This window comes from Brachypodium distachyon, chromosome 4 (genome assembly GCF_000005505.3).
Source record: "Brachypodium distachyon strain Bd21 chromosome 4, Brachypodium_distachyon_v3.0, whole genome shotgun sequence".
NCBI lineage: Eukaryota > Viridiplantae > Streptophyta > Magnoliopsida > Poales > Poaceae > Brachypodium > Brachypodium distachyon.
In genome coordinates, this window is record NC_016134.3 from 33855980 (window position 1) to 33991857 (window position 135878).

The window sequence follows — 135878 nt, forward strand, 5'->3', positions numbered from 1 at the left end:
CCGGGGCGGACGTCACCGTTGAGGAGGTGGCTACGGCCGCTGCGAACGCCCTCGATCTTCTCATGATCAAGGGCGCGTTGTCGCTGCTTTCCTCGTCATCGTCCTCCATGGCGACGACTTCCGGAGACGCGGCCACCTGGCCCGCCTCGTCGTCCAGCGACCGAAGGGAGGGCCAGCTGGGCTCGGACCCACCCTCGCTCTCCTCGAGCACCTGCTTCCCGCGGGATGCTTGCGGGGGAGCGTGCGGGACCCGGGTGGGGGTGTCGTCCATCAGCCCCCACTCGTTGCAGGGCGGGAAGGCGCCGACGATGTCGCTGAGCGCCTTGAGGCCGGCGTGGAGAGCGGAAACCCCCGGCGGGAACTCCGTCGACTGGAAGATCTCGCCGGAGATCCCCCTCACCCATGTTCTGAGGGACTCCAAGTCCATGCTGTCCGCCTGAAGGCGTGTCCTGTCCCCGGAGCCCGTGTACATCCACGCGGGCCGGGAACGTAGCTGCAGCGGGGCTATGCGCCGATCGACGAAGGTGCGTGCCACGTCAACATCGGTGAGCCCCGCTAGCCGCAGCGCCTTGATCTTCTCCACGATGGGGAGGAGGTCGGCGTCGCGGTGGTACCTGTCCTGCCAGCCGTTCTGGGGTACAGGCAACTCCATCGGCGACTGGATGAACTCCTGGGGGTCCTCCACCCGGACCCAGCACCAGTCGCCCGGCCACTCTTTTTCAATTTTCTTCTCCGACCGGACGATGAACTCGGACTTCATCTGGTCGCGGGCGCGGAAGACCACCCCTGACAACATCGCCTTCGTGTTGTCGATCCGCGGGTAGAAGTAGTGGCGGAAGAGCCCCGCCTCTTCTGGTCCTTGGCGGCAGCCGCTTTGAGTGCCGCCTCGGTCTTGCTTGTCGCGGGCTTTTTCGAGGTTTGGACCTCCTTCCCCTTCCTGGTGGTGGGGGGCGCCATGGAAAGCGAGGGCGGAAGCTGGCAGGAGCGCAGGGATACGAGGTGCGGAAGAAGGTGGAGGCGAAGGGGCAAAGTGTTGTTCCCCTTTTGGCAATAGTAGAGGCTTTATGACGCCCGGCCGTTTGGTAACGGCCGGTTCCGTACCCCATGGGTGCGCGGAGATAACTCCTAATCACTGGGAGTAATGCGCGAAGTGGCCTTAACTACCCTATTTAGGGGGGGGGGAGTTAGGGCGGGGATCTCGCATCCACTGCTCCGCTTGTAACGGCGCCGTACACGGGGCAGAGAAGGGACGCGGGCCCGCGACTGATCGGGGCCCACGTGTCGGTTAAGGGTGTAGCCCGGCAACCAACCAGGGGAAGACCCTTTCGGGAACAGGTGATGCCGGCCCACGCCCGGGGGCTACTGTCGCACCAGTGGCACCCAGGGTACCACCGCTGCGCGACACGCGGGCCCCTTTCCCGAGTTCCCGGAAAGGTCTCATCCCGGGGAGCGTCTATGAGCTTCCCGGCAAGCTACCAGCCCGAAAGGGGCTAGCGGGGCTTTGGGGAATATTCCCGCCTGGGCACCTCCCGGGAAGCTGCTTCCCGGGAGGGGGTTCCCGGGTGCGTGGGGGCCGTGTGCTTCTCGGGGTTGACTTGCTAGGACTGGGTGTTCCCGAGCGCGTGCCCCCGCCTCGGGCGTGGGGCCCAGTTGACAGCGCCACGCGGGCGCGTGGCGGGCGCGGGACGCGCGGTCCCACCAAGGCAAGGAGCAAGGCGCGCGGCTCAGTAAACGAGCCGACCGACGGGTGGTTACCCGTCCGATCCAAAGAACATTGGTTGTCTAATCCTACCCTAGGGTCTTAGGCCCCTAGCAGCGGAGGTGGCACCCATGCAGGCCACCAGCTCACCGGGAGGGGTTGCATGCCTCCTCGTTGGACACTTGTAGCTCATGCACCGTGGCACATGTGGCATCCCCTTATGTATAAAAGGAGGACCCATGCCGACGGTCAAGGTGGGGTTTTTTTCGGTCAGTTGGACAGTCGTTCAGTTCCACAAGTTCCTTTCGCTGGCTCACTAAAAATTAAAAGTTAATTCCCGGTTAAGTTAAATGGCAGTTTTACGGAAAATCTCCTAAAACTTCAAATGCTTATAACTTTTAAACCACTAGGCCAAATTTGACAAATTTTATCTTTCTGGAAAGCTCTCAAACTGTACAATCTTTTGGCACTGTTTAAATTCAAATTTGGTAATTTGTTTCTGGAGCTATTTACAGAATAGGATTTAATACCATTTAATTCATAACTAATGATTTAAAAATCATTTTAACTTGAAACCAGTGCCCAAAAATTTGTTTTAATGTCCTCTGTTCATTTGGAACAGAGAGATAAACTTTTGATTAAATCTTCAGGCTATTTCTTTTAAAAGCCTTGTAATAAGCTCTAATTTAGCTTTAATTTGAAAACCCTAACTTGGTTTTTCTTTTTTGTTTAATTTTGATTAAACCTTTTGACCAAAGATTTAAATATTGTATGCCTAAGAAACTGAAAACCTTACACGACAAATGAAATAAACCAAATCATGTCACATGCTTGCATCGCATCATAGCATACCTTCTTTTGTCGTGATGTGAATTGTGTGTTTATGTATGTATATGCGTGTTTATTTTAGTTTACTCCGAGAGCGAACCTTGTGATTGTGACGAGTGTTTGAACTCCAACTGCTACCAAGACAAGTTCACTTTGACTATTATCCAATTATTTTATTATGCACTAGTTTTTATTAGTTGCATTGATAGAAATATTATTGTACCTATGCTAGCTATGATTCCCTAGTAGTATGATACCCTTGCCATGTCCTTACCACCAATTGCCATCGTAGGTAGTTCAATGCTATGCTATGATAGTATACGAGGATGGTATTATTACAATGTGATATTATTGTCATTATGGAGTAAAGTATGATTTTTCTAGTGTATGGCAAAACAAGTAATTTAATGAACCACCCTGGGTGGGCTGCTTTCAGTATTCGAGATGTTATGCGACGTCAGGTTCATTTCTATGGGTCCCTCTGAGTCGAGTCCCTGTGGATTCGGGGATGGATCGTCCATGGACGTCTCCCCGTGGATTTGGGGAGCGCTTGCGTCGCAAATGTGGAATGCCACCCGGGGTAACCAGAGACTGGACTAGTTTCCGGTTTAGTAGCTTCTTGTACAACCACAAGCTAAATGGGCTCTGGCTGGATGGAGTAAGAAATATGAACCCAGATCCGAGGGATTGTACTGAGGTAGCTGTGTAGGTGGGAGCGCGGGTCCCTCAGGTGGTCTGGAGGATTATGTTCTGAAAATTCTTGAAGTCGATGCCGTTGCTACTCTATCCTGAGGACAGCAAGGGATTAACACGTCGATTTCTTGTGGGGAATGTGTACAACCTCTCGAGAGTGTCAACCTAAGTACTTAGCCGTGTCTCCGGTTACGGACAATTATGAGCAACTAGATTTGGGGGCTGTAAGGTCTCACTCATCCCAATTTCCTAATAAAACGAATGGATTGAACTGGGTAGGAGCATTGATGTGTCTACTCAATGTGCTCTAGGTTAATAGGAGCATGGGTGTGTCTACCCCGTGTTCAATAGAGATAACACTATTTGGTTAAAAATGATAGGATGAAACATTGATGCTTTTATGCAAATAGCCAAACCCCACCTAACCAAATTATGCATCTACTTGGTAGGTCCTTTTATAACCTCTGGTGAACTTGCCAATACATTCAATGTATTGATCACGTAGTGGCTGCAATTAACAATGCAGGTGAATCTGACGAAGAGTGAGGTTCGTCGATGTTCTTTGGATCATGTGCTTACATTCCAACATGCTCTCTCCTTTGGGAGTAGTTGTGGCCCATTTGCTCTACCTTTCCGCTGCAAGTTTTTGAAACACTATTTTGATATGTTGAAACAGTATTTTGTTATGCTGACCCGAGGGGTCATGCAAGTTTGTAAGTACAATTAAGTTCTGGATGATGCGATGTAATAAAGTACTTTGACCTTTGTATCTTGATATTACATCTTGGAACTGTGCGTGCTAGTGAGTCGATCCAGGGACTAGCACATTAAGCACAGAGATCGAACCCTGTAAGGGGGCAGTCGCTTCAGTAGGGGATTCAGCCACGGCACTGCGAGATGGACGCGGCGGTACGAAGTCCACGAGCGTCGACAAACGTGACGGCGACTGGGCACCCGCGTGGATTAGTCGGCAGCGGCGGGTCGGGGCAAGGCGGGGGGATTCGGTGGCGGCAAGGAGCGGGAGGATTCGGTTGGGTAGCAAGCGCGGGAGGGCACAGGCGGGGGCGGCGGACGCGATGACGGCACGTGATGGAGTGGGGGCGCGGTTGGACAGCGGATGTGGGAGGGCGAAGGCGGGGAGCGCGGCGGAGGCACGTGATGCGGCGGGCTCTGGAAGGCAGGCGTGGCGTCGGGCGCCGGGGCGGGCGTGCGCGTGAGGGCGCTTGGCGGCGGCGGCGAGCGCGCCCGACGCGGGAGAGCAGCGAGGATGGTGGCGGGCTAGCGAGGCGGCGAGAGGGCTGAGGTGCGCGCGAAGGGATGCGGGAAGATGCGGGTTGGAGTCGGGTGGCAGAGTACGTCGGATGGTAATTAAACGCTAAGCGTACACATAAAAAAAATTGGAGTGTAAAAAGTAGTTGTTAGTTCTGATTTAGTGTGCCTAATTGTTCGTTAATTGTGAGGTGATAAAGGTCTGTGTACGTTTTGTGGGGTGGATTTAGGAAAGAACATGTTGGTGCCTTTATAAGTAGTAGAGATAGAGATTTAGAAACAAATCTTAGAAATATCCACAGTTTGCTTTTTTATTCTGAGCCAAAAAACGTTGTATTCTGTTTGCTGAAAAGGTAACACCCATCTCAAGGTTTAGTTCCTAACTCTACGTTACTACTGCCACCGTCGCATAATTTTTATCGAAATATTACATGTATTTACACGCTTTTTAAAAATAGATTCATCCATTTTTTAACAAATTTGAGACAAGAATTATGAGACGAGGGAGTACAATTGAGTTACCAGAAGGCCAGGGTGATCAAGTCCGGGATCCAATGCCTGCACTTTGCATTTGTAGATAAAATTTCTGTGTTTAGCAACTTTCATATGTGGTTTAAAACATCACCATACAGAAAACTTGAAGGATATGTGTGCATTAACAAATCAACCCCAATTTTGCCTGCGGTTAAAAACATCACCTAAAACCGCACCGTCGCTGCTTTGCATTGCCATCGCGGGAGAAGAGAGGCATGGGGAGACAGGGTAAGTCTTGTTTGGCTCGAGATAGACAGAGCAGGTAAGTGGAAGTGAGCTCATGTCGGACTTAACGGCCATCACATCAGAAATTGACTGACCCGTTGGCGGGGTGGGGCTATCTTGCCAGAAACATGATTAAACTCCCAAACGTGATTATTTTGTGCGAAATGCCAACAGGGCAAAGGACCAAAAATCTCAGGTATTAGAGTCGAGAGAACAAACTTAGATAAAATAGTTTAGGACTAAAAATATATTTTTTCAATAAATTATGGTGCTCACAAAGTAAAGACTATCGAGAGAACAAATTTAGAGAAAATAGTTTAGGACCAAAAGTATATATCTCTTTTACGGTGATTGGCGACTTTTCAGTACTTCTCGGTACTCCCGTGAGGATTATTTCTGGCCACTGATTATTGGAATTATTTCTGAACGTTGATCCTCATATTTCCAACCTGTGGACGAGAGCCTCCTTCCCCGACCGTCCTGCTCGATCCCTCCAACTCTGCGTCCCCTGCGAGCCGCCTCCCAGCTCGCGCCGCCGCCTCCTCCTCCTCTCCGCCCGGCGCGCCGCCACCCACCTGCTCCCCTCGCGCCGCCTCCGCCGCACGCCGTTGCCGCCCACCTCCCCCCCGGCTGGATCCGTGCCGCCGCCTACCTCCCCGGCCGGATACGGCGGCCTCGCCCGCGCTCGAGGCATCAGTTTGGCGCTTCGCGGAGGTGGTGGCCGGCACCCGATCGGCTACAGACTCTAGAGCTGGCCAAGCGAGCTTGATCTACACACTCGATCGCCGATCGCTTTTGCTGTTTCTGGCCAGAGGTGCCTACGCGTATGCTTTGTTGTTCTATGCCTTATGTTTCTACTTGGATTCAGTTTATATTCATATAAGATCGTATATACTGTATATAATCTATTTGTTGTACGTACGTTCGTTCTTGCTTTTGCAACAGACGGAGCATTGAATGAAAACTCGATCGATCGTAGGCCCTGACGCCTAACTAAATGTCTTTGAGAGTTTCAGACATGATTAGCTGAGTTGATCGACAGTTATACTGATCTCGAGTTCTCGACGATCGACGTGCCTAAATGTACCGACGTTCCAAGTACAGTATGTGATTGCTAATTAGTATATGCAATTGTGTAATCACTAGCCGATCGAGCAAGTGCAGCGTCGGGTAGAAAAAACTACTTCAGGTCAGACTGTAATAAGAATGACTACAGATCATGCTAGATACCTAGTACACTATCATTGTTTGTGCTTTGTCCCTCAAAGATCTTATACAAGTCGATAAGGTAACCTCATGATTAATCACACCTTAGTGACCACATACAACACATAATGAAAGGAGAGTAAAACCATTAAGTTTAGTAATTATACAGTGCAGAATATTAGTTAACAAAAATTCTGAAAAGAAGTAGAAACTTTTGACTGGAAGTGCACATTATAGTGAGCAGTGCTGCAACTTGATCTTTACCAGTTTTTTTTATATAAGAAACATATGTATCTTAGTCGCAAGATGCAACTTGAATGTTTCTTCTGATATGACCATGACTGTTGAATTTATAAAAAAAAATATCTTAATTTTATCTTAGTGAGTTGCAATAAGACTCTTTTGTTCATTTGTCTACAGGTTATCCTCTTCAGAACCTCTGTACTCAGCAAAGCCTTCACAGGTTCAGGTTCTCTCTAAAATACTGCTAGCCTGCCATGCCTACCGGAAGGATTGTGATACATAGTTCTTTGGATATTAAATGGGATAGTAGCAGCTCTACTCTAAACTTTTCAATAAAAATCTGTACTTCAAAATGTTTTCTGTACATACGGGTGACTGACAAGGAAGTATATGACTCTGTGCTTAAGACGGAGGCTTCAATTCGGGGTTGCAGTGTCAGCACTGTAAGTGGCGGTCGGCGGTGTGGGCATTTGAAACTTGTTCACTGATTTTTGCACACCTGGGGTGATCCTTTGTAGGGAAACTTCAGTCATTGTGATGTACAGATGTCCGTACCAGTATATTGTCAATATATCTTGGACTATATAGTGTTCATATCTGACAAATCATACAAGATACAAGATGTTCCAGGAGTTTTAATGATTTAGTTTTGTTATTGCTGTCAACTATGTAGCAGGCATAAATAGCTAGTGTGTAAGTTACTGTTGCATTACGAAGGTTCTGGAATTTGCTGTAATCCATTAGCGCTACTTAATGTTCTCTGGCATGACAATGCTTCATACTGTTGACAACTGGCACCATGTGAGTTTGGAAACAACCGAAGTTGTTGGATGGACAACACGTTGAGCATTAAGATAGCTTCTATTGCAAGTACTCCATGCTGTATTTGATAGTTTAATCAGTGTGGTTCCTGTTGTAGATAAAGCTTCACTGTACTGTTTGTTGATTCTCTAATTCACTTTGAGATCTTTGTGTAATAGGATGCAAACTTTTCCTGTGAACGTTTCCATTTTTGTACCGATGTATAACAGCAGAGGAATCATGTAGTCAAATTGCTAAAGAAGATTTATTATTGGTTTCACTAGAGTTCACTAGCTGAAAATTAGGAAGTGAAGCGATTACTTCCGATCTTACTAAGGATAGAGGCCTGAGGTATGACAGTAGTCAAAAACTCAGATCGTGCTAAAAAACCATTCAAACATCTAGTTCTCTCTGAATGCGGAATGATTATGCATCCATGTCCTCGTCGCCACCGCTAAAAGTCAATGCCCTCTTATTAGAGTTCGATGCAGGTTGCTTCGTCCGTGGCGATGATCCATGTTTGTGCATGTGCCCTTCGTCCCATCTATCGATGGGCTACCACAAACTAAAATGGTCGAATTGACCATGTCCAGAAATATAAAAGTACTATGATCAATATATAAGTAAGTTAGCAGAAAACTTGGTTAAAAAAATGTAGAACATTTGCAAGATAATCAACCTCTTCATTCATGGCATCATCACAATCATCTGACTGTGAACCATTCCTGATGATGTACAACTGAAAAAATATTTGTTTCACAATGTTTTCAATCAAAATCAGAAATCAAGTTGATGAGAGAGTCAGCAGCTATTATTTCTCATGTATTTGTTTGAACTTGTATTGTTTGTTACTCAAATTGTTGTTCAGCTAAAATATAATCAACAGGTGGAGAAGCAAAAACATCTCCAGAAACAGCAGTTGTCAACATTCCTGTTCCAGAATGTATATTTATTAGATGTTGATGGATACAAGGAAACGACAGTTCCATTTTTATGTTCACAGTTTTAAGGCACCAGTACAAAAGTTTTATGAATAAACATTGGCCAGTTTCATTTCCCATGTTGGTGGTACACTTTTACTTTTAAGTTCTGAGTGTGTTATTAAATTTGAAGGTTTTACTTGCAAGGCAGGCCAATCGAATCCGTCAATTCATAATCGGTTATAACTTGTTCATATGTGTTCGCTGTTTGTACTAGATAAATTTAGAGACCAAAACATGAGCCTCGATGAAAGAAACAAAGGCTTGCTCTTTACGATTAGCCCAACAAGAAAGCCTAGATAAAAATTTTGTGACAGCAATTCAGCAGTGCGATTAATGCATGCTGCTATCATTAGCTAGTACTAGCTCTCAAACATAATTATTCAACTTCGAGGCTGATGGATGATGCACGCTGAAGGTATTTAGGCTATTAGCTAAAGCTCTGCAAATCACACAACTGCCCATCACCATCAATCTGCAAAACTATGACTCACCTTGGATTTTCAGTACGTGGTAAATGATCTGGAAACATCAGGTAGTGATGAAACCAACAGGCTTGCTAAAGATCATCTGCAAGGCCATGACCATTTGACATGGATGTAAGCATGAAATTTAGTTTCTATACATTACACATTACATTACAAGGTAGTGATTAAACAAAAAAGTGATGAAACAAACCTGCACATGAACGAGGAGGAGGCCGGCGCTTGGGGGCGGCAACGGCCAGGACGAGGAGGAGGCCGGCGCTTTGGGAAGCACAAGGTGGGCGGCGCCAGGAGGAGGCCTCGGGCTCCTCCTTCTGCTCGGGCGCCGGCGGAGGCCATGGCGGCGCGCGGCGAGGCTCGGGGGCCGGCGCGTGAGGATGAGGCACGGAGGCAGTGAGGCCTGGGCGGCACGCGCAAGGAGGAACGCGGTGGCACGGATCCGGCCGGCGAAGGTTCGCGGCGGCGCGTGGGGGATGAGGAGGGCGGGGGCTGCCGGATCCGGCCGGGGGGAAGGCGGGCGGAGGGGAGAAGAGTCGGCGGCACGAGCTGGGCAAGGTCAGGGACGGAGGGGAGAAGAGAGAAGACTGGGGGAGGAAGAAGAGGAGGTTAGTGAAGATTTCTGACCGGTGGGTATGCTAAGATAATTTGTACGTTAGACCATATTTTTAATCTTTTCAGTACTTTCCAATACTTTTATTTTAGTACTTTCCAGTACTTCTTTTTCCCACCATTTGATCAATTAGGTTGGACGGTTACTAAAATTGCCAACCATTGTAAAACTTGTATTTCAATAAATTATGGTGCTGACAAAGTAAAGACTAAAGATATTCCAATTTAAGAATACATCTTTCTCAAAAAGAAAATTAGGAATACATCCCTCCCCAGGCAGGCACCAACAAAAGGATTCCAGCCGGCTTTAGCTAGGTAGCATTAATTATCCATTTCCGCTACCGTACCGTTTCCGAATCCGATAAAATGTACACGGTATAAGTACTGTCCGACCCAATCCAATTCGGTTTCACCCATAACATAGCACAGAGGAGGTTCCGGTGGGCTTTGGTCAACAAAGTCAATTGGTTCCCCGTTGCTGAAATTCTGCTCAAGGCCACGATTATAGGTATAGCCACCATTCATGCGGCGCCATCGTCCTTGTCAAGCATTCCGTTCGAGCACCGGAGAGCTTTTGGCTGGCTTCCGAATTCGAGCACATCCGCCGCTGGCAATTGCCCAAACAAAGTTGAAGTACGGAAGACCCACTTCAGACGAACAATACTGGAATTTGTCAAGGTTCCGTCCAGATACAGCCTCCCAAAAGGCCAAAACTGAGCGATGGAACCACCGAATTGGAAGATGCGACCCAAACTTTTTGGCAATTCCAGTCACCCGCCGAAGCCCGTGTTGGAAATATACCCTAGAGCCAATAATAAATATGTTATTATCATATTTCCTTATTCTTGATAAATGTTTATTATCCATGTTATAATTGTATTAACAGGAAACTAAATACATGTGTGGATAAATAAACAAATACCGTGTCCCTAATACGCCTCTACTAGATTAGCTCGTTGATTAAAAGATGGTTAAGGTTTCCTAACCATAGACATGTGTTGTCATTTATTAACGAGGTCAAATCATTAGGAGAATGATGTGATGGACAGACCTAATCCTAAGCATAGCTTTTGATCGTGTCACTTAAGTTTAAATTGCTAATGCTTTTATTATGTCAAGTATCATTTCCTTAGACCATGAGATCATGCCACTCCCTGGTACCGGAAGAATACTTTGTGGACATCAACCGTCATCTCGTAACTGGATGATCATAAAGGTGTTTTTCAGGTATCTCGGAAGGTGCTTGTTGGGTTGTATGGATCAAGACTGGAATTTGTCACTCCATGTGACGGAGAGATATCTCTGGGCCCTCTCGGTAATATAACATCCTAATGAGCTTGCAAGCATGTGACTAATGTGTTTAGTCACGGGGATATTATATTGCGGTACGAGTAAAGAGAACTTGCCGGTAACGCGATTGAATTAGGTATGGTGATACCGACGATCAAATCTCGGACAAGTAATATATCTCGAGACAAAGGGAATTGAATACCTAATTAATTGAATCCTCAACATCGTGGTTCAACCGATGAGATCTTCGTGAAATATGTGGGAACCATTATGGACATCCAGGTCCCGCTATTGGTTATTGATCGGAGAGGTGTCTCGGTCATGTCCACATGTTCTCGAACTCGTAGGGTCACACACTTAACGCTTAATGTCGCTAGGGTTCGATGAGATAATAGATGGTGATATCGGATATTGATTCGGAGTCGCAGATGGGATCCAGGACATCACGAGGAGCTTCGGAATGGTCCGGAGATAAAAATTTATATATGGAAAAGCTGTTTCAGGGTTCCGGAAAAGTTCGGGGTATTTTCGATATTAGCCGGGAATATTCTAGAACGTTCCGGAAGTTCTCAGAAGGTTCTGAAATGTTCCGGAATATTCCTGAGAATTTAATTGGGCCTTTATATGAATTAATTGGAGCAATCTAATTAATTATCCCCTAGACCCGTTAGGGGAGAGGGAACCGTGGGGGACTCCACCACGAGGTGGAAATCACGTACGTGAGGAGCCCTCACGTGGGAAGGAGTCCCGGGACTCCTTTCCCTCCTCTGGCCGGCCCTATACTCTCCTTGGAGGAGGGGCAAACCCTGACCACCAACCCCTATATAAATAGAGGGGAGGGGCAGGGGGAGAGAACACACCTAGCCCTCAGCTGGATCTCTCTCTCCCCTGAGCCCCTCTCCTTCTCTCCCGTGTGCAGCGAAGCCCTGCCCGCGGAGCTCTCCACCATATCCTATACCACACCGTCGTGCTGTTGGGATCTCATCAACCTCTCCCCCTCGTCTTGCTGGATCAAGGAGGAGACGACATCAAGCCGTACGTGTGGATACCGAGTAGGTGCCGTACGTTCGACATTAAATCGATCTCATCGAAAGTACCACTACGCCAACAACAATCCCGTGATCATATCGCTTTGTGATCTACGAAAGTATGATGCTCATGATCCCTCTTGTTACTTGCATCGAGTAGATATTATCTTGAATTTTCTTTCGCACTTCTCGTAGAAAAAAAAATTCCTTGCAAAGAACCCTGCAGGCCGAAGCTACCAGGTACATACCACCCTGCTAATTCCAAAATCTCAATAGCGATGCAAAATTGGAAGACACTAGACAGCACGATATTTCTGCAAATCAAATCAGCGACTTCTGAAATTCTTCAATTACTAACAATCAGAGACCACAAGGCACAGCGAACGAGGAGAATTCCACTATGAACCACACTACACAACCTAATTAAGCAATGTGACACATCTTTCTAAGCCTTCTTGGGGGACTTGGCGGCCTTCTTGGGCGACTTGGGTTCCTTGGGCTCCTTGGCCGCCGTCTTCTTGGGGAGAAGCACCTGGTTGATCTTGGGCATCACGCCGCCGTGGGCGATGGTGACGCCGGCCAGCAGCTTCCCGAGCTCGTCGTCGTTCCTGATGGCGAGCAGCAAGTGCCGCGGAATGATGCGGGTCTTCTTGTTGTCCCTGGCGGCGTTGCCTGCAAGCTCGAGCAGCTCGGCTGCGAGGTACTCGAGGACGGCGGCGAGGTAGACGGGGGCACCGGAGCCGACCCGCTGCGCGTAGCGGCCCTTCTTGAGGTAGCGCCCGATGCGGCCGACGGGGAACTGGAGCCCGGCCTTGACGGACCGCGTCACCGACTTCTTCCTGGGGCCGCCGCCGCCGCCTGCCTTGCGCCCGCCAGCGCCCTTCTTCGCCTTCCCGGCTCCGGTGTCCATTTGCTCGGCAGGTGAAGCAGCAACCGCTTTCGATTTCAGAGATTTGGTGTGGTGATGCGGGGGATTGGGAAGTGAGTGGGTTGTGAGAAATGCGTAGATGGGCGGAGTATTTAAACAGCGCGGAAGGAAGGCTGTGGTGGGCCCGTCGATCCGCGTGAATGGCAATGGGCGGCTGGATGGCGAAGAGAATGGACGGTTGGATTCCCCAGACCAACCTGCGCGTCGGATCGACTGCTAGCTAAAGTTTTTTTTAGGAGTAAAACTCACGGTGCCACGATGGCTAATTCTAACTTCCCATAGTAGTACTATTTCGGAAACAAAATCATAGATCTACATCTTCAGCTCTATCATCTGATTGGTGGGCCAAAGTAAATTAAACTTGATCCACAACTAATTCAACTTTTTATGTAACAAGGTCCTACATGAGGTGTACATGAAAAATCCCCCTTAAAAATAAGGTGTACATGAAAAATTATTGTTGAGAGGATTGAACTGTAATTAATTGTACTAAAAAATAATTGTAATTAACGAAGTGTTTCACTTATCCGAAATAGTTGCGATGAGGGACTGATACTACTCGTATTGATTCGTAACTAGTTGTGTTTCCATAATTGATGGGTCGCCGGACAGGTGGGTGGGACGATGGTATTTGTGAGGAATAAAAACATGTTTATTGAACAGCATGCATCATTGAAGTAACGTAGGACATTGGATATAGCTGGTTTACATCTTTAGGATATACATTGTTTAAACATGTATGTCAATGTTGCCTAATCTAGTGATAGAGGTGAGTCCATAGGTATCCGCATGGATAAAGCACATGCTTGTCATATACATTAATACCCCCATCAAGCCTTTCTACCGATTGGTGTATACATTTGCAATAGCCAACCTCGACGCTGAGAGGATATACAACGTATAAAAAGTTTAAAACGTTACCAGTAGGTTCAGGATGATGTCGTCTGAAGCACAATTGATCGAGGGAGCAATTCCCACCAAGGATATCTTTTCCGAACAATCCGAAAGAATCCTATTCCATTACCGAGACATAACGGAACAAACAACTCACAAAAGAAAACGAAACAAACAAACACAGGTTCAACATGGAACACATAGTTTTTACATATTTGCGGCTAACCCTAACAACTCACACCAAGTTGAGAAAGAAGTTGCTAAGCGGGTAGTGTAGGTAACTCAAAACAACAAAATTTAGTTACAGACAACTCAAGGGCGACCAAAAGTGCCAAACCAAAAACACTTTCAACTTCATGTAACTGATTATCCTTCATCGGCAGCCAGTATGTTTGGTTGAAGGTATTCAATATCCTCCTTCTAATAATCCTTGTCTTGATCTTGCTTTCATCTCCTATCCTTTTCTTCGTGCCCCTCAAATAAACCTGATGCACCATCATGCCCTCCTATTGCAAAGCCGCTACTCCTTCATGTAGTGCTTCTCCTTCAGCTTGACCATGTAATCCTTGCCTGCCAGTGTGATAAAAAGGAACAAGACGAAGAAATCAATTCAGCAGGATATCAAATCAGTTTCTTTTCGAAGTAAGCTTTGTTTCTAACTTTCCGAATGGCCCAACATAAAGAAGCTAGACCACCCGCCAAAAGGAGATGGAGGGATGGTTGTGGAGGATCATGCCTCATTCTGAGGCTTCATCCCTAACTCCGCAAACCACCTAAGAGATCGGTCATTGCTGCAGCCACCTCGCCCTAGTCTAATGTTGGATTAGCCACCGCTCATCGTACCACTAGGGGGCACGTGGTCAGTCTCCAATGAAGTGGTGCAATAGTTGCCCTAGGCGCCACCGTCGAGATGCCAAAAACACGTTGTCACGTCGCCTCCCATGCCTGGAGCAATGTGTGTGATCCATGCCGACCACCATGCCATCTCCTGTCGTGCGAACCACCAAGATCAAAGCCGCAGTTCTTGTCGCAGCCTTCACCGATGACCATACAAGCTTGCCTTGGGATATCACGGAGGGGAGAATATGATAGTCGGGTGGCAGCGCTCGATCAAGTTTGGTGCGCCCGAGTCGCTCATGGGGGGCGTGTTCTCTCCTACCTCCACATATGGTTTCACGATGAAAAAAAAACATTAAATAAAAACTTCAAAGTATCTTCCTCCCTCCAATTCATATTAGTTATCAAAATATTACATGTATCTAAACGTTTTTTAGGCATAGATACATTCATGTTTGAGCAAATTTGAGACAATTAATATGGATCAGAGGAAGTAGGATACATCATGCTATGACTTCTGAACATGAATGAGTGAATGAATTTTTCAAAAAGAAATGCGCAATACAAAACCCCGAGAGTTTCGCGGCTAACGAACAAACTTACATGCCAACCGGACATCATCTTCAACCATCTCAAGACCAAGCCGGGACCCTCCCCCTCCTCCATCCCCTTCCTCTCTCTTCCTCTTCTCCAGGGATTACGCATTCACAGCGGCGGCGCGCCGACGATACCCCCTTCCTTCCTGTAGCGGCATTGTGCACCGGCAAGATGAGCATGATCGACGTGCTGATACGGGTGGACGCCATCTGCCAGAAGTACGACAGGTACGACACCGACAAGCACCGGAACGACGCCGCCGACCCCTTCTCGCGGCTGTACGCGGACATGGACGCCGCGATCGACGAGGCCATCGAGGTTTTCCTTAGCTCCTCGCATTGCTCGGCCGCTCTCAAATTCTCTTCAAATGCTATATGCATGGGAATTGTGATTGGATTATTCAGAAATCGGAGAGGGCCGCGAGCGAGAAGAACCGGGCGGCGGCGGTGACCCTCAACGCCGGCGTGCGGCGCGCCAAGGCCCGACTCATGGAGGATTTGGTCAAGCTCCAGAAGCTAGCCGTCAAGAAGGTGATATATAAACCGACTCATTTTCTCTCGACTCGTCCGGCCACTCGATTCAGAGCCATCCAACAAATTGGACAAACGAACTGTCAATACAGATGTGCATGAACATTGTCCTTGCACAGGTGAAAGGGCTCTCGCGGGACGAGATGGCGCTACGGCCTGATCTGGTCGCAGCACTGCATCACAGGATCCAATCGATCCCCGACGGCGGTAGCGGCGGCGCGGAGGATCAAAATGCTGGCGGGAACGCTCGGCCCGGGATCAAGTTCGATTCTTCAGGTTTCTCTAGCTCTTCCTTTTATTTTTCTTTGACCTGCAAAGTACTCCCTCCGATTCTAAATTATTGTCTCAAATTTGTTCAAATATGAATGTATCTATTCTTAAAAGATGTCTAGATACATATATGTAATATTTCGACAACAATTTAGGATGGGAGGTAGTCCGTAATATCTGCTATGGTGTTCAGGCTCGCCTCTGATGTTCCAGTACATTCTTCGTACTAGTGGAAAGCAACAGATTCTTAAATTTGTCACCATTCTTTTACTTTTTGAAAAATTAATGAATGAAAGGTAGGGATTTGGTCCTCTTTCGGATTTGGAATTAATCGTGCTTACCATGTGTCGGCAAGTTGCAGCTGAAACTCTCGATGAGGGCTACTTCCAGACCAGCGAAGAATCAGAGCAGTTCAGAAGAGAATATGAGATGCGCCGAATCAAACAGGCAGGCTTCTCTTCACGTGTTATATTGATCACATGCACTTCATATTTTAGAACAATTCCTTTCTCAACTCGTACATAAGATAAATGCTTGACACCGATATGTGGGTCCTGGTCCCGCGTGCCAGTGAGATATCCAAACTCAATATGATTTTACTTTGCGGTGGACAGTACGTTCAGCTAGATACCTCTGGACCTGATTAAATTTTCACCTTAGAAAAAAAAACCTGTCTGTTTGATCCAGCACAGCTTTTGATTTCCTTGGTCACCTTGCCAAATGTGATGTACAGGATGAAGGGCTGGACTTCATTTCTGAAGGCCTGGACACACTGAAAAATCTGGCAGAGGACATGAGTGAGGTTTGTTGCAAAAGCATGTACTCCCTCGGATCCTAAATTCTTGTCGTTGTTTTAGTTCACAACAATTTAGGATCGGAGGGAGTAGCTTCTTAATGTGGATTTAAGAAAACTAACTTATGTAACCTTGATTCTCTGCTCTGCTGCATCAAGTTGAAGAGCTAAATTGGTCATGTAATTTTGCAGGAACTGGACAGACAGGTCCCTTTGATGGATGAAATTGACAGAAAGGTTTTGATCATGTTTTACTTTTGCACAATCCTCCTGTCCATGGCTGAATTTGAAGGCTGTATGTATGATAATTTCTGCAGGTGGATAAAGCTAGTTCAGAGCTAAGAAAGACCAATGTCAGGCTTAAAGAAACAGTCAACGAGGTGAGCAGTAGGTTCTCTTGAGCCCTGAATTCCTAAAGAACAGCTTCACGCCTTGGTTTTCCTGAGAAATCTTGGTGTTTTGCAGTTTCGTTCGACTAGGAACTTCACAGTCGATATCATATTGATCTGCATCATTCTGGGCATTGGTGCATACCTCTACAAGTAAAGAGTTTATCATTTTTACTGATCACTCCATGTCAGTTTATTTACTGGTGATCACCTTATCAGCTTCACATTCTCAATCTCTATGCTTTTCTAATGCAGCGTACTCAACCAGTGAATCTTCGAGACATGGCAGGCACCCACCTGTTCAGGAAAAATATGCTCCAAGATTGTACTCCCTCCGTTTCATAATTTTTGTTCAAATATTATATGTATCTACACATCTTTTAAGAATAAATACATCCATGTTTAGACAAATCTGAGACAAAAATTATGAACCGTTTCATAATTTTTGTTCAAATATTATATGTATCTACACATCTTTTAAGAATAAATACATCCATGTTTAGACAAATCTGAGACAAAAATTATGAAACGGAACGAGTAATCATTACTCCCGTTATACTCCTGTTACTTGCAAAGTACCATGCAAAGGAGTACTTTTTCCGCACTGGTGCTCTGGGCTTCAGCGTATAATCTGTTTTCCATACACAGTAACAAAGTACTTCCTCAGTCCCAAAATAACGAACACATCACTTAATTTTGGAACTGAGGGAGTATATACGTGCTTAAAAAGTTAACAGAATAATAGAACGGTAGAATATCTCAACCCATAACCCATAAATTGCGAGGGTGGTGGATCTATTATGGATTTCATTGAAACAACGTATACAACGGTTTGCCAACATCCCCGGCCAAGGCACACCACCAGCAAACAACACAACATAGATTTGCAAGATAGCAACTTACATTAACATGCCAGCCAAATCTACATTCTACTTTTTGCTTACGTCCCTGATAATTGCATGTCAATACAAGATCGAGGAACAAGCATCAATTGGTGAAACACAAGATACTCAGTCAATCAAAATTGAGTGGACTGCAGGACAGCTGAGTTCCTCACTGGTCTTGGGTCACCGCATCTTGTACTGCTGTGTTCTAGACACCTTGCATCTATGCCCATCTATAGAGTATTTAAGCGTAATGTCAATGTCTCGAGGGTTCTTTTTGTTGGGTGCGACTGTCATACTGCCTGACAGAGTCTCGCCCTCACAGATAGTTACTACATCCTCAAGATACAGAACAGTTTGCTTCCAGTGAGTGGATTTTGATCTAGGCCCTGCAAAGAGTAAATTGTACATTGATTAGTCACCAAATTGCTTGATACGACCATACTTTGTACTCCCTCCGTTCCATAAAGATTGGCACGGATTTGAACTAGAGCTAGTTCAAATCCGTTTCAATCTTTATGGAATGGAGCGAGTATAATACAAGGTAAGGACAAACAAACCTGTTGAGAAGCCCATCAACTTGTGGCATTTGGTGAATGACACGTTGAAGTAAGCAACAAGAGCATGGATGAAGTCATTTCGCTCTGCTACCAACTTGAAAGGCACAGTAAAGGAGGCATCCCCAGATGACATCTTAGAAATATCCATAGTCTGAAATACATAGATTTAAGCTGATTATGACTTGAACAAAGTAAGTGCAGAAACAAAACGCAGCTTGGTTGGAAGTATGCCGTTACCTTCAATAACTGACAGTTAGTGACGATCTGATTTGCATCCACAGTATCTACAAGTGGCTCCATCATTGCCTGCTTCTTGATACAGCTCATATCAAAGCCATATACATTATTCCAAACTGCAAAGGTAAAACAACACAATCAGACAGGACTATGAAATAAACTCAGGAAAATTTTGAACACATGCATGAAACTAGTATGGAGATAATCCAATGCACCATGCACCACCATACTTACATTCAATTTTGTCGTCCTTGTACTCCGCATCTTCAATTGCAGTAAGATGTAGAGAGGCTTTGTCTGGCAGGACCACACCATCATCAACCTACATGGCAGTAGCAAGTAATAGAAGTTACAATCCTTCAGTACTGTGTTCAAAAGTTTTCTTTTGCAATCATAAATTTGAAGGAGAAATAAGCAACTGGCCAAGAGAGAAAATCTAAACACTTCAGTACTGTGAAGGCTCACTTACCAGCCATTTATCACGTGCATAAAGAACAGTGTCCAACATATTCTCGAACAGGAGGAAATAACCCATCCATTCAGAGATTATGACATCTACTTTTGGGACAGGAAGCTCAATTTCTTCAACTTTCCCTTTGATTACCGTTATGACTGCATTGGAAGGAAATATAAAAAATATATCATAAACAAATATGCATGATATTTACTATCATAAAATACATAGTAAAATGTAAGGAAATCACCATCAGAAAATCCATTTTTTTTCACAATTTCTTTTGCCATGTCCGCCATCTGTGAGCATTCAATCTGTAAATGAAGAACAGCTCTATATTAGGAAAATAAAAATGTTGGAAGCATAAAGAAAGTGGTCAATGGGACCAGAGTAAAAATAAAATAAATAATCCACTGAACCGTAAACTACATAACATCTGAAATACAAACTTCATAGAACAAATTAAGATACCAATCTCTGATACAATGAACAGATACTTCGTGTGTTTCTTCTTCTGAAAGAGACCCTTGGTGTGCTACCTTTTTGAAATGGATATCAAAGAAAACAAAAGGCAAAGCAACAGTGGGGAAAACACAGCGGTTAATATTTTCTAACTAGTGCAAATCATCACAAGAAGAGTATTTTTTGCGCACTTTCTCATGCATCTGCAATATATGGGTAGGTAAAGTAAATAAACTCCAATTCATTTTGGATCATAGATATCTGGCTACAAACAATTGCATGCAAAACTAGGTCGTAAGACTCAACAGCCTAGTGAGTCAGCCAATACCTTACCAGTCTTGCTAAAAATTTACTATAAATGAAATGAGAACCAAGTTAGTAAACTGACCGCATAGACATGCTTAGCTCCTGCTTTTGCACAAAAAAGCGAGAGGATACCAGTCCCAGCACCAACATCAAGGACAATTTTGTCCTTGAAAAGAAAGCTATTCTGGGTGATAACATTTTGATATGATCTTGTCCGAACAACGTCTTTTAGCATTTCCTGCAATCCACCCAAGGGAGATAGTTGGCATCACTTCTTTATTTAGTTTGATATCTAAAGAGAAATGTCTGCCTGAACTAAAACAAGGATTAATGAGAAAGCAATTGCTTGTGGATTGTGTTGCTATGAAGCCACCATTAGTATGGTTTCATTCACGGCCACTTACTTCATGAATACCTGCAAAACAAAGAACAAGGGGTAAATGTATGAGTACAAAATAAACTTATTGTGAAAACTATACAATACATTTTAAACTGCTCATGGGAACATAACGCATTTGAAAGATTGACGTACAAAATGCATAATCAGAAATAGCAAATAATAGCATCAATTTACGAGGAACCCAAAAACCAAAATGTAGAAATAAAAACTCAGACGGATGAACAGATAATATTTTCTATAAATTCAGTGCCAATGAAGTTTGGCAGTGAGAAACAGCATAAATATAGTAACGGCAAGAACAGAGATCACCATCCATACCACTTGGACTGCCTATGTGCATAAATACAAGTTCATCAGCATACATGCATACATATACTTTCATTTAGCTGCTAAAAAATACTCCCTCCGATCCTAAATTCTTGTCGTGGTTTTTGTATAAATTTGAACTAAAACAATGACAAAAATTTAGGATCTGAGAGAGTTTTATTTTTTTAGCACCAAGAAAATATCAAATAATAAGCGCATGGAACAAAGCAAGGACCAACTTTTACCAGAAGTCCGGAATAACAACCAGAGACATTTTCCTTTCAATTCCAACTAGTGATCAAAACTTGACAGAACGTCACTTTTCATTCAGAGGAGCAACAAAATACGGTCAAATTAAAAAGAATGTCATGAAATATCTGGAGAAGAAACATATGTTCACACAACTAGGTGACACTATTTCAAAGCAACAACCAATCGAACCTCTAATTCACGCACAACATTTACTAAGGAAATTCTAAAATTCAGGTACACTGATTCTTCTCTATGCTGCACCAAACGTGCAAAAGATCAATATTTCGGTACCAACGCTAATTTTTCTCACAAATACAACCAGACCATATATATAGATTAAAAAAAATCCCCCACGCGGGCTAACAGAAACCTGCCGGAAAACAGCATGTTTCTCGAATCGGATGGAGCGCGCGTACCGAAGTGGGAGTATGAGTCGAAGTAGTAGTCGGCGCTGGTCTTCTCGCTGCCGATCACCTCCGCCGCCGCCGCCTCCCCCTCCGCGTCGGCGCTCTCCTCCACCTCCATCCCCACCTCCTCCGCCACCTCGTCGGCGTCCTCGAACCTCAGCCTCGACGCCGTCGCCTCAGCGAGGCCGCCGTTCGCGTCGCGGCCGCCGCTGCCCTTGCGCCGATCCATCTCGCTGGCTCTCTGGGCTCGCTTGAGTTTCAGCTTGCTCTGGCGCGCCGCAAAGCAGGGGAGGAGGGTTTGGCTAGGGTTTTGAGAGGGTAGGGAGAGACCGAGGCGCGGAGATTTTATAGGGTATCCAACGTGGCATAAATATCAAGTCCAGCGAGAGAACGTCGTGGTGGGACTGTAGGAGAGACGATAGAGCGTGCTGCAAACTGCAACGGACACCAGCTAGAGGATTTGGAGTTCACCCTCTCTTTTTTTTCCTTAAAATAAAAACCCTCCTTAGATAAGGTCATCTTTAGTGAAAAACCTTTTTTGCATCTTGAATCAGAATCAAAAGAGCCATTTTACTGCTAGAGCGGCCTTCCATCCACACAAAGGAGAGTAGGAGATTTTAACATCTCATATGCTAGGTGGATACAATAATCATACACCGCATATGTATTGCATGAAAATTTTCCATTGTGACGATGTCCTTCGCTCTGTCCGAGTTCACTAAATAGTCGTTTGCATTTCATAATTTGCGCTAGACGTAGTCCAAGTCGGAATGTCGTCACCTCAGAGGCATACAAATCGGGACACCATTTGATCTTTTGGTTAGTAGTTGCCACAAAGCTCCCACGCTAACAATGAAAACCGCGCTGTCACAATTAAATGAAGCATCATTGTTTAGATTGACCTATCGGTTGGTGATTTACACCATCTCTGTCTTTCGAATAGGGGATTAAAAATATTCAGATGTATCACCGAACTTTGAATATCATACTTGCATGTTTCCTAGGCTATAGAAACTTAGATAACACCATTAGTATTTTTAGGAACATGCGAAAAGAGCACAATCCTAATAGATTTTTCATCGATGTGTCCATATAAGAGGAGGTTGGTTCCAACGTTCCAGAAGGATCACAAGACGATTGTGTGCGCAAACAAGGCCAGCCATGTGTGTTTCGAGAGATGATTTGGTGTAGTTGTTTCTGAGTTTTGCTACAACCTTCTATACCAGTTTTGACGTAGCCTGCATGTATTCCCTCGTCTGCAAATAAGTGTATTTCTAGTTCTAGGTTTTGTCCTAAGTAAAAAATATTAAAGTTTGACCGACTTTATTGATAAACTTAAGAACATTTATGACACTAAATTAGTATCATTAGATCCATTTTGAATTGGAGTTTCACAATATATCGATTTGATGGCATATGTGTTGCTACTCTGTTCAACAAAGTTGGTCAAATCTAAATTTTTTTGACTTAGGACAAACCAAAAAATACCTTTATTTGTGTGCGCAAGGAGTATTTTATGAGTCATCTTGGGCACCGAGTTAGAGCACCTGAACTCAAATTTTAGGGTCCCAAGAAAATCAATGAACTTCAGCAGTAGCCCCTATCTTCTATATGACATCTGGGACCAGTTGTCAATGAGTTGCATTTTCTTTTCTTTTTTTTCTTTCTTCGTTCTTTTTCCTCATCGGGCTGGGGCGAGGTGGGCAGAGGAGGGGTGCGGGCCGGCGATGGTTTTTGCAGACGGACGTTGGAGGTGCAGCGACCCGAGGAGGATGCCGGCGGCGGAGACGGAGCGGCCCGGGGAAGATGCTGGCGGCGCAGGTCGAGCAGCCAGCAGAGGGGAGCAAGCGCGACGGTGAGCTAGAGCGGCGAAGGAGGAGAGGGCGGAGCAAGAGGAGGTGAGGGGTAGTGGGTAGGGTGAGAGGAGGCAGGATGCAGGGAGGCTGCGAGTGGCGGCGTGGTGCGGCCGAATGATGCGGGGCAGCGGAGGGATGCGGGGAGGTGACACGGGACAACGAAGGAGGCGGCCGGCGGCGAGGTGCGGGGCGGCAGGGGCGAGACAGACGACAGAAAGGAGAGAGGAGAGAAGCTGACATGGCATGAGAGGGAAGGGAATAAGGGCCTCCCTGGGGAGTACCAGGAACGAGGGCCGAGACTGGTAATCTAAGAGCATCTCCAAGAGGTTCCCTAAAATGCCCTGTTTCCTAAAATAACTACCACCATTCCCTAAAAAGTCTCAAAAACTGCTCCAACAGGTTCCCTATCTCATTCACAATCCCTAAATTTTTAGGGAACTTCCGTATTTTCTCTCTCCTCTTCCCAATACCTAGGGAACCAACATCCCATTCCCTAAAAACCAAAAAGCTCCCGTGGGAGAATATCTGCCATGGTTCCGTTCGTTATCGCCCGATCCGCCTCCGGCGTCCCGGCCGCACCGCCGCCGTCCGCCGACGGCGGCCATATTTGATCGCGTCTGCGACCTCCCCGCGTCACCATAAGCCTCACCGGCCCAAACCCCCTTCGAATCACGGGCGCCCACGACCCAACCCTGTCCCCGCCGCCGCATGCTGCCGCCGTCGATTCAGTCGATGTGGCCGGCGATTCGGCCGGCGCGGTAGTCCAGTAGCTCCACAATGGTCTCCTAGCCCCCGATGCAGCCTCCCAACGCCGTCGCGTCCCGGGGCCGGCGCCACGGTGAATCGTGGGCGGGCGGAGCGGCCGCAACGGCCACGATGGAGGGCGAGAGCAGAGGCAGCGAGCGAGGCTGGACGCGGCGGCGAGATGCGGAGGGGTGTCGAGCGCGGGGTACGCAAGCGCGAGCATGGCCGCCAGCGCCGTCAAGCAGTGGTAGGTGCGGCCGTGCGGGTCAGCAGAGGAAGAGAGGAGGAAGAAAGAAGAAATTATCTCACTAACTGATGTGTAAAAAAAAATAGAGAACGGAGTTTAGAAAACCTGTTGGAGATGAAGCCAAATTTTTTCTCAACTTCTTCTCTCTCCTGTCCTAAAACAAAATCAATTTTAAGAAACGTGTTGGAGATGCTCTGAAGCCTTGATGAGGCAGACATTTTTTTTTACTGGAAGACGTTTTTTTAACAGGGTCCTTGTTTAGGGAGCCCGCTGTTGAACCTTCCCACATCCCCCGCATCTTCCACCGTTCCGCCGCCGCAGTGCCCGTTCCGGGGAACTTCCGGCCCGGAGCTGTCCGCCGTCGCGAGCCGCATCTATCGGCCACATACACATAGCTACGCACACGCCATGGAGGATACCGAGGCTAAGAACACGACCTTCCCCTCCTCCCTCTTCTCTTTCTCCAACCCCAACGTTTCCTTCGGTTTCGGGTTCGGTGCTGCCTCCGGCCCTCCCCCTCCTCCGCCGCCGCCAGCCCTCGAGGTCCTCCTGTCCGAGGTATTTCTCCTCCAACTTATGTTATTTTTCTCGACTTCTCGGTGCTCTTCTCTTCTCACGGTTCAATATTTTGCTTGAGTTACAGGAATCACCCGTCACGGGTGGCAACTTGGAGCCTGTGGTGGTGGACGACTCCCTATCGATTTACAAGGTGCGGCTTAGAAATGCTTACCTTGTGTTTGCGGAAATGCCTCTGCCGCTCTGGAGTCCAGCGATAACTCTACAGTATACTAGTACTTCAGTTCTTTTGTTTAGCCTACGACTAGATATCTCGGGTTGGTAAAGAGGAAAAGACCGGCAGTAATGTATGCAATTACTTGATCACTTATGCTGCTGAGAATGGCATGATAATCAGTTGATCATAAAGCGTGCAAGCATGGACAATTTTGTCTATTGGCAGCCTGAGAGATTGCTTTGCTTCTGTATAAGCTGCTCAGTTGCACCCCAGTTAAACTGCACTGACTCAAGAATGTTCAATACCACTGCCCAAACACGAAACGTCCATTGTGTGCATATGCGCTTGGTGCTACATGAAAGTGTAGTCTCTTAGGGGTGCAAACTAGAATGAAGATGATAGGGTCAAGACAGAGCACATCAAATAAGTTGTTTCCCCTGTCACATAACAGATAGGAGAGCTTGCAGTAGTTATGACTTGTGCTGCTGTTAATAACTACAGTGTTGCTGGATGTAATATCTCGGTTGTATTTAAACTTAGGTCTCCCCTCTGCAAGTAGACAACAGACAACGACATTTAATAAAGACATCATATTATTTTGTGACTATATTGATTCATCAATAGTCAGGCACCTTTGTTTCTCAGCCACCATACTCTCTTTGATCTTATGGCAGATTTTTCTCATTGAAACTTAAGGTGAATTATATCGGGGAATACAGATTCAATACAAGGAAAATACATGATTGTAATTATAGAGACGATGGAAATATTCCCTAGATCAGTTTTAATTGTTGTAGGTGTTAGTCTTCCTCGTTAGTTGGTTCTGCAATTATGAAAGAACTGCATACAATAATCGTTCGTATTGTAGTTCTTATACACAATATCTTTTTTTATTTGGTTACCTTTTTCTTGTTTACTGGGCTAAGCAAACTGCAAAGCTCTTCCAGGAGGTCAGCAATGGGAGAAGCTTGCAACAAACTCTAATGCTTTACTACCTCATCCCATAACTGTATCTGTTCAAGCATGCCCAGATTGCCAATCTTCGACCGAATAAAGTGATAGGGATCGTGTTTGTTATGACATTAAATATGGAGTGATAAGATTATAGGGAGTTAAAGATAAGATAGACGGCAATACCTTAACACAGAAAGTATGATTTAATTTGATTCTGAGTTATTATGGATATAATTAGTTATTTGAGTAAATATCAAGGAATCTGTATGATAGAAAGATTGGTATCAGGAAACCAAAACTCTTGGAAAAGTAATCACCTAACCACAACCTTTGGGACAATCTGTTGCAGGAAACCCATAATTTCGCAATCTAGCTGCTTAACCGTAGATCTGACCGTTGGGTCCCACACTTTCTAAGTTAATCTCGGTTTTTTGCATGCCCATCCTGATCTGACCGGTTCGAGCCCAGTTCGGGCTCAGCCTGACCATATGACTTCACCCAAACAAACTGCTGGTTGGAGTTAGTCATTTTGCCTCATCTCACCGAGCCCGACAAGGCGAGTCCAGAGTGGTGATGGAGGTGACAGGGACGGTGGCGGCTGCGTGTCCTCGTCAATTTGCGGTGGCATGGATTGGAGCCCGAACCGTCCGGGGATGCAAAAAAAAAAACGTGATTAACTTAGGTGCAAACGCTGACATGTGGGACCCAACGGTCAAATCTTCGGTAAAGTAGGTAGATTGTGAAATTATGGGTTTCCTGCAACAGATTAGCATAGAGGTTGTGGTTAAGTGATAAATTTCCAAGAGTTGTGGTTTTCTGATACCAATCTTCCTATTATAGGGGTTCCTTGATATTTACTTTAATTATTTTGTCAGCCTGCTTACACCGGCTATATAAGTGTTTAAGTGATGTTTCGAGAAATAAACAAAGTTCTTTAGTCTCCCTTTCATCTCAATAAGGTCTCACAACCTTGCCAGGTGGCGACAGCCCTACCTCGCTCCTCGGAGCCGTACCCGAGCAGAGCATCTTCCCATAAGTGTATTTTTATTTGTACGATTAGGTCGCTGCTACGGATTGAATTTATGTTGAATACCCTTAATTCAATTTTTTCCCCAACATGATGTTTGTTGGACATTGAACTATGCTTATAGGAAAAAACAAGAAATTTTTGTATTTTTTATTCGCCAATCATTGTTCAAGCAGGGCTTCATTTTTAGTCTGCTTTTCTGATGCTGCAATGATAAGTGTTGTTGGTTAAATGAAGAAATGATGAGATTATGTTTTTTTCTTGAAAAGCAAGGACAAGCCTCTGCTTCCTCAGATGCACAAAGCCTTAATTTTATTAAAAAGATGTCAAGCATCAAGGCCGACCTATCGGCTTACAGAAAATAAAAAACTGAGACCAACATATGGTCTTGTGACAGCGGACATCTCCAAACTCTGTCACAAACCTGTATTGCACAACTGTTCCGTAATGCTTGCCTGATGCTTCACCAAGGGAATCAAGAAAACAGGAAACCTGATGAAACGTTGAATAAAATGTAATACACCAATCCTCCTACCTTCCCTGTCCCCAACCCCCAAAAGAAAAGCAGAAAAACATATTCCTTTAGCCATCGAATAATTTTCCTGGCCACCCATTAACTCTTTTCTTAGGAATTAAGAGAGAGAAATGACATTGCATACACCCATATTTGTAGCAAATATGTTTTGAAGTCAACTACTTGTATTGCAAAACATTAGGGAACAGTTTTACATATAGGCTTTTCTTATTTATGCACCATATTGCCCATGCCATTCTTAGATCCTTATGCTGATGTAAACTAATCTATTCTCTTTATCTTATTTATTAGGGGAGAGTGAATACCTGCGATGTTTTTGGTGTCAAAAACTCCGATTTAGTCCCAGGAAAATATGAAGGTGAAGACTGAATATTTCTATTATTTTCTGTGTCTTTCTTATTATTTGCCTTTCTGAACCCGAGCATATCCATGGGCCCTAGGTGGGTTGAAGCTGTGGGAAGGTTCATTGGACTTGGTGAAGACGCTAAATGCAGACATCAAAGATGATCGATTGCTTGTAGAAGGCAAACGAGTATTAGAGGTGGGATACTTACTCTAAGATGACATGTCTTGTTAACGTTATATGTACAGATGGAAATTCTTTTAAATCATTAAACCTTGTTTCTGCTGAAATCTCTAGGCCTAGGCTTTCTAGGTGCTCTCTCTCTCTCTCTCATGGACTTTGCTATTATATCTAGCTAACTAGCAAGGTATTTCAAGTCTTGTACCAATTGTTGGTACAAATAGTTGTAAGCTAGGAAAAAACATTGTATACGAATAGCTCCTTACATTATCCATCTTTGTGTTTCTTTAGTTAGGATGTGGACATGGCCTCCCTGGCATCTTTGCAGGTCTGAAGGTATTAACCTGTTCTCCCCTTTTGCATTTTGGAAACCCCCCTCAACTGTATAGTTTCTTTAAAAGCTCGAACTTTCAGGGTGCTGGTCTAGTTCACTTCCAAGATTTCAATGCTGAGGTCCTTAGGTGCCTCACCATACCAAATGTCAAAGTTAATTTGTTCAAGGAACCGTCCCAAGGAACATTTACATCTAGCAGTGTTGGTTTCTATGCTGGTGACTGGAGTGAAATAGATAATTTGCTTCTTAGCGGAGCTACTGTCCAGGATAAATCAACCAACCATCACACCGAAAATGATGGGCATAGTGGCTACGATATCATCCTGATGGCTGAGACTGTTTATGCACTGGATTCACTCCCTAGTCTGTACAGGCTCATCAAGAAGGTCAACATCCGAATTTTCCTTTGATGATTCTTTGTTCCTTTACTCCAATTTGCTCAATACTCATTCTTGCTTTAATTTCTAAAATCTTTTGCAGTGCTTACACTACCCCGGCGGTGTAGTTTACATGGCAGGAAAAAAACATTACTTTGGTGTAGGTGGAGGCACAAGACAGTTTTTACGGTTAGCTGCAGAAGATGGTAAGTTCTGTTTCTTCCATCCAATATTTATTTGTGTATCCCTTTTTTCGTAATAACATTTTATTTTTGCACACTTTGCAATGGAAGGTTGGAGAAAAATCACCAGGGGTCATTTATGCTTCATGTTTTCCTCTCTTGTCATATTTCAAGTTTATAGTGAACTTGTATGCCACGGTACTGTGTAGGGTTCAAGTGTTGCATTATTACTTTGAAGGGAAGCATCAATTACAGGTGTTTCATATTAATTTAATTAGCATCTTGCATGTGGAGGCGAGGATTAAACTACCCATGTTAAATGCATCACATGCCAATACCAGAGTCAGATGCTACTTCTTTGGGTTCATTATGTGGATTTTGTATTGCGGTTGCATGTGTCATGTTGTTCATGCATTGTTTTTACTAGTTATTTGTTTGTCCTTTAGGCACCATGCAATCCGACCTGCTTGCTGAAGTTACTGATGGATCATCCAATGTTAGGGAGGTTTGGAAATTCTCGTTCAAGTAGACTAGCCATTGTGATTGACTGATTGTTTGTACCAAATACAAACTTGTACTGGCCCCATACTGGTAAACTGCGTGTCTTAGTTTAGGTGTTCCTTGTTGTGTTAGCACACTGTTTAGAGTTTCAACATATCTATTTTTGAGCTCTTATTTCAAAGTACTTGCTCGTGGAGTCTTATCTCTGGATTACGATTTTTAAATGTGTCTACCCATTCCCATGAGATATAAATTCTCCATGATGTTCTCTCGTACCATCTCATATCTTTGACAAAAGTAGCACTTTCTTGCCAAAAATGCTTTATTTCTATTGCCCATCATAGCAAAGATTCTTGGTAATTCCAATGGCAGACAGAACTGATCGAGCAGGAATAGCAACTGACAACTCAGCCAAAAGGGGAGGAGCAAGAAACAAAATTGTACTCCTATGCTTTACCTCTTCTTTCCAGATGCCATGATACACACGATGGCTATCCTCCTGGCAACCAGGAATGTTTTCCAGAAAATACTCCAAGTGTACTCCAACAAAATAAGTTGGGAGAGGTGCGAGTGAGGAAGGGACATGGATGTGAAAGGGTTGCTAGGCCCATGTGGCAAGGAATCAAACATTAGGGCAACCTTTGTCCTCTTCTTCATGTTCCAATGTTTCTAATTATCAGCATTGTACCACATTGGGGTCACTCCATGTGCTAGCTACTGTTGTTTGTCATCAGATTATCTGCATCCTCCTTGTAGTGCCTATATCTTCGCCCTGCAGCTTTTCCATTGAGCAGCAAGCAATGATGGGGATGCAGGATGCCGGCATCCGCGTCAGCCAGACTGGCAGCTTCTTCCAGTACCAGAGGCTGGAGCAACGGGATGAAGGGGCAGCACGGCATCCCAGGCGGCGATGGCTGCCGTCTCTGACCGGTAAGGCAGCGGTTTGCTCCTGTTTCTTCACTCTCAGGAAGCTCAAGTGGAGCAGGATCACTTCAGTCCTCCTGTCCAGGAAGGTCCCTGAGCCCTCCTCCAAGATCTGCCATGACACCGATGAGGTCTGTCCGACAATCATCTTCTTGTCGCAATGGGGGCTTCCAGTGCTTCCCTGTCCATCACGGGCCCGGGGTAGCAAAGGGAAGCATGCCCATCTGAAGGGCTTCTGAGAAGCAGAAGCAGGAAGCTTCTCTGCCCATTTGTCAGGTCTCATATATGTTCCTAGTGATATATGCGGGTGCGTGCCTGTGTGGTGTGGTCTGGTAAAATCTGGTGAAGTGCTTTAGCTGACCATGTAGATGAGTTGTGTTCTTGCCCAGATCTGGCCAAAAATGTAGTTCCATGTTAAGTTCTTGCCAGGTGATCAAGCGGCTTGCCAGGTGCTGTTTGAATCTTTCCTTGTGTTCCTGCCCGAAAACCAACTTATCCCGTAAAATTCCTTCCTTCTCATGAGGCTTGAAATGCGTCAATTCTAGTGAATCCTTTTCGTTTAAAGAGGGTCGAAATGAGCGATCATGGCATCGACGAGTCGCTGACGCCTGGGCTGCCCGGCATCAGGACCTTGCAACAGCCCGTTCGATGGGGCGTCAGCCTTGTGCTTAATTTGCTGTTTGGCTTCATTGCCAATTTGCCACGCTCCGATGCTCCTGCTATTGGCCTAGGAGGTCGTACATGGAGGATTGTACGGTGCAGCACTGTCTTCCTTCCTGGGACCATGTGTCTTCACGTTCGCTCGGGGTTTCCTTTCTTTTCTCTTCTTTGTGAGATGATGCACAAACGGGAAGCGCCAGAAGAAAAACATACAAAATCATGTCTCATTCCACTCCGTCATGGTCTGCATCTGCATGGGTCATACTCACTCCGATTCATACTAAAGTGTCTTGAATTCAATTTAGTACTCCATCCGTTTCATAACTCTTGTCTCAAATTTGCTAAAAAATGGATGTATCTATTCCTAGTGGCGGAGCTAGAAACTTCTAAAGACTAGGGCTACAACAAGGTAAACTGAATTGAATTTGAAAGAATAGGGCTATGCCTTGGTAATTTAGAAAAAAAAATACAACTTAATACTATAATTACTAAGTACTAATTGGGTTACACCTAGGGCTATAGCCCCATTTGCCCAAGGTGTATCTCCGCCACTGTCTATTCTTAAAAAGTGTTTAGATACATGTAAGATTTCGACAAGAATTATGGAACGGAGGGAGCACGGTATCATTTTTCGTTGAGAATACTTGGTACTTCTTCTGCATCGGAATATTGGTCATCACGAAGTGTATGGATCGTCTGGTTAATTATAACTACTTGAGGGCCACGCACCGAAATGACTTAAAAGACGCAGATTGTTGGCTCGATCTAGCTAGAAATTAAGAGCATATGACACGGCGATTAACATGAGTAGAGGTGCTTAATTTATCCCTCCAGGGGGCTTGAATGGAGATTTTTGGTCCCAGCTAGACGAGACGAAACGTATGGCCGCAGCAAGCCTGGAAACGGCCGTGTGACCATTAAAGAAACAAGGAAAAACATAGTATGTGACATAACATAGGACTGATGAATTCGATACTAAGGTCAACAAACAAATAAAGAAGGAACGCAACTCTGCCAAGTGCTGCAACAGCTAGCTATGGCTACAAACGATCGACCATAAATCGATCTCTGGGTCTCACATAAATATGTAACCGGCCCCTTATTGCTCCCCTCCGGCCCTCCCCTCGTCAACCTTAGCCTTTCAGATACAAAACGCACACCTCAAGATCCAGCAAGCAAGTAAGAAACCAAATTCAACATGGATCATGAGGAATTGGAGGAGGAGGAGGAGGCCAAGAAGAAGATGAAGAAGAAGAAGATGGGGAGCAAGAGCAAGAAGCATCCAAGGCTCCACGGGCCGTTCCTCCACTTCTCCAAGGCCTTCAAGAAGCTCCAGTACTCAGGCCATGGCCGTTCAAGCGCTGCCAACGGCGACGATGACCCAGACCCATCCGCCCCCGCCGCCATCGCTAGCAGGAGCAGCTCGCTCCTCTCCGCGTGCATGCACCCGCGGACGCTCTCCTTCTCCTCTAGCGGCGGCGGCCGCCAGCGCCAGGTGGCCGTCCACCACCGCGGCGACGAGGACGACGACGACGACGGCGGCGGCTCTCTCGCCGTCAACTTCCGCTCGCTCCGGATTGAGTCAACTACCGCCGTCGTTGGCAACGGCTCTTCGTCGTCGTCGGCGCAGGCGCAGGAGGAGGAGGAGGACTGCGGAGGTGGGCCCGAGAGCGGTGGCAAGGCGGCGGTGGGCGGGGGCGTGGCGGTGGTGACGTTCTCCGTGGCGCCGTACGAGGACTTCCGGCGGTCGATGCGGGAGATGGTGGACGCGAGGCAGCGGGGGGTGCTCGCCGCCGGGGCATCGGTGGACTGGGACTTGATGGAGGAGCTGCTCTTCTGCTACCTCCAGCTCAACGACCGGGCCGTGCACAAGGACATCCTCCGGGCCTTCACCGACACGGTGGCCGCGCTCCGGCGGCGGCGGAGGAAGCCCAGGAAGAGCAGCAGGCGGACACGGGTCAGGGCCGGCCCACAAGCCACGGGAGACGGCGTCGTCCAGGATCAACCGGCGGGCTCGTCGTGACCGATGGATCTTGTACGTACACGTGTAAATTAATTAACTTGGCCGGGGCACGGCGCAGCTCGATCACCGGGCGCCGGCCATGCAATGCTGCCGGCGCCCGGCGAGGGGTTGCACGGAGCACAATTAATTTGGTACCACGCGTTGATTAATGCGTACCTGCGGTTTATTGCGGGTTTGTTTCAGCCTTTCAGGACGTTTTGGGAATTTTGACTCCAGGTCAGGTCGGAATCGATTGATGCATGATCACTACGTTGGTCGATCGCGTGGCTCAAGTAATAACCGGTATAAAGGTGTTAATTTCGTCACGGACTATATTTAGTTTGGACATTTGTCTCTTTATAATGTCAAATATTCTCATGTGACTCTGACGGTATCGAAGAAACCTATTTTTCATATACTCTCTCCGTTTCATATTAAGGTCGAAAAATTACATGTATCTATATGTATTTTAGTATATAGATACGTCTATATTTAGATAAATTTGAGTCATTTAATATGGGACGGATGAAGTGTATTTTTTTAAATTAGTTGAAAACTCAGATGTACATTTCAATATGCGACAACGAAAGTGAGAACTTTTTGTCCAATCCTTGCTGTTTGGAGAGACGAGGCAAAAAGGAGGCAACAATTCATTTCTCGATGAATACCGGCCCCGGTCTCCTCCTTTCCTTTTTTACACCGAATCATCTGAATTTGTTTCCTCTTGTTCATAGAAAAATAGAATCTCCAAAATAAATAGATATTTCTACACTCCAAAGATGCTAGAGTGAGCACGAAGAATGTGCCACAAGCTCTCAAGCATGGACTCATGTCACCTCTATTCCGAGGAGGTGGAATCGATTGATCATTTACTGCTCCAATGAAGTGTTGCAGTATTTCAAGGGAAATCTGGTTCCATACACTTCAGAGTATGGGGAGACATGGCACCATTGACCGACGCCTAATGCAGTGTTGAAAGGATGTAGTTGGCCTTTGCGCGCAATCTGTTTGAAACAAAATACCCGAGCTTTCATGCAAACTCATAGGGAGAGAATGTTACCTCGACGAAAGGACGAACATTCGCTTCTTATAAATTCCGTTCAAGAACATTGCCAACCCGGTAGAATTGGTTACAGATTCAATTCTTCAATAAGCGGAGAGGTGGAAATATGTGGGAATTTTTAGAAAGTGGAGTCTTTTGGCTGTTGTTGTTACTGTGAAATCTCGTAATTCACTTGCTCCTTCTAACGACAAACGTGCTCGCTCGCGTGTTCCTGAAAAAGAAAACTATTTTTCTGTTGATTGGAGCTTTTGAATCAACGACATATCCTTACTTTCAAAAATCAGCCACACATTGCACTCTTCGAACACAAGCAAATATATGGTTGTAACGGAACACTAATAAAAGGCTCTTTGATCCGTTAAAAAAAATATGGATGGAGAAAACATAAGAATTGAATATCATGCTACATGAATTCAAAATATGAATATACAATAAAATCTGTTTGATTGAACTACATAAAAACACCTGAGTACAATAGCTTCCTTGAATGATCGGGTGCTAGCCATAGTTGTGACAGAAATACATGGTATTTTTCATGAGGTATTTTTCTTTAGGATTCCATAAAAACTATCGTATGGTTTGAATCCTGCAAACAAACAAGATGCACATGAAAAAAACCTTAGAAATAGAAAACTCTAAAATTCACATTAAATTTCTTTGAATCAAAGTGCGCTCATACATGTAAACAGGTCTGGATATTTGGTAGGAACCAAAATTTAGTAAACTTCGGTGTTTTCGTAATTTAGGGTAGTGATAAATAGTAACCGAAAATAGTAGCAAAAATTCCAGAAACTTAAATTTTGGTTAATACTGAATTTATAAGTACACACGTAGGACCGCGGCGGAGAGGAGCGAGGGGAGGACAGACGTTCCGCAGGAGCGAGGCGACATCGGTTCCGCAAGGACGTAGTGTAGAGCACCTTTTTGGGCTTCTGGTGTCCAGCATTGGAAGAATTTCAAGGGGCAAAAATAGCAGCAAAAATAGAAACTTAAAATTTAGTTAATACTGAATTTATGAGTACACACGTAAGACTGCAGCGGAGAGGGAGCAAGGGGAGGAGAGACGTTCCGCTGGAGTGAGGCAATAGCGGTTCCACATGGAGGTACTGTAGAGCACATTTTTGGGCTTCTGGTGGCCAGGCCATTGGAAGAAGTTGAACAGTGGCCAGCCCAATGGAAGGAAGGACCGTAGGGAGCCAGTCCAGTGGAAGAAGATGACCTAGGCCCATGAGCGTCACGTGAGCATTCTGAGCTCGGTCACACGTCTAAGTCACCTTATATTTCGGTTATAACCGAGAAAAGCCGAACCGCTCGACTCTATTCGGTTAGTAAGAACTAAACCGAATCAATCTTAATCAATAGAAAAAAACGGAACTTCAATTTGTTCGGTATCAGTTCGGTCTTCGGTGTTCAGTACATTGGTTTTATGCCCACCCCTACGTGCAAATAAACGAATAAATATCATGTTATCCATGGTGTTTGTAACTATGCTGTAAATAATGTATGTTGTTTTGTTCTAAATAGTAGTTGTTTAGACTGGGTTTTGCAGGTCTATCCCTTCAAAATTATAGGTCTATGACTTCTTTGGAGGGAATTAAAAAAACAGAATAGGGAAACCGAAGGATTAAATTTTCACGACATGTTAAATACAATAGGAATTAAAATCATATAAGGCCCCCTTCTTTTCGGTTTCAGCTTCTCCAGAAGCCAGCTTCAGCTGAATTTCTGAGGGAAGTTGCTGCCCAGAGAAGCCACCATGATCCCTTCTTTTTGGCTTCTAGAATGGTAGCTTATTGTACTTTGAGTAGGCAATGTATGTGAAACCCTTGCAGTTCAATTGTTTCATGTTTAATTCAGAATATCATTAAGTTCACCGTTTAACCACATAACTAACCAATAAGATGAATTCAGACCAAAATAAAGTGGTATATTACAGTAGGAGTACAACAATTATGCAAATTTTACTCTATACAATCCAAATTGTTCTAGTCCATGCATTCATAATGGAAAAACCCATCAATAAAGAAGCAGTTGTGATAAGTATCCAAATACTACCACAAGTAGCAATCCTAAACACCACCAAAATAGATCAGAACGCTAAGGATCCCGAACAAGTTGTAGTTAGGTTTATTTGCGCTAATACTCCAGAAAATTCAGCAAATGAACCACAAATTCAGCAAATGAACAAACCTGGTTTGACAGGCCATCACTGCACGCGTGGAGGGGGGCTCGAGAGGAGAGGAGGGGATAGCAGTGGGCGACGCAGGGACGCCGTGTTCGCTGGCGTTCGGGACATAGGGAGGGGTGGCGGCGCAGGGGAGAGGAGGTGGGGCGGGGCGGCCGGAGGTGGGCAGGAGTCGGGGAGGAGGCGGGCCGGCCGGCGGTGGGGAGACGGCGGCGGGGAGGAGGCGGGGCGCGCGGCTGGAGTTGGAGAGGAGGAGGGGCGGCCGGAGGTGGAGAGGAGCTAGTCGGGGCGGCCGGAGGTGGGGAGGAGGTGGGTCGGCCGGCGGTGGGAGGAGGCAGGACGACCGGCGATGGGGAGGCGGGGCAGCCGGAAGGGGAGAGGAGGTGGGACGTGGTGTTTCTTCTCGCGAGACCAGTTTCTCATGGCAGCTACTTTTACATGTGATTTGGGTTGAGTTTCTTGCAGCCGGTGGGGAAAAAATTCCTTTCTTTTGGGCTTCACCTGCCTAGAACCTATAAGCTGGCCTAGATGCCCAAAAGAAGGGGGCCTAAATTACTTGAAAAGAGTTTTGTGATTCTATGCATGAAATTTACATAATTTTGAGATTAGGTGATGCTTATTGAGAGTAAGAGAAGAGAGATATATTGATAAAAAAATGCATTGGAAGTTTTAGTGAATTTCTCGCATGATCAACCTCGTGTTTGATACTTCCAAAATCTGGAGAGAAAAAAATTCCATTAGATGAAGTCTCTTTTATGTATTTTTCTTCCTTAAGATTGAATTTTTTTTTTGTAAAATTCCTATGATCCAAAGAGAGCCTTGGGGCCTCTTGGATTTGCAGGGTTTATAAAACACGGGAATACAAGGTTACAATGACAATGACAATGACATGTATTTTTGAATCTTACATGATTGAGAAACAACTGCATTGATTAGGATAAAGGAAAATAAAGAAATTCTGTCAAGAGGTATGAGTGGGTAGGGAACAAAAATCCTTGGAAATAAAAGACAAAGCAATCCATGAATTTTTCAACGATTTTATTTATGTGAATCAAACGGCCAATAAAGAAATTTTTATGTGCATTTAGATAAATCTCCTTTGAATGAGAATCAAAGCAGTCCTTAAGCCTTAAGCTAGAACTGAATAGGTTTTAAGCTAAACGCCATATTTATTTTGTATTGTAAGGGTAGTTAAATAATTATACATACGTACATCCAATCGCAATCCAAATACTTGAGCCTAATAGAAAAGCCAATGCCGACTGAGACATGCCTCACATGCTGCGGACCCCACCTGTCAGTCCGACCGTGGGGCGCGCGAAGAACGTCACGTGCGCCAAACCCACAACCCCACTCCCCGTGCTCCTTTCCGTCGTCATGTCACTGCCAAGCGGGCCACGGACCCACCCTCCAGCGACACAGCAATAGCGACGTGCCCACCACTGCAATAAAGCCACGGCCCACAGGGGATAAATATAAAATAAATTTGGTGGGAAATGAAAGGAAAACTATAGACGTAAAGCCGCCGCTTCGTGTCGACGCGACGCCCTCCTGACCTCCTCCTCCTCTTCCTTCTCCTTCGCCTCGTCTTCTTGCCCAGAGCTCGCGCGCATCTCGCCTCTCTCTCACTCGCCTAGGGTTCGGGCCACCGATTCGGACCGAATTAGACGGCGGCGCGACGGTGCCTGTTGGATCGGGGGACGTGGTTTGAGGAGAGGGGATGACGGGGAAGAAGCGGAAGGCGGAGGCGGCGCGGCTGGAGGATACGGACCGGGCGATGTACGGGGCGTTTCGGGGAGCCGCGAACTCTCTCTCGCAGCTATACACGCTCGCCATGAGCGGGCAGAGGCTCTCCTTCCAAGCCGGCGAGCGCCACGCCATGGTATGTTCGGCCCCTGCGGTTCCCTGGCTCTGAGGGTGTGGGTTTTCTTTTTCTTTTTTTGCGGGTAACTGAAGGTGTGATTATTGACTGACTTGTCTGACTGATTGATTGATTCGTACGCTGCTGTTGGTGCTTTGGATTTAGTTGGTGGTGGGGAGATTGGATTTTGTTTCGTTGAATTCACCTCTTTATTGTGGTGGAAGTGTTTGGATTTGGGGTGTTTAGACTCAAATTGACGCGGAATTTAGTTCTAGAACCTTTTGTTTTATGAAGAATTGTTCTTTCAATTAGGATCGTTGAGAGGCAAAGGAGGTGCCCCTTTCACTGGAAGGGCGATGAAATTGCTTTCATTTTGGGCAAAAATCGGATGTTTCCGCTTCAAATCTTCCTCGAAAATAATAATCCGCTTCAACTTTCTGTTACGTGTGGGAGTGTGGCACACATTTCTGGGCTTTTATTTGTGACACGAGGACTTCTTCATGCCTTGTCAGTTGACAGTGTGCTTTGACCTCGCTGGATAATATATTTGATGTGCAATAGGTCTGATAATTCATAGGGCACTGTTGTACTGTACAACAATTGTGATTGGAATTGGCCATCTCTTCTTAATGGTGATGGAGGGTATGAGGGGAGACTTTGCTTTTGGGATAGGTTACTTCTGCACTTGTACTAAGGAGTCTTCCTTTTCAGCTTTACTTCATGTTATGTGGAAAGTCGCACCCTAGGGGTAGAATGCAGAATCACGGAAGGCATCTTTGGCATTGGAATTTGCAGTATCTTTAGTTATGGCTCTGTTCAGAACCTTGGATGTGGTTCATCAGCTTATGTTGAATGCTTAGCTGCGTTTTAGTCGTAGTGAATTTCCATAGTACAATAGTTCACCATATAAGTCATCTGGACTTAAATCTGTTCCGGAGCTTGATCTGCTCAACTCATTCCCCAATACAGTTGATTAGCTCATCACATAATTTTGAATTTAACCAATAGCTGTGGTGGCTATTTGGTCTCAAACCCCAGTCATGGCTGGTGGTGGCATGTCGCGAGGTGATGAGGAATGAGTAAAGTTTGGAGGGTAATAAAAGATTAGAATTACTAGACTTGATTATCTCGTCACATGACTTCTTTCTTATGTGGGAGAGATGTCCTAAAATCCTCTTCTAAAGCAATCAATCTAGATTGTTTTCTTAATGAAACTTGGTCATCGGGTATAGGGTGGAATCGCCCCTCCTTTACGAAGTTACGATTGGCCGCATATTCTTGTCGATGAACAAACTCCTAAGAAAATCAATGAAACCCGTTCTCTATCAAACTCACAAACACATTTCTATCTCAACAAACTTTATTTCCTATTTAAACTATGACATTGTTAATCTCCTTCATGACTGCAATTTAGAAGTAGTCCCTAATTTAAACTATGACAATGGCTTAAAGTGCTGGGGTAATATAATTTCTTTCTGTTCATGTCAAAGCACAGGGATTTTGTTATTCTTATTTAGGACCCAAAGTACTAACATATTCTCAGTTCTAAGTCATCATATTTGGTTTGTTCTCCAATCCTACCTGCTCCGACATGTACCTTTCTTGCCACGAGCTGTGCACTGCCACAATCATTCTAGACTGAGTACTTCCCCAGTATTGCACCAGTTAATCCTACGAATGCTTGGAATTCACCAGGAATTGTACCTACAAGCAAGCTGCTGTATGAGAATTCACCAGGAATTGTACCGCTGCTGCCACATACAATTTCTTTTGTAGAATAGCAGAAATTTATTCCTGGGATTGTACATATCTGCTTCGTTCTTCTCTCCCCTTCTCCACTAATGTTTTCATTCTCTGTTTCACCGGTGCAGGAAAAGCTGTATGAATGGATCTTGAGGCACCATGAAAACGGCTTGAGGCTGACAGTTGCTGATATAGCCTCGCACATCCAGGTTTGTACTAATCTCTTCTTTATCCTGTGCTAAATTTTGAAACGGGGTTATTCATATTTAAAACATTGACTGCAAGAAGTGTGAACTGCTAGTTCATGCACTGTGTTGATCCTGAATGGTTTTGCCATCGATCTGCCATTTCATGCACTTTGTTGATCCTGAATGCTATTCCATCTTGATTTTTAGTGAACAATGATGTATAATCCTTGCACACTTAATACTGATCATATGCAGTATGCACTGATTTCCCTCTTCACTGATTTATAACTTTAGCCATGGCCCCCTAACATGCAGTTACACCACTTCTTATCCTTCTGCACCTTTCTAGCCCAAGACTGATAATTTATATTTACAATCTGTATGTATGTCTAGCATGGGATTCAGCACGGAGGCGACAATCCATCAGCTTCTCCAAGATCACAGTATGCGAGCCAAAACATGCAAGCTAATGTCCATATGCCCAACACAAGCAACCAGCAACCATCTCCGAGCTTATTTGCGCTAGGAAACCCAGGGTTGACGCAGTCCAAGAACTCAGCGGTCTTCTCAAATGCATTATCCAGCCCTGTCCGCCGGAGCCTGCAACCATACCATCTAGAGCAGGGTGGGGATGCAGGGTACTTTGCAAACGGCTTAAACCGCGAATCGAATCCCACAGCTTCAAATGATTCATCCATGGACATGCACTCGGACAGCCCAGCTCATGACTCCTCCTAAGCATTCTGCTGCACGGAACTGGAAGAACAGCACATCCAGTGAAAGCAGAAATTGGTTGCGTGATGCCTGTCGCCTCTCCTCACCGGTCAAGTAGGACTATTCAATTTAACCCCCTCTCCCTAGCCTGTTATGCTCAAGCATGTCTTATGTTGTCACTACTGCTTACAGCCTGTTGCTTTGGTCAAAGATACTGTAACCTTCTGGCCACAAAAAAAAAAGAAACTGCAACCTTCATGCATCTGTGTTCTGGGTAAAATTGTAAAATTAAATTGTAATACTCGGTTTATCTGTGCATATTACCGTCAGTATGTGGTGAAGTGGTAGGTAGCAAAAAAAAATACTGAAATGGAAACTGTATTGTTACCTCTCCTACACAGCTACACTGATCGTCGAGCCCCTTTGGCTGTTTGCTACTCACTCTGTTTCATAATTCTTGTCTCAAATTTGCTCAAATTTGCTAAAAATGAATGTACCTATTTTTAAAAGACGTCTAGATACATGTAATATTTAGACAAGAATTATGAAACGTAATATTTAGACAAGAATTATGAAACGGAGGTAGTACCAGTTTTGACTTTTGATGTAGCCTCTATGTTAAGTAAAAATGCATTTGGCATGAGGTAAACCGTAGGCGTAGGTAGAGAAGAGAAGCATTGAACTGAACCGACAGTGTTGTTCCCTCTCTACACGTGATGTGTCCACCGTTAGTAAAATTGCTGCGTTGCAGCCAGCTACGATTTGTTGAACACCGTGCTCTGCAACCTAGCTTCTCCGATCCTACAGGATTTGCCACTGAAAACGATCGGCACTGTTGGCTGTTGCCGGTAGTACGATTTTTCTTCGGGGTCATTTGTCAAAGCTGGATTACAAGACCTGGATGAACGTTGCGTGGGTACAGGGAGAAAAATAAATACCACTCCCTTCGATCCGTATTATCGAAATATTACATATATCTAAACGTTTTTTAGATATATATACATCCATATTTGTGCAACTTTGATAAAATTAATATGGATCGAAGGGTGTAATGTTTATCCACTTTAGGGCCCGTTCGGTTAGCCCCTGTCCGTTTGCAGCAATCCCTCCAGGAATTGAGAGGGATTTTGAAGAAATTGAACTGAATTTTCATCTTTCCCCTATCAATCCCTACCGGGAACGGTAGAACCGAATTGTCCCTAGGTGGGGTTTGAAGGGGATCGACCAGGAATCAAGAAAAATTAACATATAATTCCGCAGCACTTTTACAGTACCACAAATTAATTTAAGCCGTTAATTTCTTCTAATCTAACGGACAGATTTTATCTGCACTCCAAGGTAACAACTGGGGAGTACCATCGATCAATACTTGGGAGTACCATCGTCTGTGGGGTAAAATCATAATTGCGAAGTCAATTAATAGGGGATAACCGGATAAGTGATGGATGGACGGACTTAACGCAGTTAATTATGGCGGCCGGTATTGAGGCGACGAGATTTGCTTCCGGTATCTGGAAATTTAGTTCAAGGAGTAGCACGCCAGCCGGCCGCCGGCCGAGCCCGCCGTCAGCCGAAGCCACTGATTGCAAACTTGCTCGGTCCTGTACTCCCTTACATGGAGCATGGAGCTCGATCATGGAGGCGGCGGCGTGCAGTTCATTGTCGATTAGAGGCGCTCGTGAAAGTTCAAATCACCCCAGGCGAAAGGTCTAAACTACCCTAACAGATGAACGGACAGTTTGATTGGTACTCCTTACCCTTTCTAAGAGTACCAAGGTACCGTAAAAATTCTCTTCCGCTAATCCCCGTTGATCGATCCCCGGCGGGGTGGGATGAAACGAACTGGACGTTAGAGGTGAGTGCAGCGTCTTGGCTCCCAAGGAGTCTGGAGGGAGGGAGTGCAGTGCTCCTGGAATGAATAGTCGAATAAAAAGAAGAAACTTAAAAATTGTCATCATTCTAAATTTCTGTATGTATATAGTACTCGCAGGATATTTATGTGCTTTGTATGCCTGTCAATTTCATGGGAAAATGAACATTTTGTGTCGGTATAAGAAGAAAGCAAATTTAATGCTTAAAACACCAAATTATAATGCCCCAGATTTGTGGTTTTACAGAGGACTCAAATCTTATCTTTTCCAATGAAATTTACACGCAGTATCAAAGGCATGTATACATTTGTATGTGTGAATTTTGAGTTCTTTTGACAATGGGAATATTGTTTTTTCACCGTGGAGCACAACACATGATCCTATCGTCCCACTCGTACGAACAACAATCTTCCTCGTCTTACGATCCACCCTCCTACTCCGTCCTTAACTAGCTAGCTGTGTCCCCCGTCCACGACAAGCGCCATTACCCCGTTGCCTCGCCGTCCAATTGCCCTCACCCAACCGTCTGTCCTGCCGGCGCCCCTGGCCGGGCAGGGGGAGGGTGAAGGGGAAGGGGCTTAACGTAGATCACCGCAGGAAAGACCGAAAGAGCGAGGGAAAAGAACGCACAAAACAAAACAGAAGCATGACAAGCGATGGCCATTGATTCATTACCCATGTACTGATTGCAGCCAGCTATATATATACCGACGAGATTCCAGAAGAAAGCTCGTACAGTCAGTGCATCTAGCTAGCATTGAAGGCGCGGGCCGGGGTCGCCCGCCAGCGATTGATCGATATGCGCGTCCATACTGTGCACGGCGAGTGCTCTCTGCTGTGGACGACCGAGTTAAGCTAGCAGTGAATTGACCACCACCGGCCGGCCGGACGACTGGACGAGACACATAAGCCATGTTATAGCTCCGTGTGTCGTCCATGTCAGCCATCAATTCGAGCGCGCGAGTTACTTACACCTTCGTGGCATCCATGAATTGCGTTGCATCGATCCTAGACTGTTCACGGTCCATCTACTAGCTAGCCGTTCATTGCAGGAAATCTAACTGCTATCGCTGTTGATGCGCGGTACGTACGGGCACAGGACCAACGCCTGTTCATGAATGGATCGATGCAGATACTCTGTATTCGATCTGGAAGGTGTAGCACAAAGTACATTATATGCCTCCATCGACTTAGGTAGATCATCAGTTCTGGGCCGAATTCATTAACATCAACGTTTGATTTAATTTATTCATCGGCAGCTGATGGATATCGATTGAGACGCTAGCTCACAGCTGCTGCGGCTGCGGCTGTGGCTGCTGCTGTTGGTGTTGCTTGCGCGGGGTCGGCACGGGCAAGGCCATGGGGTAGCGGTGCGCGCAGGCGTTCCATGGGTTGTCGGCGTCGGGCCCGGCGTCGCGGAGCGCGCGCCAGACGGCGCTGCAGGCCTTGAATCCCGTCCCGAAGGCGAGCATCCAGACGCGGTCGCCGGCGCGGACGCGGCGCTTGGCCTCGAAGTAGGCCAGCTCGTAGAACACGAGGCTGCTGGAGGTGTTGCCGAACCGGTGCAGCGTGGCGCGCGCCGGCTCCACCACGGCCGGGCCGAACCCCATCAGCTTCGCCACCGTGTCGATCACCGCCTTGCCGCCAGAGTGGATGCACATATGCTCGAAGGCCCGCTGGAAGTCCGGCACCACCGCCGCCGCCGCCTTCGGGTTCCCGCCGCTGTACGCCCACGCCACGCGGTACACGTACCTGCATTGCACGCACGCCCCCAAAGGGCCAGATACACATCATTACATGCCGTCCCGGCGATAATCGATCATGCCATTACTACATTAGATTGTCACAGCGGCCAAAATGTTTGTACTGAGGAACAATTTATGTTTCTGATTGCATTGCACCGTACTGCTGCATAGTGAGCAATGACCATTTATTGGATGCTAGCTAGTGTACTCGCGTTCCGTTAAAGTTTTGACTCCTGCTCCTTGATCTGAAGATGCATGTGGTTGCAATCGTGCTCCTATATACTATATGCTTGTGCAATACTAGTGGTACTACCACCACCACCACAGAAAACCTGAATATTACGTAACTACTCGCTCTGATTCTAAATTCTTAACTCAAATTTGATCAAATATGGATGTATTTATTTTTAAAAAACGTCTAGATACATGTAATATTTCGACAACAATTTAGGATCGAAGGAAGCAGGAATTTAAATTTGAATCAGTGCTGACAGGGCGTAAAGTTGCATATAGAACTGTTCGAACAACCTATAAGTTTGACCATCTGCAATTTGGTCAACTTGAGAATAATGACTTGGAAATAGGAAATCCGTAATTTAATCTCCTTAACTAAATGACTTGGAGACTAGGGTATCTCTAATTAGAGTTTCATAGCTTTTTTTCGCATTATTTTATTTAAGCCAGATCGAGAGGTCATATTTTACAACAAAAAAAACTTCTAAACAAAGAGCATATGCTCTAGCTAGAGAGTGCGTAGATTTTGTTCCAAGGCCGGTAGAAATTAATACTAGTAGTACTACTCATGCAGGGGCTAGCATTACTGTGCTTAGCTGAAAAGCAGTTTATCCAGCTGCAGTGTTGCAGCGACAGCAGAGTCGCAGTAAATTTTCACTGGCGCCTGAAGAAATCTTTTGGACGGTGCAGCGCGGTGTAGCCGTAAATGTGCGCGCAGGCAGGAGGACTGAAGCATATTGATCTCTCATCTCTCTCGACACAATTAATTTCTTACTGCCCTCTGCCCAAGTGCCCTACGTGTATGATGCGTATACGGCATAGATCGTACGGTTACCTGAGCAGCTCGGAGACCGGGAGCACGTAGGGCGCGAGCGTGGCGATGTGCTGCCTGAGCCCGGCGCCGGCCACGCGCACGAGGTCCTTGGTGAGCGCCACGCCCACGCCGCCGTCCTCGTCCTCCATCTGCACGGCCGCGTTGTAGGCCGCGTCGTCGGCGCCGTGGTGCGTCCTCAGCGTGCGCAGCAGCTCGTACTTGGCGTCGCCCCGGCGCGCGGCCACGTCGGTCACGAGCGCGGCCGCGCTGCCCACGCGGAAGATGCAGTTGGTCACCAGCATGTGCTTGTTGTTGCCAAAGTACCAGTTGAGGCTCGTGTTCTCCGTCACCACCACCAGCGCGTACCCGGGCGTTCCCCGCACCCGGAGCGCGCGCGCCGCCATGTCGATGCCGACCGTGCCCGCGCTGCACCCCATGCCGGCGAGGCTGTAGGACTTGACCCCGGGGTCCATCCTGAACCGGCGCACGATCATGGACGCCAGGGACGGGGCAGGGGAGTACATGGAGCAGGCGACGACGAGCACGCCGATGTCCCGCGGGGACACGTCGGATTTCGCCAGGAGCTGGGACACCACGGCGAAGAGCCCTTCCTCGGCCTCCTGGATCGCGAACGCCAGCGTCTTCTCGAACTTGCCCGAGAAGATGAAGGGCGGCGCGAAGGTCTCCATCCCGAGCCCTGACTTGCGGAAGATGAGCCGCATGAAGTCGGCTGTCTCGTCCGTGTAGCGGCCGGAGCGGAGCCCGAAGTACTCGCACACCTCCATGTTGCACTGACGGTCTGGGTCCGGGAGGTGGCAGCTGTAGTTGAGCAGGTACACCGGCCGCGGCCTCCGTAGCAGGACGCGGAGGACGGTGACGAGGAACGCGAGCGCGGAGGCGACGAGCGGCGCCAGGATCGGGAGCGGGAGGGAGCCGAGCGACGACGTCACGGCCGCGGCCATGGACGAGAACATGTCTGCAGTCGGCTTCTTCGCCTTGGCGCTCCGAGAGCTGGAAGCGTGGCGTGGCGTGGTAGGGATGAGGAAGGGACTGTGTGCTTACACCGGATGGGAATGAAAACAGCTCCTTGTATTTATAGGCATCCGGAGCCAGTCCTAACCTGTAGGCTGTAGGGGCCAACCGGCCAAAGACCATAGCGTGACAAGTCCTTCATTTTTGTATGCGGGAAATAGCATCACAGGTCCATCCATATATGCATTTGCACAATTCATTAAGACCGATTTGATTCAAAGGAGATTGGTACAATTCATTAACAACATTTGCGTTGATTATTACTTGGAGAACATTAGTTCCACCTATTATAAGATTTTTTTTTTTATAAAAATGCTACTGCAATCGTGCATTTTCTTCTGCGGTCTTTTTAATCCGGTGAATCAAGAAGACTCACGTAGATATATATCAAGAACACAAGTCGAGCGAAATCCAATCGATTGCTGGTTTGGGAGGGCGCCACGTACTGGCGATGAAAACCGAGCCAACCTCGGTCATGACGGACGATGACGGTGTCCATGCGTCGTTACCTTGTCGAAGACATGTTCTTGTAGTTCCCACCCTCTCGCTTAGGCTGCTTCGGGGGAGACCCCCGATTTGGGCCTCCCCGGATCAAACTATGGCGATGCCATTTCACCCTCCTCAGGTCATCGTCTAGGAGTAGGAGCTGTCTGGCAGGGTCAGGAGGTGGAGTGACATGGCAACTTTTGCGTCGACGACAGCGGGTCTCAGCAGTGTGGTGCAGTGGGGTCCCTTGGCGGATGTGTGCAGGGCGGTGGCGTTGTCTGGCATCGTTGTGACATCGATTGGCAGTCTTGGCAAGGTATATGCTTTGATCTATCCTAAAGATGGATGAGAGGAAGACGGGGACGGATGATTCTGAAGGCATGTGGTGTGCGCTGAGGTTTTGTTGGACCGATTGTGCCCTGGTGCGGCTTGTGGTTTTGGATGATGTGCATTGGTTTGTGATCAGGGCATGCGGCCCTGATCATGGTCACTACCTTCATTAAGCTTGTAGGTGTTGCGACAGTTGTTGTTACAAAGGTGGTTCAGGATTGATCTTTGTAATTGTTTCATTAGGTTTGTTGAATAATATAACAAAAATGTCGTTGTGTGCATCATTTTGATGTAGAGACCAAGGATTCATCATCTTTTTCGGAAAAAATGTGAATGAATATGTGCGACTCACGGAACCTCTCGTATGAATTTGACAACGGTGGCATAAGATTTTCTCACATAGACGGAGAGCTCCTATAGGTATTTAGGAAGACAACAAATATACTACTCCAAACCCAAATGCACTCTCTTTGATATCTGTAGCTAAATCATGGCTTCTTAACTTCTTTACTGGTTGTGGCTCCTGTAACAGTCCTGTTGCAGCGTTGTGGCTCTGGCCGGTGTTTCCACAATACGGGTATTTGCATGCCATTTTGTTTGGCGAGATGTTTTTACATATATATCCTTGTAGTATGTCTCGTGTACTTGAAGTCTTTGAGAACTTCTGTAATAATCACATGATTGTTTTCTTATAGAATAATCACATGAGCTTGTTTGAACCTTAAGTTAATGCAAAGAACGGAAGGATTATTGTTCAAAAAAAAGCGGGAGGATTCTAGAAGGAAAATATTTACTCCTGCTTTTTGGAGGCCGACCATTATGTAGAGCGTCGTAGTCACATGCATATCTTGATTGTTTCTTCCATGATATGTTCATCACCAAGTGCATGGTGTTCGTGCATCACATGGGAGTGGGTCAACGTGGCGAGTGGTGATAGATTCGGTTCCCTAGGTATGGCTTGCGGTACATTGGTACCATGCATAATAGGAGTACTACGTATACTGTAATTAAGAAGACTTTTATGTGAGTCTTGACCTTGGATAGACGATCTTCATGCTGCCGCACACGCGCCAGCACATTCGTGTTGGTTTTGGGTAAATAACGAGAGCATCTTCTCCATTGATCTGTTATTTGGAGATTGTTGATGTACAAAAAATATACAATGGGCGATATAATCCTTTTAGATTACAGGGACGCAGTTCACATGCCACACCAACACATGCATTGTTCACATTGTCACTACGTGACAACTTCTCCAATAAGTCCTTGTGACCCGCGCTTTAGGCCATCCACGCCGTAAGTGATGCCTTAGTTCACCACCTCACTGCAAATTACTAGCATTATTGATGCTAGTTTTGATATTCCGCTGACGCAGGCAGTTGGCACACTTCGCTTCCTTCAGCGATGAACCCACCATGCGGAAACCCTCCTGCGCGCGCCACTGGCACGCCAATTCTCACATCTCCCTTGTTATCTTTCTCCTCAACCCCAAACATCGCAGATCTTGGAACAATCAACCAAGGAATCAACGACAGCAGCTCCTCCGAGACTCCTTGTCACGAAGACTTGAGCTGGCGCATATCTCTTCCCTTAATGGACAACAAATTTTAGAACTCTCAACTCAAAATCGTATACGTTTAGTCCTTCAATTGGCAAAGCCGGATAATTTTAGTCCCTGAATTGGCAAAGCCAGATAATCGTATACGGTTTTGACTCCACATGCCTCAATTTTTCCTAAGAATTTTCCACGTCGGATGCCACTAAACATCGTTGAGCGACCAAATATATACAATTAGAAGTTCACGGATCATTTATACGAGGAACCTAATGCCATCGAGGTACCCAACGTGGAAAATTCGTGGAAAACCGCTCAACGTGGAGTCAAAACCATTCAAAATCCCGGCAAGGACCAAAAGTATTCAGTTTTGTCGATCGAGCGACCAAAAATATACGACTTCGAATGGAGAGACCATTTATAGACTTTGTTATTAATATTGAGACAAAAATATACCTTTTCTTTTTGTTAATTGTACACACTGGATGCATGAACATGCAGCCATCTTGAAACTTCTTGGTATAATGGCAGAGAAAGAGAGAGCGCTAGCTAATTAGGCCCATCAATACCTGGCCCATCCATACCTTTAAAAAGGACCATAATTATTGACATCAATGTACCAAAGACCAAACAGAGTGAAACAAATTTAACATGATTCATGATTGAGACACACTGATTACTTGAAAACTACTAGAGTCTAGAGTAATTAACAAATGCAGGATGTACATGCGTGGCATATACATATTGGTTTGCCCATGCATCGAATTAAGTTGATATCGTGGCCTTGTCTCTTCTCCTCCGTGTTTGTTTCCAAATAATGTGGACACTGGATCACTACGTACAATCACAGTGCATGTATATATGGGTTGTCATTTATGGCCGTCGGTAGCTGTGCTATGGGTGGGGAACGCCGGGCCGGGAGGGGAGGACGGTCTTCCTGCTTGGCTGTGCGCTGCCGGCAGCCCATGAAGGCATGAATGCGTGCCGCGCGCGTTCTGGAAGAGCAAGCAGGCCCCGGCGCCACTGCTTTGGCACGTAGTAGCAAGCCGGGTGCAGCGATGCCTGCCCTACTGCCTATATGATGTCGTGTCCGCTACCAGCACAGCACGGAATTCGACGCCGGAAGCAGAATTGCCAGTTGACTCGGGAAGCAGTCTTACCGTGTACAGCATTGGTCAAGGGAGTTGGCTCTAGCTATTGCTCATGGCCTTAAACGGCTCGCTCGACATGGGTCCATCTCAACCTCCTCGAACAGAGGATCACTTCGTGTTTCTTGCACGTGGTGGAAGTGTGGTGAACTTAGGGCTTCTTCAGGATTGGAAAAAACAATACTATTGAGATGTCATGGCATTTTGAATTCTATAGGAATCAAAATCATAAGAATTGTTTGAAAAGTGTGTTTGGATTCAAACATGCAAAAAATATAGAAATTCTAAGATTAGATATAGCAAGAGAGGAGGGAAACCGTTTCGGTTAGGTCACGCGGACGCTCCCACACATCTACAGGCGGCGGCGGCATGCACAACTTTTATTCCCTCTCCGCCGGCGTTGCTGCCGCTCCGTCCGGCCTCCGTTGGCTTCCTCAGCCTCCGTGGACTAAACTCTGCATTTTCTTCGAGTTTGTGGACTAGTTGTGCATTTCACTATTGAATAAATGTACAAGGTTAAAAGAAAACCAATTCTACTGCGCATATACCCGTAGTTATAACCAGGTTTGGCCCAACTTAACTGAAGTATGCACACATGACACGCACATGTTTAAAAAAGAGATAGAGTACATATTGCCCTCCTAAACTTGTATCAAAGTTTAGATTACAACACTCAATTCCACCCCCCACCCCTTCAGTACGTTTTGACTATGTTTTTCGCTAAGGTAGCATCAGGTCATCTCTCCACGTCAGCCCGACCTCACCCCATCTCAACTCGACCCGTTTTCGATCCAGAATTTGAGGTACTAACTTAATTTGTTTATTCTCAAATCATTTGTCCAAATGAGCTATAAATTACCTAGAATAGTAGATATTCCATTTGTGAAACTTAATAAGTTGTTTCTTCTTAAACCATTTGTCCAAATGAGCTGGAAAATTCCCAGAATAGTAAGGATATGATTTATGATTTTCTGTAAAAAAAATTAAAAAAATCTGGGCACTTCCAAATTTCAGACCAAAATTTGAGATTCAAACTATTTGTCCAAATGAGATTAAAAAAAATCCCAGAATAGTAAGAATACTATTGATGATTTTATGTAATTTCTTCTGGGCACTTTCGTATTTTGGTCCAAAAAATTTCTAGCTAAAAAATGGGTCTGGTTGGCATGGGATGGGTTTGGGATGATGTGGAGAGGCGACGTGGCCCACATTGACAAATGTCTGAGGGGGCATTCTAACCCATTTTCATAGTTTAGGGGTACCGTAAATCAAAATGGAGTTTAGAGTTGTAATCTAAACGGTCGATAAAGAGCTCAGGAGTAGTATGGATTAGTTCCTTTAAAAATGACACCCTCACAACTTCTCTACTCTCGATTTCCTTAATTATGGTAGGCCGTCCAGGTCGTTAGTGGTCTTTCATCACCTCTACGGGTCTTAGACACATCAGTCGTCTGAGGGATCAGCAGATAATGTTTACTTTGCCCTTCCTTGGTTCTTGCTTGCGATACCAACATCCGATTGCATTCCTCGGTAAGTCTCTTGGCCTGGAAGCACTGAGTCAACAACAAGAAGCTTTCGCATCCAGTGCTCACTCTTAAGAAACAAGGGAATTGATAAAAGGTACTGGTACTTCGGAATCCGGGGCCCGCTTTTGACTATTTAGTTGAACAGACTCTGTGTACTGACACCGTGTTACTAACGGGTCGCTCTGAACGCTGTCAGAGGTAAGCCTGGTAAATGGTTGAAACCCACCCCGTATCTAGCCCAAACCATTCAAGCATACGTGAATTAACCAAACTACACCAAACCAAAACTCACTTCTCAAAATCCAAACCGCACCAATCTAGACTAGTTTTTCCCCTAGACCAAACCAAACCCATTTTATGCACGAGGTTTGAACCCATGGATGGTGGCGTGCAGCTGGGACGGGTTGGTGTTTAACAACATTTGGCTATCGATAGGAGCAAACAAGCTAATGAAGAGTCAATTAGCAAGATTGGTACATGCAAATGCAGCTGCCGCTGTAACAACCCATGAATACTATTCCGGTAAAAAAAAACAAGAATATTGTTGATCGATAATTGCATGTTAATTTCAGCAAGATTGATACATGCAAATCAGGCTCTACAAGCAAATCATTGTCAAACTTTATATGCGGAGTATTATTACATTAGTCACTATAAATAGTCATTCTAAGTTCATCAAGAGTCTATCAATGAAGACAACAATGATTCCATAAACTGCTACCCGTGACTGCCCGTGTCGATCATCCTCTGCATAGAAAAAAAAAGGCATTAAGGAAGCCCATGATGGCAAATGATATGAACAGTTTCAGGTTCAGTACTCCATTTCTGTTTGGAGTACAGAATAAAAGAAAATGCTAATAATAAATCAAAATAAACAAGAGCAAACATGATAAAATCTTACACTAGACTAGGAAAAAAGATCCTGCAGTGGGAGCTAGCCTTCGAGGATCAATTAAAAAGATAGCATTTGTTATACTTTACAGAGCATGACATTTTTTTGTGAAGGCAGGTCAATCAAACATCAAAGGCAGGTCAATCAAACATCATCAAAGTAACTAAGACTATGCAAGCTGGTTCAGCAAGAGAACTTCAATCATGTCCACAAAAAATATTCAATGATTATGACTACATAACAGTAAACTAATCATGATACTTACCCACAGGCCTACGGGTAAACATTGTCAGGCCATCTCACTCACCGACGCTTGGTCAGCCAGTCCTTTCCACATACAAGGGCCTCAAGACTATCAGGTTTTAGAGAGGCTCGTGTGTCCCCAAGGATGCGACCACCAAGACTGAATGCCGATTCCGACGAGACTGTACTTAGAGGTATTGCGAGGAAGTCTCTGGCCATTGCTGCAAGTACAGGGTATTTTACCGTGTTTTGCTCCCAAAATCCCAAGACATCAAAGTCCTTCACAGTATGCAAAGCTGGTTCCTCAAGATAAGCATCAAGCTCTGAACCGGGCTCCTTCCTCGCTCTTCTCCTAGCCTTGTACCTTATAAATTCCTCATCAAGTTTCCTTTTTCCTAGCACCGGTGAACCCAACAAAATTTCTGGTTGACAAGGCATTGACTTCTCAACGGTTCTCTTCACATTTTCTGCATACAAGTCATAGTACTGCTTCAATTTTTGTATTGTGCATTCTATATTGCTTTCAATGCGATCTTCGGACAAACACACTCTTCCATAAAAGAACTCCACATAATCCATCTTTTGTGTTGGATCCAGAATAGCAGCAATCACAAGCGTTGTGTTCATTGAAGCCTCAGCCCAGTACTTGCTGAATTTTGTAGCCATACTATCAGCCAGATTGTTCAACACATGATCGGTTTGCCATGCTGCATCTAGTAAAGCATTTTTTATACACAACACCATATTCAAAAACATATGGGCTGATGGTTTCCTATCAGTTGATACTATAAGTGTAGCCTCTTCAAATGCTTTAAGGACTTTCCCAATTGACATTGCAGCAGCCCATTCTTCTTCAGTTGGTGCAGCCACTTCCTTAGTTTCATCTGCATAACTATTCAAAACATGTTTGTACGGATAAGCTTCTTCGATCATGTCAAAGGTAGAATTCCAGCGATGTGGAAGATCAAGAGTTAAACCGGCCTTCTTTGGGAGTCCCTTCAGATCAGCAATAGAATTGAATGTTTGCAGGCGAGAAGGTGAAGTTTCAATATGTCTATACAACTCCCTGATTTTCTTTATTGCTTCCTTAACATGAACTAACCCGTCTTGGACTAAAATGTTCATAATATGTGCAGAACACCTCACATGAAAGTCTAGTCCATCTAGCAAAAGACCATGATCTTCATTCTGTAAGTATGATGTCACTGCCTTGGTGTTGTTAGATGCATTGTCCAAAGTGATTGTGAGCAACTTCCTTTTGATCCCCCAATCTGCAACTGATCTTGAAAGTGCATCTTCAATAACTAAACCGGTATGAGGATACTTGACATTTTTGAAAGAAATAATCTTCTTATGAAGCTTATAGTTTGCATCTATGTAATGTGCTGTTACACACATATATCCCAGCTTCTGGTTTGAAGTCCACAGATCGGAAGTGAGACTGACACGGGAATCAAGATTCTGAAATTCATTGTGCAAATCTTTCTTCATGTTCTCATACAATCTAATACAGTCATCTCTAACAACATGACGATCAGGGACAGAAAAGGTAGGCTGCATTGAGGCCATAAACTCTTGGAAATACGGATTGTTGAACTTATTGAAGGGAATCTCACCATCTATACAAAACATGGCAATAAGCTCACATGTTTTTTCTGGATTGAACACGAACACATCTGCTGATTGTTTCTTTATTGCTGCTAAGAATTTGCGTCTCTCAACATCTCCAATTTTAGGACATGACTCCCCAATGTGGTTTCTGAAACTACTAGTGCCTGACCTTGCAGTAGCTTTCATCTTTAGACCACAATATTTGCAGACAGCCATCGGCACATCATTAACCATTACCAACTCTTCCTCAAAATGTTGCCAAGCTATGGACTTTCTGCCACGAGGTGTCTCTGGAAGAACACCCGTTGATTCAGCAACATCTGAGCTATCCCCCATCTGTAATGACATCTTAGCTACTTCTGTTCTCTTTATATATAGTGCAGGCTGGTATCAATCAAACATCATATGACATCAAGTTTAACTACAGTTGGTACTATCACCTCTGGAAGTTGAAGTATAGGTTGTAACTGAATGCATAGTATATAAAAGTGCTGCTGCCAGTCCATAACTCATCACATTCTAACTAGAATAAGATATGCTGCTACCAAGTACTCTAATGGCAGAACTAAAATCAATATTTAACTACGTTCTTTAATTAAGTTGGAACGGCTTATTAGCTGAGAACAACTACTGTTGGTATATGAGCATAAACATGTGACGTCAGAACCTTTTCCGAGATATCGGTCTTGATCTTCTCTTGATGGCTGATTCAACAATTTCAAGTTTGCTAATGTTGATAGCTCCTGCAGATAGAAAATTGTGTTATTCTAACTAATCCCTATTGGAACTTAAATGTTCTTACATACAAAAAGATTCACAGCACGGTTCAGAAACAGCCATTGAATCCATGGTAAGCTAGGCTTCAGCACGAGTCATAGCATCCTCTGAAGGGGAGTGGAGGAGCATGGCGAGGAGGCCTGGCTCCAGCGGAGCTGCTCTGCACGTGGAGAAGTTGGGGGCGAGCGCGGACTGGAGAAAGTGCCATGGGAGAGAGAGGGGACAGGGAGGGGAAGGAGGGACGAAGAGACCGACCTGCGCGCCGCCGTTGAATCCCTGGATATATGGCCTCGCCGCCGGCTGCCCCTCCTCCTCCTCCTCCAAGATCTAGCCGAATTGGGGAGGGCGGCCTCCGGCGTCCGCACGCCGGGCTTGTGTCCCGGCCTTGCTTCTCGAGGTGGACGAGGTTGCGGTGTGTGGTGGAGTGGCCCGGAGGAGACGGGCGGCGGCGGAGTACCGTCGTACGAAGGCAGGCGGTGGCGAGGAGTCCCGAATAGGGTCGGGACTCGCTGGGGCGTTGGGCTGATTCGGGCTGAAACCATTCTACACCCACGGGTTGAACCCACGTTAAACTGAACCATTTGGCCCCAGAACGAACCGAATCAAACCGCATTTGAATAAAAAACCAAACCAGACCAGACTTTTTGTGAACTCAGCGCAATCGCACCCGTCCAGAGGAAACCCATTAAACGATCCAAACCATTGTAACCATTCGATACGAAACCATTTGCCAGGGCTAGTCAGAGGTGATGGTTTGAAAAACGCCAGTGGTAAACCGTCATGTAGTAGCTAGTGAGATCTTTAAATCCGTGCTTAAGTATATCCACACACTGTAGATCATCTCATAACTGTAACTTAAGAGCAGATAGATTCTAGTGTTAACACAACCTAGCACCACAATGGTCTGGTGTGGGTCCACGGCCCTAGATGACGTGATCGACGTTTCCACTTGCACATGACTCGGTCTGACGATGTTCGTTTTTCTCCTACCTTTTGGACATGAGTGAACAGTACAGGGGCACCGTAGAATTTCTCAAAGAAGTGTTCAGTTGTGAATACGCGTTTTTTCGAATCAGGTTTTGCTGGATTTGCTAGAGATGTTCTAACATTGAATTCGTGAAGTTGAAAATTGGATACAGTGTAGAGAAGTCAAGGCAGCATAGTCGATTCTCCCTTACAAATTTCCGGTCATCAATGCAACTTTTGGTTTTCCCATCTGTTTCCAAGGTCCACCGATCCGATCCGATCAGATCCCGTACACGCAGCAACGTGATTCAAGAAAGCAAAGCACGAATAGTTCATGAATTAGTCGTGATTGAGTCCTTTTACGCAAGCACGTGTGTGTGGAGTGTGGTCTGTGGAGCGCGCCATGCTGGCGCCTGTCTTGCGTCAGTTGCGTGCATAGCCCGCAAGCGGCGACCGACCGATCCCAAGGATTTGAATTGTCCTGTCCGTGGCGTGCGGTGCCGATACGCTGGCCGTGCGGGGCAAGCGGTTGAGCGGCAGCGGCCAGGGAGGCAGTCGTTTTGCTTGCCAGTCAGTCGGGAGATGGCGTGATGACTGTGGTTAATTGGCGAGCTCCAGCTTCGTCCTTGGTGATGACTGTGAGTTTTGATGACATGAGTTAATTTGAACGCATGAACCTTGTCAGACTCTTCCGTATAAGAAAACCTTGTCCATTACTTTCATGCTCTTTTGTTCTCTTGCTTTAAACGCGAAATCACTCTTTCAACTCGCTTTAGCCCATGCTGGCAATAGCGGTGTAATCGATAACTACACCAGTACAAATTGGGGAGGAAAACGGAACTTCTTCTTGATTTATTGCAGATTTTTTTTTTATGGACAGAGGAGTATAGATCGCTACTCTTCCTTGGTTTCGACAAACCGAGTCACTCCGCTAACGGAAAGAAGCTTCCACTTGCTGCAAAACTTCACATAGGAAGGGAGTAGGGACACAATAATTCTGACAAAATTACAGCCAAAAACAGCAGAGGATTGGCACATTTTCTAGCATTACAACTGTCAGGAAATATGAGTCATCACTCATCAGGCCACATGCTGAAGCGGCATGGTAAGAGGATCAGGAGCGACCGCGTTTGCTCCGGCCTTGATGGTTCCAACTTCGGAACCTTTCAACTGGACTTTTGCTTCTTCGGGGAGTCTCAATGTATTTGTGTCTTCGTTTACTGGACGTCGTTGTAGGCTTCGTCGAAGCCTTGGCAGGGGTTCCACACGGTCAACACTACTGTTGTCGTCGAGGGACAACACCAGAATTATGGGTGCCGAGGGACTAAGGTGTAAGTCGTTAATTGTGTGACGCCGCACGCCCTTAACTGAAAGGCCGTCGCGTATACTTGCGAGAGTGACATGTTGATGTTTTATAACCGTTTTTTAAATATGTTTGGCTTCATCATGTTTTTTTTTTTAAAGTATTGGCTTCATCATGTTTGTCTGGTGATGATGATGAAGATTTCCAGTTGATCAGCAGTCCTTAATTCCGTTCAGTTCACCTACCGAGAGAGATGGATTTTCAAAAGTAAGTCCCCGGAAGTGGAGAACTGGAGACTCGGTCTCAAAACTCACAAGTCAATACAGGAAAATGGTGTCCAACGTGTTAACTGGTGCAAGCCCGTCTACGAAATCTCTTTATTTGGCCGCTGCAATGCATGCAGCAGCGATCGAGCTCTCACTAGTCAATACCAAGCTCCTCTTGGATCATGTCGATCCGGATCTGGATCCTGATCTACTCACTGCTGCTCTTTGTACCCCAGGCTGCCTCATCGCTTTCATTCCGCTTCAACCTCTCGGACCCCGCCGTGGTCGATCCATGCAGAGGATCAGAGCTCACCTGCGACGGCGACGCGTTCCAAATCCCCATGCTGGGCTCGCCGCCTCGCACCTTCAGCACGGGCCGGGTGTCGTACCGTTGGCCCGTGCCGTTGTGGAACCGCGACACCGGCGAGCTCGCCAGCTTCGCCACCACCTTCACCTTCAGGATGTACGCCACAAACGCAAGCACGGTGGGGAAAGACTGGGCGGGCATCGCCGCTGACGGCATGGCCTTCTTCCTGGGTCACTACCCGTCGCGCATCCCCGACGGCAGCTGGGGCTCAAACCTGGGCCTGCTGAGCAGAGACAACAACGTGGCCGCGGCGGGCGACGCGAGAATCGTGGCCGTCGAGTTCGACACGTTCGGGAACACTAACACCACGGACACCACGGACCGCCCCCACATGGGCATCGACGTCAACTCCATCATCTCCGTGGCCTACACCAACGTAGGCAGCGGCCTGTCGGGCGGCGGCGTACTGCTGTCCGCCAAGATCACCTATGACAACGCCACCAAATTGCTCGCCGCGAATCTCACCATGGACGGCGGCGTCACCTGGTACAAAGTCAGCGCCGCCATCGACCTGCGAAGCAGCTTGCCGGAGGAGGTCGCGGTGGGTTTCTCCGCGGCTACCGGCTTGGGCGTCCAGGTAAACGAGATACTGTCTTGGACGTTCGATTCCACTTCTCCGTCGGTATCTCGTCGGCGCCGCGGCGGCAGAGTACTGCTGCTTGTCGCCGTGCTAGTCCCTGTGCTCTTTGCCACGGCGGCCATCGCACTATGCTGTGCCTTGCTGGGCTTCCGTCCATGGCGGCGTCACACAAGGTCACCTGCTTTCGGTGGTACTGGTAATGGGCCGGCCGAGGAAGAAAGAGATCTAGAATTCGCCGGCGAGCATGGAGCTGACGAGTTCGAGAAAGGAGTGCTGCTGAGTCAACCGAAACGATACAGTTACAGGCGGCTGGCCGACGCGACGGACAACTTCGCGGAGGAGAACAAGCTCGGTCGAGGGGGTTTCGGGAGCGTGTACAGGGGTAGGCTTTCTGATCAAGATGGGGTGGCGGTGGCGATCAAGATTCTGTCGTCGGAGTCGTCCTCTCAAGGGAGGAAGGAATTCGAGGCCGAGGTGAAGATCATAAGCCAGATAAGGCATCGGAACCTTGTGCGCTTGCTGGGCTGGTGCGACAGCGAAGAGGGGCTCTTGCTTGTTTACGAGCTGGTCACAGAAGGCGGCCTCGACAGACACATCCATGGAACTGCCAGTTGCTTAACTTGGCCCGAGAGGTACCACCAGAGAGTCTTTCCATATATACTTACAATTTGTTCTTAGTTGACGCACGAGCTTACGCGCAGTATCAGCATAACATTTTGCTCCAAATTCGATTAATTGGCTGAAAATTATGTGAACTTTTGATTTTAGAAATGTGGAAGTCGGTAGTTGCATATTTCAAAGTTTAAATATCACACGGTGTGCAGGCTCATTCTCCTATGTGCAACTCCGTTAGGGACCGAGTACCCAAAATCCACAAAATTTGGGAAAACATACAGGATTTGAAAATCGTTGCACGGTTACTTAAAAACTGATAATCTTGAACACAAGTCTTTTGAAAAAAAATAAAACCCATGGTATTTCTAGAAAATTATAAATGCTTATATTTTCTACTAAAATGTTCAATTATTTTTTTGGAACATTTGTGTTGTTTCTTTCTAAAAAAATTGTTTCGGCTATTTTTGTTTTAAGTTTTGTGTTGATTAAATTGACAGTCCGACACCTGTACAAAACCGCTTTCATATTATCTGTTTTGACAACAAGATATCAGAAGATCAAACTTAGAATTCCTCAATAGCGAAGTGGCCAGATTTTTTTTCTTAAAACAGTTACGAACAATTGATATTTCCTAACAGCCCTAATTTCTATGTGTGGTTGTTTAGCTCCGAAATTCATGAGTACATTTGACCTCGCTATAAGGTTGTATACGGATCCACACTGTGTTATTAGCATGACTTTGGTCCTTTCATTCATTGATAGGTACAATATCATTCATGGGTTGGGATCGGCACTGCGCTATCTACACGAGGAGGTTGAGCAACACGTGGTACATGGCGACATCAAACCAAGCAACATCATGCTAGACTCTTGTTACAATGCCAAGTTGGGGGACTTTGGACTGGCGAGGCTCATCGATCCTATCGCAGGTCCGCACACGACCAGCATCATCCGTGGGACCATGGGGTACATCGATCCGGAGCTCATCGACACGAAACGGCCAAGCATCGAGTCAGACGTCTAAAGCTTTGGCGTGGTTCTACTGGAGATCATCTCTGGGCGAAGACCGTTGGTGTTGGAGAAGAAGGCGTTGAGACCGCAGCCAGATGCAGAAGCCTGGACGATGCTGCTAAAATGGGTCTGGAGTCTGTATGGGTCAAACTCCCTTCTTGATGCAGTCGATGACAGGTTGATGGGCGCCACCGTCAAGCTAGAAGACGAGATGCAGATGGAACGCGTGCTGGTAGTCGGGCTATGGTGCACACAGCCCAGTCGTACCGAGCGGCCCTCCATCGGGCAGGCCATGCATGCCCTTAACTCCGTTGATGCGCCGTTGCCACCACTTCAACAGCCGCAGCCCACGGGTGCACAATGACCCGCCGAATGCCTATAGCCTCCTATCGACCAAGAACTCTTAACATCGTCGTGCACGCTACCAGAGTTCCAAGTTAGAATCCAATATATGTCGTTCACTCTTTTTCGCTGTAGGGATCAATTCGTTCCCAAGTACCCAAAATTATTTTTAAAAAATCATGTTTTGAAAAATTGGATCACTCTGTTTCTCGACTTATTTAGCAGTGTGGCTCTTTGTGTCAGAAATTTATTTACCGACCAAAGTAACACTGCGAGACCGGTGCCTAAACAAAATATCTGGCAATCGATATAAGCTGGCATCTTTGTGTCAGAAATTTTGTGTAGCCACACTATGGAGGGTCTAATGGACCGAATGGATCGATTGTACAGCCAATCTCCATCGTGACATGGGTGTTAAAAGTGGATGATTTTCGGACGGTCATATATACTTGCCAATATTGTGGTCATGTCATAATCTTGGTGGTGTCAAAATTTCGGTAAGACTACATATGGAGTTCAATCCAAACATGCCCTGCTGCCTGCTAGACCCATCGTGTGATCGCCGGATCAGCCGGCAGGACTGGGTCTTTTATTTACCTTCAAAATTATAGTGTACCTCACGGGTCACGGCCGGCCTCCCAGACTTACGCAATTCGGAAGGGGTTGGATATTAGCGAGGCTGATGATCGATTACAATCGGACTGCGCAAGCATAAGCTTGGCGGGAGCCCGGGAATCGACGGCTATATAAGCGGGTAAAGTTAAACCGCGCATCTGTTTCGTCCCGATTCCCGAACTCTAAACGCCCCATATCCTCTTCCCCCCAGTAAAGATTCGAGACCTAACTATCTTTCCCATGGATTCTCCGAGGAGCCCCGCGAGTTTCCTGACGCAGGCCAACGCCCTCCTCCGCAAGAACCTCTGCCTCCAGGCACCCCTCCGTTTCTCTCTCTCCCTCGCTCGTTTCTTTTTACCTGAATTATTTCTTGATCCGTTACTTTGCGTGCGCCCGCCACGTGCTTGTTAATATGCTTCCACCGTTCTTGGAGATGCAGCGGGGTGTGTCGAGCAGGCAAAGTGCCGACCATTTAGAGCTATTTTGTGGGGTTTGTGAATTATTAGCTCCAGTAGGGTTCGTATAAATCTGTTGGGCCAACTGTTCTAGGAGCTGTCAGACTTTCAGGGGTTTCTTATAGGATCACAGAGCAGCAACATCATTTGCATGGAGAAACATATGTTTAAAAAAAATCTTGATGTTCTTTTTATATTTTCATGCAATTGTTTGTGAAAACTACTCACAGATAGATGTGCACCTTGTTGTCTTTTCCAGCCAAATATGTTAGTGCAGTGTGGAGCATGTGGTTCTGTTCTTACTTATGATGCAGAAACTCATCATCTGATTCTGCTCATAATTTTGATGCAGAAGCGCAACCTAAAGACAAACATTGGCATCACTGTCTTCCCAATCCTCATCTGCGTTCTGCTTGTCGTGCTCCAGAACGTCATCAATAACGAACTCGACAAGCCCAAGTACCACTGTGGCTGTGCCTGTGTCGAGACCAACTTAGATGGAAGCTGCAAGAAGAGAGAGTGTGGCATCCAATACTCGACACTGGAGCAGGTTTGGAGCTGCGCAATTACAAGTCCACCAAGGTGGCCTGCCCTGATTCAGGTCCCCCAGCCTGAGTTCCGAGCTGTCAAGACATTATCCCAGCCATTTGATGATTTACCTGATCCCTCTTGCCGTGACTCTAAGTCTTGCCCCGCCACTGTCCTAATCACCGGAAAGGACCGAACGTTTGCTGAAAGTACGTGCTATTCCACAATACACAGATGTATACCAACTGTTCATGATTAAAATCAATGTGTGTCATAGTTCTTGACTATTTTCCAATTGACAGGTTTTTCAGGAGGTCTGTTCCCTGCTTTCTCTCCCACTCTTAATGTGACAGATTATCTTGATGCACTCTCCAGGATAGTTGCTGTGAGTTCTTTTGATGCTCAAATAAGTATCGCTCTTGCAAACTGGTCTTTTTGTTTTGTTTAGGGAATTACTAATTGGGTTGATTTGTCTTAGGGTTCAGATACGGCACCATGGTATACACAGTTGGTAGAGCCTGCGTTTTCTTCTTCGGATACTTTATATCTGGTCCAGCCTCAGTGCCTACCCTTCTTGTCGCAGAACATTTCATATAATGCAAGGGGCATACCCCTTCAGCTCAGTAAGTTAAATTTTCTTTCCCTGATATGTTGAATTTATAGTTCTGTGTCGGGAAACTTGAATCACTTTATCGGCAAGTAGATTAGGTTTAGGATGTGGTCCTGCATTGTGCGCATCACAATTTATTTGCATTGTAAGGAATTCTCGTTAGATATGGACCATCAATAGTTCAGACTTTTATGCGTCTTATTTTGACACTAGCACAACACCCGTGCGTTGCTACAGACCGGAAAAAATACAATACATGTTGAAAGATGTACTATCATTCGCCATCTGAGATCAAATAATCCATTTCTCACTGGCATCTCCATGTTTTGTGTCTATTCAAATGGTGGTGTGATCTGATGGTGATGGACCGCGATCACCGAATAAGATCTTTATAGGAGTAAAGATATCTGTAATTATTTTATGTTTATGCCCTTCTGTGTGGAACTAACTGAAGCAATAATACCTAGAAAAGAGATATTTGTTGAAAAACTCTCATCATTATACTCTGTACTTAAGAGTTATTGTAGCATCAATTTATCAGTAGCAGGGTCTACACGCCAGCGAGAAAATGTAGCGATTCAAAATTGTGGCTTAGAGTAAGATGTGCGCTATTGAGGTGATACCGGCCGAGAGAACAATGATAGCGGGTAGCAGATAAGATAGAGATGACAGCGATGTGTAATTTGTTTTTCTAATTTGTTAGAATATGTGTCTGCTATGGCCAATATCAATAAATATTATTTATGCCACCTTATTTTGATGCAAGGGACCTTATATATATATATATATGTAGAAGTTTACGAAACCAGCTATCTGCTACTTAGAACATTGATTGGAAATAATACATATGTTTTCGTGTACTGAGTACTAACTGTTTATGTTTTCTCTTTGACAACAATAGTTAGACATGTTCATCTTTGTTTTGAACTCTTCATTAGGCCTTCTATGATTCCACCTCTGATGTCCTTATCGAATGAACCAGATATACAGTGCGTTGAAGGTTTGCTGCTATGGCGCGACAATATATCTGTTATCAATGATGAATTATCAAAGGGTTATATACAAAAAGGAGGACAACCAAACGAGTTTATTGCAGGTTATCTTTCTATCTTCATGGTACCAATTTTGGGCCTCTCTGCATTTGTAATGGGATTTCATCCGTGTGAGATATACAACTTCCTAATACCTACTGACAAACTGGCACTTGGATGCTGCCCCTGTTACTAATAGTTGCATGGGTCCATCTATGAGACTGTGAGAACAAAGGCTCTGTGGGTACATATAGTAACACTTATTTGCATCCATTGTAGAACTTGGCATCTTTGTGTTACTAATACTATATAGTTGCATTCTTTTTGCAGGTTATGACTTCATGAATACGACGGAATATGGCCTTGATATAAATGTTTGGTACAACTCTACTTATAACGATAAAACTGCATATTCATTCATCGCAGCATTACGAGTTCCACGTTTGGTGAATGCTGTATGTGTTATGTTTTCATTAATTCATCTCGAAGTAATATCAGTGTACTGTAGAGCTTGGCAACTTTTCCTACTTATTCTTTGCTTCTCATAGGTATCCAACACATATCTCAAATTTATCAGAGGAACTGGGGTGGAAGTTCTACTTCAATATGTAAAAGAAATGCCCAAAGTTGGTACAAGTTTTAGGTTTGATCTCTCTTCTCTTCTCAGTGCGCTATTCTTCACATGGATCGTTGAACTGCTTTTCCCAGTGAGTATTATGATATGTAACATTTCTTTAGTACACTGCAAATAGAAAAGGTTGAACGTGTTGCAGCATCAGTAGAGCTTGCAAGTTAACTCTCCTTTCCAGGTTATGTTGACATATCTGGTGTATGAAAAGCAACAAAAGCTAAAACTTATGATGAAGATGCATGGTCTGAAGGATGGGCCTTACTGGATGATATCTTATGCTTATTTCTTTGTTCTGTCGGTTGTCTATATGACATTTTTTGTGATTTTTGGATCCTTGATAGGTAATGAACTTTGACAGTATTGTTGAAAAATAATTACTCACAAGGCATGTTTGTGGAAAATAAATATATATTCCAATCGACTTTGTTCTGTGCAGGTCTGAATTTCTTCAGAGTCAACAGCTATGGCATACAATTTGTTTTTTTCTTCGTCTATATAAATTTGCAAATTGCTTTTGCATTTTCTGTGGCATGTTTCTTTTCTTCTGTCAAGATGGCTACAGGTCAGAGACTTAAACTTGTAATTAATTCAAAAAAGTTCCTTAATGGTGACAAATTTCGTTTACCCTCCTGCTGCAGTGATTGGTTACATCTATGTATTTGGCTCTGGCTTACTGGGGGCATTTCTTTTCCGCTTTTTTATTGAGGACAGGACTTTTCCCCGTAAGTTCTTAGCTTGGCAGTAATCTCAAATCTGCAATTGGAATTTATATAATATGGCTGACAGCTTTGCATTCTCTACTCAGGTGGTTGGATACTAGTTATGGAGATTGTGCCGGGATTATCGCTCTATCGAGGACTGTATGAGCTTGGTCAATATGCATTCTCTGGAAGTGCTATGGGAGCCACCGGTATGATGTGGGAGAATTTGAAAGACCCAATCAATGGAATGTGTGATATCTTGATCATACTGACTGTAGAATCGGCATTACTGCTTGCATTAGCATTCTATTTGGATCAAGCCTCATCAGTAGGTGGTGGTGTCAGAAATCCCTTACTCTTCTTTAGATGTTCTCAGAAGAAGCATGCACCATCATTGCAGAAAACTAGCTTTGTGCCACAGGATTCTAAAGTAATCGTTGATATGGAAAAACCAGATGTTGCTCGAGAAGTAGGTTACCTGCCATACTTGGCACTTCCACCTTTTCCTACAGCTATATGTATTAAAATTCACACATTCATGTCTATTCAGAGACAGGCAGTTGAGCAACTATTGATGGATTGTAATACAAACCAAGCTATCATCTGCTACAACCTCAGGAAGGTTTATCCTGGAAGGGACGGTAACCCAGACAAGCTGGCTGTTCGAGGATTGTCTCTTGCCCTACCAAAAGGCCAGTGCTTTGGAATGCTTGGCCCAAATGGAGCTGGGAAAACATCCTTCATTAGTATGGTATAGTACTTAAAACTTAAAAGCATGCACTAGCAGTTTTTATGGAAGTTGCATAAAGTCTTGCCACATGCCTTGATTAACTTTTCTGTCTCTCCTCAGATGATTGGGCTTACTAAGCCTACATCTGGTACTGCTTATGCCTATGGAATGGATATAAATATGGACATGGACGACATATACACAAATATGGGCGTGTGCCCTCAGCATGAGTATTTACTCGAACAATTAAATTATCAGGCCAAGAGCTTTCTTTCCCACATCACTTCATGGTAACTGGTGTTGTCTTAAATGCAGCTTACTTTGGGAAACATTAACAGGAAAAGAACATCTGTTCTTTTATGCTAGACTGAAGAATCTTAAAGGTGCTGCATTAGTGAAGGTACCTCATATTTCATTGTTGGAGAACAAAAACTGATATGTCTTTATTGAGCAGTCATACTATTCAGCATCCCAGAGTGTGAACAGTAGTAACATTCATTATCTCTGTCGGATTTGAATTTTGAACACGTCGACTTTTGTTCCACACTCAGGCTGTTGACGATTCTCTGAAGAGTGTAAATCTGTTTGGTGTTGGTGATAAGCAAGTGGGGATGTACAGCGGAGGCATGAAAAGAAGGCTCAGTGTGGCAATATCATTAATTGGGGACCCCAAAGTATTTTTCTTGTTCATATGTTTCAATCTTCAACCCTTCCGTAGAAATTCAACCAAAAATTGGTTATGACACTGAAGGAAACATTATATAGGTTGTTTTCATGGATGAGCCAAGCACAGGACTAGATCCTGCATCAAGAAATAACCTGTGGAAACTTGTGAAGGAAGCCAAGAGAAACCGTGCAATTGTCCTTACTAGTAATTATGATTATCTTTTCCCTGTGCACTCATGCATCTAAATCCTAGGCTCCAGTCCACCACTTTACTGCTTCTGAATGTAACAATGGATAGCATCTGATCTGACAGCACACTCGATGGAGGAGGCAGAGGTACTTTGTGATCGGCTTGGCATTTTCATTGACGGCGAGTTCCAATGCCTCGGAAACCCTAAAGAGGTACGTACATTATTTTATTAAATCACGGAAATTACTCTAGCAAGACTTCTAAAAAGATTTTTCCCTGTAAAATAAAACGATTTTCCACTACAATGCAATACAGCTAAAGTCGAGATACGGAGGTGCATACATATTTACAGTTACAACATCTCCGGAACAAGAACAGGAGGTTGAACAACTAGTTCATCACCTGTCGCCCAGTGCAAACAAGATCTACAATCTTTCTGGGACTCAAAAATTTGAGCTGCCAAAGCAGGAGGTGAGGATAGCCGATGTTTTTCATGCCATTGAGATTGCGAAAAGCAGGTTCAGCATACATGCCTGGGGCCTGGTTGACACAACCTTGGAGGATGTCTTCATCAAGGTTGCCAAGGGATCACAGGTGTTCAATGATTTTGCATAGATCTTAACCTAGAGAGTGTCTTCGACGTGGATAGCAAGGGACCCCAAGCACACTCCGTGCGACATCGTACATAATCTTGTGCATTCATAGCATACAGTTTTGGGGGTGGGGGTGGGGGGGGGGGGGGTTAGAAATTAATAGTAGCATCTAGGTGGTTACAGGAAAAGCATTTTTTTTCCCTACGTATATGATATTATGATGTGGTCCAAGAGACCCTTCTTTTTGAATAATAGAAAGATATTCATGATAGTGCTACCACAGAACATAAACATTCTGCTTCTGTTTGTTGCTGCTCTTAGTATAATTTACTGGTACACAACGTTCAGATTTAACCCACAAGGGGACTTCAGTATCTGTGATGTTCTTGTGCTTTTATTAATTGTACCAATGAATTTGGCTAGAGATGCTGCAAACTCACCTACACCCGGTGAAAAGAACAATCACACGGCCAAAAGAAAAATCCCGAAGATACTCAATGATGCCAAGTTTATATAACATGACCTGCCAACTACATCGAATTGCTGATCAAACAATCTATTGGGAATGTTCTCTAATGTTTATCTACGAAACGAGTATAACTACCACAAGTTTCTGGCGAATGAAATGAACGCAAACAAGCAAGCAGCCGCGCACGAGGGATTAGCGCCGACAGCCATTTGGCATTACTAAAAGGCCGTGATCTACGGCGCGAGCTGAAGTGACATGCAAGTCACATGTGCGACCCGACTGGCAAATGGGCGCCTATTCCTGGATGAAGGCTCGAACTTATAACTATTGTAGATCTCCTGGCGGTGATTGGCTGGTGATGTTTGCGTGACCTGTGAGCGTTGGAATTTCGGATCGCCGAAGAAAAGCTCTTTGTTCTCTTGACTTGGCTTAATGGGTCACACCGGCCAGAATTTGCCGGTGCATGTGATGGGAGAGCCCACTTTATATTCTACCTTGGTCAAGGAGAATATTTCGAGGAAGGGAAGTTTGCCGGTCCATGTTCGTTTTTCTTTTGTATTTATATTCACTCGTGTGAGCTATACATGATTGTTTAGATGGAGACAGTATGATTCGGGGATTGGAGAATGGATCGGTAGTCAAGCGTGCATGTATAGTTGCGGATCTAGTTAAGACTTAAGAGATCACAGCCTCAGAAAAAGAGTTGCTGCTGGCGGAGACAGGGTATGCTTGGTTTGTGACAAAGCTAACCTTATATAATGTTGGCAACATTTTGCTTGCTGACCTTATATAATGGCCCTCACTTTGTCAACTACTCCGTATTTGGTCAAAATTTGTGAGATAGATAGATGGAGGGGCTCATACCGGCAACCAAAATTTTGGGTAAGAACCAAACAAGCACCAAATAGATGTAGACTATCAATATTTTGGCTTGACTACTTTGGGCATCAACCAAACAGACAAATCGAGATGTCCCTCGCCACGACCGACCTCTCTTGGAGGACCTGCCACACACTCGTGGGATCTCGCCATGTTCCTATCATGAACCAAAAATTAGAGCATGCGATGCAATGCACCGATTGATACTTTAAATATCCACGTGGCTAGAGATCAGGGGTTGGGGTTGTCCTCCTTTTCGAAAAGAGGGAAACGTAAACTCTTTTTCCCTGTTAGATCAATTAAGCATTAAACAAGCATATCTAAAGTTTGGCAAATAAACACATTTTTGTTCGTCATCCTATAAGTCCTTGTGGAACTCTGGCCATTGAATCAATTCAACCTTAATGAATATTTAACGACTTTTCTTCTTTTAACATCCTTTTTCCCATTAATAAAAAACAAAATATTGGTATATAAAATATTAATTCTAATGTCTTTTTGTTGTAGTAATCTTTCTAACCACGTTTTGTAGTCTATTCCCTTCGGTTACCCCCTCCTATCTTGATCTAAAAAATTTGTAATTGTCTTTCTAGATGGATGTCGCTGTGTTCGCTCGACCATACCAGTAACCCAAAGGATCCATCTTTGATGGCAACCACGGAGCCATCATGGTGACAGAAGGGGAAAATAAACGTCGAGAAACTGGGTGTGACATTTATGTCCACAAGAAATATCCTAAAGGATGAATAGAGAGAAACTGAGACTATTCTTACTCTCCCATCCAACTTTACACATGGTTTTTTCGGACTTTTTAGAAATTATAATTAGGATTGTCTATGACATGTCACGAATTGTAACAATAATACAATAGATTTTTTAGAACGACTCCTCTGAGGAAAATTCTTTATATCCGGTGAAAGATAATCAGCTTTTCTAGAATTTGGACGTTTCAAACTTGTGATCGGCTTGCGAAGGTGAAGGAGAAAAACTTGCCATCATCACACCAGGGGCCAGTCACGGCAGAGACCGTCAGCCACGTCAGCGCCACGTAAGCCTCACGCCAGGGGCCACGTCATCCGCGCGGCGCTTGGGCCCGCGTGCAGTGCCGCCGCACGCTGGAAAAGGAGTCCACGTCGACCACGTGCTCGGGAAAGGAGAAAGGAGCGAGGAACATTTGTGCTTTTCCTCCGCTGCACTGTCCCTCTCTCTCTCTCGGCGCAATCCATCCATTATTCTCTCGCTCATTCCCCACTCCCTCCCCTCTCTCTTCCCCCCCTCGCTGCTGCGCCGCCGGAGACGAGCTGGTGCGCCGCTGCCGTGTCCCGGGGTTCCGCTCCCTCTCCATCTCGCCTCCTGCTTCAGCTTCTCGGTTGGCGCTTCATGTGGTGGTCCTGCGGTAGGCTCCGCGGGGGCGGGGGTGCTCCTGGACGAGACGCGCTGGTTCGGTGTGGCTGGTTGGTTGGTGTTTGGAGATGGGTGTGATTTGACTGGATTTTGCGGAGGTTCAGGTTTCCGGGGTGTGGTTTGGTGCTTTTGGCGGCGGAAGAAGGCCGGATTTCGGCGCTGATTTGGCCGTTTTGTGGAAGGGGAGGTGCGTGTTTGGTGCTCTTTGAGGCCGATCTGGCAGGGTTCGTGCCGGGGAGTTAACTGTTTTTTCGCGATTTGGAGGAGTAGCTGTTGGATCTTTGCAAGGTCCTTTTTTCGTGGTGGTAAGCCATGGGGCTAGCGCCGCCGGAGCTGGGGCAGTTTGACGGGTGGGAGAGTTCTGGCGAGGAGGAGCGGGAGAGGTGGGGATGGTGCCGGCGCAACCGCAGCAACAGGCGGCGCCTTCCCCGGAAGGGCAGTGAGGATGCAAGCGTCACCACTGGGTGCTGCATCCGGCTGTGGCCTATGGGGAGCTGCCCACCGCCGCCACGGTCCAAAGGCGACACCTCCACTAGCAGTGCCAGCACGCACGGTGGTAATGCTCTTTCTTTCTTTACCTGGAGTGAGATGTGCAATTTACATGTTCTCTCATGCTTCCATTAGTGTGGAAGATAAGTTAGTTATGGTTGTGATAATAACAGGTCGTAAGTTCCAATGCAATGACTCTGCTGGCGATACCGTTCTGGGTATTTAGATATGATACAACGCGTGTCATAGTTGGTGTGGGGTTAGTCTGTTATTGTAAATGTTGGGGATGTGTGTAGTTTGGTGGCTAATTTGCTGGAGAGTTGAGAGAGCTACTTGTGAGTGCAGCTCTTTAGGCATGTCCAGGCGTAGTCGTGTGGAACAATGAATGAATAAATAGACTAGTAACTACTATAACAAGCAGATAAAAACACATAAAGCACCAAGCACCAAATGTAGTACTGCCTCCCACCAAACTTTGGGCACCATATTTCTAGCTGAGACGCAGTTCTTATTACCACCTAATTAATGTGGAATTGGAAGATGAAATTCTGGAGGGGTAAGTGTACCTGTGGGGACAGTGATGTGAGTGATTTTCAGAGTATCTATTTTTAGAATAGCATGTGGCAATTTTGACCCGTACAGGGCCGGATCTTGTAAGAATTTATGGAAAATGATGCACAAGCAATGGTTGTCATTAAAGTTGTGTGACCAAGCCCGATGCATTATTACGAAAGAAGACAAGGAGATACATTGGCTTATTCGCCCCCCTGACATAAATCAGTAAAATTTAATCACTCCCACAGGGGTCAAACTGTCAAACCCAGGTCTGCATGGAGATGCCACTGTGTTTCCACCATTAGGCTAAAGAATAACATTAGCTTCTGCGATGCGCCATGATTGTTGATATCTTAGACTCAGCCATCTGACTCTGTTTTTGACGATGTTATCTCCTCAGGTGTGATGTTTGAAATAGTAGCTGCTTTGTCAAATATTATTCATCAAGATTGCTTTGAGGATCCCATTGATGGTAATGGTTATTTAGGATAGGTCAGAGATAAAGATAGCTGCTTTGTGGAACATTTTTGGTTTACCTGGTTTTGACTATTTCTTAGTACAAACAATACATGGTTAGATCACAGATAGATCATTTAGATCTAGTTTTGCATTTTTATGCTGTGCTTGGAAGGTGCTGCCACCTGTGAAGTATCTTTACTCAACCAATACCTGCCAGCTGCCTTGGAGTTGTAGAAGTGCATTCTGGTCTAAGATTCGTGTAAACAAGATTAATTTGGTAATTAATAGTGCTAAGCTGTCGCAGGATCGCAGCACACATCTCTATTGCCATACTTTGACCTGGAGGATCTCCGGTGATCCTCTCCTAATCCATTTGTACTCCTCTGATCCTCCCATTCCCACCTAAATCCTGACATCAGTACTTCCCTGCTGCCCTTGGTAATCCGAACGAGCGTGAATAACCACTGCAGCTTGCAAGGTCGTTAATTTGCGTCTGGCAGCTTTTGTACTGCATCAATAAGGTTGTATTTGCTCTTGGATAAACTGCGATGAGAGAATTGTGTAGTGTTTACTCTGGTTACATAAATTCAGATTTATGGGTATACAGTTACTGTCTAATATCATTTTATGTGTAAAGTTAGTACCTGGCCCACAACTTAAATACCTTTCTACAAGTACCTCTTAATTTAGGACCAGTTAGTACCAGAACTTGCACTTTGATATGAACTTCTGCCATAAGTATAGATTGAAATTGTGTTCCTTCACATTGTTATTGTGGGATTCTTGCATTAGTATGGTATGCTAAAACTATTGTCCACTTCATGGAATAGCAGAAAAGTCAACAGAAAATGGTAGCAGGAACCAGCCGGTTGCATCAGTAGTCTCAGGCTCGACATCCACCAGTAATGCCGAGAGCAGTTCATCAGCATCTAAAGCTGGAGAGGAAATAAAGGTTTCCTCTCAGTTGCGCAAGTTTGCATTCAATGATCTAAAATGTGCCACCCGGAACTTCAGGCCCGAGAGTCTTCTTGGTGAAGGGGGTTTTGGGTGTGTGTTTAAAGGCTGGATTGAGGAGAACGGAACTGCACCCGTGAAACCTGGTACAGGTCTTACAGTTGCTGTCAAAACACTCAATCATGATGGCCTTCAAGGGCACAAAGAATGGGTGGTATGTGCTTTGTTACATTCAAGCTATGCTTATTTTAATCATTTTTGCAATCCATTTTGAATTAGGATTCACCGCTTCTTATTCTACTTTGTTTCGCTCTTTGCAGGCAGAAGTTGATTTTCTTGGTAACCTTCACCATCCCAATTTGGTCAGGTTAATTGGATATTGTGTTGAAGATGACCAAAGATTGCTGGTATATGAATTTATGCCTCGTGGAAGTTTGGATAATCATCTGTTCAGAAGTATGTTGCTGACCAGTTCTTAAACCATCAAAGCTTTAAACTTTTCATAGAATCTTGGTCCTTTTTGTTGATCATATTGCATCTCTCAGGCTCAGTTTGGCATTGCTGAACTGTGCTGCGCTGAACTTATTTTATAATCTGCTTTTGAAAAATACACACGAAAGCAGGAAAAAGTTGGTTAGCCAAATACGAAAATAGCCAAAAGCCAGTTGGAAAAGCTGGATTATCATAATCCACCTCAATGCCGAACGCAGTCTCAGTTGGAAAAGATTAATTATTTAGGTGGAAATTTGAGGCTAAAATGAATAATGATTCTTCTGCAGGGTCTCTTCCTCTCCCATGGTCCATTAGAATGAAGGTTGCTCTTGGGGCAGCACAAGGTCTTTCTTTCCTTCACGAAGAAGCAGAAAGACCAGTCATTTATCGTGATTTTAAAACATCTAATATACTGCTAGATGCGGTAAGTGTTGAATCCATTATTGGATTGGATTATGCTTGTGCATCACATGACTCGCATAATTCACGTTCTATTATTCATATCTTGACTGTGCTCTTACAGGATTACAATGCCAAGCTCTCAGATTTTGGGCTTGCCAAAGATGGACCTGTAGGTGACAAAACTCATGTGTCTACTCGAGTAATGGGGACCTACGGATATGCAGCTCCAGAGTATGTCATGACAGGTTAGTGCTTCACCAGACATAACTTGCTGGCTCTGAAAGAGTACTTTTTAGGGGAACAGGAGGGGGAAAATCCCTACCTTCTTTTATTGCCTTCTTTTATTGCAAAAGAAGGGTATTGCCTTCTTTTATTGCAAAAGAAGGGTATGAAAAAACCGGATTATAACAACAAGCGTGCTCCAAAAGTAATAGATGCAAAAGTACTATGGAACACCAGAGTATTGGATCGAAAAGTATCCAACCAAGCACTGATTTTTTTTATTACATGCTTAAAGATATGAAATTGATATTTGTTGGAAGGCATAAATGTCAAGGATTATGGTTTAGTAATTTCTTATTAATATACTCCCTCCAATCCTTAATAAGTGTCTCAGATTTTGTACAACTTTGTGGTACAAAACTTCAACTAGTTGCTTTGGCTATGTGGGGGTATAACTAGTTAGATTGTATCTATCCATTCATGCAACCTCTGGTTTATGTGGAGAAAATGAAGTGGAAGAGACGAAAGGAGTCTCACTCTCATGTTTTTGGTTATTCTATATACAATTTGTGCGGAAATACACAAATCTAATACACATTGCAATAATAATTTACTTTAATAAATGTCACAGTGATTTGAAGTGGCGATACATGTGTCTCTATGATTAGTTATCTAATTAACATGTCTAGTAAAAAAAGTGGCAGGGACAAAGAATAGATGTCTATCTTTGAAAGTGGATACAGTGGTTAGAGTCGCAAATACTCACAGCGGACTGATTTTCTGGCAAATAAATCATGTGCTACCAATCCTGCCAAAGTGTAACTATCTTGCTAATACAAACCCCCATCGTCTTCTCAATTTGAAGGCCATGTTGGTACTGGATATCGGAATTTCATTTTCTTGTGCAGTTAAAGATCAAATACCTTTTTCCTCTAGCATTTTTTCATGTTATCTTTACTGTAATGTTTACTTGGTGTCATAAATTTCTTGCATCTTTCCCCAACTTTTCAGGTCATCTGACATCAAAGAGTGATGTCTACAGCTTCGGTGTGGTGCTACTAGAGATGATGTCGGGACGCAGGTCAATGGACAAGAACCGCCCAAATGGCGAGCACAACCTTGTTGAGTGGGCGCGGCCCCTCCTAGGAGAGAGACAACGTTTCTACAAGCTAGTGGACCCTCGGCTGGAGGGTAACTTCTCAGTCAAAGGTGCCCAGAAGGCAGCACAATTAGCGCGTGCCTGCCTGAGTCGGGACCCCAAGGCTCGGCCTCTGATGAGCCAGGTGGTTGAAGCTCTCAAGCCGCTGCTCAACCTCAAGGACATGGCCAGCTCCTCGTACTTCTACCAGACGATGCAAGCAGAGAGGATGGCGCATTCGAGCAGCTTGAATGGCAGGAGCAGCCATAGCGCCAAGGCACATGGCTCGTTTGCCCGGGCAAGCGGGCAGCAACCAGTGAGGAGCATCTCTGATGGCCCCCGTGCTTCGCCTTTTCGCTACTCACCAAAGCCGAACATGAAATGACTAGATTAGTGTGTAGCAATCCTGGTTGGGGCTTAAAATGTCAGAATCGGTTCCGGGAGGTGGAACTTGGATCGGGCGTCGTGGCTGGTGAACATCATTGTTGTACCATCTGATATCTCTGTCGTGTAGATTTGACATGTGAAGGATATAGGTGAAAGAAAAAGGTGATGAGATTTCCCTTGTGGATGAAATGTGCTGAAGCCTGAAGGTTAATCTTAGCTAAGTAGCTGGACGCTGACGTTAGACCGTCCCCCGGAAGTAAGAAGCCAGTTTGAGAGTGCTGCTTCTTTTGCAAGCACAAGAGCTAGTGGTGTTCAAAACGGTTTCTGTGAAACCGTGAAAAACCACCTTATACAAATTGTTGAACTAGTTTCGTGAGCTTGGTTAGTAACCGAAGGATTTGTACTAGAGCAGGCATGCCGAGTTTAGACTTGTTTGTTTGAACCCTTCACTTGGTGATCTAGAGGGAATGACAAGGATAAGAAAGATTGTAGTAGTTCATTTTTCCCTCAATTCCTCCCAACTCCGACCAATTGAAACCAGTAAGTGAGGGAGAAGGGGCGGTTGCTCGCGCGTGTCGATTGGCACCGTAGAGGAGCGAAAAGAGGGGAGAGAATGCCCGTGGGACCTGCCGCGCTGTGCCTGTGCGTTCTGATCTTATCTCCGTTCGTGGGACCCGCCTGTAAGCTGTTTTCTCTCCTCAGCCTTCTTCTCACAGCCGCACCCGCCGGTGCCGCAGATTAAGGACACGATGAGCTCTCTGTCTCCGCCGCTTCCTCTCCTTTCCACTTGCTCCATCCGAGGAAGGGTGGGCGAAAAGCTTCATCCGAGGAAGGGCGCGGACCCAACCCCTAGTATAGAGAAAGCGCGGCCCTGGTGGCTGCACGTCGACGCCCACTGTTCCGCGACGTGGCCCAACGAGCACCACACCACCGGCTCAGCGAGGACAAGGAACCGGGCGGAAGCGGAACCAGCAACCCCGCCAGCCCCCACGCGCCGCGACAGAAATCCACAGCAACCGTCGACGTGTACCCTCCCATCGGCGCCCCTTTCATCGACGGTTACTTGTATATAGATGTCTTGTTTTTGAGTTGGTTGAAAGTTAATTTAATCTGCCGGTGTTTTTCTTGATCCTGCACACACCTAATTTGAAACTAAAATTCGAAAGCCGTACTTCACGTAAAAAGCGCGTGACGGCCCATGAGCCCAGAAGGCGGTTAGATGCCCCGGCCCATCGTCGCCTGACCAGTACTCCGCAACTCCCTGTTTCCCCGAATACCCCCCAGCCAGCCGCATCTCGTCTCTGGGACGCCGCCTACCCCAAGTCCAGCTCCGCCTCGATCTGCCCCTCGCCGGCAGCACGCCGCAAGTCCAGCGCCCCTCGCCGCAGCTGCTCCTATCCTCCGCCATCTGCTCAACTTCTCTCTCGCTCTTGTCTTCTCAATTCTTTGTTCCCGTGGATGGATGCAGTGCATGGATAATGGATTAACTATTCAAGTCTGGGCTGGACCAGCACACCTGGCTAGGGTTCTTTGCCGACGCGTGTCGCGCTCACGACCCGAGCCAATCAGCTTCTCACTCTACTCAGTCCTCCTCTCCTCTGCGCCCGATCAAGCTAGTGCCAAAACCCTAGCTCGCTCCCAACCCCGGCGGACGACGCCTCCCTTCCCATAGCTTCGGCGCCCACCATCCCTCTCTCCCTCCCACCCGCGACGCCCGGCTTCCATCCATCTCCCCCCGGCAAGCGAGGTTCGGCGATGCCTAGACGGCGGTCGACGGCTGGGCGGATGGACGCCGCCATAGACCATTCCATCCCGATGGGGTACAACAAGGCCCAAGTCCGCAGCGTGGTCAACACCCTCCTCAAGGTTCCCCTCTCCCTTTCCTCCCTTTTCTGCTTCTTCGCGCTGAGATACTAGGGTTTTGTTTTGGGTTCGAGAGCCCCGCGGAATTATCTCTCAAGGGTCGACGTTTCCATGGGGCTGCTGCCAATTCTTACGATCGTGATTTCGGCTGGTTTGGTTAGGTGTATGGGACGGAAGATGGGAACCAACCCTGGGCGCTCCTGGAGGACAACTGCTACCAGGTGGTGCAGGACGCGCTCTTCGAGAAGCAGGAGGAGGAGGAGCAGCAGTCGGAGGAGGAGGACGTCCAGGAGGAGGGCGGAGCTCAGGTGAGCTAACTCTCTATTCCCTTGCTTCTTTCTATCTCCCATGTTTTTGGCAGTGTGTCTCATTCACATTGCTACCAATTTACCTGTCTGCTTCCCTGCAGACCAATATGTGCAACGCTGTGTTGCTTCTTAATTGACAATATAATGCTACTATCCCAACTGCTATTCAAAGATCAAAAGATCCTGCTCAATGACACTTGTTAATTTGGTATTTTAAGGTATTTTAGTGGATAGTATAACAATGATAATCTTTATGAGGTTTTTTCAACTGTTATAATCAATTCTTCATCTTGTTTGGCTAGGAGTATAGTGAACTGGTTCATCTTATACCATTCCACATGGTTGAAAATATCAATAGAAAATGAGGAATAAATTGTTTCTAATTTTGTTTGCTGGATCACATCATGAGACCAACCATCCTATTATTGAGGTTTCCCTTAGTGCAAGCCTGTCCATGGTCGCTTACTAGCTTAGTCTTTTCATGGTTTAGTATGCATTTACAAAAAAATTGAAGTGGATGCCAACGTAACAAGTTTTTTTTGTTATTTATAAAGCACCTTTTGCAGGAGCAGCAGCATGAGGAGTTTGAGGAGGATGACGAGGCTCCGGTGAGCTCCCTCCCCTTTTACTTTCTTGATTTGATCTCATGCTTTGATGAAAGAGTATCAGTGTGTGCCATTGCTACTCCTGCCAACTAATATATGCAACGCTACCGTGGGCGTGCTTTATCTAAGTGATAACCTCAAATCTTGGATGGTTGGTCCATCTGATGTTATCATTGATTTTTGTAGCATCAACTTAGTCTTCATTTTGTGTTCATATTGTAGTCATGTGGAATTCCATAATGACAGACCCGTTCTCTATATCCTTCACCAAACAATATGGGAAGAGCAGTTGAGCATTTCCTTATAAATTTCATCTTCAATGCTAGCATCCTATATCTTTGACCCAAACTATTATCAAACAAAATACCTTAAAATTCTGCCCCCTAGATCTAACAAGTGATTGTGTATTTGCACAGTTTGTGCCATTCTCTCATAGTTTCTTTGTTTTGGGGAGATTTACTTGTTGCTGCTTGGCTGCAGAAATAAGTGAATTGACTTGTGTCTTTTATGTTGCCTCTGGGCTGGCATAATTGACTGATGATTTGGAATTGTACAGTTTTAGCATTGCACTATGCAGTATGATAATTAAAAAAGCATGCAAAAATTGTTCTTAGTTGTGAAAAAATTGATGTTTAGCTCTAAACCAAGACCCTGAGCTATTAATTTTTCGTTTGAGTTTCTTATTCCGTTCAGTCAACAAAGCATATGCATTTTGTGTAATTCTTTCAAGGGCTTCATGTGTAATGCAGCAACAAGAAGCAGCAATGCACGAGGCACCATTAGAAAACAACATGACAATTGTGAGGGTGCACAGTGACTTACCATCTGAGGCTGCGTCAGCAGTTGAGGAAAAAGAGGAAGTTGTCCCTATGACCATCGATGCACCTGCTCACAGAGCTGTGCTGCCACAGCCTCTACCTGCAGTTGTTGCTACGGATGGATCAGTGAGTCCGAGAGTGATTCGGACTATGAAGAACATTTTGGTAATCGGCAACATGAGGCGCCTGTCCCAACTCCAGGAGGAGACGGGCTTTGCAACAAGAAGCGGCCAAGTAGATGGGATGTGAAGTGAAGTGCAGCACTTAACAGGTAATGTTTTTAATATCCGATCTTACTTTGTTATCATTAAGTTGGTATTAGTAGCCAAATTACTATGAGTAGTCAGTTATTTCATACCTATTATTATTATCCTTATACTTTTTATTAGATGGAAGATACTTGATTATGTTTTCCTTAGTTACTACCAGAAAAGTATCATTTAGATAAAACATTGCACGGTAAACGTGGATGACATTGAGTTTATGTAAAAACTTGGACGGTATTTATGTGTGGCCAACAAAGAATGAGGCATAGATCGTTCGAGATGGGTTGGTCAGGATGATGAGATTGGCTCACAACATAATTCATCATGGTGCTAATAATAGTAAAGGAGCTGGACAGTTTTCTGTTGTATTCGATCTTTCTGTTGTATGGAAATAGAAAGGTCCATACCAACCTGGCTTTGTTAATCTCCATGCCAATACAAATCATACTAATGGTCAATGGAGGTTGATGTCCATTGAGTTGTTAATCTCCATGTTAGGAAGTCTAAACCAAGCTTTGAAAAACTTGTTGCCTTGTTCGAAACCCTAACAAGCGCTCTTTTGTTATGACAGGAGATGAGGCTGATGCAAGTTCACAGCAAGAGTGGTGGCAGTGGCTAGTTGATGTGGTCTGAAGAACTGACTGAATTTGCAGCCGTACTGTAATGCTATGCTAGTATATACATGTATGTGTAGTAATCTGGAGAACTGGGTTTGCAGTGGTAATGTGACCCTAGTAGTATATTCTGCGTGAAGAATGTAAGAACGGCATGGCTGTTGCTGGCTAATTAGGTAATTTGACTCTAGTGTTTGTCTGGATCATGACCCCTGCGTTAGTTGGCTTGGCTGGATGTCTTGCACATTTGGGTTCGGGCTGATCTGTTGTTGGCAGAGCTATGTAACAGATCATATGGCCTTATGTATTTTTAATCATGCATGCATGTTAGTAACTTGGCTGCAGCTGTTATGTCCAGAAACATGCCTGTTGCTTTCAGGTTGTGTTTTGTCCTGGTCTTAAAATAGCGTAGGAAAAAGACCATGATGACTCCAAATCCTTGTCAAATTACTTGGTTCTATGGGACAATTCTGACCTTGAGAAAGAATTAGAGAATGAATCCTTCCTGTGGTTAGAATTAGCACACACTGCGATGGTTGAAGAATTAATTCGGTCACTATATCATTGAACCCAAGAACTATCATGTGCCAATAATTTGTTGAACCGTGCATTCAGTTTATTGAACCATGCATGAACTGTGTCAATAATTTGTTGAACCGTGCATTCTTCTTTGAAAGGGAACCCTGCAAATTGAGAAGGAGTTTGTTGCTTTAGGCATTGCAATGTCATCCCCTGTTCCACAAACCCAATCAGTGTTTGAGATCAATGAAATGGGTTGTTACAATGGCAGCACTGGGTGGATATTGGTTTCAGTCATTAGTGCTCTTGATGAAGACTTTTATGATAGATAAAAGGTAGCTCGGTAGAAGCAATGATTTGATGAATTTGAAACATGCCTTTGGAATGTGAGGTTACAGCCAGTCATTTAAATGTGCTATCCTGTGTCATGAACCTTTTTGCCCATGAATGAGCAAACATAATGCAGAAGGGAGCTAGGCCCTATCCATGCCTTGAAGAATTTGAGACTGGAGTAGGAAGAAATAGACCATAGGAAACAGAGGACTTATGATGATGATACAGAAGGGGATAGGACCTCATGTCTTGAAGAATTTTAGATACTAGAGTAGGGAGAAATAGACCTTAGATAACAAACGCCCTACAATTTAAAAATCACTGGTTATTTCAGAAGTGAGATATAGGGTGTCTGATTCAGTTACTAAATGACTCAACTAGGATACGGACTCTTAGTTCTAACAAACTATAGATCTATTAACACACTCGATCTATCACATATTATTAATTGATTATGGATTCAACATTTTTCTGACTTCTGGCAAATCTGGCTGTCTTGCTACTGCTGGACTTCCTGGCCATCATTACCACACGTATTGTCACTGACTTGTTGTTACTGCCATGATGATCTTATTGCATGACCCCTTTATCCACAGCGTCCTCTTTTTCCTCATACATGCTTGATCTTCATCATCTTTAGCATGGATCAAGCCTTGTGATACATTATGAATTAAGTACTATAAGTAGCTATTACGGACATATGATGTCTTAAAAAAACTGTGCTAAGATATGCATCTGGAATGCACTATTTAGTACTTGGTACTAATTGTATGTTTCTCCATTTTTTTAGAACGGTACTACTTCTATCTTTGTCAATAGGTCAACATAAATTTTCAAACACATGGCAACCATAGAAACAAGTTCCAGCGCATGGAAATAAATATTTGCACTGAGAAGATGGTGAGGTTAGTTTCAGGGACAAGCCGATAACAACTCAGGATAACTTACTTGAGGCTTGCAAAACCTGCTTGGGATGTTTTTTTGTGTGTTTGTTTGATATTTCTGAGCTGCTAATCATTTGAGAGCTCTTTTACGGTACCCTAAAATTAATATGTGCCGTCTATTTCCCCCGATCCAATGGTCGATATAATTGGTACTCTATCACTAGTTCCACGGAGTACTCACTCAGAAACTCATGGAGTACCTTCGTCTAAAGGGCAAAAGCGTAATTAACACACTATTGTAATTTTTTCTGGCGAAGGAAAAATTCATCCATGACCTAACTCTATTCCTGCTCATGGCGGCCGGCAAGATTCTCCAGGGTGCATGAGGCCACTACATAGGAGACGGCGAGCAACGAACCCATGTCGGCGCGACTCTGCGCTTCGTCCACGGCGGTCATCAACGGCGGCCACGCCTAGGGTTGCGGAGGAGATAGTGTGGTGGCGAGATTCTACGGCATCGTCCATGGCGTTCTACGGCGTCCGTGACAGCCACTGGTGGCGACGGCGGATTTACCGTTGATTTATAATCCCCAGTAGGCCAGTACATAGATTAGGCCTAGTACGTACGGAGTAGTTGCTGTTGATTTACTGAGTTCGTGTTCAGCGAAGAATTAAATGAATTGGACGTGCGTCAATCACCGGAGAAACGTAGCACGGGGCACGGCTCGGCGGAGGGGCGACCTGTTCGGCAGCGACGGCACGTTGCCAGACAGGCGAGAGATGGTGCAGTGCTGCCGGCCACTCGGTTCGATTTGGATGTTCACATCAATCGGGATTCTTTGACAGCATGGGGAGTTTTTTTTTGGGCTGACAGAGGAAAAGAAAAACTTGCCTTTTGAAAAATGAGTAAGTTACCCTTAAGAACAAACGGTTAGATCTACTCGGTACTCCCATGTGTGCTTTTGGAGTACAGGATACAGTAAAAAGTGTCTCATTCATTTGAAACCTGGACTGTTGCCAACTTTAGGTTGTAATTGCAGCAGCATGTTGCACTCCAGTGTCCTTTTTCATACAAACACTGGCAAGAAGTCATTCTCAGTTTTGCCATTTGGAGGAAATTGCGGAAGAGTTGGTCAGTTGCTAGAATTTATGTTCATCGAAACTAAACTAAAAAGTGTCCAGGACACCCTAAACCCATCCATAACCCACCTACTCAGGGTTCAGTTGGATGGTCTGCCCTCAGTGCCTTCTGATGCTAAGGGAAATTGAAGAATTAAATCCCCTCTCATCACTCATCAGAAGGGGAGGGATTGGGTTTAGACCTTTGCAAACAAGTCATCATGCATGCTACTGGTCTGGTGACAACTCCAATTTACGAAAACAAGCAGACTACAGATGCTAACATCACTACCAGAGCTCCATGCTTGTTTTAATCTTTGTATTTGTGCTATCTTCACATATGCATTCTGTTTCCATTCTGAAAAAAAGAGAGAGGATGTTTCCAACATCCAACATCAAAATTACTTGTATAGGTTTGCAGCTTCTGCATTACGATGTCAGGTATGTACCTTGCTTTGTGCTCCTGGACAAGAATGGTAGAGCTCTAGCGAAGACCGGAGTTCCAACTAGCAGGCAGCATGTTATCGCGGGTCTTCATCACCTTCTTAACATGAAGCGACCATCTAGGCAGGAAGGAAAAGAGAAGAGTTGATCATGATGACAATTTCTTGAGCATGATCTGTAATCTAGAATAATGTCAGATGACCCATTTTGTTTGTCTACCAAGCATTTCGGGGAAAATGGTTGGACGTATATTCTTTGGCCAACTCGTACATGATCAGCTTTTTTTTGTAGTACAAGGCTACAAGCACCTCTTTTGCTAGAATATACTTCCAAACGCTGATGTGGTTGGAGAGATTGTGGTGTATCTGTTCAACACGGTGAACTGCCTAATTCCTGTGTAAAACATAACCCATCATCACTTGTGCTTTATTTACTGTTCATCGCTAGTACTAATTTTGTTGCTTGCTAAATTCATAGTTCGTTACTTTATACTACTCCAGATGTGATCAAATTTGACCTCGAAATTTCACTGATTATATAGAATATCACCTCCTCTAGCTATGAGTCTCATGTTTTCCGGAATTGTTGAATTTGTAATCGAAGGAACACCTCTGATTAGGAATGCTATGATCGGAGAAAATGCCCCTCTTTGCACCTTGCATGTGTCCGCTGAACTTATCAGGTAATGCATCCAACCTATTTCAATCTGTTACACTTCATGTTGCTATAACTTGTAGCCATCGATCTGATGTTGCTGATTATATAGATTGGCGATGTATCCAGTGAAAACTGTTATCCGGTGCAAACTTGCAGAAGGATAAAATTTATTACTGAGAGTCTGAGACTCAAAATGGTTCTAATAACCATTGGACATCGCAGCAACCACGATTTTGTACGATCTAAACCTTGGAGGTACAGTCAATGCGCACCAGGGGTTAATGATAAAATTTATTACTGAGACTCAAAATGGTTCTAATAACCATTGGAAATCGCAGCAACCATGATTTTGTACGTCTAAACCTTGGAGGAACAGTCAATGCGCACCAGGGGTTAATGATATCAGCAGGGATGTCTCAAGGTGAGCTCCATTGATACCATCCAGTTTTGTAATCCATTTTAATCGACTTAAAAGCTGGTTGGTATGTAACTACAATATCTATCTGATTACCAGAGGGTTCAGATGGTTTTATTTGGTTCTTAATCTGGGGAAGTGGGGTGAAAATATGGGTTCGGCAGCTTATTCATATTCTTTTAACTGTTCAATGTGCTCTCCGGTGTTTCGTGGCTGTTCAATTTGTTGATGGTTGATTCTGCTACATGATGATCAGAGATGTTTCGTGGCTGTTCAATTTGTTGATGGTTGATTATGCTACATGATGATCAGAGAGTCCATGTTTTTCTTTACATAGCTATCATTAGTTCAAACGAATGTTTGATCTTGGCTAGCAAAAGAAGAGCTTCATGGCCTACGTAATGAAGGATTTGAATGATGAAGGGACTTCTTTAAGGAAATCCATTTTTTTTTCTCGAACACGCCAAGCAGCGTGTCATTTTCATTGAGAAGAAAATACAAGAAACGCAAGTACGCCGAGGCAACAAAAAAACCAGGACCCAACGGAGCACAAAACAAGAAAAAGGAAAGAAGGAGAAAAAAAGGCCAAAGGCCGCTATACAAGAAGGAAAGAAGGCAATCCATTTGATGGACTCATTCTTACAGTAGTCGCAAACCTTCCAATCTTCCATTATTTTCAATCCAACATGCTAGATCTCCAACTCAAGTAGTCTGGTATATTCTCTAGAGTACCAATTGCTTATTCTCTTTTGTCTTCCATAAATTTAAATTTTCTATGTTTATACATTTCCAGTCTGGACTCTTGGACTTTCCTTTAATTTCCCCATTCCATTGTTTACGTGGCCAAAGAAAATAATCTAGATGGATGAGCCATAACTCGATGACACCAGAATTTTATGCTTAAGTAGTTATATATGTTCGGATGGATAGACAACCCTTTTTCTTGGTAAAACTGCATTCCATGTAGCTTTTCAGGTCTTAGTCATAGCATTGGCATTAATTTCTACATTTTTTTGTGAAATTGTTATGAAGTTTGCGCTCTTTACTCTTTTCTCCATGCAGCTCTCTTTCTCAAATTTTGCATCTCTCTTTCTTGAATGGCTCAACAGATATATGGTTTGGTATTTTGACTTGGGCAAAAACTAGCTGATTTTATCTGCTCTACAACACGTTGATCTGTGATCTTGAATGGCTGCATACCATGTCTGAGCTGCAATTCTACTACCTGATGACGAAATAATGATTTCCTGAGATATTATCTCTTCATGTCTGAAGAATGCACGACCTAGGAGGCGTACCTTCTCTAAAAATACATGGACACAATGGAATAAGTATGACATTGTATTGTGCCAGTCAGCCTTGATTTTTGTGTACATGGACAAAGGTCATTCAGCTATCATCTAGATAAAACTTACACACAGGTCTTTTCACTTTTCCCCTTCAAAGCACAGAGATCAAGTTTTTGTATTGTGCCAGTCAGCCTTGATTTTTTTGTACATGGACAAAGGTCATTCAGCTATCATCTTTAGTTCTGCTTCAAAACACAGAGATCAAGTTCTCTGAATGGGCAGAAATCAAGCTTCGTAACAGGTAGGCGCACAGGGTGCGCCTATATCGCTGCATCACCTCCTACCGCCAGTGCGGCGGCTGGGAATCTTATATTTGGTCCGTTCACCAATTAATGCGTCCTCATTTCTTTCATCAACTACTATCAATGAATTCTGTTCAAGTATTATCAATTAATCAGTTGTTAAATCCTGACAGGTTTTCTTCGGTTCAGCAACAACCAGGGATTGCGGCAAGCCGGTGTACAGGGTGAGAAAATTAAATCTGATTATTTCCTCTACTGAATTTTTGAAATTACTTTTAGTGTTACTGATCTGAAACAAAATCATGTCATACTCCATGTATTTTTTTTCAAGCAAATCGCCACATGCCAAGGTGAAATGCTGACTGTTATTTGCATCGGCACGGCGAGAAATGGTGTTCAAAATTTCTTATTGTTTATTATTGTACTTCGTTACTCAATCATCAAGACTGACATGAACCAATCACCGGTACTGTTCACTTTCTACCCTTTCGCTTCATTTTGTTGTTTATGGCTTCTTTAATAAATTACAAGGACAAAAGTTTGAAGAGGTACGGCATTGTATTGTGCTAATTGATCTTGCTTTTCCCGTTTTCCGATACATGAACGAACGTAATTCAGATACTATCCAGCTAAAATATAAACATACGTCTTTTCACTCTTATCTACAAACTAAAAGCACAGAAATCAAATTGTCAGAACGACCAGAAAACAAGCTTCAACCTCAGGGGCGCACAGGGTGCGCCAAAAGCCCTAGTTTAGAGAGAATGGCAATAAGTCGAACAAGGTTGAAGAAATTTGTGCTAGAGCTAGCTTGCCGTGTTTGGCCAGTTTCATCCTGAATCTGCACAGCCCTAAGAGGGACCATTGTAATTTCACCGCTTGTTTCTTTGTGTACTCAAGGTTTGGGTACTGGATACCATTTATTTCTGGGGAGCCAGGAGTTACCGAAAATCCTGACCATTTACCGGACAGCATTTTTCAATCAAATTTTGAAATTTAACATTTTATCTTTTAAATATGATTATCCATTGCAGATATGTAAATTGTCAATACCACCATAGTATGCTGATGAAGCAATCTATCTTAATTTGCATGCCAAGGAAGCAACCAAGTTACCAAGAATTCACAAAGGGCTCTGCAGTTGCAAGGTTTACATACAGATAGACCGCAATGACAGACAGCTGTGGTGGTTGTTGGGGCGTATGTATCGTGCTATCCTAGGCTCCTAGCCCTAGGAGGGCTCGTCACCCATTTTAGACGCCAGAGGATACAGATTCTCTACGTGGCCTGGACGGACGGTGAAACGAACACAACGTTCCTTCCTTCCTTCCTCCCGAAGAGTCTCTAGTTTTGGAGGTCTCCTCAAGCAACAAAGTAAAAGAAGAAAAAAGTACTTGTGCAGTTGTATGAAGACTGAGCTTGCGAGCGGCTATCGGCACTCTTGTGAATCTGTCTGTCCGGTGTGAACTCCCAACTATTTTGTACCTGCACGTACTGATCTTTCGGATTTCACCTTCATTAACAATTTATCGGCGCCGGCCGCCACTGCCAGAGATCGGACAGTTGTTTGTGGGATTTTATTTAAGAGGGACGCAGACGAAGCCATCAGCACAACGGAGCTAACTTTAGGCGCCACCCAGGCGTATAATGCCGGCGGTCAAAAAATATATTCTTCTTGGGTTGATGGCATCGTTAGGGGTTATTTGGGAGAACGATACTCTCTCCATTTCACAAAGAATGGCATGCACGCATTTTAAGATTTTGCTTTGATCAATAATTAGACTAACAATTTGCGATTTATGTGTTAAAAGATTATATCATTGGATTCGTATTTCCAAAACCTTTCCAACGATATAAAATTTGTAACATATAATCTACATACAATTGGTCTAATCGTTGGTCAAAGTTCGACTTCGAAAAACGTGGACGCCATTCTTTGTGAAACGGAGGAAGTATATTCTTAGTATAAACACGGAAAGCAAGCCAATTACAAATTTGCACTAAAACCACGACAAGTATTTGGAAACGGAGCGAGTATTTCATAATCGATGATATCATTATCAATGTCGCCTTCCTGTCCCGATAGCCAGAGAAATTGGGTGTCTGCCTTCCGTAGCCGCGCCGAAAGGCACACAGCGACACGTTTTGGCTTGCTCGTGAAATCCAACGCCAGTTCCATAGCGGATAACGGCGACGACTGGACCACTGGATCTGAAGGAGGAAATGGGCCACATTACCATCATCTCTCCCCTAAACCAATTGTTGTTGCAGCTGTCGATCTGAATCAGCTAGAAACTGCCATACAACCTATGCAGGTAGCAGCCGTAGAGAAAGTTAAAATCGGCTGGAGAACGCAATGCTCTTTAATCCCCCACTTCCATTGAAAACAATACTCCCTCCGTACAACAAAAGATGTTCAACTTTATCAAAATTTGGATGCATTTAAACATGACTTAATGTATAGATGCATTCAAATTTAGTCAAAATTGAGACATCTTTTGTTGGACAGATGGAGTATTTGATTTGAGGAACCAGATTTTTTTTTGTTTTCTTGGGATGTGGATTGGATTCGATCATCTAAAAATATTTGTCACGGTAAATGTATGTGTTATGAGTTGGAGCCCAGTGATCTATTCATTGTCTCAATTTGATCTCTCGTGTCTCTAACAGAACACCTAAACACTTCTATATTTACGTATCACTATGCGGTGAATTCTGCTAAGAAGAAGAGATTTACTCTTCTCTTGCAACAGAAAAAAAAAACACTTATGAACGTTCTACTGCTCGTCTCTTGCTAGAAAAAAAAAAGCATTCTAAGGTTGAATGTACGAGTGTTCAAATCCAGTATGGATAAGAGCGGGGTACACTTTTGTAAAAGAATCTGGACATTTGCAAAACAAAACAAAGCGGAGTCTCAGATCCATATTAGTTGTCGAAATATTACATGTTTGTAGACACTTTTTATGTATAGAAACATCGATATTTAAACAAATTTAAGACAATTAATATTAATCGAATGGAGTATTTCTTCACGGGTCGACAATACCCGTTGTAGCAAGTTGCGAAGCCTGATTCCTCAAAAACAAAAAAAGTTGCGAAGCCTGATTCTGTGTCCGTCCTTCTTTATCCTCGTTCGTATAGTACTAGAGCCCACCGGTCGGTGAAAGTTTAAATCATCAAATCGTCGTCTGTCCAACTAAACACTGCCAAAATAAGCATCCATCACATTTAAAAAAAAAACGTCTAGGAGTATAAGATCTAGGTACAGTTAATCGTAGCTTGACCAGACCCTCTGTTGGGTCATCTGGTCCGTCAAGGTCGGCAAAGCCACATCTCGACCGTCCATCCCGCCGCTAGGTTTCCCAATGAACCAACTCCTCCTTGCACGCATCGATCGGAAGTGACACTAACAAAAACCACCTGCTTTGCTGCCGAGCATATATATACCGTAATCCCCTGGGCAAGCGGAAAACCCCAAACTCCCTCCGATTTCTTCCGGCCAAATCATTGGCGTCCTCATCTGCTCTCGAAGATTCAGGGTAATCCATCTCCTCCTCCTCGTCGGAATATCTTCTTTTTCTTCTTCCCGGGGATCAGATGGATGCATTCTCTCCGATTCTTTCGTCTCTTTTTGGTACTCTAGATTAGATTAGAATATTAGATGGATGGATGCGGTCCTTGTGAGGACGAACGCGGATGCGCGCTGTTTAGGATTCTTGGGAATTTCTTCATGCTGGTTGTTGTTCCAAGATTTTTTTTTCCTTCTAGGTTCTTGTTATCGGTGGCTGCGATTTTCTTCTTCTCATAATGCGACTGATTTGCGGCTGTATCGTATGTGAGGAATTGGCCACTTTCTCTGGAACAAAAGAAGTTGCTCTGCTTCAGATAGCAGAGCAATCTTCGAAATTCGAGGCGGGTTTAGTCAATTACGCAGTTTCCTACTCGTGTTGTTGTGGATTCTTGGGTTTCAGCCGACATATGTATTCAGGTGTGGAACTGTTGTAAGCTAACATCGATGTATATCATGTTTTCTTGGCCACGCTTATATATTCTTAGTTTACATGCGATTTAAAAGCACTTGATTTGGGAGCGTGCATCTAGGATCACAAAATCTGTGGGTGTATGAAATTGCATGTTTAAACTATTTGTTGTCAGATACACCTTTGGTTATTAAACCACCGAAACCATGTGAAAACTGCGGTGATCTATTGTGGGATATAGCTTGAGTTGTCAATCTCATGTACCTATATCTCTCTAGTTTGGAGATGTTGTTCAAGCTACCGATTAGCTCCCAAGAATTCCAGTCAGGTGGCCGTTCTTGCCTCTGATTTAAGTCACCCAGTCAAGTGCATTTATGTTATTTCTTTCACTATTCACCACTCTGCACTTAGTTATTCTGGCAAAGCGTACTTCATAGTTCTCTTTGCCTAATTTTTCCTTCAGCTCTTCTGTTGTGCCTCATGTTCATGGATTTTGAAAGCATCAAAGATTTCTAGAGTTGTCATCATGTTACAATTATAGCATGAACATGATTTGTGACACTCTTTCCTTTCTTGAACTAGGGTATATCTGATTTGTGGTAATTCTTTTTCTTTCATTTCTTGAATTGAACTAGGATAGTATTTAAATGTTGCTTACTAGTAAAGGGTGTCACCTGGAATGTGTGAGCCACTCGCTATCTGCACAAGTCAACACGTCATATATTCATAGTTTGAGTGGTGATTTTATTACTTAGTGATATGCCCTAGTGATAACTGATACATTTATTGATGCAGATGTCATGCTTTAACTGATGATTTTTTTTCTTTAGCATTATAAGCTTCGTTTGGGAAGTTATAATTGATATTGTAGTTGCTGCTAAATCTAAACCATCTACGGAAATTTTGCCTGTGCTATCTGCCTTATAAATTAGAATATCCAAATACTTAGTAGATGGTTCATGCTAGGTAGTATATCTACCATGCATTTGGTCTGCTGCTATATGCCTGCTTCCGTAAAAAAATGATATATCTGATATAAGTTACCTTTCCGCGCTGCGCAATTGACATTTATGATTTGGTTCATGGAACGGTATGTAAGTGTTATCTTTTCCTCTCTGCAGATAAATCATGGCTGGGATTTTAGGTTTAGTGCAGGTTGATCAGTCAACTGTGGCCATAAAAGAAACTTTTGGGAAATTTAGTGAGGTGCTGGAGCCTGGTTGCCACTTCTTACCTTGGTGCATAGGACAGCGGATTGTTGGTTACCTCTCACTACGTGTGAAACAGCTAGACGTCCGCTGTGAAACAAAGACAAAGGTTACTATTCTATTTTGTTGTTATCTAATGCCCTACTAGCGTATTACAACGGACAAAAAACATCTCTGCAAAGATCCAGCATATGTTCCTGATTTAGTGTTTCTTTGTTGCCCAATGAGTGCATTTTCGTTAACTTCTAGTAACTTAAGATAATGTCTTTGTAACTGTTTCTTTGTTGTCCAATTCTGATGTCTCATCTTTAATAACTCAGGATAATGTCTTTGTAACTGTTGTTGCTTCTATCCAATACCGTGCCCTTGCGGATAAGGCGTCAGATGCCTTCTACAAACTAAGCAACACAAAGCAACAAATCCAATCCTACGTCTTTGATGGTAAATTTTGTCTTTCTGATTGCACTGAATCTTGACTACATCCCATGTCTGGTCCAGTTTAGCCTTGTACGTGTCCTTTTATCCTGGAAAAAGGATACCTTCTGTTTCTCATAGAGGTATGTGGCTTATTTCAGTTATCAGAGCCACTGTCCCGAAGCTGGGACTGGATGATGCATTTGAGCAAAAGGATGACATTGCAAAAGCTGTTGAAGAGGAGCTTGAAAAGGTTTTTTGTGCACTGTTTGTTGTCTTAGAGCACAGGGCATATTTTGACTGACCTGATTTGTTAATGTTGTAGGCAATGTCTATGTATGGGTATGAGATTGTTCAAACTCTGATTGTTGATATCGAGCCTGATGTGCATGTAAAGAGGGCTATGAATGAGATCAATGCAGGTAAGTGCCAATGATCGGTTGCTTTCAATCCATATGCGTCAGATTAAATAAATTGACAATAAAACATACTACTCCGTATATGATTTTATTTAATTCTCTACTGCAAACATGCTTAGATTTTTTTATTGATATCTTTCTGATGTTGTGAAACAGCTGCTAGAATGAGGTCAGCAACCAATGAGAAAGCTGAAGCTGAGAAGATAATTCAGATTAAAAGAGCTGAAGGAGAAGCTGAGTCCAAGTACTTGGCTGGTGTGGGTATTGCAAGGCAACGTCAGGCTATAGTGGATGGGCTGAGAGACAGTGTCCTTGCCTTCTCGGAGAATGTCCCTGGTACCACTGCAAAGGATGTCATGGACATGGTCCTGGTCACTCAATACTTCGACACCATGAAAGAGATTGGGGCCTCATCCAAGTCCTCTTCAGTGTTCATCCCCCATGGTCCTGGAGCCGTCAAAGATGTCGCATCTCAGATAAGAGATGGTCTCCTCCAGTCCAATATTGTCTAAGAGGACCCTGGAAAGGATGGATGGCTTCTGTTTTCCAAGAGTTGTGAATTTCTGCATCGCTGTCCTAAGAATGTAGTATGCGATAAATGTTAGGGAACATCAACAATTTATCCACATGCACGCACTACTGTCAGTTTTACACGTTGTTATTATCTAGATAATTGCCCAGTAAGACTTAGATAGCCAGACAACTGTCTTGAATGGTACTTGTTGCAAGTGAGCCTGGATGACCATTCTTTGCATATCATTTGGTGATACTCTACTATGCTGCATGAGTGTATGTTGATCTGTTCACTCCATCTGGACCAGATTGAGCTTAATTGATTTTGAGCAGTTTGTTCTAGTGAGCAACCTTGAGTCTTACGTACCGAGAGCCTTGTGATTGTGACTAGCCTTACTAAGAGTCTTTCGGCAGCGGTGGCAGGTCGGCCAGTATTGTCCCAGGTGCAATTGTGTTCCATGATGTCGTTGTGGATGTTTGTTACGGATTTTGTTTGGTCTTCTGCTATTTAACTGGGCAACTCACCTTGCTTTATTAATGGATTGTGTTCTTTGTCCGGTTTTCTGCCAATTAACTAGGCAACTCTTTTCGCTTTATTAATGGATTGTGTACTTTGGATTCCTGTAAGAAAAAGGAAAATTCACCATGTAAAATTACACATACCGATTTATTAGGTATGTACATGATAAAGAGCAGTCTTCTGCAGTTAGCACTGGCACTAATGCTATACAGTACAAATACACTTATGTGGTAATAATGCTCGAGTGCGCTGCTAAAATGGCAGGTGAAGGAATGAGGGGATCAGGGGAATGAGCAAGATCAAGGGCACCAGGTTCGCAGGCTTCTGATCGAGCAAGTCGGGCATGGCGGTTGCGTCTGGCGTTGGAAGCTGAGGCCCTGCAGATTCCAGGTCTCCAGGTACTCCTTTCTCCACTCTTCCCGTAGCTCCTCAGAATCGCGGTACCATTGCCTGATAAGTAAATTCAGATCATAAGTGAGGCCGTCAGGGTTTACCTGCAGAGAACATGACACAGTAACGCAAGATTTTCTGTTGTACAAGCAGTCGCCAACTAATCAGGGAGTCTAATAAATGAATTAATCAGTGAATCAAGGGTAAAGAGCCTCAGCTCACCATATACCCTATTCAACAGATGCATATCATTCTCAGAGAAAGAAAACGCAGATGTATAGCAGGCATTCTGTCGAACAGCTCACGTGCATGAAGAAGGAGCGAGGCGGTGCTCACCTGCAGACGAGGGAGCAGCTGAGGAGGTCGACGCAGTCCAGCTGCGAGAAGACCCGCGCGATCACGTGCGCCGGGGCGCGCAGCGCGGCCGGCGTCGCGACCTCCCCTTCCTTTTGTGGCGGTGGCGCCATGGCCGATCCGTGCGAAGAACTCCGGTCGCCTCTGCGTTTGATTGGGCAAGTTGGCGATTAGCTACGGATCGTAACTAGCGCTGAAGAAATCTGTAGTCTCGAGGGGAGGTGATGTGATGTTTGCCGTGTTAGCGAAATTGTTGAATAACTAAGGAAGGGATGCCAACAGAATGTTATCGATTTCCGTCTGTGTGACTGTGATGTGTCCTTGTGGTGATGTGTGCGAATGAGCGCATCTACGTCTTCTTTGCTGTGACTGTCATTGCAAAATTCGGGATTTGCAGTTGACTTTTTGTTCCTGAGACGTTGGCTTTTTTTAACACAGTTTGTTGATAAAAAGAACAAATCAAAATTAACACAACCAAGAAAGAACTTCAAGGTCATGGTTCAATGGAGTCGGCATCTTTATATTTATATGGAATTCTGAGCTGCACAAACTGAATCAATATACTCCTAGTAGGTTTTGAATAGGCCTTTCGTGCGCTTATGGATTTAGTTTGGAACGAAAACGACCCAATAAACCATCCACGGCTCGGGGTTGAGAAAATTTATGTAGTGCTTTCTTAAAGAGAATAAGTTACTCATCTGCCGCTCGAGGCTAAGAAAATTTATGGAGTAGTAGTTCTCTAAAGAAAATATGTTACTCATCAATTCAACCACATTAAGCGTGTCGTTTCTCAAGTTGGTGTTAATGTTTATATTTGGTAATCCCTTCATCCCATAATTCTTGTCGAAATGTTACATGTATCTAAACGTTTTTTAAGAACAGATACATCCACTTTTAGACAATTTTGAGATAAGAATTATGCAATTTTGAGATAAGAATTATGAGACGAATGGAGTTATCTTATAAGGATCTGAGCCGGTGACGTTGATCCTCATTGAGATATCTCGAAGTTCCTAAAATTAGCATTTTGACACCGTTCTAGGTAGTAGATATATGAATGTATCATGATCTTCTTATTAGTTTATTTGATCGAGGTATATCTTGGTGTAGGGGAGTAATTCTTGGTCAAAATTTGATACTCCCTCTCATCCATATTACTTGTTGAAATATTACATGTATCTAGACACTACATAGATATATCCATATTTGGACAAATTTGAGACAAGTAGTATGTGTCAGAAGAGTATATAATTTCATATTGGCTTTGTATATTTGGACGGAGGCAGCACTTCTTAAAACAGTGCATACTTTAAATAATTTGCGTGGAACAGTTCTAACTTTCTCTTCAATATCCATGAGTGGAAACCCATCTTTGTTTAATTTCTACTCTCTCCGCTTCATAAAGATTGGCACAGTTTTGAACTAGTTTTAGTCTAAAACCGTGCCCATCTTTATGGAACGGAGGGAGTATTATTTAAAAAAAAATAGCAAGGTAAGCCTGATCCGTACGGAGACAATCAACTAGATGAGATTGATCACACTCCATACCCAATAATGTACCTTCTGTTAGCAAAAGAATATCCTGGAATGCATCTTGTACGAATCACATGGTTGGAAAAGAATAAACCTTTTGATTCTCTCTTCATACCGGAGGATTCCCCTTATGGATGCAACTTTGAAAAATCAAATGAAAATGCCAAAGCCACAATAGAAGCAACACAACTATCATATATAGATGGATTTCTTCAGCAACGCCGACAATAAATTCTAGAAGTCATGCTTCATACTTCAGGCATACTTTACAAGAAAAAGGGAAACTTAGCAAAATATTATTTGCAGTCAAAGTTGAATTTTAGAGCCCCCAATCCCTCGATGCATCAAAGGGATTTTAAGAGAGACGACAGCTCTCGTACTTTATATAACCTTCTAACATTAGTATTCCATTTGTTATGTAGCAGAGAAAAAATAACCCAATTCACCTGCTATTGATTTCTTGCTTGTATTGGGTATCCAATTCAACCTGAGAAACTAAAATGTACAATTGATTGGGACACAGAGCAGTGTCAAAATACATTCCGTGAGTTCAAAAATGTGAAAATTTGCAGAAAATGTACAGTATGTGCATTCACAAAAAATATCTTATGAAAATATAGCCATTTGGGAACAAATTCAAATCTGCACATGTATAGTTGTTATGTAATACTCCTACCAATAATCCATGTCTTGTTTTAACAATACTCTAAAATGTATCCTGTCACCATTGGAATTTCCACTTTGAACTATGATGCAATAGTAAGATAAAATAAAGCGCAAAGATGGTATTATCCGATCTTTTTGTCTTGTATTAGCATTTTTTTAGTAGAGTAAATCAACAAGATGATTTAGGCTTTCTCTTTCTTGAAACCTAGATAGATAGCTTGGATCCTCCAAAATTTGGACGAAAAAGTTCCTATCTATGAAATTTCTTTTGGTGCAAATTCTATAATTCATATGACATCTATTGGAAATATCCCTAGGATAGAAGTCCTCTATTTTTCCTCCAAAAATACTGTGATCCAAAGAGGGGCATATACACGTGCATAGTGATTTTTTTAATTTAAGATCGACAAAATACAAAAGCTTTGCACTTTCTTTTCGATACTGACAAAATATCGCACTTAGAATATGGGGACGAAAACAAAATTTTAAGCTAGGGTTTTGTCAGGGCCCACGCGCAGCCGCAGCCGCTGACGCTCTCGCCTTCGCTGTAGCATTTCTCCGCCTTTATTCCCCTCCCACCTCCCCCTCTTCTCTCCTCCACCTATCCGCCGCCTCCCCGCCCCAACCCACGAACCCGCAGGCGCATCGCACCGAGCTCAGCGGAGGAGATGGTTGGGCCAGGCCTCTACACCGAGATCGGCAAGAAGACCAGGGGTACGTATCCACGCCTCCATGTTCCTCAAATCCTCCATTCCCGAGCTGTGGATTTTTTTTCCTTTCTCCGAGCTGGATTCCAAGGAGATGATGATGTTTTCCCCCTCGCTACAGATCTGCTCTACAGGGACTACCAGACCGACCACAAGTTCACCCTCACCACCTACACCGCCAATGGCGTCGTAAGTGCTCCGCACCATATTCTCTCCGGTACTCCCCGTTTGGTCAGGTTGCGTCGCTCCGTGGTCCGTTGCGCGAGAAAAGAGACGTGGTCTGACCCGAGCTTTAGGAGATGACGGCTCTTGATCTATTCGCTCTGTATATTGTCCTACCATGTGATCTGAGGGATTCGTCGCTGGGTGGCACTGGGGGATTTTGATTGGTATTGCTGTTTATGGATAAGAGAAATGATTCTGTTGGTTCGAGAGAAAGTGGTGGAGCTATAATGAAGAGTCATCTACTAGCCTTGTTGTGTCGCGTTTTTCTTAATGACAATATTGTTATCATTAGTGCTTTTGGTGTTTTGGTGAGATAACTTGTTATCATTATGGAGTTTTGGCGAGACAGCTTGTTATAGTAATATGCTTTATAAGCATTTGTAGGTAGGTTAGATTGTAAACAATGAACCACAAATTTGACATCAAGCCATCAACTATTTTGTTGAGGTAGTATGTTGAGATTTTCTGTCATGGTTGACCTGCGACTCAGTTTTAGCTTTAATTCATGCTAGGGAATTTGTCATGCTTTAGGCCAAAACAAATGGGCTAATCCAATATTATAAGCTATATTGCTGTATTGCTGGTGCGACCCTTCTTTTGGTGTGGTGGGATGGTTCTGTTCTAATTTTTTCCCTTGGAAATAAAATATGATAATTTATTCCTAAATAAATGATAGTTTATCTTCAGGGTGGTGCAACTCAATTCAGATTCATACTGTTCAACTAATGATATATTTTGCAAATGAACACTTTGGTGGATGCCGCCTCATTCTTGCAGAGTCTTTGTTTCAAGCGGCACTACGTCAAAATTTGTATAACCGTGTTGATAGCTATATTTTTCACTGATATAATACCGTACATATCTGGGCTTTTCTTAATATTAATACCTTTTCTTGACTCAAATGCTGTTATTTTTTTAGAACCTGTATCTGTGCAGTGTCTACGGTATATGTTTTGACATCCCTTGATATTTCTTGATGCAGGCAATTACTGCTACAAGTTCAAAGAAGGCTGATCTGATATTTGGTGAGATCCAATCACAGATAAAGAACAAGGGCGTCACTGTTGATGTGAAGGCAAACTCAGCCTCAAATGTACCCCCTCTCTCTCTCTCACTTAACACACCTGTACCTTGATGCTATGTCGTGAAATTCCAGTAGTATCCAACTGTCCATGCATATGATGAAATAATTGTGATCAATTTTCTGTGTGACTGATTAGCATCAAACATCTCAAGTATTCTGCTTTGTGTCCTGCTTTTGGTATTGACTGCTTCGGTCTCTTGGGCAGGTCATTACTACAGTTACCGTTGATGAGCTTGCAGCGCCAGGACTGAAGACCATCTTCAGCTTTGCTATTCCTGATCAGAGATCTGGAAAGGTAGTGTTATAACTTATAACCATCGTTGTGATGTTTTCTTAATTGAAATTTATTATTGCTTATATTTAACTTTTTTTTTACAGCTTGAGCTTCAGTACTTGCATGATTATGCTGGTATTAATGCAAGCATTGGATTGACTGCCAATCCTGTAGTCAACCTATCTGGCTCGTTTGGAACTAATGCTCTAGCTGTTGGTGCTGATGTTTCACTTGATACTGCCACGAAGAATTTCACCAAATACAACGCTGGTCTTAGCTTCACTAATGATGATCTCACTGCATCCCTGAACCTGTGAGTTTTCAAAATCTAGCGTTGTGATTTTTTATGTTCAAGATTACTAATCTTAGTTTTTTTTAGAAACAATCTTTGCTTATTCCTTGTGAGATCTGCATATAGTCATTATGTGGCGTTTCTCTCTTAGAAAGTTATTTCAGTTGTCAAAGTATAGCTTAGTAACTAAAGTATCAGTTGGCAACCTTTTAGAAATAGTCATGAAGGTTTGATTTTGTTATTAGTCCACTCTGTCGTGTTTTAATGTATCTGGCAGCTGCATTAACTGGTCTAGGCAGGGGACATTGCTCTGTGGTTTGATTAGATAAAGAAAAATACAAATTCGATAGTTCCTGTTGAGTTAATCTAGCGAGTACTGCTTAGTAGTGCTAAAAGTTGAGATACTGGGCAGTTAGAATCTTCGAGTGAAACCAACTGATGAGCTGTGAATAATTGTTATTTTCTCATCATATGTTTGCTGGTCAAAAATTTATCGGGTATGAGAAGGTCCTAGTTACAAGGAACCAACTTCAACTTTCAGTGCACTGCCCGGCTGCCCGCCAATTTCCGTGAATGAATTAATTTCTTCTTGCAGGAACAACAAGGGAGACAGCCTCACCGCATCCTATTACCACTTTGTTGAGAAATCCACAAAGACAGCTGTTGGAGCGGAGCTGACCCACAGCTTCTCAAGCAATGAGAACACCCTCATCTTCGGTACCCAGCATACTCTGGACCCACTCACCCTTGTGAAGGCCCGCATCAACAACTCTGGCAAGGCCAGCGCTTTGATCCAGCACGAGTTCAGGCCAAGGTCTCTGTGCACAATCTCAGCAGAAGTCGACACCAAGGCCATCGAGAAGAGCTCGAAGGTTGGCATTGCAGTGGCCCTGAAGCCTTGATTACCAATCAAGCCTCCCGTAATCTCAGATATGTACCCCAGTTTTGGTCGAAATTGGGGAGAGTTGACAGTCTTCCACTTCTTTCGGTTGTTGCAGTCTGTAAGATTCAAAGAACTGCTGTGTTTCATTCCGAGGAATTTTGTCTTGGTCATTGTAGTACCTGTCCATTGAGCAACCTTCGCAATAATTCAAGCTCTGTAATTTGGAACTTGCTTCACAATTTTCGCACAAATGTCTACAGCCTGCAATGACAGATGAAGCACTGCTGATTTCGGTGCCTGGGTTGTGTGGCTTTCTGTGTGAGATGGACGGGAATTGCAGTGTTAGGCTGCAGTGAGTTCAACTTGCCGAATCCTGTTCTAGAAGTCCATTGAACGGCCGATTGGTTGTCCACGTTCCATGTTTGGGCTGCATGTCGAGTGTAATTTACAGTTGTGCCACTTATCCCCATGAGAATCGTCTCTTATCTCCTTCCGTTTCCCTCCCGACGAAACGTTTACGCCCGTGGGGTACTAGTGTCTCGACGTTGTCGCGCTCTTCTCCTCTTGTCCTTCAATACGTGGACACGCTCGGCGGGCACATCATCGGCAATGGCGCCGCCGTCGTCGCTCTACTCCTCCGGCCGCCTCCTCCCCTCCCGCCCGGCGTCCATGGCGAGGCTCGTACGCTTCTGTCACTCTAGCTTCATAGCCTACTTCTTTCTCGAGCAGCAAGCTCAGCTTAGCCAGGCTACTTGGTTCCTGAATACTGACACGGTCTCTTTCTTTCTGTATATAGGTTGGGAGGTGGGTCCGGCCGTCGTGCGCCCTGTCCATGAACGGCTGCGCGTCCGGCACTGGCACCGGCGACGCGGTGAGCATTCGCGAGACGCGAGCGCTGCCGGCCGCGTCGGCGCCGCAGGAGGCCGTGGGGCAGCTCAGGGCCGCCGTGGCCGCGCTCCACACCGACCCGCCGGCCTCCTCCTCCGGCATCATCCGCATCGAGGTACGTACGTACTCCGTAGCAATTGATTTCGGGGCCACGGCATTCTTGTTCGTTGCGCGCCCGGCTGAAACCTCGGGCATATGGATGCAGGTGCCGATTCGGCAGCGAGGGGACGCCATCGAGTGGCTGCACGCGCAGAGCTCGCTGCCGCGCTGCTTCTTCTCCGCCCGGGCGCCGCTGCCGGACAGGCCGCCGCCCTTCAACGGCAACGGCAACGGCCTGATCAAGGCGGAGCAGAGCTGGCAGCAGCCGGTCAGCGTCGCCGGCGTGGGCTCGGCGGTCTTCTTCCGAGGGACGGACCCTTTCTCCCTCCGTGACTGGCGCGCCATCAAGAGGTAAGTACTAATCACCGGGCCGGTAGTAATTTCACCACCCACCATGAGAGTGAACACTAAGCTAGGAGTAGCTTTAGCAAGGTTGTTAACAATGACTCATAGACATGTGTTCCTCTTTTTCTATCTATGTCCGTCAAGATTCCTTTCGAGGGATTGCCCGCTGATCCGCGCCTACGGCGCCATCCGTTTTGACGCCACGAGCGACACCTCCGTCGAATGGGAGGACTACGGTTCATTTTACTTCATTGTTCCACAGGTAGGCTCATTCATCTTTAGTTACAGGATGAAGTACTTTGCCTCTGTCAAGTTTGAAAAACACACAGCGTGAGCTGTAATAATTGCAGGTTGAGTTCAGTGAGCTCGAGGAGAGCTCGGTTCTTGCGACGACCATTGCGTGGGATGACTCACTTTCTTGGACATGGCAGAACGCCGTCAACGAGCTGCAGTCTACATTGCAGAAGGCATGCAATCCTAGTCTGTTCATGTTATTTTGTTATCTGGAAGAGAGTAGATAGTGATCCGTAATTTTTATGCAGATATCGCCTTGTTCAGTTAAGGTCAACAAGTCCAGTCTGCAAACGACCATTATAAATCTTAATCATGTTCCTACCAAGGCGTCTTGGGACGTTGCTGTTACGAAAGCTCTTCAGATGATCAAAAGGAGGCAAAGGGAATTAGTGAAGGTAAATCATTCATAATTTTCACTGTTACTAAAGCTCTTGAGTTTGTTTTTTGCTTCTTTTCTTTTCGCGGCGCTTGCCTCTCTTTTTGCTTTTGGTTTGCCTTTGGCTTTTGTAACTTTCGCCGTCAGGCTCTTGGCTCCTTCTAATGAAAATGACAGGCGCTTAGGTGTGGGTTCAAGAAAAAGAAATTCACTGTTTCCAAAAAGAAAAATAAACTAGATAAATACTCATATTATTATTATTATTATTATTATTATTATTATTATGTTTCTTCATGTTTTGAGAGGGTAGAGAAGTGTAACTTGACGAATATGTTACCAAATCTTGTAATTCTGCCGATGCTGGAATTTTTTTCATGTATTTTATTCCACTTTTGCTAGAAATAACCCTGTTCTTCAAATTAAGTTCATTTGAGAACATGAACTCTCTAATGATGTTTTCTGCAGGTTGTACTTGCAAGGTGCAGCAGATACATTACTGATACTTGCATTGACCCTTTGGAGCTGTTAGCTTGTCTAAAGGTCCGCTGTACCCTCTCCCTGATGCTGTATTCAGATGATCTAGTTTATGAGAAGATCCTTCTCTGACTCATGAGTATGTAGGTTGAGGGCCAAAATGCCTACCAGTTCTGCATACAGCCACCTGATGCTCCTGCATTTGTTGGAAATAGTGTATGTCTTCTGAATTTTCTTCATGATATACTTGACCTTCCTTTGTATCAAGTACATTAATAATCCTCATTAGAAATATGGTTTATCTGTATATTTTCTCCGGCACTGTTAAATAACTTACTTCTAACTATTGCTAATTTCATCTGAACATTCTGAATAGCCAGAGCAACTATTTCACCGGAAATACTTGGACATTTCTAGCGAGGCTTTAGCTGGTACGCGAGCAAGAGGGAAAACAAGGGCTGATGATTTTCAAATTGGTCAGGATTTGCTTCTAAGGTTTCGTTTCCCTCTTGGTGTGCATAATCATAAGATTTACCTTGTTCTGATCTTTCAAGGCGATATCAACACCTTGTGTGAAAATTGACCGAGAGCTAATATAAAGTTCCTGCAGCATCAAAGAGGATACTGAATTTACCATAGTACGGGACAGCATAAAGAAGAAGCTTGAGGCAAGTTGTGATCCGCTGTCCCGTTTCTAATATAAAGCTCGAATAGTTTGCATTGTTCTAGTCTCTAGTAGGTCAGCATAAATGCTTTTCAGGAAGAAAAAAAAAAGGTTACTGCAGTTTTGTTGAACCAGTGGATCTGATCTGATTTTCAGATGATCTGTGATGAGGTTGTTGTCCATCCCAGCAAGGCCCTTCGGAAACTTCCAAGAGTACAACACCTGTCAGCTCAGTTAGCTGCAAGATTAAGAAGCGAAGATGATGAGGTAATTGATGCTTCTGGCCATTCTTTATCAGTTGCATATGTTGGCATCATACAGATTTTCTTTCGTCTCGGATTATTGGAACATTAACTGGTGTTCATTGTTCATAGTATAATCTTGATTCTTGTATTGGTATTGCAGTTTGACATCCTAAATGCTCTTCATCCAAGCCCAGCTGTTTGTGGTTTGCCCACTGAAGAGGCGCGTCAATTCATACGAGATTATGGTCTGTGCCTGTGTTCCGCCTAGTCTACAATGCTATGTTCAAACTAACACATGCAATGTGTGTTATCTATTTTGCCATGCAATCAATTTTTATGGATGGTGATCTCTGAATGTTATTCTGACGTTGTTACAGAAATTTTTGACCGTGGAATGTATGCTGGACCTGTTGGTTGGTTTGGAGGAGCTGAAAGCGAGTTTGCTGTTGGGATTAGATCAGCACTACTTGGAAAAGTGAGAAAAAGTTGGGATCTGTGATGTTTCTACAAACCTTGTCCTTGTTAATTTTTCCTCATTAAGAAGCATGCTGTCACATATATAGCTATCTTGTTCCAGGGTCATAGCACTTTAGTTTATGCCGGTGCCGGGATTGTTGAAGGTACAAATCCATCTTTTGAATGGGATGAACTTGATCTCAAAGCATCTCAGGTACTCTCTGTCCAATTCATGACCGTTATTGATGATGACTCTTGAAATGACAGTTCATTAGATTTTGTGATTATTTTCAGTTCGCAAAGTTGTTACAGTACCAAGAACAACATATTTGCTACCAAGAGGTGGGAAACATGGGACATTGATTTGAACTCTTACTAGTAAGTTATCAATAATTCATAGATTATTTAGCAAGTATCGCAAAGTACATATCATTGTATATTCCATTCAACACATATTTGAAGAATGTAAACTGGACCATAAATTCTGAAGTCAACATGGCAATATTCTTAGAAAATTAATTAGTTCAACATCTGAATGGAAGTGTAACCCTCTCATGTATAGTATGTTTTGACAACTCCAGTTTCTGGTATACTACTGACAATAGTAACCCTGGTGTGTTGATTATGGACTCCTTTTGTAGGGAAGTTTTGATTTGATGGGGAGATTCTAAAATGGAGTTTTCTGGTGCGTGCGTGTACGTGTGTGTGTCATAAAATTCAAAGGATTGTCTTGTTAAAGATGTGTTGACGAAATAAATGTTTATGCTGGTTTGCATGTATGTCTCTTGGAAAGGCAACAGCAAAAGTACCAATTTCAAAAAATGATGATGATATTCACAATGTGTAGAAAAGATCAAAGAGAGCATTTCAATAAAAAAAGTAAAATAATTGTAGCAGTTTATAGTGCAAGTGTTTCGCATGATCTTGAGTTCTCAAAAATGTATTGGTTGTTCAATTACTTGTACAATCTGATTCAAGATGTTTCTTGTTATATTATAATTTCATTGTCATTTTTTCCAGATGACCAATAATTGTGCAATTCATTTGTTTCCTAAATGTTCTATTTGTAGACAATCCGAACTGTGGGAATTACTCGTCTTTATGCTTGCTAGTATCCGTACCTTACCTTCTTGCAAGTACACCCTTTCTGTAACCTGGACAGTTAGATGACCGATCCTATTCTCCTAATTTCAGAACCAGAACTGCAGAATATTTACAAACTATTCAATGGTCGGCTATATGAAAGTACATATGCCTAAATAGAGTACAACTCGATCCTGGAAATTTTTGCAAAATTGATCTCATGTGCTGAACCACGATATGATCCAGGAGCATTAAATGTGTCCAAATACAAGGCCTTTAGGGTTCAATCTACAAGGGTCTCCAAATTTGACCTCGACAATGTGGTTAGTCCTAGACTGTCATTTTGCAGAGGCTGCACCTTGTCCTGAAGAAGAATCAGGATCAAGCTGGACACAGTAGGAAGTTTCTGACTCCAATAGGATTTGCCTAAGATGCTTGTCTTCGAGATGTTCCTGCAAACAATTAAAACATGGAACAATCGGCTATTAGCTAAGCAGAAATAATCAACATAAAATTCATAAACTCTAAACCTAAATGCCCGTCAGAAGCAAAATAAGACAAATTGCTTATGTATATGGAACTGAAGAAAGCATGGCATTGGTGCATGTTGAACACTCAATGTGTGACGGAAACCAATGAACAACACTACAACAGTGCTTTTATGAATTAAGGTTCCAACTCAATTCCTGAACACTGTTATTTCAGTCTAAATTATGCAGATATATGACAAAATTATGAATAGATACACAACAGATATAGGCTAAATTTTGACAAAGTGAGTTATGTTGGCTATGATGATGAATTAATTTAACATTTGAATGCTAAGAAGGTTTACTCACTCCTTCACTGCAAAACAAATATACCACTGCAAAACAAAAAATACCATTGCATACAAAAAAGAGTAAAATGCACCTGAGGTCCCTATTCTTTTGCGAAGGTGTCAAGTAGGTCCCTAATCTTTGAAAATGCACGTTTAGGTCCTGATTGTTTGTTAAGTGGTTCATCCAAGGTCCCTCGCCTGTATGCGTAGCTCCGGTCGCATGATGTAGCTGCCACCTAGGCTTTGGGCCCACACGTCAGGCGACGACGTGGCGTTGCAGTCTTACAGAAAAAACCTGCATCGGCCGCATGACGCAGGGTTCTGGATACATGGGCCCACCTATTCTCCTTTCATTTCGCCAGAACCGACGTGGGTTTTTTTTGTAAGATTGCAACGCCACGTCATCGCCTGACGTGTGGGCCCAAAGCCTAGGTGGCAGCCACGTCATGCGGCCGGAGCTGCGCATACAAGCGAGGGACCTCGGATGAACCACTTAACAAACAATGAGGACCTAAACGTGCATTTTTAAAGATTAGGGACCTACTTGACACCTTCATGAAAGAATAGGGATGTCGGGTGTATTTTACTCTACAAAAAAATACAAAACTGCGATCATCGTTTTAGCACGACAAATATAACCACATCATTGCTGTCTCTGGTAATTAAGTGATGACCAATGTTGACTATATTACTCTTTCAATGTCACAAGTAAAGAAAAGGTGGAATTCTTTCTGATATAGCAATTCGAAACAGTGATTTTCCTGAGATATGGCAGATTTCTGACTGGGTTGGCAGTCAATGACTGAAGGACCAGGCACTCCAGGCTGCCTAGTGCCTAGCAACCATGCCTCAAACTCAAAGTCAGCATTGCACCATAATCACCAGTTATGACCAATACTTGGCTAGAATGATCAATGCTTGGCTAGAAAATAGCGTAGCAGCACCCAGTAAGCAAGAAGGAAGACCTGTTGTAAATCATTTTAGAAAGAACCAATGTTGGTTAACTGTCAACAGATCGAGCTCTCCCGGATATCACTGAACTGCTTTTTCATGCAATTGTGATGGAACTAGCGAAGTCTGACAAGCTTAATTGCTTCAACTCACGGCTAATAAACATTTTGGGCTTAAGAATAAATAGCAAGAAACATCTTCCTCCTCGTTAACCTACACCTGGTAATTTGTCACTGCACATCCTACATTTGCAACGTGAGGATCACAACCGGACACCTCACACACAAATACAACATTTGTAACACCATAATTAGGCTATCAATTGAGCAATATAACAACTACCATAAGTTCCTACTCTAATGATTCTTCCCAGAAAACCCACTCTAAAGTCTAAACCATCTCATTTTGAGACTCCACCCCAACCACTACCCTAAAAACCCTTTCTAATGAAGCAGCTCCAAATCTTGCCATGAAATCTAGACAATAAACATCCCTAGAATAATCCCAGCCTAAATTACAAGACCAGCACAATCAGGAATTCCTATCTCTGGAAAATATCAACTCGCGGAGAGCCCCATTAGAACATCTTGGCAGCCAAGAACTAAGAAAAATAAGTGGTAAATCGTGGGATCTGAACCGCGCATAGCAGTTAGCAAACTAGCGGTCGAATCGAAGCTGCCAAGTAGAAGGATCCATATGATTCAGGCGGAGGCAGCAGACGGAGTGAAGGTGGGGCGGTGTGTAGGTTTACCTCGAGGCACGCGCGGTACTTGTGCCACTCGCCGACGCAATCGTCCTTGTGCCACTGCCCCTTGGCGAACTTCTCCGCGTACCACCGGTTGAAGCACTCATGGTACGCCGCTCGAAGCTCCGAGCACGCCGCCGCAGCAGCCGACGAGGCAGCGGCCGGTGCGGACGAAGACGACTTGCTCCGGCCGAATACCATCCTTCTGCTCCCCTCGCCGCCGCCCTGCACCCCCCGCTACTTCTCTCTCTTTCTGTCCTGTACTGTACCCAGCCCCCGGCCACCACGCAGCGGAAGGGCGGAACTCTCGGTTTACGCAAGCCGCTATTACGTATAATTACGGAGAAAACGGATTTCCTGGTTTACGTATTTCACAAGATAATACGTATTTCCACTATGGTAGCGGCTTTCCTGAACTAAACAGTTCGGGACGCCTAGCGTTCTGACGACTACGAGCAGTTTCTCGTCTCCGAGGCTCCGCCGCCGCCGCCACGCTCGGCGCACCTGCTCGCTTCCAGGCGCCAGCTGGCCACCTCTCTGTTCTTCCCGGGGCCCCGTTCTTCCCCTCCTCTCTGCCTTCTCCACCTTCCCTCTCTCGTTTGCCTCTTACGATAAGTGAATCACCCGCCTCGTAAAGGGGAGCAAGATACATAGAGAGAGATGGTGCTGCGACGGGCGGCGGTGGAGTCACCGAAGAAGGTGGCGGCTCTGGTGGACCTGGTGAACCTGCCGACGGCGCTGCGAGAGTTCGCGGGCGGGCGGTCCCAGATGTCCCACCTCTCCTTCTTCCTCGGCGTCTGGTCACACATCAAGAATAACAACCTCCAGGTACATACATAGTACTGTAGTACATACGAGACAACTCCACTTGTTTGTTTGGCCGCCTGAGAAAATAATCACATTAGGTTTGCTACTTGGAATTAGTTGAGCGTCCTATTGCCATGGCAGTTTTTGGTACCCGTTCTCCGGATTCCATCGGATTCCATTTCTATTTAATCAGCAAGCTGGAGCCTAGAGGCTTTTCTTTTGTCGTGTCTGCTCAGTTGGGGATCAAGGATTTTACCTATGGGGGTGCCACATTGTACATGTAGAATTTAATTTTCATCGACGAACGCCACAATTACAACACATAAGTTTAAAGTTAGTCAAGATTACAGTGAAAGTAATTTTTTAATACCAAAAGATTTTGGTTCTCACTAAAATGACAAACGCGTTAGAATTAATAAGATTATTTCAGACTTCGTTGATGACATTTTACCAATTTTTTATTTTAGTCGAAATGCTTGAGATACATATTTTAGTACCCATCGACATTTTGGAAAATTCAAGGAAATTTGAACAAGGTTCAAGTCTTATTGCCACCCGTCAGGTCCCGGTGAGGTCAGATTTGCGAGAGGCCAAATGATTTGGGGGTTTACCGTGTGGACCTATGTCCTCGAAAGCACGTGAGACGGAAGAAACTGATTTTTATAGAGACATGAATCCTTGTCTAGTGGCTTAAAGTTTAAATGATTGGATGGCTTGGTATTTTTGAACCTTGGCATTAGTGCAACTTGAGATTGTAATGCTACTATATGGTAGAATGTTTTTTGAGAAAACTATATGGTGTAAATAAATTTGCAATTTTGGAGGGGGTGCCAGCTGTACGATTTGTTGCTATCCTGTACTATTTGTTGAGATGATGTGCATTGTGTAAAACAACAAAACTTCTGCTCACGATGTCTATGGCCTTTGCGTAGCTGAAGAAAAATCTCCCAACTTGAAAGGCTTACTTGGACAGTTTTCAGAATGTTTGACTAGGAAAGTGAAGTATTTGCTGGCAAACTTCATGAATTTTCTCTAGGGTAGAAAATAATGATACTCCCTCCGATCCATATTAATTGTCTCAAATTTGCCCAAATATGGATGTATCTATGTCTAAAAAGCGTCTAGATACATGTAATATTTCGACAACTAATATGGCTCGGAGGGAGTATTGTAATTTAAGAGTTAAGCTATGTTTAGTTGCGGTCAGATGGCGAGAATTGGTAATTGAGCAAACAAGACATTCATATGATTAACTCAATTTGTGTGGGTTGGGACATTGTAAATTTGGGGCATAGCTCACTGTTTGAGAATGTGTTGTTATTTCTAGATATTGCTTCTCTTTGAGGTTTGAGCAGACACTTCTGTTCTGCCAACTGGATATCTAATATAAAGAAGAAGACACCGTGTCTCTTTCCAGATAGCCAGGCAGTATGGTGATATAATTGGGTGGCACCATTATTGTCATCACTTGGATTTGAACTTTAGTGTAGAAAGTAGTTGTGGGTTTGTTGTTTCGTATTCCCTTCAGATTCCTGTTTAGAACTGTTCACCATGAAATGTGTGGATGAAATGATCTTGAGTAGACCCCCTTGACATTTTGTTTGTATTTCTAAATGCTTCAAAGCTGAACATTCTTGAAGGACATCTTCTGTCATACTATGATGTCATTTGTATTAAATCACATGGATCTCTCAGCTACGTACCTAGGTTACATCTCGGTAAATCACAGTGCAGACATTTCATTTTAAGGTCGTTAGCTTTGTTCTTACAGTTCTTGTTTAAGAAAGCAAAAGAGAACTTATTTAAGAAATATTGTTTGTCAATTACTTTCCTTTCATATGTCTAATGTTATCGGTAAATATCTATACTTAGTTGCTACAAGCTGTTACATGAAATTACCCTGATTTGCAGGACCCAACAAATAGGAACATTGTAAACTGTGATGAGAAGCTGAAAACTGTATTGGTGGGCAGGTCCAAAGTGGAGCTCTCTGAACTCCCAATGCTTGTCAAGCTGCATTTTCCAAAAGTTTTCAAGTGATATGAACATTAAGTTACAGTTCCTGTTTAATCAAATTTCGTGGAAGAAGTTGGTCTGATTTATGTTATTACTAGGATATGCAAAATCAAACATGTAGAGTTTTTTTTCACCTAAATTTTTATATATTGCCAATATGTATACAGTGCATGAGTTCCGACCCCCTTCTATATAGGGAAGAGAAAAATTCTATATACGTGGGCTCTTCAACTTTTAGTAGTTTTTGCTTGCTTGCAAGTGTGGTCTCTTTCTTTTGCTTTGTACTCTGTATATGTGAGTACTTGAACAGTGGAGCTGGTATGAAAAAAAAATAGCATGGTACATTTTGGCATCAATCACCACCTAGGCAAAAATTTCACCAGCCATCGGGTCAACAACACTAAATCATACTCATCCAAACTGTTCAAGTGAGAGCGAAAGGGTGCTCGGTGGGCTATACCACGTTTTGGCGCTTTGATCGATGTGTCTTTCCCGACCTTATCTCCGTCCGTGGGGCCCGCAGGTCGAACTGCCCCGGCAGAACCCCCGCCTTTCGTGATGGCCTTCAAGTTATCCAAAACTCATGACTTTGTACACCCTATGAGTAATTAGTACAATTTCAATTTTAGGGATAGTACCCAAAAAAAAATATTTACTGAATTTTTTGTAATCGACGAGAACTTGTTTTTGTCACATTTGTTTCATGTCATTTTCTGCTAGTTCATGCATCTGGAATGCAATGAAACAAAGCATCATGCTTCTTTAAGTTCACATAAACTTGATACCATAGCCTGACTCATTCAAGTCTATCATATATTGCAAGTATCAATTGGCAGTGGCCTGGACGAAAAGATCGAAGTTCGATAATCTTATTGAACGCTTGCTAACTCGGTTCGTTAAGGGCTCGGTTCGTTAATTAAATAACCAAACAAGACTTCCTTTTCAGATCGTTAAGCTTAGCAATCTTAACGAGCGAGCTCGGCGAGCGCTTGTTAAGCTCGTTAGCGAGCTCGTCTCGTACATCACTTGTGAGGGGCTACTGAAACTTATTTTGATGTTGGAATTGTGTTGTTATTTCTCTTTTCTTGTGTTATTTCCAATCTTTATAACGTTGTTTAGCTTTTGATTTATTTTGTTTGATGCCAAAATTTATCCCAAGCAAATAGTTAATGCCCCAAAATTTAGATCAACATGCCATCTATTTATCTTAACGAGTTTTTAACAAGCTTAACGACCGCTCGCGAGCTCTTAACAAACCGAGCCGAACAATGGTCTCAGATCGTTAACGATAATGATCTTAACGATCCAAGCTCTTAACAAACCGAGCATGCTGGTTAGCCATGGCACCCGGAGAAAATAATTATACCAAGGAACAACAGTTAGCACTTGGGAGAAATGTGTGTACTAGAAAGTTTTTTGTCAGCTTGTGAGCTCATCCTTTTGTGATATTGCAGCTCATTGCCTAACTGACACCATCTACGAAGAAAGAAAAAATAAATACACAAAAAAAAAACTACACTCCAAACTAGCTGCAATTGACTTCATGTCTTGGACGATTGATCTTGCAAGAGATTTGTCCAGGCATGCCCTGACCAAGTTCAGACAACGTGATGCTATGACCACCTTCTTGTATTGTTGATGATCTTTAGCAAACTGCGCACGAGACTTGTAAACCAAATTGCGCATATATAACCAAGGAACACCTACAATTACAGAACCACATTAGCCTCAATAATTGCGTTTCACTAAAAGAAATAAAGCAACTCTTTCACTCACCAGCAGCACAGCAACTAATAAATTCACAGTAGCAGAAGTAGCATACTAGCATGTATCAGGTGCAAAGATTTACCACCGGCACATCGGACTAGTACACTAAATTGAAGCATGCATCAGAACTGAAATGTTACTTCTCAGTAAACAACAAGGTTCAGCAAACAGCAAGCTCAGACTTGTGCGCGACGAGGCAGACAAGTGTTCCCCTTTCCCCTGCGTAGTGATAAAATGAGAGATCAATGCAAACAAAAAATACTAACCAGATCTGAAAATGAACACCGTTGTTGGTCAGTATGCTAATAACCTGTAAAATAAAACAATGCAATATCACTTTCGTAGAGGTGGAGGATCTTTATCATGAAGGAGATGCCACAATTGTTCCCCTGATCCAACAACAAATGGATTTTACAACACCTAATACTAATACCAATGTCCATATGCATTGAAGAAGATAAAAGTTGCACACATCAGGGGTTTGGGAGGGGGAAGGAGCAGACTATTAGCCGAGTACTTCTCCTCTGGTCAAAGGAAAGGGAAAGACATGGTGAGACGACTTCTCAAGGTACGTATAGGCTTGGAATAGCTGTACCGTGAATCCTGGAGGACTCATGCACTTTGATCTTTGCAGGAGTGATGCAGAAACCAGATACGCCTAATCTGCATTCCAGAAGTAGCCAATCAAGCATGGACTTAACACAACAAAGAGAAGGTACAACGAGGAGAATCAGAAACCCCATCTCTTAATCGAAAAGATAAATAGCCACTTCAATATAAACAAAGCAACAAGATATTATGCTTCCACTATTTCTGTTGTAAGAATCTTATAAATTGGTTGTGCCGGGAGCGCTCTCTAGCCGCCCGCCATAGACAATAGTTGAATCGATATAATTAAGTAGCATCATGAATAGCTTCTGCACCATTTCTCGTCCAAACCCAATGAATATATCATGATTAGGCATTCAACTCCCCATAAATTGTCAAAGACATAGTACTACACCAGGTTTCCAGCAATCTTCAGGTGCTTTAGATAGAAGAGCAATCAGAATAAAATAGAAAAAATATATGCTTAAGAAGAACACATGGAAAACAGCTCAGACAAAGAAAATCACAGGGACTAAATGTGAAGTTATTTCTTCCAAAAATTAGCGAGAAGAATATGGTGCTTCAATCAAGGCCCAAATAAGAACTTACTGAACAACAGCATGCCTTACACTACAATTTCTGCTCCATCGAATGCAAGAGTAGCAAGTGAGAGCACCACATGATCAACAAGGATTCGAGAATACCAATTAAGGAAGAAACGCCCGTAGTAGCTGTCATAATCACCGCCGTCACAAAAAAAAAAGGCAGTCTCATGTGATCTTGAAGTATCAGGGCCACGGGCCCAAAACAAATGGCAACATTTCAAGACTGATTGCTGCATGTTCTTTTGCATATACCTGACGCCAGATCCGCGCTGACCTCCACCTCCCGTCCGTCCCGTCCAAGCTCCGGTGGAGGCTCGGACTCCACCCTTGCGTGCGGCGTCGTCTGCAGGACAGAGAAACCGAGACGGCCTGGGATGTGCAGCGGAGGCTGTTCCGCAGATCTCCATCGTCACCACGCAGTAGGTGGCTAGCCGCCGTAGATCTCGTCGGCGAGGTAGAGCTCGTCGGCTTGCGCTTCTCTCTTCCTCCTCCCCCCCTCCATTCTGCCGACGTCCCTAACCCAGTTTCTCCAACCTCTTTGATAATATCTCTACTCTGTTCTTCGTGGCGCTCGACGCACAAATGAGACCACCATCCAGGAGCAATCTTGGGCGCCTCCTTCTTCTTTCTCGCTTGGTTCTCGGCCTGGACGTTCGGGCCGAGCTTCTGAGCTCGGGCTCGGCTCGGTCAGGCTCGGACGGGCTCGGGCTCGGCCTGCTAGTTTGCCAAGCCCGGGCCGAACTGCATAAATGGGCTCGTTTTGTTGTCGGGCCGAGCCCAGGCTCGGCTCGGGCTGCTCGAAAAGCCCGAAAATAATAACAGGCCAGAAGCCCAGAACCGCTGTCGGCCTTGGCCCAGTGACGCCCGATAGACATGCACATGCCCTAGTCTGGGTATCGTTCCCCCTCCCCAGTCGTGCGGTCATGCCCTATCTCTCGTTCCCCTCTGCCCTAGCCGCCGCCCGCCCGCCGTCACTGCCCTCACCGCCGCCGCCCACCACCTCTGCCCTCACCGCCGCCGCCGCCGTCTCTGCCCTAGCGACCCCGCCCCCGCTCTCTTGAATCTTGATGGAGATGGACGATGATGAATCGGGTGACGGCCGTGAGAGGTCTTTGTCCTCGATTTTGAAGGAGAAGGGCAAGACGAAGGGCACGAAGGCGCCGACGGGGAAGACGAAGACGACGGTCGCCAGCGACGTCGCGGCGGCGATGGCGCGGTCGAAATCCAACCCCTCCATTGTCCTCGTCGACAAGCCGGGGCAGCGTCATCGAGCCCCTCCTCCTCGGCCTCTCCTTGCACCTGCAACTGCACGCGCAACAGCAAGGGCGCCGCAGCCGGTGTTTCTACATCAACGGGCTGCATCTCCAAGACCAAAACCAAAGCTTCATCCAATTTGTCAATGGTTAGTGTTCTCAACTTTTTTTTCTATTCAATTTAGTGAGATTTACTGCTGTTAGTGTATATAAATTTAGTGAGATTTACTGCTGTTAGTGCATATAAATTTAGTGGGATTTACTGCTGTTAGTGTATATAAATTTAGTGAGATTTACTGCTGTTACGGTGTATAATTGTCAATCTTTACTGTTGCTGTTGTTTTTGTTGCTGTTGTTATTGTCGTTGCTCTTATTTGCTTTTTGCTGTTGCCGTATGAGAAATTGTCAAGAAAAAATAACAGGAAGAGGATGTGGAAGAGGGCCAGCAACGTGAGGAAGAGATCAAGCAACCTGATACTGATATGGAACAAGATAAGTCAGAGGACAACTCATTTGATTTTGATGATGACATTGACATGTCTGAGGATGGTATAGGGGGTTCTGAAGCAGCTGATTAAGTAGAACAAGAAGTTGTGGATCTTAGCTCAGAAGATGGAAAGAAAAAGAAGAGAAAGGGGAGATGTGGAGGGGTGAAAACTACCAAATCCAAGGAGTTGTCTAAATGTTGGTTGTACTTTAGGAAGATAATGGTGCCATCAGTTGATGATCCAAACGTGGAGGAGATGAAAGCAAGGTGTAGGTATTGCGCTAATTTGCTAACATACAAACAAGGTTCAAGCACTTCTCACCTTTTGAGGCATAAGAGATCTTGTACCGCAATCAAGGCCAACCTTCAGAGATTAAGTGTGCAATCACGCCTTGGATTCCAACCAATTAGTGCTAGTTCTGGTCTTCCTTTGCAAGTCCCAACTAATGGGTTTGATCAGGCTACTGTCAAGGAGCTGATTGCTAAGATGATTGCTGCCCATGACTACTCTTTCAGAATGGTTGAGCATGAGTGGTTCAATGCTTTGATGAAGTACATGAACCCACTGTATAAACAAATTGGCAGGAAGGCAATAAGAGCTGAATGCTTGAGGGTGTACAAGGATGAAAAAGAGATGCTTAAGGCTGAGTTGAAGCATGTTGCTTACATAAGCCTCGCCACAAATTTGTGGACAAGCAATCAGAGCATATCATATATATGTGTGGTGGCACACTATATAGATAAAGATTGGAAAATGCAGACCCGTGTGCTGTCCTTCACGGAGTTAGACCCACCTCACACTGGACACGTCATTGCTGATGCAGTGTTTGTGTGTGTGGCTGAATGGAAGCTAGAGAAGAAGATAATTTCCATCACACTTGACAATGCATCAAACAGTGATGGGGCTGTTAGAGATCTGATGGCAATGTTTGATGTTCGAAGAGGGACATCCTTTGATGCCAAGTATTTCCATGTGAGGTGTTGCGCTCACATCATCAACCTTGTGGTGCAGGATGGGACAGCATATATGACAAACTTGGTTAGCAATTTGAGAGAGATTATAAAGTACTTCAAGAAGTCTCTTGCTCGGCTACACAAGTTCACTGAGATTTGCAGGGTGTTAGGACTTGAGATAGGAAAACATTTGTGTTTGGATGTTTGCACGCGGTGGAGTTCAACCTACAAGATGATCAATGTTGCTTACCCATATAGGCAAGCAATGAAATCATATGCAATTTCGGATGCCAACTACAAGTGGGAGCCTTCCAAGCAAGAATGGAATTTGTTTAAGCTTATTGAGCCTTTGTTGTATGCATTTGCTTGTGTTGCTACTTCATTTTCAACAACATCATACCCCACCTCAAACATATTCTATCCCCACATTGTGAGTATCAAGAAAGAATTGAGAAAGGCCATGGTTCATCAAAATCAGCTCTACAATGATATGGGGCATAAAATGATGGAGAAGTTCAACAAATATTGGGAAGACACAAGCAATGTGATGGTCATTGCCACCTTCCTAGATCCAAGGTACAAAATGAAATATGTGCAATGGTGCTTTCAGCAGATTTATGACGAGGACAAGGGTAAAACTGAGTTAAAGGACTTCAAGATGGAGTTGGAGACCTTGTATGAAAAGTTTGATGCCCAAATCAAGCAAACTTCACAGCGGGCTGGTGTCTCAACATCTAATGCTTCTTCCATGGCAAGTAGCTCAATGCCACCAGCAGATTCTGAGTTTGCGGCTTTCTTGAGTGCCACTTCCGCACAACCATCCAAAAGTTCACTTAGAAAAACTATATGGATGATGCAAATGAACCAATGAATCCTAAGTTTGATATCCTTGGGTAGTGGAAGTTGAATGGACATAGATATCCTGTGTTAGCGGTCATGGCTAGAAGGTTTTTAACGGTCCCAGCCAGTTCTGTCTCCTCTGAATCAACTTTCAGCACTGGTGGAAGGGTTCTAGATGACTTTAGGAGCTCGCTGAAACCTTACATGGTGGAGGCCTTGGTGTGTGCCGCAAGCTATATCAAGGGAACCCATAGGGACTTGAATTTGGTGGTATAATCTCTTTTTCTTGTATTTGTGGTATAATCTCTTTTATTTCTGCTGCTGACTCCATCTATAAACTCCATGGCTAACTTGTATGAATGTAGGAACAAGAGGATGATGAGGTGGAGGATGTTGAGAAGATAACTTTGCCTAGTAGTGTGGCAGATTGCAACTGATAGTAAGTATAAACTCGATGTCTAACTTGTATAAAATTGTCTAATTGGTATTTCATGGCCACCTTGTTCAACTTGTATAAAATTGTCTACCTTGTCTAATGGATATCTCATATGTTATCTTAATTAAAGGTGTGGTGGCTGTGAAGTGTGGCTAATTTCATGTCTTCTGGATAGGGTGGGCAGCTGGCTGTTTGATTGTTTCAACGACCTTAAGAATTCATATTTTCTCGTCGTAGTGAACTGCTTTATTATTTTCCAAATGGCAATGTTATGCCTATCTCGTGGACTTCTTTTATTTGTGGATGTGATTCTGTGAACTTGTGCCTGTGAGCTATGCCTGTGAACTTGTGCCTTCGGCTGGGAGCTTGTGAGGCTGTGAGTGTGGAATTGTGCCTATGAACTTATGCTGTGATGATGTGAACTATTATTTCTGCTGTTAGTTGTTACTTTGTGAGGCTGTGAATCTGTGATCTATGATTATTTTGTTACATCAGTTTTTTTTAGCTACCTGTGAAGCAAATAGAAAAGGTAGTGGACTGTGCTTAATGCATCTGTTATTTATCATGAAATAGCATCTGTTGTCCAGTTTAGTTGCATGTACACCTGTAAACATTCATTCCTGGCTGCCTGCACACTGGGCTCGGCCCAAGCTTCCTGCAGGCCCGAGCCGAGCTGCAATATCAGGCTTGAAACTGTTTCGAGCCGAGCCAGGCTCGGCTCACCATTTGCGAGCTTTGGGCAAGCTCGGGCCGAGCCAGGCTCGGCTCGGCTCGGCTCGCGTCCAGGCCAACTTGGTTCTCACGTGGAACCGCGAGGGTGTGCCGGATGAACAACATCGGAGGCGGAGCCAGTGCGCCCGCATGTCCAGTTGCCCATATGATACCGGATTAACTCTTCCACGCCTAACCGCCATCAACAATCCACGCGGACGAATCTGATCTGATGGAGTTAATCCCAAGGGGGCCCACCCACTTTTCATTATCTCTTCCAATCTCCTCCGCCTTCTCCGTTCTTCCTCGTTCTCATCTCTCCCAAAACGGTCTCGTTCTCATCTCTCTCTCCCGACCCGAGCAGCAGCAGGCGTGGACGCGGGGGGCCACGGCGGAGTCGAGGCGCTGTCGAGCCGGAGCCGATGACGACGCGGTGGGCCGCGTCAGAGGAGGTGAGGGCGAGCCGTGTCCGAGCCGGAGCGGCGGCAACGGTGGAGGCGAGGAGGAGATGAGCCGCCGGCGAGGTAAATCTGACGGTCTACCTTAGGGTTGGGGTGGGTGGGGCGGTGGCCGGCGTCGGAGAAGATGGTGGCGCTCGGGCTTAGAGGGATGGCTTGGGGTGGCGGCGAGGCGTCGCGATAGTGCGCCGGCCGCGGGCAGCGGGAGACCCCCGGTTTGGCCAGTGCCAGCCGGCGGGTCAACGCATCACCGGCGGACGAAGAAGCAGCGGTGCCTCCCTGCGATATCCGGTTCACACCTGTCGGAATCGTCCGCCCCGCGCGGACGACCGCCAATTAGCTCCGCCCATCATCCGATTGGAATTTGGAAGCGCTGCAGCAACAGAACAATCAGTTCTTCAGTTTTTCTGTTTATGTGGTCGAATTGGGAATTATCAGCTAAGCACGGCAAATAGAAATGGGAGATGGGAAGGAAAAAATGATACGAGTAATAGAAATTGATCAATTCTACAGATTCATTGGTCGCAAGGGCTCAATTTAACAAACAAGGCGATGCAAGCGACCATCGCTGATATGGAAAGTCAACATGTTCGATTGATGAGATCAGATAGAAGGCTTTAGGGGGGTTATTGGAAATCATGGCTTCGATGTTGTGCGTCTGATTTCGATCGAACGGTTCAGAATTGATGGATGCACAGATGCACGAAAGCCTCCGGTGCATAGGATAAGTCGCCCTACTTCTCTAGCTAAGTGTGATCACCATCTAAAAAACTACTCAATCTGTTCCTAAATGTAGGAGTCATAGATTTGTCATTTGTTAATTTGTTGAACTTTGACCAAATTTTTAGAAAAATCTACGGACATTTACGACTCTATATTAATTTAATTAAATCTGCGTGATATGTTTTCATAGTACTTATTTAGTATTGTATACATTTACATTTTATGAACTTGATCCAACCTTAATGTGGCAGGTGCAAAGCCCTGGGGCACAACGCAGCCACCTGTGCTGTTGAGCTCTGAGATTTGAGAGAGAAGTAATTGGGGCAGGTGCAAAACCAAAGGCAGGTCCTGTGTTGTGCGCCAATAGTTGTGTCTTGGTAGCTAGGAACTGTCATGTATTCTAGAAAAAGCTAGGAACTGTCATGTACTCCTTCATCATTCTTGCTTGAAGCTATCTTTTATTACCATGGTTTGCTTATGTGGAGACGATCTCTATGTTGTGTATCTTAAGCCGCCAAAGCATGCATGATCGTGGCTTTTGTGGGAAGGCATTGGGCTCAATTTTTCTAATTTTTTGGTTCCGTGATTTTTCCATGAGTCCATGCATTTTCCTTGTTTTTTCAAAAAAAATTTATCTTGGTCCAGTGTTTCTCCATGCGTCAATTTGATCACCCGTTTTACCCAAATCATCGTTTCTCTCTGACGGGGATTGACGTGCCGGGATTTTGCCGGAAATGGAGCAGTGCTGAACCACATCGTTCCGTCAGCGGCGTGCCCGCCGGGCCTCAAGGCTCGGTTCCAGATGGCGTGGTAACAACACGCGAATCCCATTTTCAAATTTTCAAAAACGGCCCCCCGCACCCGGATGGACGTGTGCTGGACTGGGGGGCAGATGGCTTGCTTATAAGAGATCTTCTTCCTTCCTCGTTCCAAGCCAGGGCGCGGTAGCTTGAGTGCAAAAAACCAGATGTCGCCGGCGGCCGTCTCCTGCCTGTCGCAGGATTCGGGCGTGAGCAACGGGTGCATCGGTAGGGGCGTGCTCAGTTTAGTGTGCTTGGCTTGGTGGTTCTATTAGCGCGCCTGTATTTTGTGTCCCTGTGTGGATCAGACAATAGCTTGTTGTCGTCAAACTTGTAATGGGACTTGTCTAAAAACGCTTGCTTTGTGCTGGGAGAGTTCACATATTTTCAATCGAGACGATCTGTTGTTTGATGGAGCAAACACGCGCTGTTTGTTTTTTCGTGTGCAAAGTAGGACGGGCAGCGTGCGCGAGTCGTCTAAATGGGTCGACTGGCCCCACTAGTCTGCCGGAGAGGCACGCCAAGATTGGCTGGCCCAATGTCAGCAGGGTGACGGGGTTCGTGTTAGCTGTCCGGGTCGGCGTGGAAAACCGAGCAAGGCAGGGGCCACAGGGCCGCCGTCGTGCGTCCTCGCGTCCCCGGACAACTCGCTCGACGTCTCAATCAACGACTACTAGACGGGCCACCGCGCTTCGCTGCGGCGTTTATCATGAGCCGATTTTTTCTTGTGCTTTGATTTTTGAGAAAACGGCGGAGGCAGACCGAAAATCGAATCCCAATGACAGACTGTACATCCAAACCCCAGCAACCACTCCGCGAAGAAATCCACCCTCCAAAAACCACACCTTTGACAGCAGCCCCTGCACAGCAAAGGAATTAACCCCAACAATCGTACCGTAGGAACTACTCCCTCCTTTTCAGTTTACGGGTCCTCCACACATTCCTAGATTAAAGATCTAAATAATGTAACATAAGTTTTATCACAACTAATGGTATAATTTTTGTGATAAAACTCATGTTACATTAGTTAGATCTTTAATCTAGGGATGCATGAAGACCCCATAAACTGAAAAGGAGGGAGTATAGCCTCGATATCTCCACTCGTTAGCCGAAGCAGCAAGAGCCATCAGCATAGGAACTCTTCCATATGCTGCCATTTGCTCATAATTAAAACCACATATCACAAAACCATATTTTTCTGAAAATGAACTATAGCCTAGAACAAAGTCTACTCACTAAGCAGAAATATAAAAAAAAATCCGCTGAACACTGCAAATCCTAGCAGACGATAGGCCAGATTATACATCAGTCAATATGTTCCATGCTCATCAATTTCAGACATGTATGGCACATGCGACACATGACAGCTACAGTAACCACCATCAACATAAATATATAAATAGAGGACTTGGATTTAACAACAAAGAAAAGGATTTAACAACTACAGTATCCGGCCACGCTCCTTGCCTTCTGGTGCTCCTTCCTCTACATGACCATGCCCGTGCAACATGGAAGGTACTCTTCATTGAATGACATAGATTTCATATAAGCTATAGATATGCACAAAGAATGAGACAATCTGAAACTAAACGGTGGCTACATATGACCTTAATAAGAACAAAGGTACAATTTAATCTATGATGCTTCATTTTGGGTAAACTATGTCTCTAACTTCCGTCAAATTCTGCTGTGAACCAAGCATGATATAGGAGGATTTTTTTACCACAACAATAAAATCTAGATAAATCAAAAGAAAACTGATCAATACAAACCTTCTTTGGAAAGTGAAAATAGAAGTTGCAGAGAGAATGTGCTTGCATCAACCATCAGAATTTTTTTACCAAAAAATAGAACTGATTGAAATCGTAGAAGCAGATAACCTGGATATTTATTAAAAATATGACATGGTCAGGTGGCAGCTCACCTTCTCGTGCCTAATCTCTTTAAACTGGATCCACACACTTGCCTCAAACTTGTACCCATGGCTCACATTCTCAGTGTCGTGAACCGGTAGAAGAATGTTAGACATGCCAACCTAAGTCATTAATAAAAATAGCACATTATATTGAATTCCTTTTCACATCACATAACCAGGTAAAGATCAGTAGACAGAGGGACAAAAAAGCAACAATGTAATCAACAATCACAGATCATGTTTTGCTTTCCAATTATTCAACTTCCAAAAAGCTAGATAAAAAGTAGCATTGCATATTTTCTTATCAACATGAATAGCAAGTACAAGCTCTATTTTGGCATTGGCATTGCAAATAGCAGAAAAATGCAAGATTGTAATTTTTTCCTAAAGGTGAGCATTACAGGATCAATCACTATCTGTTGTTGCATGTAGTTCAAAAGAAGACATCAGAATTTCCTCAATGTTACAGTACATAGTAACTAAAAGCTTTTGCATTGAATTCAATTAATTATTTTACTCTTCTTTTGATTGGCTTTCTAAGATTCAAGGAGACCTATGCTTGTTCTGTTGTTGGCTTATTACTCATTACAATTGGTTCGAGATATTTATTCTGGTTCTTACAGTTCAATAAAGAATATTGTTCAGATACTGACCTGTGCCTTGTAACTGGCCTTCACTACATGATCATAATGTAGGCTTGTAGGAGCAGTACTTCCTTTCAACCTCCTCATTAGAAGCGTTCCGATATTATCCACTTTAAAGAATCAAACCAAAGAGAGAAAATGATTATTTACTATAAAGAATCAAATCAACAGAGGGCAGTTAAATAGTCTGCCTACATGCATGGAAGATCGATCTAAAACAAAATAACTAAAATGAGCAGAGCACGCACCGATCATATTACCACAAATTAATTAAACCTTTTTGAACCCGCCTTCCTGCACACGCCGACATTGATGGACTGGTCATCGAGCGGTCCTTCCCCTTCTTTGGTGAAGACACCAGTCTACAGCAATTCCTCTTCTGATACTGCAATGTCAATAGCGAATCGAACTTGTTAATTAACAACAGAATGAGATACTACCGAGTTTCAAGAAAGGAAGGTGGAAGGAGTAGGATGCAGTTGTGAAGGTGGGGAATGGGGCTGTGTGAAAGTATAATAAAACAAATTTATAGACTCTACTTTCTTTGACAAATGAATATGCACTATCAAGGAGTAACATACATGACAGAGATATTATTTGCTCAGCATCGCATGAGTATGGCTTTCCAATGTTAAATTAGAGGGACATGGTGAAATCTGACATGAAGTGTTACCTGACATGTAGCATCCAAAGTTCCAATAGATAGATTTCATTAAAAATCCTGAACTGTAGCATCAAAGTTCCAGTAGATAGATTTCAACTTACCTGACATTACTAAGTTCATCATCGATACTTCAATTACCACATTAAGTTCTTCCAATGAATATGGATGCTCCGGGTCCTTTACATCTCTAATCTGATGTAAGATTGTAAATGAGTACAAAATTATTATGCTAGCAGGACCCCGGATTAATAAAATATACCATGAAAGCAAGCTACGCCTACATACATGCAGAAAAAACAAGAAAGAGGATATCAAATATTTCTAGCTGGTCTATAGGCTCTGCTGCATTTTCATATGTATTTTCTAGTGGCAGCCAAATGCGCCTCTTCTTTTCCCTCATGAACCACAGGGTTAGCATTTGACAACTCCATGACCATTTATCTCTGCAAGACAACTAATTTGGATAGGACGGACAAAATACTGCAAGTTAAAAGCACAAGAATTGTCAAATGGTAATTCCTGGTTGCAAATTGTGGCTAATTTTTTTAAAATAAGACATTTTTTTAATCATTTTTGAAAATAATTTTCAAACGCGTATTATTTTAAAAAATGATTAAAAAATCGTATTATTTAAAAAAAATTAGCGCAAATTGTGTCAAGTGGAAACTTACACTGTTTCTGCAGGTTCCAAAATTTGGATAAGACTGACAGACTGATAAAAGCTAACGTCATCTTAGGCTTTCTATATCTTTCCCCACTTTTTGACAGTGAATTTGTTAATTTATCCTAGAAGCAGGTTACAGCAAGATAAATATTTTGGGCCCTCAAACAAGTACACGAAAATACTCAGGAGCTTCCATATCCTGTCCAGACGAACACTGCGTTCCCTCTGTTTCTCTCTTACATCTCCTTACTCTCCAGTAAAAATATTATTTGAATTTTCGACACAAAAATTGTTCATTCTGAACAATATTGATTGGCCCTTCCACTTTAGACCTAGTATTGGATTCTTCACAATACAACAATAATTTACCTGGCATGTAGATTCTGGCAATACAACATTATAACAATTCACAATCGAAATACTTCATACAATCTCCCTCTCCTCCATTCCACTCAACCAAAACATCTAAAGAACCTTAAGTTCAATAAATTTTCGCTTGTCAGATCTAAGTTCCCACAAAGAGAATCGACCCCCCTCTACTAAGACAGATTTCCATCTACAGAACTCATAGTTCAAGAAATTTCTCACAAATCAAATATAAGGTTCCCAAAGAGAAAAACAGGGGATAGGGAGTGGAGAGAGGATAGCCTTACCTGAATCGCTTGCCGTCACCTGGATGTCAGAGGTCGTCACCGCCCGGATTCCTTGGTGCGGCATTGCCTGCGTAATCAAACAGAGATGCAGGGGTGTTGAGCGAAAATCAAGGAGGGAAGTGTCTAGCGAACGGAACAGAGAGATGAGGCAAGGTTCAAGGGCGGGTCACCGTTGAAATCCCGCGAAGGACGGCGGCGGGGATCAGCGCCGAGGCTCGTCTCCTTCCCACCGCCACACGCCTCTCCTTCCAACGGTCGTCGTGACTCACAAGCCTACCATCGAGCTGGAGGCAGAAATATCTCCGCGCTCTACGCGGCCGGCCAGGGGCTAGAGCCTCGAGCACCGACGTTGTGGAGGAAGATCTGCAGGGCCAGGGGACGGCGGCGGTTGAGGATCCGGACAGCAGGTGCTGGGCGAGGACGATGGCCGGGAGCAGAGCAAGGCGGAGGGTTCCAGAACACACCCGAACGCACACCGAACCCACACCGAAACGGAAAAAAAACTGCACCCGACGTAGGCGCCTGATTACACGGGAGGTTTATCCGTCGACGTGGCCGATCGATCCCACGGGTGATTTCTTCGCTCTTTCATAGGGGTAAAGATGCCACCGTGAAACGAGGGGCGAGCAGGAATTGCGTACGTAGTGACGTGTGCCGTCACGTTCCGTCAGCTGGCCGGGTTTCGCGCGACGTGGGAAGTCTGGTTGGGCGTCTTGTCTAGTCTACTGGGCGTGGGCGCAAAGGCCAATAGAGCAGCGAGGCAATGGCTCCTGCCTCCTGGTGCCCCATCTGGTGCGGATCTTAACGCAACGATTACAAATCGGTCGGCGGGGACGGTAGAGGCCAATGGTTGTACAGCCCAAAATGATTTTCCCTTTAGAATAAAGTTAGGAGGAATTGAGACAGTAATTAAGAGTGATCGTTGAAAAGCCACCACGGCGAAGCTGCTCTCCCATTCTCATTCCACGCACAGCCAACGACAAACAAAGGATTTCTAGTGCTAATTAGCACAGCGAAACTACAAGCACAAAACATGAAATGATAAAATGCAGGAAAATAAGCGCTAAATTAGCACATCAGAACTACTCCGTACTAGAACACAACACAAATGCAGGAATGCAAAGTGCAATATTCTACATAACTCACGAGTATCATAACACTGTAGTTCAGTGTTCACGTCTTGATTTCAGGCTAATTTCAGTACTAATCATGGATGCATCAGAAAATAAGTTTGTTTGAACAAACTGCTGCAAGATGTTTCATACTTGACAGTACTTTACCTCTACCATCGACCGGTCTAGAGTACCTCAGGGTGTGCAAAACCGAACCGGAACCGAAAACCGAACCGGTAGAAGCCAAAACCAAACCGAAATTTTGGTTTTTCCGGTTTTCGGTTCCGGTTTTCAGATTTGTAACCGAGTCACATTCGGTTTTTTGGGTTAGAAACCGAAAACCGATCGGTTAACCAAATAACTCCAACGCTACAAAGCTACAAAGATGTATGCGCACCGAACATCTCCAACGCAACAGAAAGGATACACGGCTTGTGGAAATATCTTTTAGAGTAAAAAAAAAACATCCCACTTGCTGATAATCTGCATGCATAGTAGCACTTCTATACTTTTCCTGCCCGATGTGCTGACAATTTGTTTCAAAGAATTTCCAACTTCACAGAAAGAACAAAGTCAATTGACATCGGAAGCTTCATCTAAGAGATATGCAGCTATAAACGACGAAGTAGTTGCAAGATTTCTGTCTAGAAAAGTCCGGAGTAGTTGCCAGAATAGGAGCAACCATTGTCACTGCATAAATGTTCAGCCATTCTGGTTAATGGTTTTGACGGTTCTGAATTTTAAAACCGTGAGGCAGAAACAAACAGGTTCCTCCTGTCAGAAGAACAAGATCTAGTTTAAGCTGCCGAGTTTTTCTCAACATACAAAAGTTTCATTCTTATGTTGTCGTCTCTGACGCCTCCCAATGTGAAAGCGGTGAAGTTAGGCGACTGTCAGCATCTGAATTAGCAGAAACAATGAGGCAGTTAGACATCATGTCACAGGTACTTCAACTGTTGTAGAAGATCAATAATCTTAATCTCATAGTTTTGCAGAACTAACAAAGAAAGGTCATGTGTAGAACCTGAAAACGTTACAATGGGTAGAAACTAGCTTTCATGTACTATTGTACTAAGATACAACTTGAGATGTCTTCTACTTAGTTGTTAACCACTACGAGACGCAAAATTGTGAGACTCAAGCAGGTGGGCTGGACATGCATTATGGCAAGTAGGCACACAATTAGGGGTTGGCAAATGCAGGAAACTAAAGAAAAATCAAATGGTCGAACAATTGAGATGAAGCAAGCGACTGGAGCAAACTACCTTCTAATTTAAAACAACCATAAGGGATTAAGCAATCTGATTTTACTTACTTGTTCAACCAAATCCCGAGTTTCTAGCAATTGTGGACAATGTACTGAAGATCTTTTGATAATCTCTGTATAGAAAATGAAAAACACACACTGAATGAGTAACAAAGCATATGAGTAACAAAGAGCTGTTACAGTTGACAAGCTGAAACGCACTTACAGTTTCTTCCCCTTGTAGGTTGTTGTGAACCACTCTTTCTCAGGTGCGGGGGTCTCCTTTGCTTTCTCAGGTGCGGGGGTCTCCTTTGCTTTCTCAGGTGCGGGGCTCTCCTTTGCTTTCCCATTGGAGGGGCAGTCTACTTTCCCAGTTTCACGCCTATTCGCGAGTGCTGTGATTTGCAAAGTGTGATGGTCCAAGACCTTTTCTAATGACTTGAGTTTCTGGTGGAGCTCTCCAACAGTAGTCTAAGAACAACAAATATAATGATTCATATAAGTTTGTAAGCTGTTAACACTAAACATATCAGTTAATATGATTATCTGATCATAGTATACCTCCTCCGGAAACTTCTCACATAGCAAGGCACGAAAATACTCAACTTCAGCTTTACTGTAGATTCCTGATCTTATCATGTGGCCCACCACCACAAAAAACTGAAAGAAACACAAAAAAGGAATAACTAGCTGAGTGGCACATCCATTGCAAAGGTAAACAAGCAATACACTTGCCATGCATTAAAAGTCAATGATCAGATCTGCAAATTCAAGTATAAGATAATGACAAAAGGGTTATTCTCTGTACTTAAAACCAAAACGGCCATCGAAGATAATGTTCAAAACACCCTGCTGAACTCACAGTGTTTCCTAAAACCGGAACATCAGAACATTTTAAAAGTACAGCCCAGTAGTTTTCCAAATATCATGTTAGCTACACTATGAATGTATATGCAGTGTTGAAAGTTGAAACAACAATGGCGTTTCCATGCATCCACAATACCAACAATAGTGTTATAACAATACTGTTTCAATCATACATAGGTAGCAAAACTAAAGAAACATTTCCAAAATCAAAATCCTAGAATGCTTCAAATCACATAACTAAAGAAAATTTAACGGAAAACTAGGATTAGTAACGGATCCCTAGTCCTTGCCTTATCTCTATCTGAAACTTATTTCAAAATTTTAATATAAATATGTTTTAACAAATGCAGGCAAACGTAGTCCTATGGCATCCAGAGCATTTCACCAAACTGATTGAATTAGAAGACAATGATAATGCAGGCAAACGGTAGTCCTATGGCACCCTAATCGTATCACCAAACATATTGAATTAGAAGACAATTATAATGCTGGTAGATCAGGAGCACAATATATTATCCATATCGTTCTGACAAAAACCCTATGACGCTGCCTCTTGCAACAATTACTATTATAGCTTATGAAGCTGGTGCAAAAGATATCTCGCACAGTGACAATATAACAAGATATGGTATACATTTCAGGAAATGCACCAATATAAATAGGGTGCTACATGTCTACTGCAATATTGCAGAAATTCTCCTGGTCATGGTATTGACTTGAATTCAAACACAAAGAGAAGAGGGTGCTGTCAGGTAATTATACCGGGTTGTGCGATGACTGGGCCTCGAAATTGATGGTGGCCTCGTCCGGGTTGGTCCCAGCATCCTTCTCCTCATTGGGGGGACCTGTTGCCTTGGTACCCGCTGTCTCCTCCTTGTGGAGACCCGCTGCGTCGTCCGTCAGGCTACCTGAATCCTCCGCGGCCGACGAGCAGAAGGGGCGGGCCCCCATGGAGGCTGTCCCCACGGTGGTACCCGTGGCTGGTACCCACCTGATGCCCACCGGCGCGGCGGGCGCGCATCTGAGGCCCGCCGCCGCGGCGGCTGACCATGGTAACGCCCATCGGCGAGCGCAACCCATCTGCGTCAGCGGGGTGATGTCCATGGTCACGCCGGACGTGGGCGCGGGGATGGTGGAGGGGGAGGCGGAGACCAAATGCGACAGCGGAGAATGTATGGCGACGATCTGGCTGGCGGTCGCGCGGGAGCCCGCAGCGCGGATGGTGGCAGACACCGCGGAGGTGGAAGGGGGGAAGGCTCCGGGGGTGATCGAGCGGGCAGGAATCTCACCAACGGTGCGGGATAGCAAGAGGCAGGAGCGGAACGCCATTGAGAGATGAGGGGGCTGGTGAGGATCATGGGGGCCCGCCCCCACGGTGGTACCCGTGGCTGGTACCCACCTGATGCCCACCGGCGCGGCGGGCGCGCATCTGAGGCCCGCCGCCGCGGCGGCTGACCATGGTAACGCCCATCGGCGAGCGCAACCCATCTGCGTCAGCGGGGTGATGTCCATGGTCACGCCGGACGTGGGCGCGGGGATGGTGGAGGGGGAGGCGGAGACCAAATGCGACAGCGGAGAATGTATGGCGACGATCTGGCTGGCGGTCGCGCGGGAGCCCGCAGCGCGGATGGTGGCAGACACCGCGGAGGTGGAAGGGGGGAAGGCTCCGGGGGTGATCGAGCGGGCAGGAATCTCACCAACGGTGCGGGATAGCAAGAGGCAGGAGCGGGACGCCATTGAGAGATGAGGGGGCTGGCGAGGAGAGGAGATCGGAGGAGGCGAGGTGAGCAGATGGAAATGGCAGGGGGCATTAAGGAATGGCGAGGAGATCGGAGAAAAAGGAAGGGAGGTGGGCCGGGGTGCGGGGCCCATTGGCTGACGCAGCGGAGGAAAAAGGAAGGGGCACGGATGGGCCGCCCCAGGAGTTTCGGAGCGTGATCCGGTGCCTTGCCAGAGTTGCCCTTCTCCTCTTTATCTCCTCTTTATCCACCGTCAATTTTTATCCAACGGCCAGCAGTTCATGAGCGAATTAGATGAGTCAGCCACGAGCTATTTTTTTTAAAATAATACAATTTTTTAATCATTTTCAAAATTAATACGCATTTTTAAAATATCAAAAATAATACGGCCTCGGGCTGGGCGAGGCCGAATGGGCCCAGTCGGCCTGGCCCAATGGCCCATTCGGCCTCGCCCAGGCCGCCTGCCTAGCCCGCGGGCCCCCACGCACCAGTCGGCCTGGCCCAGGCCGACTGAAGCCTAGTCGGCTTCGCCTAGGCCGACTGGCCACTCGGCCTGGCCGTGGCCGACAGGCCTCTCGTGGGCCGGGGGAATCTTCTTTTTCTCTTTTCTCCTTTTTCTCTTTCCCTTTCCTTTCCTCCCTTCCCATCGCACGAGCCCAGGCAAACCCACCGAGCCCTCTTCTTCTTCCTGCCTGCACCTTCTGTTCTTCTTCTCCTCTTCTTCTTCCTCAAAAATGTCCCCAATTTTTAGCCAAAATGAGTGAGTTTTGATCCCGTTTAACCCACAAAACTGAATCCCCTTGCTATTTAGCACCCAATGACACATTGATCTACTCTTTTCGTTGAACATTTTGAGCTAATTTCTTGTTGCTAAGTTGGGGCAATGGTGGTGGTTTGGAGGAGTTTGGAGGTGGTGGTGGTGCTCATCCGATGACTGTGAGGCTTCTCGAGGTTGGGGTTCATACGCTTCAAGGGTAAATCTTAATCTCTCATGTATTTATCCTATAATGTATATGTTTATGAGGATACGTGTGTATGTATATATAGAAGTATATTTTAGCGTTTGGTAGTGTTCATTATTTTGGTTAACTGTTAATGTCGTACTACTTAGTATTTGATGCGTCTAAATATTATGACCGGTAGTAATATGTTTTGATAGAATAGATTTTTTTTATGCCCTACTGCTTAGTATTTGACGCGTATTAATATTTTTAATATGCCGTACTGCTTAGTATTTGACGGTCTTAATATTTTTTATATGCCGTACTGCTTAGTATTTGACGCGTCTAAACATTTTTTTAGGCATCAGAGATGTCCGGTGTAGTGAAGTTTGTTTTTTACTGCGGTTTCGGTACTGTCTTAACAATCGAGCACGGAGCTGATCTGAGTCAGTTTAAGTATGTGGAGTTGGATCTAACGGCCCCTCAAACATGGACGTTTAGTCAGCTGCAGGAATGGTTGGCAGGATGTTTAGCGGTCAATCCTGAAACATACACCGTCCTTGTGCAAGCATTGTGGACCAAGTCAAGTTCGAATATTTTCTAGGTTTGGAGGCCGATAGACCGGACATCAAAGTGGGTGTGTTGGTTAGAAAGTTGCGAGAAAAGGGGAACTACACATGTCGCCTTAATCCAGGTTGTCGCTCATGAGACCAATCTAGCTGAAGGCGAGGATGAATCAAGTTATGACTTGTCCAATGCAAACTCTGTGTCGAATGCTGGAGGTGGTGGTTATCAATCAGGCCAAAGCTCCGGGGCAGTAGGAGAGGATGAGTACACTGGCGAGGCAGATGCGGACAAAGAAGATGGTCACTTGCAGAACGAGATGGAGGATGAAGATACAGATGGTCGTAGTTCTTATGACGATGAGTCTCATGAGTCGGATGAAGAGGAGGTGCCGATTCCTGCATCATGGAATCAGTACTTCTCTTCAGCTATGACCGTGAACGATTGGCATGACTCTGCATGGCAATATCATCAGAACAACATTGCGAAGGGTGCCAGATTTCCTGACAAGAAACATCTGCAGGATGCCATAGTTGCTTGGGCAATGTCCACACAAAGGGTTTTCAAAACAACAGTCTCTTCACAAAAATATCTGACAATGGAGTGTGAACAAATAGATTGTCCCGGGAGGGTGCATGGCTATGTTCCTAAGTATGACACAGATTGGGTTGTGAGTGACTTGGTGTTGCACACATGTGTCATTCCCAGTATCCCTCAAGACCATCGTAACCTCTTGTCAACGCTTCTTGCTCGATTGCTTTACACGGAGATAGTGGATAGCAAAGCAATGGAAGCGAAGGCCATCATGCATAAGGTCAGGGTAAGGTTTAAGTACAACATTTTGTCTGGCAAGGCTTGGAGGGCTAAGCAGAGGGCTCTTGAGGAAAGATTTGATACGTTTTCTGACTCGTACGACTCTGTTGTCCGCCTCCTCCATACACTGCAAGCCCGTAATCCAGGCACCTATGTCGACATCCAACACTTCCTGCACCCAGAGTATCCAACTATGAGGGTGCTGCAACGACTGTTCTTCACTTTCGGTGTATGCGTCCAAGCTTTCCATCATTGTCGACCGGTGTTATGCGTAGATGGCACTTTTCTCACTGGCAAATACAGGGGGCAGATCTTGACCGCCATTGGTCAATACGGCAACAATCAAATCGTTCCACTCGCATTTGCTTCGTGGAGGGTGGGAACGCTGAAAGTTGGTTATGGTTTTTTAGGTAGCTCAAGAGAGCAGTTGTGCATGATAAGCTGAATGTGTGCATCCTTCATGACAGACATGCAGTCATACTCAGTGTGATAAGGACACTGACAAACCCTGGGCCTGATGAACAGACTCCATGGCAGGACATGCAGAGTCGTTGTTGCATGCGGCATTTGGGGGCCAACTTCTTCTCGCGGTTCAGGAACAAGTCACTTATGAATCTATTCAAGAAACTCTGCAAATAGAACCAACAATGGAAGTACACTAGGATACGTGGTCATTGGCGGCCTTTGATCTCGATCTATTCAACGGATATTTGCAGAGGTACATGACAGCTACCCGATTGACCATCATTCAGCACTCTCACCCCCAGGAGATAGCCGAGCCGAGTTTGCAAGATATGTACCCTAGCCAGTCTACTTCAGGCTCTAGACAGCACGCGGTAAGTATCTTCTCTTAACATAATGCATGTGTTTGTTTCGTACTTTGCCATATATATGTAATACTCTTCGTGCCAATTGCAGTCTCAATTGACATAGGATTTACAGGCTGAGTTCGCTGCGTATGGACGTTCGCTTTCGACCGGTCCACTTCTACTACCACGGGAGCCGCACCAGTCCTGGCTTAGACGAATGGAGGAGAAGCTACGCTCTGTTTACGCGGCTATCACGTGCACCCGCACTTCCAACGTCGTTCACCACCAGGCGTTCGTACGGCCCCCTCATCACTCCACGCACCAGCAGCGGCCACGTCAGCAGGAAGCACCGCACCCCCGACACCACCCACGTCCACGTCTACCAGAGCAGTCGACGCCCAGGCCACCTCCTCCTGAGCAGGCCGGAGGTTCGTCGTGGCACCAGCCGCAGTCTTCTTTCGACTATTGGCACCAGCAACAGCCCTCTTTTGAGGCTGGAGGTTCGGCGTGGCACCAGCAGCAGCCCTCTTTTGAGGCTGGAGGTTCATCGTGGCAGCACCAGCAGAGTCCTAGGATGAACTTCGAGTTTCGTCCACAGACCCAGCCACAGGGTATGTATATTTCTATCTATTGTGTTCATTACCATGACTGCTACGCAATTGAAATGCTAAGTACTTTCCCACATGTAGGAGCCTACGGGTATCAGTCGTCGTTGTCCGAACCCTCGTGGGGTATTGAGCAGGATCACGCTCAAGGAGAGGACTATTCTGTCCAACACAGCTGGATGTTCAGTACTCCGCCACCAGACCCCACACAAGAGGATACACAGTATCGTGAGGATGGGTCCGTGATTCCTCCGCGCAACGTAGTGCCACCTCATAGGTATGGCTGGACCACGCCATAGGCACCTTCGGAACGCCGTCCCAGACGCCGTGCCTGATATTTGGATGTAGGTCCTATGTATGAGACATATTTCTATCTATGTGTGAGAGAGACATGTTACTAATTTTCTCATTCTTATTCAAGTTAAATTTGCATATAAATAACGGCAGAACTGAAATACATATGCAATAGAAAGACTGAAATTAAAACCGACAACTTAAAATAGACGGGAAACGGTGGCGGTAAAAGGAGGCAGGAAAAGGAGGCGGGAAACGGTGGCGCGAAAAGGAGGCGGGAAACGCTGGCGGGAAAATGAGGCGGGAAACGCTGGTGCGAAAAGGAGGCGGGAAAATGAGGCGGGAAACGGTGGCGGGAGAATGAGTTTGAGAGCTTATAAATACCTCATCTCCGGTAGTCATCCGAGCATCCTTCCCACTACTGTTTTTTCCAATATTCCAGTGTCCCCAAATGAGTTTGCCTTGCTCGGACCAGGGCGAGAGGCCGAGGAGGATGAAAGATGCGATGTTGCCTCGGGGGGGTGGAACATCTCAGGTGTTGGTGCGGCAATCTATGCAAGGTGAAGGAGGTGACAAATTTTTCAGATAAGCTGGGCATGAGGTTTTTCATGTGTGTGAACTATGAGTATGAACCACCTATTCCGATTTCGCCGTACGACAAGCCTCCGGTAAGCACATTTAAGTGTTCTAAAACATGTTTTCTGTGTCAAATCAGATTTTTAACAGTAGGCTTTTTTGTAGTCTTCTCCGCCCCTATGCATGTGGTATCGTTGGATTGACACGGAGATGCCGGATTGGGCGGTGGAAGAGATCAAAACAAGGTCCCGAAATGCATGGCAGCGTTTCCACGCGGAGGAGCGTGCGGAAAAAGCTGCAGCCCGGGAGAAAGAGGAGCAAGAGAGAGAGATGAAAGAGCATAGGGAGGAACAACGTCGTTGGATTGACGAAGCACTAAGGAAAAACAGGGAGAAAGCGCTTGAGATGCAAGAGGAGGAATGAAGGCGCAAGGATGCTCGTGAGGCAGAAAGGGAGAGGCAAAGAGAAAGGGCCGCCGTGGCAAAGGCTGCAGAAGAACGTGGCGATACAAGCGGAAAATGGCCTAAGTGGACTCAGTAGTGCTTGTGTTTCTAATGTATTTGCTATCTTTAATTATGTCCAATTGCGATATTACCAATGCATGTTAATTTAGTCGTGCCTTGGTTCCGTAACCAGCACATTATTGATGTATGTTAATTTATCCAAATGTCAAGTCTTTCAGGTCAAACAAACCGCAAAGAATCGACACAAAAATTGTCCAGCAAATTATCGATATATGTTACTCTTTATCCAAGTTGTCAAGTCTTTTAGTTAAAAAACCCGCAATGATTCGAGACAAAAAATGGGCCTCGGCAGTGTATCCGTTGATCATGCAACGAACTAGCGGCGAAGACTAATTAATTCCAATCGGATTCGGTGTGTTACTTTTATCCATGTTGTCGAGTATTTTAGTTCAAAAGACCGGAAGGATCCGAAGAAAAGAATTACTTCGATTCGGCGCAGAAAAAAATGAAATTACTTCGAATCGGCGCAGAAAAAAATGAAATTACTTCGATCGGTCTGGCCCAAACCGACTGAATCCAGTCGGCCTGGCCCAAACCAACTGGGCCAGTCGGCCTGGGCGAAGCCAACCGGGCTTCAGTCGGCCTGGGCCAGGCCGACTGGCGCGTGGGGGCCCCGCAGGCTAGGGACTGGGCCTAATCGGCTTGGGCCAGGCCGACTGGCCGCACTCGGCCTCGCCCGGGCCGAGGCCGCATTATTTTTGTAAATCTTGAAAAACGCGTATTATTTTTAAAAATGATTAAAAAATTCGTATTATTGAAAAAAAATTAGCCAGCCACGAGGCAGGGGAAAAAGCTTCGCGGGCAAACTTGCCGACTTCACGGCTCTCCCGCCGGCCGCTGCCGCCGCCGCCGCGGGAAGGGAGAGGAGATCACCATCATGCTCGTCTCCCGCGTGGGCATCGACTCTGCGACTTCGTGTGCATGGTGGCGGTGCTGCTTGTGGCCGTTCTGCATGCCCCCGTTCCAACACCAGCTCCTTTGGCAGTTTGATCCAATCATAAGGCAACAAATTCATCTCCAGATAATCGAGTTTTTTACTGTTGCAAATCCTTGCAAAATTTCAACTATTCAGATTTGGCTTGTATAATCTGTCCGTGTAACACATAGGTTCAGTTACGCCAGAAATTTCCGGCTTGGTTATCTAGCTAGGCCAGATTGTTCAACCGATACTAGAACTAATCCAGTCTGTGTAATCAATTCCCGTTGTCAGTGTTTCGTAGCTCAGAATCGACGGCGTGTATGCTCCAGCGTTCTCCAAGCAGAGACGGTTTGCATCTTTTTGTCAAGTGTAATCGCAAACCAGCGAGCCGTCGGTGTGGGGCGGAGGGAGCAACCCGAGGTGGGCGGAGGGGATCTGTCGGCGCCATTTTATTTAGTCGAGGCCTCCGGAGCTCGCTCCTATCCCTTGTCCCTGCCAGCAGCCAGCCTGCCTACGCCGGCTTGTTGTAGGTGGCCCCGTAAGCTGTGAAATGCTGCTGACCGTGGGATTTGGACGGACGGTGGATAAAGAGGAGAAGGGCACGCGGTGCCTTCGCTCTGGCAAGGCACCGGATCTCGCTGCAGGAGTTTCACCTCGGAATTTTCTGTGCTCGTTGGATCCCCTGTGGCGAATGCTATATCTGACCGATGAGAGGGGGACACGTGGCGTGTCTGCGCTTGATCTACTATTCTTTTCCCTCTTTTCCTGCTATTTAAATCATTTGGGAGGTAAAAATGAACTCAAAAAATGATCAAATTTTTATGGTAAGTTTAGTACTCCCTCCGTCCAACAAAAGACATCTCAAGTTTGTCAAATTTTAGATGTATCCAGACATGACTTAGTGTATAGATGCATTCAAATTTAGTCAAAGTTGAGATATCCTTTGTTGGACGGAGGGAGTATGGCGTTATCCACTACAGTAAAAGTTTCAAATTTTTTTGAGCAAGTTTAAATTTATGTATTTATTTGAATTTAAATCTTGTTTAGTTCCAAAGGAGTATCAGATCAACTCCAAATGACTTGAAAATTTTGCAGGTGCTCATCTTATATATATGTGATCTTATAGAATAACATTCAAGGTCATTGGAAAAATGTTGATTGTGGGTTGTTTAACGGAATAGGGTTTAACGGCAATCGTTGATACATGCATTTTACATCATATATTTTTTTATCATATTAGCTCCTTATTTAGATTTATTTATATCTTTTATATCATTTATACATGTTGACGAGGACATACCAGTCGGGTAGCCTCGAGCGGACCAAGGGAAAATGATGACTTAGTGTACAAGCCATCTTCCTAATTCGATTCAGTAGGTATCTTGTATAGCTAGGATGCCTCGTAGATATCTTGTAAAGGAAGAAGTCTTTGTTAAACTAGGTAGAAAAGAGTCCATATATGGGTTATGCCTGACTCTTAGAA

General features: G+C 44.6%; 19 protein-coding genes and 3 long non-coding RNA genes across 40 annotated transcripts; 13 read left to right on the forward strand and 9 right to left on the reverse strand.

The window, feature by feature from the left end:
* Positions 1-12201: 12201 nt before the first annotated feature.
* On the reverse strand, positions 12202-12878 carry LOC100831894 (histone H2A). Its single transcript, XM_003577969.3, has one exon. The coding sequence runs from the start codon at positions 12798-12800 to the stop codon at positions 12336-12338; it is 465 nt and encodes a 154-aa protein (XP_003578017.1). The 5' UTR covers positions 12801-12878; the 3' UTR covers positions 12202-12335.
* A 2439-nt stretch (positions 12879-15317) lies between these two features.
* LOC100845119 (syntaxin-72) lies at positions 15318-17520 on the forward strand. Its single transcript, XM_014902597.2, has 9 exons — positions 15318-15464; positions 15551-15676; positions 15796-15952; positions 16308-16393; positions 16680-16748; positions 16932-16976; positions 17057-17119; positions 17205-17281; positions 17384-17520. The coding sequence occupies exons 1-9, from the start codon at positions 15318-15320 to the stop codon at positions 17397-17399; spliced, it is 786 nt and encodes a 261-aa protein (XP_014758083.1). The 3' UTR covers positions 17400-17520.
* A 365-nt stretch (positions 17521-17885) lies between these two features.
* Positions 17886-21721, reverse strand: LOC100831285 (probable protein arginine N-methyltransferase 1). The gene is made up of 9 exons (XM_003577967.4): positions 21406-21721; positions 20436-20446; positions 20114-20269; positions 19514-19577; positions 19279-19421; positions 19044-19131; positions 18810-18925; positions 18573-18723; positions 17886-18401 (listed from the first exon to the last, which is right to left on the reverse strand). The coding sequence occupies exons 1-9, from the start codon at positions 21623-21625 to the stop codon at positions 18196-18198; spliced, it is 1155 nt and encodes a 384-aa protein (XP_003578015.1). The 5' UTR covers positions 21626-21721; the 3' UTR covers positions 17886-18195.
* A 2608-nt stretch (positions 21722-24329) lies between these two features.
* Positions 24330-30110, forward strand: LOC100831590 (histidine protein methyltransferase 1 homolog). Of its 3 annotated transcripts, none has more exons than XM_024455070.1 (8): positions 24330-24801; positions 24887-24952; positions 27784-27850; positions 27933-28033; positions 28307-28351; positions 28430-28735; positions 28830-28932; positions 29782-30110. In XM_024455070.1, the coding sequence occupies exons 1-8, from the start codon at positions 24652-24654 to the stop codon at positions 29886-29888; spliced, it is 945 nt and encodes a 314-aa protein (XP_024310838.1). In that variant the 5' UTR covers positions 24330-24651; the 3' UTR covers positions 29889-30110. The 3 variants fall into 3 exon arrangements, with proteins under 3 accessions (XP_024310838.1, XP_014758858.1, XP_003578016.1); XM_014903372.2 differs by lacking the exon at positions 29782-30110 and adding an exon at positions 29020-29341; XM_003577968.4 differs by lacking the exon at positions 29782-30110 and adding an exon at positions 29355-29677 and having other exon boundaries at positions 24342-24801.
* A 1720-nt stretch (positions 30111-31830) lies between these two features.
* On the forward strand, positions 31831-33351 carry LOC104585086 (transcription repressor OFP12). Its single transcript, XM_010241041.3, has 2 exons — positions 31831-33028; positions 33200-33351. Exon 1 carries the CDS (start codon positions 32192-32194, stop codon positions 33014-33016), a length of 825 nt encoding a protein of 274 aa, XP_010239343.2. The 5' UTR covers positions 31831-32191; the 3' UTR covers positions 33017-33028; positions 33200-33351.
* Positions 33352-34416: 1065 nt separating this feature from the next.
* Positions 34417-36704, reverse strand: LOC106866870. Its single transcript, XR_001407960.2, has 2 exons — positions 36249-36704; positions 34417-34644 (listed from the first exon to the last, which is right to left on the reverse strand). It is a non-coding gene; the product is annotated as an uncharacterized LOC106866870 (long non-coding RNA).
* Positions 36705-37743: 1039 nt separating this feature from the next.
* Positions 37744-41166, forward strand: LOC104584661. The gene is made up of 3 exons (XM_010239781.3): positions 37744-38125; positions 39976-40056; positions 40429-41166. The coding sequence occupies exons 1-3, from the start codon at positions 37964-37966 to the stop codon at positions 40771-40773; spliced, it is 588 nt and encodes a 195-aa protein (XP_010238083.1). The 5' UTR covers positions 37744-37963; the 3' UTR covers positions 40774-41166.
* A 2569-nt stretch (positions 41167-43735) lies between these two features.
* LOC100845622 (3-ketoacyl-CoA synthase 17) lies at positions 43736-46556 on the reverse strand. The gene is made up of 2 exons (XM_010241042.3): positions 45435-46556; positions 43736-44372 (listed from the first exon to the last, which is right to left on the reverse strand). Exons 1-2 carry the CDS (start codon positions 46385-46387, stop codon positions 43907-43909), a joined length of 1419 nt encoding a protein of 472 aa, XP_010239344.1. The 5' UTR covers positions 46388-46556; the 3' UTR covers positions 43736-43906.
* A 10979-nt stretch (positions 46557-57535) lies between these two features.
* LOC100846533 (L-type lectin-domain containing receptor kinase IX.1) lies at positions 57536-60676 on the forward strand. Its single transcript, XM_014902388.2, has 2 exons — positions 57536-59127; positions 59873-60676. The coding sequence occupies exons 1-2, from the start codon at positions 57731-57733 to the stop codon at positions 60132-60134; spliced, it is 1659 nt and encodes a 552-aa protein (XP_014757874.1). The 5' UTR covers positions 57536-57730; the 3' UTR covers positions 60135-60676.
* Positions 60677-61223: 547 nt separating this feature from the next.
* On the forward strand, positions 61224-67235 carry LOC100846844 (ABC transporter A family member 7). The gene is made up of 18 exons (XM_003576399.4): positions 61224-61393; positions 61886-62270; positions 62364-62446; positions 62540-62684; positions 63654-63767; positions 64033-64157; positions 64251-64409; positions 64512-64674; positions 64770-64895; positions 64972-65055; positions 65139-65503; positions 65585-65785; positions 65885-65994; positions 66080-66164; positions 66316-66438; positions 66530-66635; positions 66744-66832; positions 66936-67235. The coding sequence occupies exons 1-18, from the start codon at positions 61319-61321 to the stop codon at positions 67233-67235; spliced, it is 2838 nt and encodes a 945-aa protein (XP_003576447.1). The 5' UTR covers positions 61224-61318.
* Positions 67236-69753: 2518 nt separating this feature from the next.
* LOC100832380 (probable serine/threonine-protein kinase PIX7) lies at positions 69754-75507 on the forward strand. Of its 2 annotated transcripts, none has more exons than XM_003577971.4 (6): positions 69754-70521; positions 72299-72636; positions 72743-72878; positions 73202-73338; positions 73438-73561; positions 74550-75507. In XM_003577971.4, the coding sequence occupies exons 1-6, from the start codon at positions 70278-70280 to the stop codon at positions 75059-75061; spliced, it is 1491 nt and encodes a 496-aa protein (XP_003578019.1). In that variant the 5' UTR covers positions 69754-70277; the 3' UTR covers positions 75062-75507. The 2 variants fall into 2 exon arrangements, with proteins under 2 accessions (XP_003578019.1, XP_010238085.1); XM_010239783.3 differs by having other exon boundaries at positions 69755-70521; positions 72302-72636.
* Positions 75508-76300: 793 nt separating this feature from the next.
* On the forward strand, positions 76301-79881 carry LOC104584662 (proline-, glutamic acid- and leucine-rich protein 1). Of its 2 annotated transcripts, none has more exons than XM_010239785.3 (5): positions 76301-76929; positions 77088-77234; positions 77801-77842; positions 78589-78928; positions 79495-79881. In XM_010239785.3, exons 1-4 carry the CDS (start codon positions 76819-76821, stop codon positions 78904-78906), a joined length of 618 nt encoding a protein of 205 aa, XP_010238087.1. In that variant the 5' UTR covers positions 76301-76818; the 3' UTR covers positions 78907-78928; positions 79495-79881. The 2 variants fall into 2 exon arrangements, with proteins under 2 accessions (XP_010238087.1, XP_010238086.1); XM_010239784.3 differs by having other exon boundaries at positions 76305-76929; positions 77789-77842.
* Positions 79882-88883: 9002 nt separating this feature from the next.
* Positions 88884-92383, forward strand: LOC100832698 (hypersensitive-induced response protein-like protein 2). The gene is made up of 6 exons (XM_003577972.4): positions 88884-89038; positions 90601-90796; positions 91008-91128; positions 91263-91354; positions 91427-91523; positions 91677-92383. The coding sequence occupies exons 2-6, from the start codon at positions 90608-90610 to the stop codon at positions 92030-92032; spliced, it is 855 nt and encodes a 284-aa protein (XP_003578020.1). The 5' UTR covers positions 88884-89038; positions 90601-90607; the 3' UTR covers positions 92033-92383.
* Positions 92384-92657: 274 nt separating this feature from the next.
* Positions 92658-93672, reverse strand: LOC100821037 (F-box/SPRY domain-containing protein 1). The gene is made up of 2 exons (XM_010239786.3): positions 93280-93672; positions 92658-93003 (listed from the first exon to the last, which is right to left on the reverse strand). The coding sequence occupies exons 1-2, from the start codon at positions 93408-93410 to the stop codon at positions 92853-92855; spliced, it is 282 nt and encodes a 93-aa protein (XP_010238088.1). The 5' UTR covers positions 93411-93672; the 3' UTR covers positions 92658-92852.
* Positions 93673-96049: 2377 nt separating this feature from the next.
* Positions 96050-99200, forward strand: LOC100833321 (mitochondrial outer membrane porin). The gene is made up of 6 exons (XM_003577974.4): positions 96050-96210; positions 96325-96392; positions 97411-97521; positions 97718-97807; positions 97891-98099; positions 98674-99200. The coding sequence occupies exons 1-6, from the start codon at positions 96165-96167 to the stop codon at positions 98978-98980; spliced, it is 831 nt and encodes a 276-aa protein (XP_003578022.1). The 5' UTR covers positions 96050-96164; the 3' UTR covers positions 98981-99200.
* A 165-nt stretch (positions 99201-99365) lies between these two features.
* LOC100833004 (isochorismate synthase 1, chloroplastic) lies at positions 99366-109255 on the forward strand. Of its 7 annotated transcripts, none has more exons than XR_002959903.1 (16): positions 99366-99638; positions 99758-99964; positions 100055-100299; positions 100438-100555; positions 100644-100760; positions 100836-100982; positions 101429-101503; positions 101585-101653; positions 101814-101932; positions 102048-102105; positions 102258-102368; positions 102507-102591; positions 102724-102821; positions 102924-103016; positions 103078-103180; positions 103444-103821. XR_002959903.1 is itself a non-coding variant. In XM_024454418.1 (16 exons), exons 1-15 carry the CDS (start codon positions 99393-99395, stop codon positions 103163-103165), a joined length of 1857 nt encoding a protein of 618 aa, XP_024310186.1. In that variant the 5' UTR covers positions 99366-99392; the 3' UTR covers positions 103166-103180; positions 109120-109255. The 7 variants fall into 7 exon arrangements, 5 of the variants coding, with proteins under 5 accessions (XP_024310186.1, XP_014758216.1, XP_014758217.1 ...); XM_024454418.1 differs by lacking the exon at positions 103444-103821 and adding an exon at positions 109120-109255 and having other exon boundaries at positions 103097-103180; XM_014902730.2 differs by having other exon boundaries at positions 103097-103180.
* On the reverse strand, positions 103970-106695 carry LOC100833938 (uncharacterized protein At4g33100). Its single transcript, XM_003577976.4, has 2 exons — positions 106408-106695; positions 103970-104337 (listed from the first exon to the last, which is right to left on the reverse strand). Exons 1-2 carry the CDS (start codon positions 106600-106602, stop codon positions 104224-104226), a joined length of 309 nt encoding a protein of 102 aa, XP_003578024.1. The 5' UTR covers positions 106603-106695; the 3' UTR covers positions 103970-104223.
* On the forward strand, positions 106825-109464 carry LOC100833627. The gene is made up of 2 exons (XM_003577975.3): positions 106825-107229; positions 109120-109464. The coding sequence occupies exons 1-2, from the start codon at positions 107062-107064 to the stop codon at positions 109246-109248; spliced, it is 297 nt and encodes a 98-aa protein (XP_003578023.1). The 5' UTR covers positions 106825-107061; the 3' UTR covers positions 109249-109464.
* Positions 109465-110558: 1094 nt separating this feature from the next.
* Positions 110559-112796, reverse strand: LOC104584664. 3 transcript variants are annotated; one of them, XR_002959906.1, is made up of 4 exons: positions 112437-112796; positions 111302-112310; positions 111001-111210; positions 110559-110927 (listed from the first exon to the last, which is right to left on the reverse strand). It is a non-coding gene; the product is annotated as an uncharacterized LOC104584664 (long non-coding RNA). The 3 variants fall into 3 exon arrangements; XR_002959907.1 differs by having other exon boundaries at positions 111302-111654; positions 112189-112795; XR_002959905.1 differs by having other exon boundaries at positions 111302-112792.
* Positions 112797-113093: 297 nt separating this feature from the next.
* LOC100834443 (zinc finger BED domain-containing protein RICESLEEPER 2-like) lies at positions 113094-116643 on the forward strand. 2 transcript variants are annotated; one of them, XM_010239789.3, is made up of 4 exons: positions 113094-113586; positions 113848-115988; positions 116084-116157; positions 116285-116643. In XM_010239789.3, the coding sequence occupies exon 2, from the start codon at positions 114145-114147 to the stop codon at positions 115747-115749; it is 1605 nt and encodes a 534-aa protein (XP_010238091.1). In that variant the 5' UTR covers positions 113094-113586; positions 113848-114144; the 3' UTR covers positions 115750-115988; positions 116084-116157; positions 116285-116643. The 2 variants fall into 2 exon arrangements, with proteins under 2 accessions (XP_010238091.1, XP_010238092.1); XM_010239790.3 differs by having other exon boundaries at positions 113860-115988.
* A 3383-nt stretch (positions 116644-120026) lies between these two features.
* On the reverse strand, positions 120027-123998 carry LOC100822265. 6 transcript variants are annotated; one of them, XR_002959912.1, is made up of 8 exons: positions 123557-123975; positions 123387-123453; positions 122171-122261; positions 121987-122078; positions 121654-121790; positions 121415-121515; positions 120771-120881; positions 120027-120366 (listed from the first exon to the last, which is right to left on the reverse strand). It is a non-coding gene; the product is annotated as an uncharacterized LOC100822265 (long non-coding RNA). The 6 variants fall into 6 exon arrangements; XR_002959911.1 differs by having other exon boundaries at positions 121654-122078; positions 123557-123983; XR_002959910.1 differs by having other exon boundaries at positions 121987-122261; positions 123557-123976.
* Positions 123999-125075: 1077 nt separating this feature from the next.
* Positions 125076-128431, reverse strand: LOC100822576. Its single transcript, XM_003576404.4, has 5 exons — positions 127374-128431; positions 126306-126404; positions 125971-126215; positions 125814-125878; positions 125076-125398 (listed from the first exon to the last, which is right to left on the reverse strand). Exons 1-4 carry the CDS (start codon positions 128346-128348, stop codon positions 125818-125820), a joined length of 1380 nt encoding a protein of 459 aa, XP_003576452.1. The 5' UTR covers positions 128349-128431; the 3' UTR covers positions 125076-125398; positions 125814-125817.
* Positions 128432-135878: the final 7447 nt, after the last annotated feature.

Coding starts and splice junctions, on each gene's coding strand:
- LOC100831894 (XM_003577969.3), bottom strand. CDS start 12,800: ATGGACACCGGAGCCGGGAAGGCGAAGAAGGGCGCTGGCGGGCGCAAG.
- LOC100845119 (XM_014902597.2), top strand. CDS start 15,318: ATGAGCATGATCGACGTGCTGATACGGGTGGACGCCATCTGCCAGAAG. Junction 15,953..16,307: donor GATCAAGTTCGATTCTTCAG/GTTTCTCTAGCT, acceptor GGCAAGTTGCAG/CTGAAACTCTCGATGAGGGC. Junction 16,977..17,056: donor TGGATGAAATTGACAGAAAG/GTTTTGATCATG, acceptor TAATTTCTGCAG/GTGGATAAAGCTAGTTCAGA.
- LOC100831285 (XM_003577967.4), bottom strand. CDS start 21,625: ATGGATCGGCGCAAGGGCAGCGGCGGCCGCGACGCGAACGGCGGCCTC. Junction 18,724..18,809: donor CTAACTGTCAGTTATTGAAG/GTAACGGCATAC, acceptor TATGTATTTCAG/ACTATGGATATTTCTAAGAT. Junction 18,402..18,572: donor GTTGATGGGCTTCTCAACAG/GTTTGTTTGTCC, acceptor TACTCTTTGCAG/GGCCTAGATCAAAATCCACT.
- LOC100831590 (XM_024455070.1), top strand. CDS start 24,652: ATGGAGGATACCGAGGCTAAGAACACGACCTTCCCCTCCTCCCTCTTC. Junction 24,802..24,886: donor TCGAGGTCCTCCTGTCCGAG/GTATTTCTCCTC, acceptor CTTGAGTTACAG/GAATCACCCGTCACGGGTGG. Junction 28,034..28,306: donor AAGGCAAACGAGTATTAGAG/GTGGGATACTTA, acceptor GTGTTTCTTTAG/TTAGGATGTGGACATGGCCT.
- LOC104585086 (XM_010241041.3), top strand. CDS start 32,192: ATGGATCATGAGGAATTGGAGGAGGAGGAGGAGGCCAAGAAGAAGATG.
- LOC104584661 (XM_010239781.3), top strand. CDS start 37,964: ATGACGGGGAAGAAGCGGAAGGCGGAGGCGGCGCGGCTGGAGGATACG. Junction 38,126..39,975: donor CCGGCGAGCGCCACGCCATG/GTATGTTCGGCC, acceptor TCACCGGTGCAG/GAAAAGCTGTATGAATGGAT. Junction 40,057..40,428: donor ATATAGCCTCGCACATCCAG/GTTTGTACTAAT, acceptor ATGTATGTCTAG/CATGGGATTCAGCACGGAGG.
- LOC100845622 (XM_010241042.3), bottom strand. CDS start 46,387: ATGTTCTCGTCCATGGCCGCGGCCGTGACGTCGTCGCTCGGCTCCCTC. Junction 44,373..45,434: donor CCGGTCTCCGAGCTGCTCAG/GTAACCGTACGA, acceptor CGTGCAATGCAG/GTACGTGTACCGCGTGGCGT.
- LOC100846533 (XM_014902388.2), top strand. CDS start 57,731: ATGTCGATCCGGATCTGGATCCTGATCTACTCACTGCTGCTCTTTGTA. Junction 59,128..59,872: donor TGCTTAACTTGGCCCGAGAG/GTACCACCAGAG, acceptor ATTCATTGATAG/GTACAATATCATTCATGGGT.
- LOC100846844 (XM_003576399.4), top strand. CDS start 61,319: ATGGATTCTCCGAGGAGCCCCGCGAGTTTCCTGACGCAGGCCAACGCC. Junction 62,271..62,363: donor GGACCGAACGTTTGCTGAAA/GTACGTGCTATT, acceptor TCCAATTGACAG/GTTTTTCAGGAGGTCTGTTC. Junction 62,685..63,653: donor GGGCATACCCCTTCAGCTCA/GTAAGTTAAATT, acceptor CGAATGAACCAG/ATATACAGTGCGTTGAAGGT.
- LOC100832380 (XM_003577971.4), top strand. CDS start 70,278: ATGGGGCTAGCGCCGCCGGAGCTGGGGCAGTTTGACGGGTGGGAGAGT. Junction 70,522..72,298: donor CAGTGCCAGCACGCACGGTG/GTAATGCTCTTT, acceptor TTCATGGAATAG/CAGAAAAGTCAACAGAAAAT. Junction 72,879..73,201: donor GGATAATCATCTGTTCAGAA/GTATGTTGCTGA, acceptor ATTCTTCTGCAG/GGTCTCTTCCTCTCCCATGG.
- LOC104584662 (XM_010239784.3), top strand. CDS start 76,819: ATGCCTAGACGGCGGTCGACGGCTGGGCGGATGGACGCCGCCATAGAC. Junction 76,930..77,087: donor TGGTCAACACCCTCCTCAAG/GTTCCCCTCTCC, acceptor TGGTTTGGTTAG/GTGTATGGGACGGAAGATGG. Junction 77,843..78,588: donor AGGAGGATGACGAGGCTCCG/GTGAGCTCCCTC, acceptor TGTGTAATGCAG/CAACAAGAAGCAGCAATGCA.
- LOC100832698 (XM_003577972.4), top strand. CDS start 90,608: ATGGCTGGGATTTTAGGTTTAGTGCAGGTTGATCAGTCAACTGTGGCC. Junction 90,797..91,007: donor GCTGTGAAACAAAGACAAAG/GTTACTATTCTA, acceptor TTAATAACTCAG/GATAATGTCTTTGTAACTGT. Junction 91,355..91,426: donor TTGAAGAGGAGCTTGAAAAG/GTTTTTTGTGCA, acceptor TTAATGTTGTAG/GCAATGTCTATGTATGGGTA.
- LOC100821037 (XM_010239786.3), bottom strand. CDS start 93,410: ATGGCGCCACCGCCACAAAAGGAAGGGGAGGTCGCGACGCCGGCCGCG. Junction 93,004..93,279: donor AGCTGCTCCCTCGTCTGCAG/GTGAGCACCGCC, acceptor TTTACTTATCAG/GCAATGGTACCGCGATTCTG.
- LOC100833321 (XM_003577974.4), top strand. CDS start 96,165: ATGGTTGGGCCAGGCCTCTACACCGAGATCGGCAAGAAGACCAGGG. Junction 96,393..97,410: donor CCTACACCGCCAATGGCGTC/GTAAGTGCTCCG, acceptor TTCTTGATGCAG/GCAATTACTGCTACAAGTTC. Junction 98,100..98,673: donor CTCACTGCATCCCTGAACCT/GTGAGTTTTCAA, acceptor TTCTTCTTGCAG/GAACAACAAGGGAGACAGCC.
- LOC100833004 (XM_024454418.1), top strand. CDS start 99,393: ATGTCGAGTGTAATTTACAGTTGTGCCACTTATCCCCATGAGAATCGT. Junction 99,965..100,054: donor CCGGCATCATCCGCATCGAG/GTACGTACGTAC, acceptor ATATGGATGCAG/GTGCCGATTCGGCAGCGAGG. Junction 100,983..101,428: donor GGCAAAGGGAATTAGTGAAG/GTAAATCATTCA, acceptor TGTTTTCTGCAG/GTTGTACTTGCAAGGTGCAG.
- LOC100833938 (XM_003577976.4), bottom strand. CDS start 106,602: ATGGTATTCGGCCGGAGCAAGTCGTCTTCGTCCGCACCGGCCGCTGCC. Junction 104,338..106,407: donor AGTACCGCGCGTGCCTCGAG/GTAAACCTACAC, acceptor AATTGTTTGCAG/GAACATCTCGAAGACAAGCA.
- LOC100833627 (XM_003577975.3), top strand. CDS start 107,062: ATGGTGCTGCGACGGGCGGCGGTGGAGTCACCGAAGAAGGTGGCGGCT. Junction 107,230..109,119: donor TCAAGAATAACAACCTCCAG/GTACATACATAG, acceptor CCTGATTTGCAG/GACCCAACAAATAGGAACAT.
- LOC100834443 (XM_010239789.3), top strand. CDS start 114,145: ATGGTGCCATCAGTTGATGATCCAAACGTGGAGGAGATGAAAGCAAGG.
- LOC100822576 (XM_003576404.4), bottom strand. CDS start 128,348: ATGGCGTCCCGCTCCTGCCTCTTGCTATCCCGCACCGTTGGTGAGATT. Junction 126,405..127,373: donor CCCAGTCATCGCACAACCCG/GTATAATTACCT, acceptor TGTTTCTTTCAG/TTTTTTGTGGTGGTGGGCCA. Junction 126,216..126,305: donor GTGAGAAGTTTCCGGAGGAG/GTATACTATGAT, acceptor TGTTGTTCTTAG/ACTACTGTTGGAGAGCTCCA.